We start from the raw sequence: 144,179 nt of genomic DNA, 5'->3' as shown, positions 1-144,179 counted from the left end.
TAAATACTTGGGAACAACGCATCAATGCCATCGTTCCTGATGAAAGGTCAGTCAATGGCCTATCAATTAATGTTCACGAGAATAAAAAAGAACAATAACAATTGAAATAAATTTACACACCAACACAGACATCGTGTGAACACACAGAGAGCCGCAAGCATCATCATGGACAGAACTTCTTTTTTTTGGTGAGATGAGGAGGATCATGCTAGGACTGTGAAAAAAAGAAACAGTAAGGAAATTTTAGTTTAGTTGGATTTGCTCATGGTTGAACACAGGAATTATTGGGGATTTTTTCTTGAGAAGTACACAAATTTCATGCTGGATAAAATGTATGAGAAAAAAGTCTCCAACATAGGGGACAGCTCGGTACTAAACGTGTTTAGATATCAGTGTTTGGTAGCTAAGTCACAGTGCTGATTCCAGACGTTGTGTTGCTAAATGGATGGTGAGGACAGAAACAGTAAAATCCGTTTGAAGATGTACTTCGAGTGCTGTAACCTTCAGTGATATGGACAATACTCGAGATGGTATGCATAAGCTTGAAGGTATGTTTCTGGATTACACAGACCCATTGGGAGAAGTGATTTCTTACTGTGGTGACATCTTTTGTAATTCTAAATCCATGCTTGTCAAATTCATAGGTTCTAATTTACCTAATTTATATCGGAAATGGCCCTACCTTTCATTTGAATCGTATCACATTTCAACAAAATTGCAGTCTGACCTTTCAGGAAATTAACGGTCTAATGTTCTCCAGGTGATGCCCGGGGCAACATCCCTTTATTCAGCAAAGATCAGCAAAAACAAAATGAGCAAATTTAACAGCATTCAACTTATTTTGACACAAGTAAGCTCAGTTCATCAGCAATTGAGCGTAACTTAAGGTTCAAAACACTGCACAGACGATAGATGAGCCCTCAGAACATTGGAAATGATTTTGTTGAAATTATCGTTCATGGATTTCTCAGGGCCACTCATGTGAACAAATTTGTTTGCTTCTTCTTTGTATTAACATACTAGTTCTTGCCCTAATCTGAGTAATGTGAATCATGTGTGCTTCAAAACTGGTTTGAACACATTCAAGCAAATTAAAGAAATGATGGATCAAAAGGGACAGTTGAGTGTGTTCTCGGTTCAAAGGAGGTTCGTCTCGCTATTCTGTAGGTGTCAATATTTGAACTGTGACTGTTTTCATATATGTTTTTGACCAAGTTATTGCATACAGTGCATTACTTTGAGAGAAACGGAGTGCTACAGGACAGTGGTTAAACTACCGTTAACACTAGTGCATGAACTTAGGCACAACAGTTAACACTTGGACAGGAATTTAGTCACAGATGTGATAGCAGTAAGGAGAAGTGGTGAGGCGGCAGTGCACAGTATGGGGGATCCGCTTCAGTGAGCAGAAGATAACAATAAGGAGCGATTAAGAACCAGATAAAACTGGATGCGGGAAACACTTGGGGCTAACTAGGTGAAAGGTGAGGAGTATGTGGCCACAGGCAGCTATGGCACACGCGTAGTAGAGAATAGTAAAAGCCAGAGCTGAAAACAGATGGGGACCCCCACTTAGGGAGGCCCGAGGGAATACAAACATTGGCGCCTGAATATATTATGAATAGGATGTATAAAAGAAGACTGCAAACTCTGTATCAGGGTCTCTCCGGTTCTCCGGGGGCACCCAACTCTGCAGACTCGCAATAAAAGAACTTGTTTCCACGACTTTGTCTCCAGTAGTTCTGTGATTGTGAGCACGGGTGTTTTGATAAATCTCACAACTTCACTCTTTGATCCAGCAAGAATCGAGCAGCTATTCTGAACTGAAGGAAGATAGTTCGAAATTTCAGAAGGATCTATTGAGCTTTGTAAATTGGGCCGACGGGCGACACATGAAATTTAGCTCAGAGGGTTTTGCCTCGAATAATTTAGGGAGGAAGGGCGAGTAGATAAAATACAGAAGCATGTGCACAAACATACATGTAATATCACGTAAAAGCAAGGAAGATTTTTAAACCTAGTTGACACACGGATTAGGTCTCACTTCGACGCAGGTTTCAGTTTTGGGCAGAAATTCCAGGCGTGATATTGAGCATGCCTTCAAGATTCAAGATTGTGCATCCCTTAAAGGAGCTTTAGTTTAATGGCATGTTGTAGAAGTTGGGGCAGTTTTCTTTGGTAGAGAAATGTCTGAGATGCGATTGATAGATATGTTCAACGTAGTGAGGGATTTTCTTACGACCAGATAAGTGAGAAATGTTCCCCTTTCTGAATCGATCGTGAAGTACAAGGCACCGAAACAAAATAATTGTCAAAAAAAAATGTGAATATGGAGAAGTCAAATTTCATAAGACAGTGCGGAAAATGGCTCTGGAAAATAATGATCGAGAATATAGCACTGGCAGCAGGAACTGTATGTATTAAGAAATAATTCGTCATTATCAAACAAAAATCAAAACAGTTGACTTTTCAGAGGATTAAAGGAGACAAGAAGGGCTGAACGGCTATTAATGTGTTCCAAACACCATGTCATTCTTTTCATCCAGCGCAAATGCCACGTGATACAACTGACATGGATGGTTTCGCAGCTTTGACAGCAACAATGCATTCCACCAAACCTTGACTTTGACCATGATAAATCAAGCCATTTCTCAGTTGTTTCTGTGATAAGCTCAGTGTCAGTTCAGATAGCCTTGAACCAAAATCCGCTTCATCTTTGGTTTACCATGCTTATGTAAGATTGTGCTGAATCATGTAGTGGCTAAAATTACACTATGACGTTCCGAGATGTACACACAAATCATCCCCTGCATTTTGTATGTCAGATCCATCACGCTCTGGTAATAGAGATTTACCTCAGTTATTGTTCTTATTTGTTGGTTTTTTGGCAGGTTTTACATTACACTGTACGGTTTATGTTAATATGATCCAAGCATTCGGAACGTCAACTGGACGTATTCCAATTCGTTTCATTGATTGACTCAACTGTTCTTGTCTGTTCTGTGCAACCGTTGGTTAAACGGGCCTGGCTCTAGTGTAATATGAGCAGAAAGCCTTGCCAATATACTCAAAACAACATTGCAATCTGCTGTGATAAAAGGGGAGGCAAACAAGAATTCCTTATTCCAAGGGAATAAATCTCAGGTAACATAAAAATAGATGCTGACCCCAACAATAAGATCAAGGACAGGATTTAGTGTTTATTAGATACAGATATTTGCGCGTTCAGCAAATACAATGAAATTACAGCTGCAGAAAAGCAAAAGAAGACGCAGCCCCCACCAGAAATAGTAGAACAAGAGTCAGATTTACATTTAGAATGGACAAGTCATTGTGTAATTGTAATTGAAGACATACTGTGTAAAATTGCAACTGAAACATGTCTTAGTGGAGGAGTAAAAAAACAGAGTTACATTTTACCTTTGCCTCAAACTTCTTGCCTGTTCAAATCTGACAAGGACAAACATTGCAAAAATCATAATAACCATTTGTTGCCACATTTGAATGGAAGTTTTGACTTTACCGTATCCAATGCAGTGATCGATTCTGATATAACAAGAGTGGACACATGTAACAGTGAAGGTGGTTGGAATAAACATCATGTTTGCAACTGAACTATCAGAGAGAGAATCCTCAATGCATTACTTAACACATCACAGAATATAGTGTGATGATGATAAAGTTAGTATTTAGTGCAATCAAGTCAAGATTCTGCCTGATATAATTATCTGTGAGATCAACGCCCATTCATATAATATTTCCAAGCTCCGTTTGATAGAAACAAATGGTGTTTCAACATTAATGAATTGAAGTGTTTTTTAATAGCACGCCTAAGGCACCTCGTACAGGAAAATAAAAACAAAAAAAAGAAAATATTGTAATTATATCCACAGATCAGGTAACATCATGAAACAAAGCACTGACACTTTATTAAAATTGGCATCACTGAAATTAAAAATATGTTTCTGACATTTCACTTTTTTCCCCACAGGTGTGCAAGGTAGCCTTTTCACAACGTTATTAAAAACTGGGAACGGCCAGACCATATTTGAGGATTTGGATCCATTGTCATGCCAGAGGTTTATTATTTAGTAGATTGTACATTGACTGGGTAAAGTTTCACAGGGAGGGTATAATATAATTAATTCTGATTGGATTTGTTTAGCATTTTCTTTCACCCTGAGAAATCGTAAAGGGAATGAAAGGCAGATCTTCTGTTTGCAGCATGTCCATACAACAAAGGTATGGTTAACGATGGTTAATAGAAGATTTAAAATATCATCCCATTATTTAAAAAAAAAACATTATTTCTCTCGGTGGAGATGTAGAAGGACTCTGTAGCTCCCGAGAAAGTGTGCAATGCACCTGGAATGACAATAATTATCACTGTTATTACATCTCGTAAGCAATGAACATAATATACATATGAAGTTAAAAGGAAATTGAAGTCAAGAAGGATTTGACAGTTTAAGGCCGAACACAGTGTTGTAGTAAATATCAGAGGTCTGATAAAATGGCCCAAGCTGAGTGAGAGACTCATTACCGACGTGGTTAGAAACTGACACAAGATGTATCAGAAATGCTTTCTACCCTGCAAAAAGAGGACAGACACAGAGGCTTCTTGGACTTTATAAAATTTCAGCATATATCACGGCCTGAAAGATGGTAGAAAGTGAATTGAATTTGAAACAATCTGGAATGAAGAGTCGATTGATAGCTATTAATTCATTTGGTGATTGTTGAAAAATCCAATGTTGTTCACTAATGACATTCAGGGAAGGAAATCTGCCATCCTCACCTCTTCCTCGCCTCTGTGTGATAAAATTTTGGCAGTAGAATTAAAGATTTGTGCTTTCAAATAATGAGGAAAATTGTGAAAGTACGTCATGCACATAAAAAACAGGCCAAACCCAATCTGGCCGAGTACATCAGTCTGTAATCGGTCATCAGTAAAGTGGTGTTACGTGACATTGTCAATGCTATCAAGCAGAACCTGCTCAGCAGTGAACTTCTTAGTTATGCCCACTTTGGTTTCTGCCAGGACAAGTCAGCTCCTGAACTCATTGCAGCATTGGCCCATATATGGACAAAAGAACTGAATTCCAGAGGTGGGGCAACAGTGATCACCCTTAACGTCAAGGCTGCTTTCGACAGAATTTTGCACCAAAGACCGCTGGCAAAACTGAAATCAAAGCATATGAGCAGGTTAAATTCCTGGTGGTTGGATTCCCACCTGACATTTGTGAATACAGTCATGGTTGTTGGCGATCAGTCATCTCAGCTCCATGACGTCTCTGCAGGAGTTCCTCAGGATAGTATCCTGAGCACAAACGTCTTCATCAGCTTCATCAATGACCTTCGTTCCATCATAAAGTCAGAAGTGATAATGTTCAATGATTAATGCACAATATTCAGTTCCATTCGGGAATTTTGAGGCACTGAGGCAGATAATGTTCAAATGCAACAAGATTTGAAAAGTATACAGGTGTGTGCTGATCAGTGGTAAGTAAAATTTGCACCATACAAATATTAAGCCCTGAATATCACAAATAAAACATGATCCATCTGTTGGTCCGTGGCATTCAAAGTTTTACCATCATTAAATCCTTAATGTCAACATCCTGGCGCTTATAATTGATCAGAAATTACACCTGAACTTACCATAGAAACACAGTAATTAAAAAGACAAGAGAGAAGATTGGAATGCTGTCGCAAGTAACTCACTTCCCTACTTCTTTAGCCTGTCTAACATGTATAAGGTTTAAGTGAAGACTTTTTTGGAATGCTTCCCATTTTCCTGGATGAGTGCAGCCTCAAAAACACCCAAGAGGTTTTACACCATCCAGGACAAAACACCACATTTTATTGGTATTGTAGTCACAAACATCCATTCCGACTGGCATTGAGGCTCAGTCGTAGTAGTACGTGTTATCTACAAGGTGAAATGCAAAACTTCACCAAAGATCCTCAGACAACACTTGCCTAACCCTCGGCCATTTCAATTAGGATAGACAAGGGCCTGGACGCCACGACCTTAAATTTCACCAACAAGCCACTCTCCATCCTGACTTGTAAATATATCACCCTTCCTTTGATGCCAGTGGGTCAATATCCTGGAATACCCTCGTTAATGGCATTTTGAACTGCCGTGGTTTAAAAGGGCAGCTCACCATCACCTTCTCAAAGGCAACTAAGATTGGGTAGTAATGCTGGCCAAGCGGAAACGCCCATTTCCAAGAAATGAATTTTTAAGAAATGAACTAATGACATAGGAAACAAAAAACATTGTGTTCATTCTGGTTCTTACCAATAGCTTGCAATTTTTATCGACATGCAAAGGCCACAGCAGATAATTCGGAGATATCAGTTTTAAAATCTTCTGTGAGAAGCAAATTATATATGAAAAGATTAAATATCAGAATTTCACCAAAGGAAACATCATGACCGCAAACTTGCATAACATTTGAAACTGTTCAAAGTTGAAATTTTCAGGTAGCTATGGTTTCTGAAATAATTCAGATAATAATCAATTTTCAGAATAAACTCATTCTAAAACAGAGGAATTCCAAATTTTGAAATTTGAATACAGTATTATCTTCCAGCATGGAATCAGGCTACTTGGACCACCGAGCCCACAGCAACTGTCCGAAGGGCACAACACCCTGAATATTCCTTTGGTTAACACAGATAACCTACACATCCCTGGGCCCTATGGGCAACGGAGAATGGCTGATCTACCGAACTTGCATTTCTTTGAACTGTGGGATGAACCTGGAGCAGCTGGCAGAAATGGTGAAAACGTGCAGACTCCACACTCTCAGTTGCATGAAGATGGTTTCGAATGCGGGGCCCTGGCGCTACTAGCAGTGCTAATCACGAAGCCATTGTACCTCCCCAGTTGCTTTTGTTTAAATACAATGATGTCCACTGTCGGTACAGAAAATGGGGTCTCTATGTGCATTAAATATGTTATCTGATGCATCGACACAACTGTCAGTGCAAAATAATGTGTTCTTTGAACTTTTCCAGTTCAATAAAATCTCAGAATTATATCAAACAGAATGTATCTGGATGGGGACATGATGGATACGAATCTAAAGCTGATGAAAGGAACATTAAGTCTTAATAAATGTAACAAAAATTACAATGATCCAAACATTAAAGGTGCAATCTATGTGTTCAGAATTTAGAGAATCGAATGCATTTAGTATATGGTCCTGAGACTGACTCAACGACATTCTGGTATCAAACTTTAAACAGACCACAAAACGTCAATTTGTATTTATCACTTCAGAGTGATCGATGACTGCCCACTCTCTGTCCAGATATAGGTCACGTTGGCAGATGGTTCCGGCAGATTGTTCTTGAGAACTACTTTCTGATCAGAAGTGATATGTATGGCTTGGCAACGGCACAGAGAAACAGGAAGTTGTGTATTAGGTGAGAATGATACAACGGGAGTTAGTTGCATGTTATCAGCGCAAACAAATTTCCTGCCTGTGAGAGAGAATGCACCCTGTCAGCCTCCGGAATAAACGTGCAGATTGCTGTTGGTTTCAACACTGTGTGCAATTCCATTCCCTTTTTGCTTGTTTAAGTTTACAACATAAAACACATTAGAGTACTTAAACTACACAATGTTAACAGTGATAGAAAAAAAAACCAAAATGCTAAACATGATCACTGGTAAAAAGGGGCTGAATGATACTAAGCTTGGCTTTAAAAAAATCTTCTTTTTAAAAATATAATACTTAAAGGAAGCTCAGCGCTATGTCATGTAAAAAGCAACGAGAGGTTGCATCAATGAACAGGTCTTTTTGCTGGTGATCTCCTCTGGTAATATTTTGTTCTTTTTTTCAGTTCATAGATGATTTCAAGCTGAAGTAAGATATTGTTGCTTTTGAGTTGTAAAATACCTTGGCTCTTTGATTAAGTGTGTTAGATAACTTTCTGACACAAAGAGGAAAGGTTTCTGCATCTGGTGCCATGCCACAAAATTGTATGAAGTAGTAACTTCAGGTGGCAGCGAACACCTCATAAAGTTTGAAATTGTTCTAAGGTCCGAAATTTTAAGCTTCCAGGCAATATTACCAAATTAAAGAAGGATAACTGTGACTGCACGAAAACAGAACTAAATGCATTGAACTGGGAAAACATCTGGAAGAATTATCAACAAAGGTGCAGTAACAGACGTATCAGAGCATATTTCATATTATCACGCGCAGCTGATTTCTATAAAGTGAGAAAACAAAATCCAAGGGAAAGAGTCACAATCGACTGTAAGAAATAAAATAACTGCACCAAACTAAAAGAAAATATATATTGTTGCAGAGGAAATAGTTCACACGTTTGGGAAGAATATGGAAATGATGAAGATTAAAATTTGAATGAAGTGGAGCCCATCAGAGTTACAAATGAAATATAACTGAGAAGGTTAAACATACAGAGATAATATTCGTTTACTTAAAAAAAGTTAACAATATGTATGTTGATACTGCAGAAAATGAGTCAGCAAAACTGGTAAAAATGAGGACACAGACAGTTAATTGAACAGGGAGTCGACGACAACCCTTTCGACAGAAAATATCAGTGACACATCAGGAATAACGGTAAATCAGAAAAACAAAATAAGGTTAAGCTATCAATAACATTACAATTGTTGTTGAGGTGTTCCTGAGTAAATAGCTGGAACGATTTTTTATGTGTGTGTGAGCCCTAGACTGAGATATGAACAGAAGTGACTCGAGAAATATTTCATTCATGAGTGTTTTTTCTTTTATTTTCCAAAATTCCTGAGATTCAAGGAATGTTCCAGTAGATTTGAAAACTGTGATTTTCAGTTATTTACTCAAAGGAAGCGACACGGAATGCAGAAAACGCTTCTCAGTTAAATTTACATCTGGCATAAGGGATATGATAGGAGCTATTATTTAGGGAATAATACCAGAGAGCTTAAAAACTATCAGGTGGAATCCATATTACATTGGAATGGGAAAATCATGCCTGCAGTTCATTGCAGATGTTTGGCTAATAAATTTATGCAGTTGATAAAGGCAAAACAGCACATAGATATCCAGAAATCAAAGACACCTCTGAAAATAGAGACCAAGAGAAGGTCATTTCTGATCACGAGGTTGATGTGCGAATTAATACGGTCAAAGTCTGCTACAGTTTTGAAGAACTACCTCTCTTAAATGACATAAGTTGACTACAACTGCAAACTGTCCATCACTTGCAGAAATGAGTCCTGATGCAATTTTAAAAATGGCTTCACTCTGCCTGTATCAACATCGCCATGTACAAATAGCTAATTATCCATCAGTGTTCCAAAAGTACATTGAATAAAGTGTCACATCAAAGTTTTTTGCAGAATTTTAAAGTTCATAATGAAGTGGTGATACCTTAGAACAGATCAACGATTAACGAGCCTGTCTGGACTAAAGACCAAACATAATTTAGTGCTTTTCTGATTGCCAAGATTCAATGAACTATGTGGTAAATGATCAGCAATGTGGCCTCGAGGCTTTCCAGTTCTAAATGTTTTGACGGTAGGTGTGAAAAGAGTGTTTGATAAAATGCTGAAAACACATTGATATGTCGGATTGCTGGCAGTGAAGAGGACGCGAGAGAGTTGCACATAGATAGATAACCGTTAAATGAATGGTGAAGATGTGTCAAACAGAGCATGTTGTTTAAATTCTGAATATGTATTTTATTTGAGCAACGGTAAAGTAGAAACAGAGATGCAGAGACTTCAGAATTTCCTCGTGCAAAGGTCGTAGTAGGTGAGAATAGAGGAACTGCAATGGCCTCGGAAAACTAACAGACTGTTACGGTTCAGTATGAATGATGTTGAAAACAGGCGTACAAAGATCATGATATATGTATGCTAACTATTGAATGAGGCCACATCAGCAGTCATGTAAATGGATAATCCTTATTGAAGGAACGCTGGAATTGCGATGGTAAAAGTTCAGGGAAAATTTATGAGACTAGTAAAGAACAATATTTGGACAGGATAGGCTTGCACAGACTTGAATATGAACAAGTAGTGGGTGATTCATTCAAACGAATAAGATCTTAAATCATCCAGCCACAGTAAATCTGGAAAACACTTTTCCTCTTTAGCAATTACTGGTAACAGGTGAGAAATCTGTATTTGTCCATTGAACGCAAAAGTATGGACATCGACTCACTTGCAGTCTTTGAAACTGTATTGCTCAAAAACCTTTGTTGCAGAATTTGTTCACACTATTTTTCAAGCCTGTGGCAGATCCATTCTTGTCAAACGATGCAATGTACGATTATTGGATGGATTTGGGGATGTGAACTAAATGGCTGAACAGCATCATAGATTCGGATAGTTTGGGTTTATTGTATTTACTTGTATTTATAGACAGTAATGATAAGTTATATACAACCGACACTCTTTTGTATCTCTGTCTTTGTATTTTATTATGTAGTTAATGTATTAATATCTGTGGCATGAATAAATGAAAGAGAATCTAGCGAGTTTTCAGAAGATTTGTAGCTGAGGTTGAGGTTCTGGATGTGAGTTTGCTCGCTGAGCTGGAACGTTCGTTTTCAGACGTTTCATCACCATTCTAGGTAACATCATCAGTGAGCCTCCAATGAAGAGCTGGTGTTATGTCCCGCTTTCTATTTATCTGTTTCGGTTTCATTTGGGTTGGTGATGTCATTTCCAGCGTTGGTGGTGTCATTTCCTGTTGATTTTCTCAGAGGATAGTAGATTGGCTCCAAATCAATGTGTTTGTTGATGGAGGTACGGTTGGAATGCCATGCTTCTCGGAATTCTCGTGCGTCTCTCTGTTTGGCTTGTCCTAGCATGGATGTGTTGTCCCAATCAAAGTGGTGTCCTTCCTCATCTGCATGTAACAATACTAGTGATAGTGGGTCATGTCGTTTTGTGGATAGATGATGTTCTTGTATCCTGGTGGCGAGCTTTCTGCCTGTTTGTCAAATGTAGTGTTTGTCACAGTTCTTGCAAGGTATTTTGTAGATGACGTTCATTTTGCTTGTTGTCTGTAAAAGACCCTATATAGACAACAAGCAAAACGAACATCATCTACAAAATACCTTGCAAGGACTGTGCAAACAAAACTTTGGACAAACAGGCAGAAAGCTAGCCATCAGGATACATGAACATCAACTAGCCCAAAAACGACATGACCCCCTATCACTGGTATCCTTACATACAGAAAAGGAAGGACACCACTTTGATAGGGACAACACATCCATCCTAGGACAAGCCAAACAGAGACACGCACGAAAATTCCTAGAAGCATGGCATTCCAACGGGAACACCATCAACAAACACATTGATTTGGAGCCAATCTACTATCCTCTGAGAAAAAGAACAGGAAATGACATCACCAACGCAGCAAATGACATCACCACACCAAGGAGTCCTAAACAGATAAATAGAAAGCAAGACATAACACCAGCGCTTCATCGGTGGCTCACTGATGATGTTACCTACAATCGTGATGAATCGTCTGAAAACTAACCTTCCAGCTCGGCAAGCAAACTCACATCCAGACAGAGAATCTGAAAGGAACATTATGATTTCAGGCCAAATGCTGATAAGTTCAGTCATGAAAGATCATTGGGTAATTCAAAAAAACGTTAAATGAAGTCTCATTTCATATGAGGAGCTGTTTTCTGGAGAAAACCAACTAATCAAAAATTCCCACTTATGTATTTTGAAATTCAACTGCATTTCAGAAATGTTTCTTTTTAATCCGATGTAGATGTTGCTGACATAACTAGAATTTGTGAACCATCTATAACTCTCTGAGATTTGATTGGCGATTTGGGTCATTCCAGAAGTTAGCTGAGAGAAAATAATTTTACAGAAAGTTGCTGGGCGTGTTCCCTGGACCACCAAACAGGCATGGAAAGTTAGAATGGCGGTCATTTGGAGAGAATCTTCTTTCAAGTGAACACAACTCTGTCGGATATTACCATGCTATGGAAAGTGACAATGATCGACAAGGAATAAAGGCTTTGAATAAGGTCAAACCGATTTTGTTCTGACAAGTTTCAATCTGGCCAAAGTCGTTATGGCAGCAACAAAATAGAGGAAAACTTATGTAAGTCCTCTGGACGATTTTCCAGTTCAAAAATAATGAATTTGTAGTTCCATTTTATTCCTTAAATGTGAATAATGGAGGGAAGAATTCCAAAGTTTACTATATGTGGCGGATAGCAAAGGATTAGACAAAGGAAGAATTCAAATTTATGAGAGATGCCAAAGCTCAGCTTGAGAAAGCTTTTGAAGCTGTAGTAAGTCGTTTAAAAATGAATTCAGAATGGAAACAGGGGCACTGTTAAAAGAAAACAACAGCAATAATACAGTAAAAATCAAAGGGCACTTTAGGAGGACAAAAGGAGGAAGAATATAATGAGAAGAAAATGGGACCGTTGTAGAAACTTCCTGGACAACTCTTGCTGAGCTGGATGACATTGGCATGCTTTGATATTGTACGTTACGAGTATATTAATGTGAAGAAAAATACAGAGCTATGAATTCAGTAAGAAACTTGTGGTATTTTTGGATATTACGATTGAGCTGGAAGAAGAATTTGCATTTTTTCGTGGGCATAAAATTGCAAGAGGTATGAGTCCCAGTATCCTGGCCAAGGGGATGAATTGTAAGGGCCAGTGTATTAATATTCAAACAGTCTATGTCCAATCGGTAAATACCAAAGCACAAATACTCAGCTAGAATGATGATTCAATATTGCTCAAGAATTGCTGTCAGGATCATCCAGCAAAGTATATCAATGGCTACTGAATCTAATATCAGTGGTAGAGAAAGATTTGGGAAACGAAATCTGGGATACAGCCTTCATTAAATGTTGGAAGTGTAAGATTTAAACAATAAAATTCAACATGGTTTTGATGGAAGTGAGATCATCACTTACATATTTGATACCATCTTCTAAGGATGCGACATGATGTGTGTTTGAGGGTGGAAAATAGATGTCATCCAAATTGACATCAACAAGATTTCTGACAAGATCTTGCACCTTCAAATTATTTAAGAAATCATTGGACCAAATGTAATTTGGGAAATCGTCTCCAAAGTTTACTTGACATCGGCAAACAGAAGGCAGAGGGGAATGGCTGAAGGTAGTCTTTGAGAATAAACCCAATGCTCAGTGGTGCATTGCAAGATTTTAGTGCTGCACCCTATGCTGTTTGTAGTGTATATGAATGATCAAGTCATAGATCTAGATATTTTGATCATTACTTTCACAACTGAGGCGAAAACACGTGGTATTGCAATTAGCCAGGAGGAAAGCCTTCGACTGAGATATGTTATTGATGGCTGTCAAAGAAAAGGTTAGATTATTTTGCCTAACCTTGTGAAGGAAAGCATTTAACAGGACTATGAATTGAAGAGGATAAATAAGGCAAGGTTGGTCTCTACAAAATACAAAGGATAAGTGGTCACTTGCTGTGCATACCCGTTTCATCGGTAAGGTATTGTTGGTTGACATATTTTGATTAATTCAGTAAATTCAGCGAACTTTCAGGGGGTCTGTTTTTTGAATTACATTAAATCGTGGAATTTAAATTTAAAACCATGTTTGGACCTCAGAGTCTAATGAGACCATTGCGTCATTATCAATTGTCAGGGAAAAAAAACGGTAATGTCATTCAGGGAAGAAAAATGTCAAACAATAGCCTGGCCATATATTCGCCATAACACGACAATCATCAAAACATCACTACACTTCAACATGCCATGTTCCTTCAACAGGATGTATCCACCATAGGTGGCAACGCCATGATATACAGACGAGAGGAACTTACTTTCATAGCCTTCAACATTCTTTCTGGACGCATGAAGGCTGATGGCTTCACTTTTAAACATGGGAAAGGAAAGCACCTTCTGATTATTTTGTGTCATCTTTCCTCAGCTGATGAATAAGTGTAGCTCAGTGCTGAACAATATTCGGGGTAAGCACTGAAGGTGGCAGGAATGAAGAATGTACTCCGGGATGGTGATTTCTATGCCCACCACTGGGAAGAGCAACAGCACTTCCTGATCAAGTTTGTACGATCCTGAAGGACATAGGTGTTAAACTGGGTCTGTAGCGGCTGCTGAGCGAACCACCAAGAGGGTACATAATATATTTGAATTCATCCTTCACAATCGTCCGGCTACAGATGCATCTACACCTGACAATATCAATGAGAGTGACCATCAGGCAATTATTGTGGAGACGAAGTCTCAGCTTCACATTGAGAAGACTATCCTTTGTGTTGTTTGACACTGACATAATGCTAAATTGCTGAGAGAAAGTAACTCAACATCTGGCATTAATGATTTGATTTGCTATCAACATAGTCAGAATTATTTTCCAACATAATGTCCCAAGCTTTGCTGTGTAGCAGCTGCAAGATATACTGCGGATATTTACCAATATGCTTAGACAGCATATTCCTATCCCATAACCATTTCCATCTAGAAGGGTAAGTGCAGCAGATACACAGAAAAGCAACACGTGAAAGCTCCCCTTCAAGGCAGTGACCATCCTGACTTGGAAGTATACCACTGATTCATAACAGTAACTGGATTAAAAAAAATCCTGGAACTCTTTTTCTAAAAGACGTTTTGGACCCTGCACTTCGGAAATGCCACTCTGCTCCATCTTTTTGAGTGCAACGAGTGACAGGAAGTATTGAACCCCGTAGCCCACCAGTCAATGACACAAAAGATCTTTGACAGTTTGGTAACATGAATAAGGAGGCGTTGTGAACATTTGATCAGCATTCAAAAGTTTGCAGTAATTCCCTGAGGCGGTATATCAATTTCTGTCATGGTAGCTTCATTCAGTTAAAGGAATTGAAATGAAAATGTTAGCCAAATCAGCGATAATCACGTACTTACCAAAGGTTTGGACAAGCCCACATGGTTCTATATTGTCCTTCAGATGAGGTATTCCGTCCTTTTTACCTGGCCTGCCCTACTTGTCCGAAAATATTGCGTCTGTTCCTTTAGAATCCTGAACGTGAATAGGAAGCCGATCACTTGTATTAAAACTTGTTCAGAAAGATAAGTCAAAAATAGTCTTGCAAGACAGCAGCATAACAAAACGGTCAGTGATGACTACATTCTTGGAATATGTAACTAATCTGTTCATATTACGAGCAAGAATCCTATAAGTACAATGTGTGCTGGAGAACAAAAATCTGGTACAAATTCAAAATAGGAAAGTTGGAAACACGCAGTAGGTGATTCAGGTTCTGCAGAGAGAGCATCAGATACAGTTTTGAGATCAATTATTGAATGCAAAGATTCCCATGATCGTATAAACACGAAAGAATTCTCACCAGTATTGCACTCAAATATTTATTTATGACTTGAAATGTCAGATTTATTTCTTTTCTGTTTGTGGCAGGATTCTGTGCATGCCAACCACATTCGTGCAGTCAGGATCACTGTGGAAATATCACTGGACCAGTCCTTTTAAACTCCAGTTTGATGATTACTTAACAGGATACGGAATCCCACTTTTTGTTGCTTGTGAAATCTTAATTCAAAGAAAACCTGGAATGGAAAACGCAAGTCTCATAATGACGGTGTAACGAGAATCAATCGAAAATGCAAAAGCAGTGGTTTGCTTATGTCCATTCGGAAACGAAATCTGTAGGTTTTCCTTAGTCTGAACTTCATGTGACTCCCTATGCAATGTAATGTAATTTTTTGCCTTCTGGAGTAGCACTGGCAACCGACTGCACAGGCGACTTCGGATAATGACTCATTGCTGGCTGAGCCAGCAAGACCGATGCTCCATGAATGAATAAAGTAAAATAGAAGTATGACTAAAACTCACTCAACGATAACAATTAATTTTAATTGCTGTGGCAGTTTCTGATGTCTGTTTCAATTTTTTTTTTGAAATTTCTAGAACGCATCTTGAGCTATGATGAGCTCTTAGATACGTTGTTGTCAAAATATATTATTGGCGAAATCAGTTGGACGTTTATACTAAATCTAGTTGTTGAGACGTGTGCCATTTAGAGTGACTGCACAATTTCAATGACTTAATTCATAACCTAAATTAATATTTAATTTGTGATTATAATTTGGAAATAAATAACATCTGTTGCAATTAATTTTAAGAATCTTAGTATTCATTTCTGAGATCTGTCAACATTCTTAAAATAAACTTGTTTTGATTTGAAAATAAGCAATAAATAATTTTGGTTATCTGGCTTTATTGCCTTTAACTCCCCTTGAAACTAACAGAGCATTTATGCAAATAAGCAGAGAAATAAATCTCTCAGAATAGATTAGAGAAAAGCAAAAACGCAATTTATTTCGTCCAAAAACACAGCACAAATATAGTGGCAAAAATGCAAATTACTGAACGGATTCCAATAGTCATTGATGTTAGGACTTTTTAAACGTTAACTGTGAGTTACATTGACGCAGCCAAGATTTAGTTTTCTGTCTTTCTGCCTCTTTCCAATTTTCTCTTCCTCTCCGAATATCTCATCATCATTTGTGTGTGTGTGTGTGTGTGTGTGTGTGTGTGTGTGTGTGTGTTTGTGTGTGTGTGTGTGTGTGTGTGTGTGTGTGTGTGTGAGAGAGAGAGAGAGAGAGAGAAATGCCATGTCTTCCCTCTCCACCCATCGGAAAACGTTTTCTTCCATCATTTGAAGTCAACATCTAAATAACATGTCCTGTCGTCCACCTAATGCATTTCTTTCGAGAGGCTTTTGAACCCGTAGAGCAAGGATTTCTCGAAAATGTATCTTTGAGTATTTAGTGATCTAGATGTGTTTGACCAACTGATGGCAGAGTCTACAAACAGAAAGAACACTGACTTGTATCATCGCTGTGAGGATTTACTATTATTGTGTTGAGCGGGCTTTTCATTGTATCTTATGAGCAGTGTTCATGGCTGAAGAATGTTGGATTGCACCACTTAATGCACATTCAGCCTGTAATTAATCTTCAAAGTAAAGTTCATGGAATCTTGGATATTAAAATAAAGATGGCGATTTACTCTTCTTCGATATTGTACATGTGCTGAGATTGTGGTCATTTCTTCGAGAAACTTGGATGCAGATCTCTTCAGCGTCTGTAACCTACTGCATTTGATATTAAAAGGTGTTCAGCTGGATAAGCACAGCAGGCCAAGCAGCATCATAGGAACAGGAAAGCTGACGTTTCTGGCCTAGACCTTTATTCGTTTACTGAAGAAGGGTCCAGGCCCGGAACGTCAGGATTCTCGCTCCACTGATGCTGCTTGGACTACGGAGTTGATCCATCTCTACACGTTGTTATCTCAGACTCTCCAGCATCTGCAGTTCAGACTATCTCTGCATTTGACAATACTGTTTTGGTTAGAAGAATATCGTGGGAGATTTATTCTGAATATAGCATGAACTGTGAAATGACTGGAAGCATTGGATGTAATCGCGCAAAGGGGTCTTTATCTCCCACTATTACCTGCGTGATTAAGGAATGATTAATTCCAGAATAATATGGGAACAAATTCCGACATTGAAATTTTGAGACCCACATTTATTTTGTGTATGTGGAGTTACAAAATATGCGATATGTGTAATGTATGCAACTTCTACAATCCAAATGACAACGGTGTGTTTGATACGGTAGTTTAAATGTTGTTTTGAGCTATTTTTCAGTGGAGATCCATGGATGATCGTATGAAGACTTTTTTTGTTAAAAAGGAGAAGAAATTGAAGTGCCTGCGCTGTTCTTGGAAAACATGCAATTGACGGGAAGCATTAATGAGACCTATAATAATTCTGAAATCAGTAATTTAAAGCAGACGACAATTATAATATGAAAAGAACTGGAATCAGAAGTAAGCACTTTGCCGATTGAATTTGCTCTTCCATTCAACGACATAATGGTTGAATTAATAACCCTCACATCCATTTGTCAATTTTATTCTCATAAGCATTGATTACTTCCGATTTAAAATTTTTTCCAATACAGCCTTGAAAATACATAAGGAACCAAAGTTGACAAGCTTCTGTGGTAAAAAATTACACGGATTCACTGCATTCTGTCAGAAGAATTTCTCATCTGCCTCAAAATTTTGACCTTTCATCCAGAGAATATAAACTTGTCACGTGAAGTCTCCCACAAGTGGAAACACGTCTGCATTTTAACTGTCAAATACGCAAAAAAACAACACCTGCTTCAAAATGTCACTGTTCAGTATACTATATTCTAATGACGACAAGTCCAGAATATGCAATGTCCACTCACAAAACAGACCATCCATTCCCAGGATCAGTCTACTGAAGCTAATATAGATCATCTCGATTTCCACTGTATCTTCCCTTCGATATGAGGCTTGGGCCAATTCACAGCTGTTGTGTCTCTCCTGTTTGTATAGTTTTCACAAAACTTATTGATTTTTTGTTTCATATGTTAAGAAAACAGAACACGCCCTTGCAGATGTCCTGAGCCAAAAAGACATCCCAATTTGGCCTATTTCCATTTGCCAGCCTTTGTCCTCTTCCTGTAAATTCTTCCCAGTAATATACGCATCCAGATGCGTTTTATATGTTGTAATTGTAAATTCCTCCACCATTTCCTCTGGTAACCTCTTCTACAAACACAACGCCCATCTTGTGAGAAAAAAAAACACTCTCAGGTCATTTTTAAACCATTCTCCTGTCGCCTTAATTGCATATTTGTAGTTTTGAACTTCAAGCAAAACAGGGAAATGTTCTTGGTTATTCAATGTGTCAGCATCCCACGTGATATTGCCGCTCAATAAGCTCACCTCAGTCTTGAATGGAAGAGGTTAAAGAAAACCCTAGCCTACTCAGCACCTGCCTATAACCACAACACTCCAATTCCAGCATCATTCTTAGAAATATTTTCTTCAGCTTCTCAAGTTCAGCAATATCCTTCCGATCGAAAGGCGGTGAGAATGGTGCAAAGTATTCCAAAAAATGGCCTCACGAGAAAGAGGCAGCATAACGTCTGAACTCCAATATTCAAAGTTCTGAACAATGAAGCCAAACGTGCCAAATGTCTTCTTCACCATCCTCTCTCCCTGTGACTCCATTTTCAAGAAACTATGAACCTGCACTCCACGTCCCTTCGTTCAGCAACACTCACGAGGACGCTTCCATTATTTATATAAGTCTTGACCTTGTGTGCCTTACTAAAAGGCAACACCTCACATTTAATAAATTAAACTCCAACTTACGCTCACAGAATTGCATTGTCATACACCAAGAAAACAAACTCGACAGTCCAACCAATCCATGTCTACTATAATCGCAAATTTAACCAATCACCCGTGCCTGCACTTGGGCCTTATCCCTCCAAACCTTTCTTACTACCGTTCTCCAAATTGTATTTCTAAATGCAGTAACTATGCTCATATTGATAACTTCCTCTGGAACTTCATTTCACAAATGAAACAATCTGTGAAAAATAAAATCCATCCTGCCGTCCCTAATTCTTTCTCCTGTCACATTAAAAAATGCCATTCGTCCTGACACATCTCCACCAGATGGAAAAATTCCTGCCGTTCACTTTATCTATATCTGTCATGATTAAAAAAACACTTCTATAAGATCACCTATCAAACGTTTATGGCCAAAGAATAAAAGCATCAGTCTCTTCAGCCGATCCCATAAACTCTTCACTCCCAGGGCATGAAATAGCTTTGGCAAATGCAATTACAGAGAACCCAAAATTATTCTGTAAATGTATGAAGTCAAAAAGAGTAACGAGAGAGAGAACAGGACCCCGTAAATGTCAGCAAGACCGCCTATACGTGGCACAGCAGTTGATGGATCAGACCCTCAATGAGGATTTTGCGTCAGTGTTTACATTGAAGAAGGTTATATCAGCTCTGGATCTTAAAGAAATAAACAGTGATAGCTTGAAGAATGTCCATGTTACAGAGGTGGTGTTGTATGGCTCAAAAAAACTTTCAGGTGGATATGTCTCCCGGAGTCCATCAGGTGTGGCCTCGAAATTACTCGGTAGCTGGGGAAGTGTTTGCTGAGCCCCTTGTTGAGATAGTTACATCATCAATAACTGTAGCCAAGGAGTCAGTAGACTGAAGGTTGTTTACCGTGATGACATTATTTAAGAAACATGGTCGGAAAAAGTCTGAGTTCCATAGGCTGATGAGACTGACATCAGTGGTGAGCAAGGTTTTGGAGGGGATTCTGAGAGAAACAATTTGCATGTTTTTTGGAAAGGCAGGAATTGATTTGAACAGTAAATACAGCTCAGTAAATAGAAATTCGTTTCTCACTAACTTGATTCATTATTTTGAAGCTGTGCGGAAAAGAATTTAACAAAGTAAACCATGGTATAAATGCTTTCGACATGGTTTTGTTTAGTAGATCGGTTGACAAGTTTAGAGCTCTCGGAATACAGGGAAAACTAACTTTGGGAAACAAAAGTGGCTGGAAGATAGGAGACAGTGGCTGGTGCTGGAGGGTTCGAACCAACAGGAATGTAATGAACACTTGGCATGGGGAGTTAAAGAAAAAAAATTCTTATTCACTACAATTAATTGGAAAATATGTGAGTTATTATGGTTTTCTCCACATTTTTGCGGTTTTTTAAGAAAAAATACTTTAATACTTCATCATCTAGATAAAACCAAGCTTTTAAAATTTTTCACTTCTTCACATTATGATCAGTTCTGAAGCTTTGATTCTAGCTGTGTTTAGCCCGATGACCATTGGTTCCTCTCTCGTTCTCTGTCGATTTTCCAAGTGAATCCTTTCCCACAAACAGAGCAGGTGAACAGTGTATCCTCGATGTGAAAATATTTAAGTTTCAAAAGGTGTGATATGCAGTGAATTCTCTTACACACATGGAGCATGTCAATGTTCTCACCTCAGTGTGAGTTTGCTGGCGTGACACCAGGGAAGGTAGTCAATTGCATCCCATCCGACACAGAACAGGTGAATGATTTCTATCCAGTGTGAGCATATTGGTGTCTCAGCAGGTTGTTGCTGCTTTTAATACTCTCTTCACAGTCAGAACATTCGAATATTTCTCGTTTCAGTGTGAACTCGCTCGTGCCTCAACAGGCTGAATGAATTAATGAACCTCTCTCCCTACGCAGAGTAGACATATGGTCATTACTCAGGGTGGATGCACTGATGCACAGAGAGTTCTGATGATTTTCTAAATCCAATTCGGCAGTGAGAGCACCTGAAATGGAAGCTCTGAGATCAGTTAGTAAATGGATATAGAGAGGTGAAATATGTTGACAAAAATGGCAAATGTATGAAATGCTTGAAATGAGAAATCATGCACTTTGGCAAGAAGGAAAAAAAAAATGATTATTATTTCAGTCGAGAGGAAATAAAGAATGTTATAGTTTTGAAATAATTGGATGCCCTGATATGTGAATCACAATAGTTAGGATAGCATTACTGTCCTGAAAACATGGCTTAATGAGTGGGAACATAGCAATGGAACATTCTTAGATAACCAGTTGTCAGACAGACTTGATGGGGTGAAATTACGAGAGAGATTTTGCATTATTACTTCATGAATCATAACTGAGATGTGCGACCATAGAATAACCAAACCATAAGATCTGATGCGTAGTTCTCCACAGAGCATGCCAGTTTGTCCTGGAATGGAAATTTTCAAAAGAAATAACAGCTACATTTTAAAATATCACAGCAACGTGATCGGCGGGGCATAACGTTGACTCTGTGCCCAGATGCTTCCACCAGATAGTGGTCCTTTTTTTTTTTACTCAGAACTGAGATGTGCAGTTTCAGACCGGCAGCACCACTGCAGGACGTTATGCTGTCTGAGAATGAAAAAGAAAAAGTGGTCAGTTTCATGTTATCAGCACAAACAGACATCCTGCCTCTGAGTTTGAGAGCATCGAAAACAAATACATAAATTGCTGCTGGTGTCAGCATGCTAATTAAAAACGACCTTTGAGTCCTCTCTACACAGGTCAATAATTCTCACTAATTAAGTACAATTGACACAATCGTTGTATTTATTGTCGAAAAAAAACTGAAGAGCTTCTGAGAGGCAGAGGCATGTCCCTACCTGTGGGCCAAAAGGTGCAGTTTTAAATCCCACTTGCCTCAGAGGTTTGCCGTAATCTGTCCGAAAAGGCTGATGAAAAATGTTTACAATGGGCAGTTACTGATATTGAAACATTAGACAGTCAGGAACTACACATCTCTAAGTTTCAAACCTTTAAAAGAAAGAAATATGACCCATCTTTCTAATCTGTTCAGAGATGTTATGACACACCTCTGCAATAGGTGGGACTTGAAACCAGATCTCCCTGTTTTTTTGGGGAAAAAGATACAACTGCTACACCACGTGAGGACTTACTTGAAATGTTTCGCACGCTAGATATCAATCTGTTCCAGACTATCACAGTAAACACTGGTTTTAGTTTCTTCCTTCACGAATTGGTTGTGAGGAGCATTACAACAGGGCCTGGATTCACACTCATGAAGGTTAAATTTATAATCCGGCATTCCTTAATTACCAGCCTTGTTATTCCCACTGATTGAAAATATAACCATAATAATGATGCTGGACAATTGAGAGTTCATCACAAATTTGAACAGGATTAGCAATCACTGATTAGCTGTTTGTGATAAAATGCATGAACTCATAAATGTCAATGCTTCAATTTTTGTTGTTTGCTGACAATTGGAATAGTCTGAGCATTAAATATAATGCATGCATATAGTGTGAATGTAGTTACAAAAGGCTCTGGATTAATATACACTTATATCAACTGTAGAACAGTGATTACTCATGCAGCCTAGATTTTTGTCAACCGACAGTGTCTCGTGCAGGAATACTTAATATTGGCCTGAGGTTAAAGTAAACTAAAACCGGGTCAACGGTAGTGCTAACAGTTGTAGTATTAAGTGTGACCAGTGCAGTACAATTAAGATAATTTCTTACACATCTAAATGAAATTCGACAGAAACAAAATTAGTGTTAATATTGGTTCATATGGTCGCCAGAAAAATGGCTTTTTCAACACATGTTGCGATTGGACATCTGGTTAATATAGCCAGACTGTGTATCAGGTGCCAAATCCAGAATCTACTGATTTTGAAATTAGATTTAGAGCTAGAGATTGACCATCACATTGGCTAACATTGCTGGTGTTAACCTTCCACATGCTAATAACTTCAACACCAACTTCAAGAATGAAATTGCATTGATTTGTAATGATTTGAGTGAAATTCCTTGAATAATGCAATTTGACAGGAGAATAAGGACATTTGGACTATCCATTCAGCTGTTTTAAACAACTGTCTATTTTTTCCGCTTTTCCAATGTTTATCAATATCCGTTCGAATCTCATTTTTTTTTTCAAATATGCCGATTCATTTTCAATGTTCCAATTCAAATTGTTTCATTCAGCCTTCCAGCGAATGCATTCCAGATCATATTGACTCAGCAGTCAGGGTGCGGTATATTTTTTAAAAAAATCAATGTCTGGGAAGCCGTATGAACGCTCGAGGAAATTCTTGTGGACAATGCAGGGCCTAATTTATCTGGATGAAACTATTATTGCAAATCCTTGAATGTTGCCTCCCAGGTCGACAGGGCTGTTAAGAAGGCATACAGTGTTTTAGCTTTTATTAATAAAGGGATCGAGGTCTGGAACCAAGAGGTTATGCTGCAGCTGTACAAATCTTTGGAGCGGCCGCACTTGGAGTATTGCGTACAGTTCTGGTCACCGCATAACAAGAAGGATGTGGAAGCTTTGGAAAGGGTGCAGAGGGATTTACTAGGATGTTGCCTGGTATGGAGGGAAGGACTTACGAGGAAAGGCTCAGGGTCTTGAGGCTGTTTTCGTTAGAGAGAAGAAGGTTGAGAGGTGACTTAATTGAGACATATAAAATAATCAGAGAGTTAGATAGTGTGAGTACGGAGAGCCATTTTTCCTAGGATGGTGAGGGCGAGCACGAGGGGGCATAGCTTTAAATTGAGGGGTGAAAGATATAGGACAGATGTTAGAGGTAGTTTCTTTACTCAGAGAATAGTAAGCGAATGGAACGCTTTGCCGGCAACGGTAGTAGATTCGCCAACTGTAAGTACATTTAAGTCATCATTGGACAAGTGTATGGACGTACATGGAATAGTGTAGGTTACATGGGCTTGAGATTGGTAAGACAGGTCGGAACAACATCGATGGCCAAAGGGCCTGTACTGTGCTGTAATGTTCTATAATAAGAAAAAAAAATCTAAATATCTAATTGTATATCACCCCTGTTCAATTTTGCTACAGATTTTAACTAATGCATTTTAAACGTGTATAGCCAATAAATCAGGATTGCAACACAAACAGGCTCAAATGCTGTAAAATTATCAAGTGACATTTGCAGACTTGAAAATTAAGCCTACTGTTTTCTTTCAGCCGCACTGAACCAGAAACACACACATCTACGAGTTTCAGATCTCCAAAATCTGCAATTCTTTGTTTTGTGTCAAGCAACAGATCACCATCTTGACATCAATCTCCAATTTTTCATATTGTTTCCAGCATTTATCATTATTCTTCCTCACACATTTGCAAGGAATCCGAGGTTCTGTGTCTTGGCCTCTGAACCAAGGAAGAGAGCGACTCAAATCTATTTTTACACACTTCAGCATTGAAATTAGGATGACTCATTCGTGGGTGAAGAGAAATTAGAAAGATTAAAGTCAACTTTGTCCCTCTAAATGTGACCCAGCTGGACTGTAACCGAGTTAAAAAATGTTTCTGTAATATGATCTTCCTCCGAGACTGCCCTTTTGGAATCCAGCCTGGTGATTTTAAAGCCTCAGATGGCAAAGACAAACTTTTCAAAAAATGTTTCATGAAAACGTAACTAATTTTATATTTGTACAGAATATACACAAACGTCAACAAACCAGGATCCTCAGAGTGAACACACTTTAATCCTGGATTTAGTTAGCAGCATCAGCAAGTGAAGAATCCAAATCCCTTGCCATTGCTTATAAACTCGCTGGTGTGTTTGCAGATGGGATGACTGAATGAATCCGTTTCGACAGGCATTAAACGTGAATGGACTCTCACAGGTGTGGATTGGCTGGTGTTTCACCAGGTAGAATGAATGATAAAATTCCTTCCCATGCTTCGAGCAGTTAGACAAATGAATGGCCTCTCTCCAGAATGAACTTGCTGATGATTCATTAGACTGGAGCATCAAGTGAATCCCTTCCCACGAACATGGTATGGGAAAGCTTTCCCCATTTTGTTAATCAGTTGATGAGTCAGAAGGTTAAATGAACAGGTAAATCCCTTTCCTCAGTCACATCAAGTGAAAGGTCGATCTCCTGTGTGAAGTTGCTGCTGTATCATAAGGTTGGATGAATCAATGAATCCCTTACCACGCAGGGTGCGTGTGAATGATCTCTCCCCAGTGTGAATCAGCTGGTGACATAGCAGGCTCGATGGACGAGTGAATCCCATCCCACATGTACAACAGGTGAGTAACCCCTCTCTTGTGTGAGTATATCGGTGTGTCGGCAGACGTTTTTTTCTTTTAAAACTCTTGTCGCTCTCAGAACAGTTGAAAGGTTTGTTACCGGAATGAGCAAATTTGTGTGTCTGAAGATGGGATGAATGAGTGAATGCCATCCTACAGACAGGGCAGGTAATTGGTATCTACCCAATGTGGATAGTTTGATGTGTCATTAGATCCCTTCTGCATTTAGAATTCTTCTCACAGTTTGGGCATTTAATCAGTGCGGAGAACTCTGCGAGTCACAATGTGTGATAATTTATCAAATCCCATTCCACACATAGGACAGGTGAATGGCCACTCCTGAGAGTGAACAAGCGAATGTGTCACAACTTTGCATGAATGGCTAAACCACTTCACACAGACAGAGCAGTGAATGGTCTCTCCACAGTGTGACAGCATCGATGTACTTCCAGTTGAGATGTGTTACGTAATCTTTCCCTAAAGTCATCTCTTTCCCAACATTTCTCCATGGCACAATGTATTGGTGTCTCCCCAGTTTTGATGATCAGTTGAAGCCTCGCCCGCACATGTGCAGTTTCTGTATGCTGCAAATATGCGACATGTTTTCCAGGATGTATAACAGAACACTCCTTCGCGTATGTTTGTGTGTCTTGTTGCTTTTCCAGTCACACTGACGTTTGACATCTTCTCCTTTCGACATAACAAAAACTATTTCTCCTTCTATTGTCAGAAATTGACAATATTCAGGGTTGAATGGGTCAAGTGATATTGTCATATGTAGATGTGGCACTTGGTTTGAATTTGCAGGCTGCAATGTAAATACCATGTAAAAATAAATGATAATAGTCGTCATTACCAGCACAGAACAGAAAATCACAACAAACAATTGCAGTTTCTCTGAAACATCTCCTATTCTTCCAGAAATCGAATCCAATCAAACGAGAATAAGTGAAAATAATTAATGATGCATCAAGAGTTACAAAGGGAACCTTCCTCGAAAAAGCAGAATGCTATTTCCGATGTCAGTGAGATAGTCAATACCCAAGGTACACAGTAATTGTGGAAGCTATCACGTAACATCTCAAGTAACTAACCGGTAAGAAGCACGAGGACCGATTTGAAACCGGACAATCTGAACCTCACCCATTCTATTCATAGTCACTGTGATAGGCCGTAAGCGCTCAACTCCTTGTCAATGTAAAATGCCTTCTACAAACCTGGACTTCTTCCCAGGGACACGAATCCGGCACTTCCAGATTATGCATCGCAGTTTGCCATATTTTATAAGTATTTATAAACACTCCCCATTCTCCTGCCAGCTCCAGCCATTCCTCTGTGACCCCACATCCTCACCGCCTGCAGACAAGAAAAAAAACAATGTCTGTGCAAGTCATCATACGGGTGGCTGTGCCTGAGCAACACTCTGTTGGCCTGGATCAGGGACATTCAGTACCGGGGGCATCATGGGTCACGAAACCTGTGTTGGTGATTTTTGTCACCTGTGATGTGAATTGGGGATGATAATCAATAATTCAATCTTTCAGTCAAATTAGGAAGAATGTTACACTGAAATGTGTTTGCACATTTGATAGAAAAGGGTAAGAGATCCTAAAATGTCTTCAGGAACATATTTGCATCTTTTGGTTGGCTCATTTTGAGGATCTGCCCTTGCTGATTGGGTCAACATTTATCGCTAATCCCCAGTAACTTTCAACAAGATGATGGAACAATGCTTTCTTGAATCACTGGAATCCATTACCATGGGTTAACTACCATACTATTTGGAGGAGAGATCCAGGACGTTGTCCCAGAATGTGATTTCTATCCACTGAGAAAGGAGGCAGCAGTGAGTGAGTGACTTCCATATCCCAGGATTTAATTTTCAGAAATTACATTTTCTAATCAGAGAGTTGCAGTTGCAAAATGTTAGGGTCAAAGCGAGGGGGTGAAATAAAAGTGAAAGGCAATCATGACTGGGAGGCAAGGTGCAGGAACTGATCATGGATCTGGTGGAGCAAGGCTATTGTTGGCTGGTGTGAATGAATAAAACTAAATCATATTCTATCTCTTCCATTTAGTGGAATTTTATTGTTCCATTTATTCTACTCACTTCCGTCTGCAGCACCTAACTGAAAGCTACCTCAAACTTAAAGATCTTATGTTCACAAAATTATAACCCCCACAATCCCACGTGCATCCAGAAATAATAAAAAAATCTGAAGTAAAGAATCCCATGTGTCATCTTTACCACTATGTCCACCTATCATCCTGAGGTCAGGGACACATCTGACGATCACAACAACATTCGGTGTCTTCATTCCATGCCAGAGAGATAGAGAAATCCTGAAAGGTTCAGGAGAAATTGCAAGGCATTTTGGCGTCCTGTGCGATAAGCCATCTTGCTTCCTTTTCTAATTTTGCATGCAGACACGACACGCGATTGGGTTTAATGAAAATGTGTATCAAAGTATCCCAGTTGGAATGCTGGTATTTGGAAGTTGCATAACAAAAACTCGCGAATTCAGCCACACAATCAAATGGAGAGTTCCTACATTTAACGCATTTGTCTCGGGTACACCAAAAGAATGGGAGCATGATAGTGGTGAATTGACTTTCTTCATGGTAAGAATCCTAATGCCAGGGAACGAGTGGTGCACAAAATGGTCCACTTGAAGAATGCTTACGAATGATCGAATGACCCCGCATTTCGACTGTATATGGGAGATAGTCCTTAGAGACTGAGGGTTTTCATTGCTTGAACATGAAACATGGCGATGATCAGGCTGAGACGCCAAAACTGAAGTAAATAACTCAAAACTGGCACTACGTAGCTTTACTGGAGCTATTGGTCTTAGAAACTGCGTCTTAAGAATCAATCACTTCAGGAAGCATAAAAATTCCATTTCATGAAGTCAAGCAATCTGAGAACAACAACACTTTCCAACGGCCTGAGCATGATTTTAAGCTCAGACAATGAAATTTGCTTGTGGAAAGTATAATGCTCTTCAAGTGGCCACAGGCAAAGACATATAGATACAGGCATATCCACACACACTGAATTATAGTCACACATGCGCAAACAAACCTGGAACGGAATGACATCGCGTGTTAAGAATGAGGCAGGGAGGGGAGGACACATTAAACCACAAATCATGCCAGCCCAGAGCAAAATCAAATTTGCTGGAGGAGCTCTGCAAGACTGACAACATCTGCTAATGTTAACAAAACAGAGTTTACGTTTTGGGTCCAGTGACTCTTCCTCGAGGCTGATGGGAAAACGTCAGTTTATATGCCGAAAATAGGGAGGTGGATGGGGCAGGGAGTAAAGGATGGGATAAAGCCCAAAGAGAGAAAAAGACAGTTGGATAGATGAAGGTTTTGCTAACGATCAGGCTTGGAAGGTGCATAGTTGTTTGACTTCCTGGAGGTTCTATATCACAGAAATTTGAGACGTCATGTCTCTGAATTATTTTTCATGTGGGGGATAAATGATATGCTGAGGGAAAGAAGAAAGCACTAATTATCGCTCCACTGTTCTCTGAGCAATTTCCACTTTAAAGAGATGAACAAAAATACGTGACAAGTCAATGGCACATTTTGTTCAATGGGCACTCTGATATGGTATTAATTAGCCTTGTCTATTTTCAGTAATTTGCTGTATAAAATCTGGGAACACCAGTTGATGGCAATGATTTGGAACAACAGCTCATTACTTTCTCTGTGAATGAACATCAGATCCCTGCTGTTGATATTTTGAAGGCATTTGCAATGTCTATCCTTCTCCAGTCGATGGGACTGAAGACTGATAGTAGATAATTCAATCAACATATTCAGACCTGTTACGATACTCCACTGGAAACGTTGAGGCTTGCTTGTACGTTGTCATATTTGGGTCATTACCATTGAAACATAACAGCACTAGATATTGTTGGACAACGTGACATTAAGTTGGAATCTCCTCAATTATTACTTCCACATGAACTTCGCTAAAGTAAAATGTGGAATCCAACTTTGTGCAGGAATGTAATAAGAACGGAAAGAGGGCATAGATGGAAGAAATTTATAGGGCGGTGGAAATAATTATCAAGAACTACAGAGAATCCTCTGAAGATAACGAGACAGAGGAAAAAGGCATTACATTAATTATCGGCAATAGTAATCTTCACATGAATTGAAAAAAAGTCAGATTAGCAAAGCTAGTCATGAACCACAATTCGTAGACTGCACAACTTAGAACATAGAACAGAAAACAGTATAGCATTGTAGAGGGCCTTTGGCCCATGATGTTGTGCCAAACTTTAAACCTGAATGAAATGTCTATCTAACACGTACCCCTACCTTATACTATGACCCATAATCTGATCGAAGAGCCGCTGAAATGCCCCAAATGAGGTCGACTGCACTACCCACTCTGGCAATGCATTCCACGCACCATCCACTCTCTGAGTAAAGAATCTGCCTCTGATGTCTCCCCTATGTCTACATCCAGTCACTTGAAAACAATGCCCCCTCGTAATAGCGACCTCCACTCAAAGAAAATGCCATGGCTGTCCCCTCTATCTGTACCTCTGATCATTTTTTACTCCTCTATATAGTAGCCTCTCACCATCTTCGTTCCAAAGAGAAAAGCACAACCTCTTTAAACCTTTCCTCTTAAGACCTTCCTGCCCTGCCGGCAACATCCTGCTAAATCTGCTCTGCACCTTTTCCAACGCTTCCACATCCTTCCAGTAGTTTGTTGATCAGAACTGGACACAATCTTCCAGATGTGGCCAAACCAGATTGTGTACAGCCGGAGCATAACTTCACAGCTCATAAACTGAATACCACGAGTAATGAAAGCTAAAACACCATACAATTTCTTAATATCTCTATCCACCTGGGTGGCGGCATTCAGGGAACGGTGAACATGAATCCCAGGATCCCTCTGCTCCTCCACACTGCCAAGAACCTTCCCATTAACGCTATATTCTGTTTTCAAGTTTGTCCTTCCAAAATGAATCACCTCACGATTTTCAGGATTAAACTACATCTGTCGCTTCTCAGCCCAGCTCAGCAGCTTATTAGTGTCTTTTGTAACCTAGAACCGCCCTCCACACTATCCGCAATACGATCCATCTTAATATAGTCCGTGAATTTACAAATCTAACCTTCCACTGCTCCATCCAAATCATTCACAAAAATCACAAATGGAAGAGGACACAGCACATATCCTTGTGGCACTCCACTCCTAACGGAGCACCATGTTGACGATTTTCAGTTCACGGCCATCCTTTGTCTTCGAAGGATCAGGCAATTCTGAATCCAATCTGCCACAGTTCTCCCTATCCCATGCCTCCTTACATTCTGCATGAGGCCTACCGTGGGGAACCTTATCAAATGCCTCACTGAAATCCATGTATACCACAGCAACTGCTCGAAGTTCATCCACGTGTTTGGCCACCTCTTCAAAGAATTCAATAAGGTTTGTGAGGCATGATCTACCCATCACAAATCCATGGTGACTCTCACACATCAGACTGTGCCTATTCAAGTGATCATAAATACTAGCTCTCAGAGCCATTGCCAATAATTTGCCACACCTGAAGTGAGGCCAACTGACCTGTAATTTCTGGGGTTATGTCTATTCCCTATTTGAAAAGGAGAATGACGTTTGCCCCTTGTCAATCTTCTTGGATAGTGAGGAAAAAAAAATCATTGCCAAAGGCCCTTCCCCTAGATTCCTTGGATAAATTCCATCAGGCCACGAGGACTTACTTATCTCCAACTTCCTTAAAATTCCCAGTACATCTTCCTTACTAACATGTACTTCCTCTCCCCGACCACTTTGTTTGACATCGTCCTCATTTACAACTAGGTCCCTCTTAGTTGTGAATACAGAAGAAAACTATTTACTAAGGACCTCCCCGATCTCTTTAGGCTCCGTGCACAAATTCGCTTTACTATCCTTGATTGGCCCAACACTTTCTCTGTTCATCTTCTTATTTCTCCCATACATGTAAAAAGCCTTGGAGTTTTCTTTGGTCCTATTTGCCAAGGTTTTCTCATGACTCCTCATAGCTCTCCTGTGTCCTTTTTTCAGTTCCTTCCGGGCTAACTTGTATCCCTCTAGAGCCTTTTCTGATGCTTGTTTCGTAAATCTTATGTAAGCATCCTTTTTCCACTTAACAAGTCGTTCAACATACCTTGAGAACCAAAGTTCCCTCATTCGACTGCATCTTCCCTGCCTGCTAGGGACAAACATATTGAGCACACGCAGTGTGCATTCCTTAGACAATCTCCACATTTCGAAAGTGATCTTCCTTGACACTATCTGTTCCCATTTTATGTTACCCAGTTCTTTCCCAATAGAATTATACTTACCCGACCCCCAGTTATAAACGTTACCCTGCTGTATGTGCCTCCCCTTTTGCATCGTTATTGTAAGAATAAGAGAGTTACAATTGGTACCGCCAAAATGCTCTCCTCCCAACAGATCTAGCACTTGACCCCGTTCACTGCCAAGCATCAAATCCAAAGTAACCTCACCTTGTGCTTGGCTGTGTACATAAAGTGTCTGGAATCTTTCCAGAATGTACTGGACAAAATCCGCTCCATCTAAACTACTACAACTAAAAAATTTCCAATCAATATTAGAAAAGTTGAAGTCAATCATGACTACAATCCTGTCAATTCTGCAGCTTTCCAGCATCTTCCTCCCAATCCTCTCCTCCACTTCTTTGAAATAATTAGGGGGTTTGTAACACAAAAACAAAGTGACTGCTCCTTTCATGTTCCAGACCTCAATTGAAACTGACTCTGAAGACATTTTCATTCTCAAACTGCCTTTCGGCAGCTGCTATAGTAGCCCTAACTAACAATACCACTCCCCCGACTCTCTTACTAGCATCCCTATTTCTGTTATATCGTCTAAATCCCGGAGCTTCCAACAAGCATTCCTGCTCCTGAGTTACCCAAGTTTCTGTAGTGGCCACAACATCGTAGTTTCAAGTACTGACCCATGCTCTAAGTTCATCCACCTTATTTCTGATACTTCTACCATTGAGGTGTACACACTTCAAAAATCCCTCTGTCCACAATTATGTTTATTTGAACGCATATCTTTATTAACAAATTCACTCCCTGTTGTGTCTGTTGGAAGGCTGAATACAGCACCCTCTGAATTACAAATCCGGTACCCACCCCCTGCCAATCTACTTTAAAATATCCCGTATGGCTTCAGCTCACCTCACCCTCAGGATATTTGTGCCATTCCGGTTCAGGTGCAGCCTGTCCTGACTGTACAGTCGCACCTTCCCCAGAATTGCTCCAATTATCCACAGAATAGAAATTCTCCTTCAAACACTAACTCTGTGGCCACTTGTTTAACTGCATTCTCTACCTATTCCTGACCTCGTTATCACGTGGCACTTTTAGTAATCCAGAGACAACTAGCTGTTCGCCCGGCACTTCAAATTATAACAAAACTCCCAGAACTCATTTTTCACATTCTAAGTCTTTTTTTTCCTACCTATGTCATTGCCAACGATGTGTAGCATGACTGCAGGTTGCTCAAACTCCCCCTTAAGGATCTTAAAGACATGATCCAAGAATGCACAGACCCTGGCACCGGTGAGTCAACATACCTTCTGTTCACCTCGTCCGCGTTCACAGATCTATCTGTCTGTGTCTGTTACGATTGAATTCCCACAACAATTGCTCTCCTATTCTACCCACTCCCCTTTTCTTTCCCAGGTCCAGTATCAGGGCCAGAGGCCAGTCCACGATGGCCATCGGTGGGAAAGATTCCTCAAACAGTATGTTGTGGATCCAAACTGGCAACTCGATATGTTGGTTCAGGTAATGAAGGATTATAGGAAGGAGACAAGTTATAATGGTTAAGTGGGGAAGTTAAAGACAGTAACAAATTGAATAAAAAGATATAACATGAAATATCGTAAATATTATTGGCACCAGAGTATTTGGGAAGTTTTAAAAAACTAACAAAAAGCAAACACAAATTAATGAGGCGTGAATGGTAAACTTTGAATGTAAAATTACAGGTAATATTAAAACGGACAGCAGAAGCTTTCTTTAATATGTAGAAAGGAAAAGAAAGGCCAAATTGAACATACCCCGTCATGAATGTAGCGGGGGAACGAATATTTGCGAAATGCATTGAGACAGACGAGTTGAATAAATACTGCACATCTGCCTTCCAGTAACATTCCAAAATAACTAAATATGGAAGGTCAAAAGAAAAGGCCAGGAATGTAATACAGTAACTTTCACTGGGAAAAAAGAGTAGATAAATTATTAGGACTAAATATGACTAAATACATTGTAACTAATGAGATCGAATCGAGAATAGAAAAAAAAAGAAATAATGAAAGCCGTGCTGGATGTAATAGTTTTAACATTCCAGCAATCGTTACATTTCGGAAAGGTATCTGAAGATTGGCTAACTCCTTTATTTAAAAAAAAACTGAAAGTTGCATAAAGGTTGAGTAAGGCCATTTTTGTTTAACATCATTTATTGGAAAATGATGGCGTCTACCTTAGGAATTTAACAACTGTGCGGTTAAAATTACACAGGATAATTATGAGGACAGAAAGCAGTTTTATTAAAGTGAAATCATGCCAGATAAATTACGAAGAAACATTTGATAAAGTAAAATGCAATATAAGGAATGACCACTGCTTGCAATGTGTTGAGATTTTCTGAAGACGTCGGATAAGGTACCACACGTAAGATAACTTAATCAGATAAGAGAGCGTGCCTTTGGAGGCAGTTCAGTATTGTGGACAGAAGGTTGCCAAAATCAGAGTTGTAAGATTTTTCCATGAAGAATTTTTGTATAAGTTGTCAACCTCTAACTAATGTAGCATCATAGGAATCAGTGCTGGGTGCACAAATATTTGAAAGATACAATAATGGCTGAGATGAGAAAAGTCGATGTGCTGTCGGTAAGTTTGCAAATGAAACAAAAATATTAGAAAAGAGAAATGGTGAATACGACACAAAAAAGTTTGCCGAGGGATGTAGATGGCACAAGAGAGTCAGCAAAAAATGAAACGTCTCATGCTAATGCAAAATAGATGAAATAACTGAGAATAGATGGAAAAAGCGAGATTATGCAGTTTGAGTGAAAAACAAGATGTCTAAACATTATTTGAATAGAAAATGAATCAGAAATCCACACAATATATTTGCGAGTCCTCGTACTTAAATCACAAGAAAGTCTAACTTTTAATTTAATAATCATTAATAAGGAAGGCGAAATTACTGTTGGGTTTTAGTTCATGTCTAATGTAAATTTTGAGAATAGTAACAGAAGAAAAGAGCACATGGCTGTGTGGATGACAGTGTCTTGCATGGAGAAGATTTACCTTTTTGGACCATTTGGGATCACTTCAGTGGAACAAGTGACCTATATAAGAGAGATGGGTTCCAACCGAGTTGGAAGAAGACCAATATCCGTGAGGGGGAATATGCTTACGCTACATCTGAGGATTTAAATTCATCAGGGGAAAGTTATGGCAGTGGTGGGAACCAAAGCAAAAGTAAGGAAAAAAGGTAAGGCTGTGACCAATGCAGTAGGTAATATAATGCAAATCTATCAATCAATACTGACAAGAGATTGACAGAAACGAGGGAAGACTAATAAATAACCCATAGTTATTTGTAAGCGACTGGACTGACAGATAATACAGATGAACTTCTGGTATGTTTGGGAAGATGACAATTAGAAAAACCTGAGTCAGAAATGGACAATACTGGCAGTTGATGTTGCAGGGGTAGAGCTTTAGGAAGGAGACAACGGAAAGCAAGAGAGGAGGGATAGTTCCACATTTATTTTTTTGAGAACGTTACAGCTGTTCAAATTGGAGATATTGCTGTTATGCTGGCCACTGAAGTAATATGGGTCGAATTTTAAATGAGAGAAGGATGATCACCTTGTTGGATTTGTCCTAGAGTCCTCGCAACAGCATGCGGGAAAATCAGAATCATATCTGTCAGTTAATCTCAGATATCTGTAAGGATATTATTAGGATCTGTAAGGATATAATTAGGATAATGGTACAAGGTTTTAACTTTCCAAACACAGAATGGGACTGCCACACATACGCGTGCTTGGATGTGGACGAATTTGACACTGTGTACAAGAAAACGTTCTTGTTCTATATGTGGTTGTACCAAATGGAGAAGAAATATTGTACATTTTATATTGATAAGAGTATAATCACAGGAGAAGTGTACTTCAGGTGCATCTCCGGAGGATAAAGGTGGACATGAGGCAGTTTAGTAAATGGAGTTAATGAGAATCTAAGTGTTCCTATGATGACATTAATGGAAAAACAGCAGCTAGGCAGAAAACAGAGAGTCTTAAAGGTCAACGCAGCTGTCCATGTGTGGAACCATAGGAGATGGGTGAGGTTCCACAAGAATGTATTGTGTCGGACTTTACTGCGGAGAGGGGAGTGGAAACTACAGAACTAGGAAACTTGGTAAGTGATAAGATGCTGACTCGAAATTTATGGGAACCAAGGGAAGAGGTTTCTGGGCCCCTTACTGAGGTTTGTCCCAGAGATAGCCAAAGGTGAGGTGCAGGATGCCTAGAGTTTGTCTAATGTGGTGCTATTATTTAAATAGGAAAGGCTCGATGGAAAAAAACTAGGGAACTACAGACTGGTGAGGCTTATGACAGTGGTGAGTTTTTGGTTCAGAGAGACAGGATTTACATACATCTGGAAAAGCAAGAACTGGTTAGAAATACTCAGCGTGTCATTTGAATGGGAAATCTTGTCTCACAATATTGTTCCAGTTCATTGTGGATTTGGCCAAAATCAATGATAGGGACAGAGCTGTAAATATTGTTTACTTCGACATTGACAAGTTTCCGCTTGGTAGACTTACTGGTTATGTTACAGATTCAGGCTGAACTTGGAATTTGATACAAAATTCACTTAATGGCTGGATGAGCACAGCTGGCCAAGTAGCATCAGAGGAGCAGGAAGGCTGATGTTTCCATCCGAGACCCTTCAATGAAGGTTTTTCTTTCGGAATGGAAGTCTATTACCAATGGTGTCCAACAGGTTTCAGTGCGCAGTCAGCTTTTGTTCATCATTTATTTAAAATATTTAAACAAAATATCGAAGGCATGGTTAGTATGTTGTTGTTGACATCAAAATTTGTGTTACAGTTGACAGGGAATAAAATTACACAATATTAATAAAATATCTTGATTGTTTGCGTCGGTGGACTGAGTCACAGCAAATGGACTTTAAATAGATAAATTACTTAAAGTTTAGGAAGCAAGGGTCGGAGAGTGCTCTTGAAGTCTACAAGGTAGCCAGGATGGAATTGAAGAGTGCACCCATGAGAGCTTCAAGCATGCACAAGAAAACATTCACCAGTAGAATCAATGAAAACAACAAGGCTTCTTTTGGTATGAGTAACAAGAAGATCGCCAGAGTGAGGATAGGGGCATTCAGGAATCATGAAGGGAACTTGTGCATGCAGTTCCAGGAGGTAGCGGGGTGGGGGGGTCTTAATGAGTACTTTGCTTCAGTATTCACAACTGAACGGACCCTTGACGTTGGTGAGGACAGCATTTCTGCTCGAATAGTTTGATGTGAGGCAACGGGATGTGCTAGCATTTTTGAAGCAAAAAACATCAGGCCAGGTAAGTCTCCTGGGTCAGAAGAGATATAACCAAAGTTATAACAGCAAGAGAGGGAAGCGAGTTCTGCCCTTTTGACAATGATCTTCGCATCCTACCCGCCCACTGGAGTAGTACGAGAGGACTCGAGGATAGCAAATGTCATTCCTTGCCTCAAGAAAGGGAATAGAGATAACCCTGGAAATGACAGACCAGTAAGCCTTCCTTCTTTGGTAGACAATTTATTGGAGAATAGTCTGAGAGACAGTATTTATGACTATTTGGAAAATCACAGTTTGACTACAAATGGTCACCATGGATTTGTGAGGGGCACAACATGCCTCACAAACCTTAGTGAATTCTTTGTGGTTGTGAAAAAACACATAGATGGTGTTAGAGCAATAGATGTGTTGCATATGGATTTTAGCAGGGCATTTGTCAATATTCAATATGGTAGGCTCATTCAGAAAGCAAGGAGACAGGGGATTCAGGGGTATTTGGCTGTATGGATACCAAACTGGCTTCTGAATCGAAGACAGGTGATAATGTACATGGAAATTATTCAGCCTGGACCTTTGTGACTAGTGGATCTCCCATGCGATCTGTTCTGGGAGATCTGCTCTTTATGATCTTTACAAATGACTTTGAGGAGGAAATTGAAGGGTGGGTTTATAAGTTTGCCGATGACACGAAGTTTGGTGGAGTTGTGGACAGCATGGACGGCAGTCATAGATTGCAACAGGACATTGGCAGAATGCAAAGTTGGATAAAGAAGTGGTAGATGGCATTCAACCCAGTAAAATGTGAACTGATTATTTTTGGAAAGTAAAATTTAAATGCAGAATGCAGGCATAATGACAGGATTTTCAGCTGTGTGGTGGAACAGAGGGATCTTGGGTTCACTTCCATGGATCCTTCAAAGTTGCTATAGAGTCGACACGGCTGTAAAGAAGGCATGTGACATGTTGGCTCTCATTGGTAGTGGGTCTTGAGTTTAAGAAACATTAAGTTATGCTGCAGATCTATGAAACTCTGTTTGGACCACACTTGCAATATTGTATTCAGTTCTGGTCAACACCAGACAGGAAAGATGTGGAATCTTGACAGACGGTACTGAGAAGTTTTAACAGGATGCTCCGAGGACTGGAGGACAGATCCTATGATGAAAAGTTGAAAGAAATACGGCTTTTTTCATTTTAGCAAAGAAGGATGAGAGGTGACTTGACAGGGGTGTACAGGATGATGGGATGCAGAGATGGAGTGGATACTCAGGGACATTTTATTTCGTCAGTGAAGAAATAACTATGATAAGGTGGCATAATTTTAAGGCGATTGACAGAAGCTAGGGAAGACACCAGAGGTATTTTCTTCACACGGCGAGTGTTGGGCATGTTGAATATTCCTCTGGCAGTGGTAGTGGAGTCAGGAACTTTGGAAACTTTTGAGTAACTCATGGATAGATCCATACAGGAGAGTAAAATGTAGGATATGTACAGTAGATTGATCTTAGTGGCTTAATAGGTCACCACAACATCATGGGCCGAAGGGGATTTACTATGCTGTACTGTGCATTTTTTTAATGCGAGGTCCAGTGTTTTGCTAAAAAACACTTAGTCCTTTTTTTTACAGTGAAAATGGTGCTTTATGTAGCATTTATGTATCATTTTGAGTGCGAGCAGCAGCGGAGGTAAGACGGACCCGGAAGACTGCAGCGAAGGAAAAGCAGTTTATTTTTTAAATTACTTACCAGTAGCAGGCAGCGGTGTTTTTCTCTTTCACAGAAGGAGCGGGAGCAGCGGAGGAAATGACGAGGACCAGAGGGGCAGCCGGGAAGGAAAACAGTGAGTATAAATACTCACCCTTCGACGCCAACGGCCATTTTGAGTGCGAGCAGCAGCAGAGGTAAGATGGACCTGGAAGACTGCAGCTAAGGTAAAGCAGCTTATTTTAAAAATTACTTACCGGTAGCGGGCAGCGGTGTTTTTCTCTTTCACAGAAGGAGCGGGAGCGGCGGAGGAAGTGACGAGGACCAGAGGGGGAGCCGCGAAGGACAGCAGTGATCATATATATCAGCAAGGCGGCTACACCAGAGACTCTACAACTTTAGTGTCTCCCACCCGCCCTCGTCCTCTAACCTAGTTAATAAGGCAAGGTTCATTCTAAACTTTCTCTATTGAATATAAGTTTGTTATTAATTTTAAAGCAACTTGAAGTAAGCTTTCTACTTTACTACTGAGTGGGTGTTCAGATAAGTTGGGTATGGATGCTAGGGCAGTTGATTGCTTCTCCTGCAGAATGTGGCAGTTGGGAGACATGGCACACGTCTCCGCTGGCTACATCTGGGGAAGTGCACCCAATTACAGCTCCTTGAAAACCGTGTTAGGGAAATGGAGCTGGAGCTGGTTGAAGTACGGATCATTCCGGAGGCAGAGGGGGTAATTGAGAGGAGTTACCGGGAGTTGGTCACTCCTAAGGCTCAGGACAAGGATAGATGTGTTACAGTTAGGGGGAGGAAAGGGGACAGACGGACAGTGCAGAGATCCCCTGTGGGCATTCCCCTCAGCAATAAGTATACCGTTTTGGACACTGCTGGGGGGGATGACCTACCGGAGGAAAGCCACAGTAGTCCGTTCTCTGGCACAGAACCTGACACTGAGGCAAAGAAGGGAAGGGGGCAGAATAGAAAAGTACTCGTGTTAGGGGACTCGATAGTTAGGGGAATCGACAGGAGATTTTGTGGTCAGGATCGGGATTCCCGGAAGGTATGTTGCCTCCCTGGTGCCAGGGTCTGGGACGTCTCTGATCGGGTGTCTAAGGTTCTAAAAGGGGAGGGCAAACAGCCAGAAATCGTGTTACATATTGGCACTAATGATGTAGCCAGAAATAGGATTGAGGATATAAAAAGTGATTACAAGGAGTTAGGATGGAAGCTGCAAAGCAGGACGAACAGAGTAGTGTTCTCCAGTTTAATTCGGGTGCCACGAGATAGTGAGGCGAGGAACAGGGAGCGGGCGCAGCTTAACACGTGGCTATGCAGCTGATGTAGGAGGGAGGGCTTCGGATATGTAGATTATTGGGATGCCTTCTGGGGAAGATGGGACCTGTACAAGGATGGGTTGCATCTGAACTGGAAGGGGTCAAATGTCCTGGGTGGAAGGTTTTCTCGAGTAGTTGGAGCGGGTTTAAACAAGTGTGGCAGGGAGGGGGGAACCTGAGCTGTATACCGGTGGTGAGAGTTGATGCAGGTGAGGCAGTAGCAAGAGGTAGACCAGCTAGTGGGAAGGATTTTCCTGGGAAGGAACCAAGGGATCGGTTAAAGTGTGTTTGCTTTAACGCAAGGAGTATCAGGAATAAAAATGATGAACTGAGAGCATGGATCAGTACCTGGTGCTATGATATTGTGGCCATAACAGAGACATGGGTTTCTCATGGGCAGGAATGGTTGCTGGATGTTCCAGGGTTTAGGACATTTATAAGAGAATTGGCGGGGGGCGGGGGGGAAGAGGAGGGCGTGTAGCACTATTAATCATATGGTATCACAGCTACAGAAGCTTCCATTGTCGAGGAAGATCTGCCTACTGGGTCAGTATGGGTGGAAATTAGGAACAGCAAGGGAGTAGTCACCTCGTTAGGGGTTTACTGCAGGCCCCGCAATAGCAGCGGGGAGATTGAAGAAAGCATAGGTCGACAGATTTTGGAAAAGTGTGGACGTATTAGGGTTGTTTTAATGGGTGACTTTAACTTTCCTCATATTGATTGTAACCTCCTTCGAGCAGAAGATGAGAATGGAGCTGTTTTTGTAAGGTGTGTTCAGGAGGGTTTTGTAACTCAGTACGTTGAAGGCCGACGAGGGGAGAGGCCATTCTAGACTTGGTGCTCGGAAACGAGCCGGGACAGGTATCAGATCTTGTGGTGGGAGAGCATTTTGGTGATAGTGACCATAACTGCCTCACATTCTACATAGCTATGGAGAAGGAGAGGATTAGGCAAAATGGGAGGATATTTAATTGGGGAAGAGGAAACTATGACGCGATTAGACATGAGTTAGGAAGCATGGGCTGGGAGCAATTGTACCATGGTAAGGGCACTATAGACATGTGGAGGCTGTTTAAGGAACAGTTGTTGCGAGTGATGAGTAAATATGTCCCTCTGACAAAGGCAAGAAGGGGTAAGATAAAGGAACCTTGGATGACGAGAGCGGCGTAGCTTCTTGTGAAAAGGAAGAAGGTAGCGTACATAAGGTGGAGGAAGCTAGGGTCAAGTTCAGCTGGAGAGGATTACACGCAGGCAAGGAAGGAGCTCAAAAATGGTCTGAGCAGAGCCAGGAGCGGGCACGAGAAAGGCTTGGCAGAACGGATTAGGGAGAACACAAACGCATTTTACACTTATGTGAGGAATAAGAGAATGGTCAAAGAAAGATTAGGGCCGATCAGGGATAGCATAGGGAACTTGTGTGTGGAGTCTGAGGAGGTAGGGGAAGCCCTAAATGAGATTTTTGCTTCTGTCTTTACGAAAGAACCGAACGTTGTAGTGAATGAAACCTTTGAAGAGCAGGTGTGCATGCTGGAATGGATAGAGATAGAGGAAGCTGAAGTGCTGAAAATTTTGTCAAACATTAAGATTGACAAGTGGCCAGGCCCGGACGAGATTTGTCCTCGGCTGCTTTGGGAAGCGAGAAATGCAATTGCTTCGCCACTTGCGAGGATCTTTGCATCCTCGCTCTCCATTGGAGTCATACCTGAGGACTGGAGAGAGGCAAATGTAATTCCTCTCTTCAAGAAAGGAAATAGGGAAATCCCCAGCAACTACAGACCAGTAGGTCTCACGTCTGTCGTCTGCAAGGTGTTAGAAAGGATTCTGAGTGATAGGATTTATGACCATCTGGAAGAGCATGGCTTGATCAAATGCAGTCAACACGGCTTTGTGAGGGGCAGGTCATGCCTCTCAAACCTTTTCGAGTTCTTTGAGGATGTGACTAGAAAAGTTGATGAGGGTCGAGTTGAGGATGTGGTGTATATGGGCATCAGTAAGGCATTTGATAAGGTTCCCCATGGTAGGCTCATTCAAAAGGTCACGAGGAATGGGATACGGGGGAACTTAGCTGTCTGGATACAGAATTGGCCAGCCAGCAGAAGGCAGCGTGTGGTAGTAGAAGGAAAATATTCTGCCTGGAAGTCAGTGGTGAGTGGTGTTCCACAGGCCTCTGTCCTTGGGCCTCTACTGTTTGTAATTTTTATTAATGACTTGGATGAAGGGATTGAAGGATGGGTCAGCAAGTTTGCAGACGACACAAAGGTTGGAGGTGTCGTTGATAGTATAGAGGGCTGTTGTAGGCTGCAGCAGGACATTGACAGGATGCAGAGAAGGGCTGAGAGGTGGCAGATGGAGTTCAACCTGGATAAATGCGAGGTGATGCATTTTGGAAAGTCGAATTTGAAAGCTGAGTACAGGATTAAGGATATGATTCTTGGCAGTGTGCAGGAACAGAGGGATCTTGGTGTGCAGATATTATAGATTCCTTAAAATCGCCACCCAAGTGGACAGGGTTGTTAAGAAAGCGTATGGTGTTTTGGCTATCATTAACAGGGGGATTGAGTTTGAGTCGTGAGATCTTGTTGCAGCTCTATAAAACTTTGGTTCGACCACACTTGGAATACTGCGTCCAGTTCTGGTCGCCCTCTTGTAGGAAAGATGTGGATGCTTTGGAGAGGGTTCAGAGGAGGTTTACCAGGATGCTGCCTGGACTGGAGGGCTTATCTAATGAAGAGAGGTTGACTGAGCTCGGATTTTTTTCATTGGAGAAAAGGAGGAGGAGAGGGGACCTAATTGAGGTATACAAGATAATGAGAGGTAGAGATAGAGTTGATAGACAGAGACTATTTCCCAGGGCAGAAATGGCTAACACGAGGGGTCATAGTTTTAAGCTGGTTGGAGGAAAGTATAGAGGGGATGTCAGAGGCGGGTTCTTTACACAGAGAGTTGTGAGAGCATGGAATACGTTGCCAGCAGCAGTTGTGGAAGCAAGGTCATTGGCGTCATTTAAGGGACTGCTGGACATGCATATGGTCACAGAAATTTCAGGGTGCATGCATGTGGATCAATGGTCGGCACAACATTGTGGGCTGAAGGGCCTGTTCTGTGCTGTACTGTTCTATGTTCTATGTTCTATTTTAGTACAGAGAGACCAGTTCTTTGAAGTTTGTTTCACATGTTGTTGGAGTGGGTAAGAAGGCATTAAGCATGTGTGACTATAATTCTCAGACTGCTGAATGTCGGAGTTGCGAATTCATATTGAGTTTCTGTGGGAGGTTGGTGAGGGTTCTTCTGCCGGACTGTCTCCAGTTCTGGATGCCCGACTATAGGAAGGATATTATCAAACTGGAGAGAGTGCAGAAATGATTTCATGGAAGATTTGAGTTCGAGGGAGGGATTGTATAAAACTACGGAGTGAAAGAAAAGAACAACACAGAAACAAACCCTTCAGTCCAATTTGTCTGTGCCGATAGAATATTCTAAATTAAACTAGTCTCACTGCCGGGATTTGGTGTAGATCCATCTAAAACCTCCTTATTATATCCCCATACAGATGCATTTTAAATGATACAATGACATCAACATCCATCACTTCCTCTGGTAGTTCATTCTGTACATGCACCACTTCTGTGGGAAATAGTTTTCTCTTTGGTGTCTTCCAAATCTTTGATCTCCCAACCTCAGCTTACGTATTTTGGGTTTTGACACTCCAAAACCGGGGGAAAGATTTTGGCTATTCACCTTACCATTGTCCCTCATGATTTTACAAACTTTTGTAAGTTCACCCCTCAGCCTCCGATGCACCACTGAACATAGTCCCAGCCCATTCAGCCTGACACTGCAGATAAAACCCTCCAAACTTGGCAACCTTTTTCAAACCCATCGCCTGTCACTCCACACATAGGTGGCCTTGCAAATCATTAACGCGTCCTAATATCTCACCAGTTTATCTGTTTTCCTGAATGCATTTGTAAAATCACTCTGTATTCTCCTTAAAAAAATTCGCCAAAGTTATCTTAAGTTCCGGAACTGCAGATTTTGATATTTGATACAGGGAGGAGCTGAATAAATTGTGTCTTTTATGTCTCGAATGTAGATGTTTGAGAGCTCATTTTTTTAGATAAATCATGGACGGTATATATAAGTCAAATAGTATACCTTCCCTTCGATTTGTGTGTTTTAAGACCATTTTCCATATTTTTATGGTTAGAGGGGAAACATGTAGAAATGAAACGACTTGTTCTTTTACAAAGAGATCAGTTCATTTGTGGAATGAACTTCCAGAGGAAGTGGCCAGTACAAGTACAATTAAAACATTTGGAAACATTTCCTTGAGAAAGTGAGTAAAACATTGGACGGATATGGGCCGAGGGTCGGGACGTGTTTACATTGCGTTTGTGGTTGCCATGGAATGATCGGACGGTCAAATGTGTTTCTATGCTGTGAGGTGAAGAAGACGTTTGGCACATTTGGCTTAATTGGTCACAACTTTGAGTATTGGAGTTATGATGCCTTGTTGCAGCGACGTAGGATGTTCATGTGGCCAATTTTGGAACACTTCACACAATTTTAGTCGCAATTATATAGGTGGGGTTTTGTAAATTTGAGAGAATGAAGGTACGATTCACAAGGATGGTGCTGGAACTCGGGCGTTTCGCTGTATGCAGGGGCTGAATAGGCTTTCTCCTGCCACATCGAAGGCTGAGAGATGAACATATTGATATTTATAAAATCACAAGGGACTTTGCTCATTTCAATAGACAAGGTCTTCTTTTGGCGTGTGTGAGTACAAGACTGGAGATAATTGTATTTAGGTGGGAAGGGAAATGTTTAAAAAGGGTCTCCTTGGTAACTTTATTTTCACGTCGTGGTGCTGCGTGTATGGAACAGGCTGCCAGAAGAAGTGGTGTAGCTGTATAGAATTATAACATTTGCAATGAACCTGGATGGGTATATGAACGTGAACAATGTAGAGGAATGTGATCCAAAAGCTCACAAGTGGGACCAAGGTAGATTGGTTCTCTAGTCGGTGCAAATAAGTTAGACTGAAAGGTTTTCTCCATACAGAACGATTCTATGAATCTATATACCGGTTAAAACTACACAAGCATAACTCTCACGACAGATGGAATGCTTGGAGCTGCTTTGGGACTTGCATCAAAGAGAAGATGCAGTGGAACGTGAGATAATCGACATATGATTCAGGAGAATGATCCCAAGGATTACTGTCTGTCTTTTGAGCAATGGTTGAATATTTCACAGCTATTCTCAATGGAATGTAAAATATTGAATCGCGACACATTGAAAGATGTATTATTTTTCAGGAACTTTATGGTTTAAGAAATATTATTTCCAATTGTGAGAGAGTTGAGGAGCAAAGGGTACGGTTTCTGAATAATAGTTCACAAATTTAAGGCAGACGATAATTTCTTCTCACAAAATGTTGTGAATCTGTGGAATTCTTTTTTGCAGAAAACTGTCATGGGTGATTTGTTTTGTATTTTCAAAGGCGAAAAGGGCGGATTTTGAATTGGTAATGGAATCAACGCAAGTGAGCACAAGGCAGAACTGTGGAAGTGACGATTAAATGTTTAAACATGATGTCATTGAGAGGAACAGCAATCTCCATCGGAAGAATAAATACCTCTGTTTCCAATTCTTCTGGCATAACAAGTAACGTTTGCTCTATGCTGGCCATTTGAGAATTATTATACGCTACTTTCATACTGACCCGAGTTTCATGTTTTAGAAGGACAATCCAGGTTCTTCACGTTCATTTTCTCGTGGTAAATCTCGCCATAACATCGTCCATAGATCTTCACTTTCCCACCTTGGTGTGATTGCATTATTTCTAGAATGTAATCACTGAGCCTGTATATCTTGACTGTTGTTGAATATTTGTCAAACAAAGCAAAACAAACAGGGTTAAAGACAGATCAAAATAACATAAACTATCCTGCCACACACATCATTGGCCCTTCGGCGTGGGATGTACTCATAGTACACGTATCATGCATAATGTAGCTGTACAAGCACAAGACAAATATTTCTAATGCAGAATTTTGATGTGGGAACACTGTGAAATCAGGAAAACAATGGTAGGCGTGAAGGAATTATTTACATTGTTGCACCAGATGCTGGCACTGATTGTGCAGTCACAGTATGTTCAGCCGAAATATCCCTTTATATTGTCCAAATTTACATAATCAAGTCAAATTTTGTATGACTTAGATGCAGAGTTGAGCTGCAGTCAACATTCCCTTTAAATCAAATTCTCCTCGGATATGGTAACCACATTCCCGATAGGGAGTAAATACCCGTTTCACTTTCATTTTCAACATTCCATGAGATGTGCAGTGAAGATGAATTACAGACGAAATGTGTATTGCACTGAGTCATCAAACGTTTTTCAGCCATGAGAAATACTGGTGAGATGCAATGAAAAGTCATTTCAACACTATCACAGTAAAGCGTCACAGCCTCGATACATAATAGATTAGATCCTGTTAAAAGACCACTCCATCGGTTCCCGTTAAGCACTTCCATATTGAAGGAGAATCAAAGTCAGATTTTCGAAAAAACCTTGCTCTAAAGACTCAGATATAGACACATTAATTGGACTGGGAAGATATTTTATTTATGCGTTGACTTCATGTTGTTTAGGAATAGATTTTCCGATTGTGGATTGGCAACACATGTCATCGCATAGAAAAAAGAAAAGGCAAGAAGATCAGGTGGGAAGGGAGAATTAGAGGTAGACAAAGACAGAGGTGGAATAATTGGCAGTGCCGATCTATCTTACAATGCTAAATGCATAATTTTGCTAAACTTAAAAATTGATATCACTTTGAATGTACACGCATAAAACAATATGTTTTCAAACACATTCACATCAGTTAGTTTTCGAAGAGTGTGCTGTGTTTGTCAGAAAGGATAAATTTACTTTTGTTGCTCTATAATCTATTCTGCGAGTTCTGTTTCTGCATTTATTTACATATACATTTCAGTGGTTTCAAAGAAGTGCTGATGGAGACAAATGCAGATGATTGAAGCTATTTATCGTAAATTTTCAAATCAAAACAAGTTTATTTTCAGAATGTTGATAGTGAGCATAAATGAATACACATTTGTTGCACAGTATTTTCAACAGATAATATTTGTTTACAAAAGACAAGGACTAATGTTAGCAGTTTAATTCCGGTTAATAATTCAGTCATGGATATTCTGAAGCCACCGTCAATGAAACGTTTCCGTGCAACTGGATTTACTTTGAACATCCTGTTCATTGCACTATGATCAGTTTTGACCAGAACATATCCAAGAATTAAACATAGCTCAAATTCATGTTAAATTTTCATTAAAAATGCTTGAAACGACATGCAGACCTGCCACAGCAATTTAAATTCACTGATATAGTTTCGTGAGTTTTAGTCACGTTAATATTATATTTTATCAATTTATGGAATGTCGTCTTTGCTGGCTCGGCAAGAATGCATTATTATCCCAATTCGCCCATTCAAAAGTTTGCCACCGCTACTCAGAGGGCAGTCAATAACATTACTGTGTTTCGGGTGCCACAAGAAGGAGAGACCAAGTAATGCCTGCAGATTTCCTTTCCAATGGACATGATTTCTATTTTCCATCAGCCTTCCGTTTTCATTCCAGACGTTCCTTTAATTCAAGTTTCACGAATAAGTAGAATTACTGCTCCGAAAACAAAACCTGAAGAAGTGCAAAAACTGGAAATAAGGAAGAAAAGCAAAGTTGCTGAAAATGGCCACAGGTCTGGAAGCATCTGTGAAAAAAGAAAAAAACAGAGTTAACATTTCCAGTCTGGTGACCCTTCCACAGTAATGGGAACAGGTTGGTGACCAAGAGAGGAGGCTGGGATGGAGCATTAACTTGACACTTCTGGCAAATGGTTGCTGTCAACTCTTCAGCCTTAATTTTGCATTGATGTATTGGGTTCTTCCAAATTTTAAGATAGGAATATCTGTGGAGCTTGCTCCTCCGATGAGTTATTTAATTATCCACCTCACATCCTGACTTGATGTGGCATCACAACAGAGATTAGAACTGATCAGCTAGTTGTATGTTCACTCAGCTCCGTCGATCATGCATTGTTTATGCTGTCTGGCATTAGAACAGTCCCTCTGTGGTGTCTTCAAAATGTTGAAATCTCTTCTCGACTGCTGTTCCAGGGATGTCATCCTGTACTTTCCCTTAAACCAGGGCTGATGCCCTCTCTCGGTTATAATTTTTGAGTAGGGAAGACACAGAGCTATGAAGTTGCACATTGTTCTGAAGAATAATTCTGATTATATTGATGGACAATCCACATCATTAATGCGAAGTTTTTAGGTACTTATCTACCCCATTTAGCAGACTGAGAGTGCAAAACAAAAAACAAACAATGGAGGGTACTTTCAATATGAAGCTGAGACTTCGTCTCCACAAGCGTTGTCTTATTATCATTCTTATTTGATGATGTCTGCAGCCAGATGATGGGGAAAGGTGAGTTTAAACATATATTTTCCCTCTTGATTGTTCATTTACTAGCTGCTGCAGGCCCAGTCTAATGGCTGTGTCTGTCAGGGCCCAAGCAACTCACTCAGTACCGTTGCTATGCCTAGTGGTGTGCTTTGAATTCTCTCTCCCCGAATATATGCTGCATCTTTGACAGCTTCATTGCTCACCCCAAATGTTGTTCAACATGGAGAAGTCCTTACTCCTTAGCCCAGGGAAGATGACACATCATAATCAGACGTTGCTATCTTTGTCCATGTTTAACCTGACAGCATGAGTCTTTGTGGTTCCAGAATCAATATGGAGGGCTAGTTGCAGTAAATGATGACTATATCATCAGGGTGTACCTTGAAATATATGTGGAAAACGTTATAGGAAGGATATTATTAGGTTAGATCATGCCGAGGAAAGATTTATTAACATGGAAGGTTAGCCTTATCGGGAGAGGCTGGATAGAGTCATAGACCATAGAAACAGACTCTTCCACTGAATTCGTCAGTGTCGAACAGATGTCCTAAATTAATCCAGACTCAATTTCCAGAATTTTTCCATATCCCTGTAAACACTTCAACTTCGTATAGGCATCCAGGTGACTTTAAGTATAGTATTTGTACCAGCCTCTTCCACTTCCTCTGGCAGTTCATTCCATGCATTCACAATCCTCCCCATGAAATATTTGCCCATTATGTCTCTTCCAAGTCTTTCTGCTGTAAAACTAAGCCTAATCACGTTTGCAATTGTCTCCCTTACACTTGGAAAATAAAAACCCTTGACTTTTCACTCTATCCATGACCCTCGTGACTTAATAAACTTCCATAAGGTCACAATGCAGCTTTCGATACTCCAGGGAAAATAACACCTGGCTGTTCCGACTCTGACTATCGCTATACCTATCCAAACTTGTCAAAAAACTTCTACATTCTCTCTGAAAATTTTCATTTCAATGAGCTCTTTCCAAAGGCAGCGAGAAAAGAAAACAAATGCATATTCCAAATGTGGCTGAAACAATGTAGGTTACAACTGCAACGTTCCATTTTCGATCCTCAGTGCACTTACCAGTAAATGCCAGCACAATAAATGCCTTACTCATTATCCTGGCTTCCATGTTATTCCACTTTTGAGAAACTAAGAAACTGCAGTCCAAGGTCTGTTTGTTTGGAATCACTCTCGAAAACCTTAAGCATATGATTTCTGCCCTGATTTACCCTATCAAAATGCAGCAACACAAATATATCTAACTTTGCTCCATCTGAAATTTTTTGGCCCATTGTCCCATTTGAACACGTGTCGATTACACCCTAAGGTAACCGTCTTGGCTGTCCATTTCATGATGAATTTTGGTGTCTTCTGAAAACTGACTAAAAACTCCTGCTATATTCACATTCAAATAATTTATGTTAACTACTAAAAAGTAATAGATCCGGCATCAATCCCAGTGGTACACTGTTGGTTATAGGCCTGCAGTCTGTAAAGCAACCCTCCACCACCACTCACTGTCTCCGATCTTCCAGTCAGTTACATTTCCCAGAGATTAGTTTTCCCTGCATTTCCTGGTCTCAAAACTTGTTAACAAATCTGCCATGCAAAACCTTTCCAAAAGACTTACTTGAGTTCATATCCCATGCTTTGGGTTCTTCAATTCTCTTCCTCATACCTTCAAAAATATCAATGAAGTTAGTGAGAAACGAATCACCATGTTTAGTACTTGAACCAATTTCTGCCTTTCCAAATACATGTAAAACTTTTCCCTCGGAATCCCGTCCAACAACTTGCTCACCACTAACTTTAATCCCTGATCCTATCTGCAGATCTCTAACTGTTCCTCACCTCATTTCTTTCATAGTGTCACCACGGTGGCTAAACTCCAGTTTGCCGCCATCTCAGCTGTGGTTATTGATGATGCAATGATCTCAACAACGTGCCCAGCAATCACTTCCCAAATTTCCCAAAAAATTCTAAGCCACACCTGATGGAGCCCCGGAGACTGATCCACCTTAATCTTCTTCAGATGCACAACACATCTTCCTCTACAATAGTGATATTGTTCATGCAATTGCGACTTATTTCCCGAACATCCCGAGATGATATAACCTTCTGCACTCTGACACTGACGCAAAATCCTCGTTGAGTACCTAATCCACCTCCTTCAGTTCCATGCATAGTTAGCCTCACTGATCTTTAAGGGGTTATGTTCACTATCTTGTTACTCTTTTGGGGGTCTCCATTATCACATTTGCCAAAGCTATCTCAAGTTCTGGGATTAGAGAGCTAATGGGACTAGTTGAATAGACTGGAGCTATTATTCATTGAATGTAGACATTTGTGGGGTTCCCTTATCAAAGTACTGTAAAATCATGAGAGATAAAGATAAGATGAATAGGAGGTATATTTTCCCCGTCGTTGAGATGTTTCATGACATTTAATGTGAGAGAAGAAAGAGTTAGGAGGGGCAGGATGGCTTTTAATTTGCATAGAGGTTGGTTCGTTTATGGAATGATGTTCCGGGCAGGTGTTTGATACTGATACAGTTACAGCATTTAGAAATATTTCTTCGAGAACGTGAGTAAGAAAGTTTTGGAGGGACAAGGTCCACGTGCAGGTATATGTGGCTAATTTAGTTTTGGAATATGACCTTCATGGATAGGTTGTCCGGTCGAGTTTGTTTTCTTGCTGCATGACAATGCAATTCTGTGAGTATCAGTTCAGGATTAAGTTAGAAAATGTAAAGTGATGCATTCTGGTAAGGTATAGCACGTCACGACTTATTCAGTTCATGGAAGGGTCCTGGTGAGTGTTGTTGAACAAAGAATCCTGGGGTGCAAATACATAGTTCCTTGAAAGTGGACTCGCAGGTAGACAGGGTGGTGAAGAAGGTATTTGGCACGTTTGCCTTCTTTGGTCATAATCTCGAACATTTGACTTTCATGTTGCTTTTGTATAGGACATTTTTGAGGTCATCTTTTGGAATATTTTTCGCAATCCCATTTGATTTTGATGGAAGGGTTTTTTTTTTAATTGAGAGGGCGAAGCAAAGATTTACAAAGGTGATAATAGAATCGGAGTTTGGTAGCTAAAGGCAGGGACTGAATAGAATTTTTTGCTGCAGCTTCAGAGGCTTGCGTGATTTTATTGAGATTCATAACATCATGAGGAACATTGAAAGATTGAATAACCAAGAGCGGTTTCCTGGGGTGGGCAAGCCCAGAACTAAATGATGTATAATTAAGGCGACAAGGGAAACTTTTAAAATGAACGGAGCGGGTAAACCTTTCACCGTGGCGGGGGTAGGGGTGTAGTGCTGCATGTGTAGAACACGCGGCCAGAGGAAGCAGTAGAGGTGTTTACAATTAGAACACATAAAACACACCTGGATGCGGATATGACAGGGAGCATTTCAGAGGAATGAGCCAAATACTGCCAAATGGATCGAGGCCAGGTTGGCATACTTGTTTGACGCAGATACGTTGGAATGAAGGGCTTTGTTTAAGTTATGCATGATTCTGTGAATCCATAAGTTTTGTTAAAACTGTGGAAGCACTGGGCACACAACAGCTGGAATTCTGTGAACTGTTCTGGGCCTCGTATCGAAGGGAAGATACACTGTAATGCAAAGAAATCGGTAGGATGTTCACTTAACTGATCCTGGGTATGGATTATCCGTTTTAGGAGTGGAGAGTGTATGTTTTTGGCCTGTCATCGTTGGAATATCGAAGATTGAGTAGTGACATTTTGAAGAAGGTATTATTTTATGGAAACTTGATAGTTTTAATGCACAAGAGTTTCCACATCGGAGAGATTTCAAGACCAAAGGATATCATCTCTGAATTAAAACCACAAATTTAAGTCAGAAGATAATTTCTTCTCGCAGAATGTTTTGAATCTGTGGAATTCTATACCATGCAAGATTTTTGATATTCGTTCTTAAATGTTTTCGAATGTGAAATGGACAGATTTTGAATTAGTGTTGGAATCACTGCTTATGAAAACAAGAATAAAAAGTGGAGGAGGATGAGATCTATTCGGCCACAATGTCATTGACTGGAAGAACAAATTCCATTGGAAGAATGCCAAATTCTGGTTCAAATTGTTTTGACATGATAATTGATGTTTGCTTTAAATTACTGACTTTAGAATTATTATAGACCTCACCTATATTTCCCCTCAATTGTGTGTTTTTTTGAGAACAGTACAGGTGCTTTAATTTCTTCTACACATTAAAAAAGGCAAGCCTTAATACCATCATCCATAGACCTCCTCTGACTCTCTTTTATATGACCACATCCTTTGTCTAAGATAGTGGCACAAAAAACATATACACCTTCAATTTTGTTGCAGATTTATCAAAAAAAAACCAAGGCTGCTACAGAAAAGGTAAAGGCAGACTAAAACAACATTTAAACTACAATATCAAAAACACCGCTAGCATGTTGATTATGGAAGTTATGCACATTGCTCAGAGAATACATTTTCTACCTCTACAAACACACAACAGAAATTTGGGTCGAAATGGTTCGATGTCGGAGTTTGTTCCCATTTTATTTTGGTAGTAAACATTCCGAAATCAGGAAGGCAATCGTCGGAGTTAAAGGCCCGTTTACACCGTTACATCAGATATTCTCAGTGATTGTGCAGCTCACATTGTGCTCAGAATTAATCTCCCAATACATTGTTCCAAACAACAAAATAATTATGGAAGCATAGAATCTCTGTAGTGCCACATGCAATATGTTTTGGATGCTGAATAGATCTGCATCGAAGATTCCCTAAAAATAAACACACTCTCAGGACAGCACAACACAACATCTTAGCCGAGCAAGCCGCCCTCTTCACTTAAATATTCAAAATTCCATGAACTGTCCATTCAAGATGCACTATAGACAGAAAGTGCATTACACTGCACAGTCCAGCATTCTTGAGACATGAGCAACACTGGTAAGATACAATGAAAATCCCTTTCAACACAACTACAGTAAAGCCTCACAGCCATGATACAAGACAATTTTGGTGCTGTTGAAAGATTTCTCCGCCGGTTCCCGTCAAGCACTTCTAAGTTATTCATCACTCAAAAATACCTTTTGGAGAAAACCTTGCTGTACAGTCTCAAATTTCTCTGAAAAGAAATGCATTAGTTGGACAAAAGTATATGCTGATCTGGCGAGGAAAGCCTTTTCTGATGGTGGTAATTGAAAAGACGGCATCACATATTTCAAAAAAATGCCGGGAGTACAGGAGAGAATAACAGACAGACAACGACAGAAACATTGGCTGTGTCAATGCATTTCACAATTTTGGTTGCAATTACTGGCTATACATAAGATTTTACATCATGCTGATTCTAAAAACTTATAGCTTAAGTTTAAAAAGTCTTTACATAAACTGTGATTGGAATCTGTTGAGTCATTTGCATTTTTACCAACACTTGTGTGCTGTGTTTATGGAGAAAGATAAATAGCGTTTTTGTTGTCCTATGATCTATTCTGAGAGTTCTGTTTATGTGCTAACTTACATACATGCTTCATCGATTTCAAAGAAAGATTGATGGAGACAAAGCCAGTTGATCGAAGATACTTATTGATAAGTTTCAATCAAAACATGTTTATTTTAAGCATGTTTACAGTCAGCAGAAATGAATACAAATTTTCTCAAAATCGTTTTGAGCAGACGTAATTTATTTCCAAAAGATAGCGCGTATTTAATATTTAATTTCAGGGATGAATTAAGTCACAAAAGTACTACAGTCACTGGAAATGACAAATTTCTGTCAGACTAGATTTTGTCTAAACGCTCAATTGATTGATCCATTAATCTATTTTGATGGCATATATCGAAGAGCTCAATCTTCCTCAAGTCGCGTGTTAGAATTAAAAAAAATACGTCAGGAAGTGCCACAGCAATTGTAATGAATTGATACAGTTTGTGAGTTTTAGGTGTGCTTATATTTCATTTTAATCATTCATGGAATATCATGTTGCTGCCTCGGCCATGCAATGAATCATAATTCTAGGTTACCCATTCAGTAGGTTGCCGCAGCCACTCCAGAAGGCACTCAACCACATTACCACGCATCTGAAGTCAGATAAAGCACAGACCAAGTAGAACCTGAGATTTCCTACTGAACAAACGTGAGTAAACAATTGCTTTTGTATTTTCGATTGATTATGGTTGCATTGTTGCCATTAGACTTGGTTTTTCATTCCAGGTTTTCTTTGACTTGAAATTTTACCAACCGCAAAATGTGGGATTTCACTACCTGTCAACTAAACATCAAACTGGACTTTGCAAGTACTGGTCCAGTGATATTACCAGAGAGATCCTGATTATGGAAATGTAGTAGGCATTCACAGAAAGCTCTCACAAACAGAAGAGCAATGAATTTGACATTTCAAGTCAGCAATAAACATTATTGCAAAATACTGGTGAAAATCCTTTCGCATTTACAATGCGATCAGAGGAGACTTTGCATCAAATAATCGATCTCAAAACTGGTTGAGATTCTCTCCCTGCAGAACCTTAACCACTTACAGCCTGTTCCCAGCATTCTTACTCTGATTTTATATAGTTTTTTAAAGATTTCTATTCTCCAGCACATTTTGCACTTTAAAAAAAACTCTTGATTGAAAGTTAAACAAGTTAGTTATGTATCCCAAGAATGCAGAATTGCTGACCGTTTTGTAATACCACTGTCTTGTTGGACTAATTGTGTCTCTTTTTTCTGAAAAAAAGTTTCAATAAAAGTGAGAGGCTTCATACTCAGATTCGGGCCTGTCAAGAAACAGGCCACTTATTGTGGAACGATTTGGACAGAACAGGCAGAAAGGACAGAAGTCCTCCTCTGAAGGACAATACTGAGCCATGTGAGCTTATCAAAAACTTTGGGAAGTGTGTGATTATCGCTGATTCGGCGTTTCATTTGAATTCCTTTAATTAATGGAAGCTACCACGGCAGAAATTGAAATACTGCCTCCGTGAAGTGACTACATGCTTTTCAATGCTAAGCAAATACTCCCAAAGCCTCTTTAACCAAGTTATCAAACTGTCGAGTTCGTTTCACAGTTCATTTCTTAGGTTGACTGGTGGAATACTGGTGGACTTTATTTCTCATCATTCGTTCACTCGAAAACATGGTGTTGAGCTGTATTTCTCAAATTCAAGGTTCAAAATGCCCTTAGGGACAGAATTACAGGATTTTGACCCAATTACTCTGATGAATGGCGGATGTATGTCCAAGTTATGAGGGGTAGTGTCTTGGACGGGAGCTTGAAGATGTTGATATTCCTGTGTATCTGATCCTCTTATCTTTCGAGATACCAGTGGTGGTGGTTTAAGAATATGTTGCCTCAGGGTATTGGCATGTTTGAGCAATATATCTTGTATATTCTACAAACGCAAGCAGCTCAGTATCAAATTTGGAGACCCTGCTTTATCGTGGGCTGGTTTGTTCCTGATTATGTCAAGTTTTTTAATGAAGGCCTCGTGAAACCCATTCAAGCAGATGGGGCGGCATGCCATTACATCTTCTTCAATGATGGATAGCTATGGGGAATTAGCAGGATGGGCTACGTGTTTCAGTGTTCCTGGCTATTGACCTGCTATTATCACCACTGTGTTTATATGTTGCTCCCATTTCAGTTTCAATTCAGTAAAAAAAAATCCCAGACTTTAGAGATTGGAGAATTCAGTGAGGATAACAGCATTGAATGCCGGCTGGCTGTGGTGAGATAGCCTGTAATTAACAATATTGATTGTCCAGCAGTTTAATGGTGTGAATGCTACTTGCCAATTGTCAGCCCACTTATGGATATTGAACAGATGTTGTTGAATTTCAATATAGATTGCTTCTGCATCTAACGAGTTGGGGAAGATGCTGAGTGCTGTGACATCATTATTACCCCGATTTCACAGGTAATCTTATGATATACTGGAGATCGCTGATGAAGTAGCTGAAGATAATTGGACCAGTGAAGACATTGTCCATAATTGGGCCAAAGACACTATCCACGGACTCTGACAGAAATGTCCATGTGCTGAGGCGAATGAACTCAAACAACCATAACCATCTTCCGATTAACAAGTTAAGTCTCCAGGCAGTGAAGTTTGTGAACTGCTGCACATTGATTCCAGTGTTGCAAAAGCTCACTCGATGCCACGCTCAGTTGGATGAGACCTTGATGACAAGTGTTGTCACTCTCCCCTCAGTTGCACGGCTCAGTTTTTGTTCATCTTTGAACCAAGGCTGGTATTCAGTCAGGAACTGAGTGGAGCTTGTATAACAGACACAATGCGTAACTGAGCAGGTGATTCCTGACTGCTTGGTCACACTGTTAATGGCATCTTTGAACACCTACTGATGATTGAGGGCAATATATTGAGGCAGTAATTCGTTGAACTGGATTCTTCTATGGTCTGAAAAAAAAATATTATCCAGTCAGGGCCAGTATAATCTGTGCTTTGGAAATGCTTGTCTTCTGGAGTGGCAGATAGGAGCACTATTCACCAGTATAGTTGACAGAATCTTGTCAGGTCCCATAACCTTTGCAGTATGCTTCTAAATTTAAATTCCACCATTTAAAGACATTTGGAAATGGACCTCTTGAACGTTAGCTGAGTTTACTGAATTAATAACAATATCTCTAGCAACAATATCACTCGATCATCTCCTTCACGACGAAATGGATAAGTACAGCAAGAGACTGCCAATGATTTGTATTTTTTTTCCGGTTACAACCATGCATCATTTATTCTCTTCAATTGATCGTCCTGGAAGTTGTTTTCATTCATAAATCTTGGGATAATATTCTATTTTTCATTGTTCTGCCTTTTATAACATAACTTAGTCTCAGGCTTTCCTCCTGGCTCGTTGCAATACCCCACGTTTTTCGCCTCAGCTGTAAACACAGCGATAAAAATTCCTGCATGCATGAATCAATCATTCACATACATGACAAACAGCAAAGGACATAGCACCAAAATCTTGCAATGCACTACTGATCACAGTGTTTATTCTCAAAGACTATTTTTGGCCATTAACTTCTTCCTTCTGACTAATGTCACAAAGTACATGTTGGAAACGACTTCCCAAATTGCATTTGGTTCTCTAATTTCATAAATAATTTTAGATGCATGATCTAGTCACAAACCTTGTTAATGTGAAAGCAGATTACATATATTTTTCCATCTTCAACCACACATCTTGTCGCCTCCTTAGAAGTTGTTACATACCATGTCAGTCATGGTGTCACTTGCATCAAATCCAGGCTGAATTTTATTCATTATATTTTACATTTACAACTTTTATTGAATATTGTCTCTCAGTTTTCTTTTCCAAATTCTTTCTCTGGAATTGACACCAAATTCAATCGCTGGGTCAAAAAATAAGTCTTGAAAAATTATTGAATCATCATGCTAGATGAGCATTAATGCTCTGGCATTTGTCAGCTGTACATAGACGAGTTTAATATTGCGACCCGAGTCCTTGCAATTCGACATTTGCCCATGATACTGGAACTCATGCCTTATGCAAATGTATGCCCACTGAAAGCGCAAATGCTTCTTCCAGTTAATTGAAATTTCTAAAATATACCACAGCTTTCTTATCTAAATCATAACTGCATATCTTTCGTGGTCAGAAATAGAGATGTAAAATACAATATCAAAATATATCAATGTCATCCAGCACTCCAAGAGTTTTGCAGTTAGTTTCGGCTAGGCCCTAATCAGTTTCTCATTATACTCTTCCTCACTGTGTATTTCTAAAATGTCTTTTGAACTTACCATATAATTCCATTGCTGTAATTTAATTAAAATTGCCCCTCTTTAAATTCAGAATTCATTCCTAAACAACTTTGTACAGTCTTCTCGGGCTTCTGATATGCTGAACTTCAGTGGACCCATCCTTTGTATACTCCTTCATGTTCCACCACACACAGTGACCTTTGGAATTCTTACTTACAGTTTTCCCTGGAAGGAATATTTTTCACTTACAAATGTCTTATTTCTCATTGAATAATCCCCCACTGCTCTGGTGTAATTGCTCTCATATCGACATTGGGAAGATTGAATTTCAGCAGAACAAAATCGATCTTGACACAATTCAAAAACTTCATTTCTCCACGATCATTGTCACTTTCCATAGATAGGTAACATCCTTCAGAGTAGCATTCACTGTTAGCAAGATTCTCTTCAAATGACTGCCCGACAACTTGCTTCACTTCTTTCCATACAATGAGGGATTACATGGCAGGACTTTGTGGCAATTTCTAATTTCAGGAATGAACAAGAAAATCTCTCATGGACACGATTTAAGAATTCAGACCACTCTGGGCAATTCGCAATTGTATTATGCCACAGAATATTTGGGAATTTGAAATCCGTTATTAATATTGCACTATAGTTTGTGCACTTCATGAAATGTGCCACATGCCCGACCTTCAATCTCTCCATCACTGTTTGATGTCCAGAGAACACTCCCAGCAATATTATGTAAAGTTATTTACTCTCATCTAACTTCTGAAATGACCCAGCTCGCCACTCAACTGATCGAGAATTAGAGATGGTTCACAAATTCTCGCAATGTCAGCGATATCTACATCGGAGGAAAATATTTCTTAAATGCAGTTTAATTTCATAAACATAGGCTATTCCACTGTAAATTGGAGAAGTGGGGATTTTTGATTTGTTGCTTCATTACAGAAAATCTCTCCTCATGTTAAATGTGGCTTCATCTAAGCATTTGCTATATTAACTCTGACTCATTCAGGAGTTAACACATCTGTTTCTGACCCGAAATCAGAATTTACCTTCCAGATTCTTTTTCACTTTTATGGAGTAGACATTATTTCAGTTACCTTCAAAATAAAATACATAGACATATTTAGACAATGAGGATGCTAGAAGTACAACTGAGTATTAATGCAAACAAATCCACAAAAATACAAGAAATCCCAATTATTCTACCTATTCATCCATTTAGTTTGCACCCCGCCGAGATTTAATTAACATTCTTTACCTTGTTTAGGAATAATGGATCGGCCACTGCCTGACCAAAGAAAAAGCATATTCTGCTTCGAAGGTTTTTGATCAAGAGAGCTTCAAAGACGACAGGTGAGTAAATATTCTTCCGGCAATTCTGTGTCCAATGGGCAAATCCTGATTTCTCGCAAGTAACCAGTAATTGCAAATGACGACAAGTGTTATCCCTATTTACCGCATCAGGACGATGTATGGTCTTGTCGGCTGGAATGAAACGCCCAACACTTGTTCAAATTCAAGTTTATCTCAGCCAATCCTGCCCTAAAGTGGCTCAGTAATAGTTTAATAAATCTTTGCTGAACTTCTACCATCGTAATTCCATGCACAAGGAAATTCTACTGTCTCTGCCTCATTGTTTCTACTTTACAGTTCCTGAAATAATAGACATATTCAGAATTTAGACATGATTCTCCGATTGGTACAAATTTACCACTCACTTCACCGTTATCTATCTATTTGTAACTTCCTTGTGTTATATTCACACTGAACAATCCTACATATCAATGTGTTTTCAACATACTATCAACCACTCTTTTCGACACTTCAGTCAGGTCTCTTAAAGCAGTACAGTCTTGAGGATGCACCACTGGTCATATGGCTCATTGAAACCTTGCCAATCAGAAAAGCACCAAGTTATGTTTGTTCTTTAGACTAGGTAAGCTAGCCATAGTCGATCTGTTCCAATTTAGTACCACTTCACTCTGAACATTTACATCCTGCAAAAAAAAAAACTTTGATGCGACACTTTATTCATTGTACTTTCGGAATACTGATGGAATGTTAACCATGTTTACAAGGCGTTTTGAATATAGGCGCGATGAAGCTTTTTTTCTTTAAAAAATGTATAACGGCTTGCTTATTCTGTACCTGATGCACAGTTTGCAGCCGTGGTCACTTTATTTCAGTAAAGACATTCTTATCAGAGAGGGATTGCCACAAAAAATGTACCAGACTTTGATCAGTGATGATCGTATTGAATTACACAACATTCTCAGTGATCTAAATAATCTTCTCCACGTCTCTCTTTTCCGAGGCTTCTATTATTTCTGGTTATCTAAGTGCTGCTGCTGTTTTAGAAAATGTACAAGTTTATTTGGCAAAATTCTACAATGAACTGCAGGCATGTTTTTTTTTCCCATTCTAAAGTAATATGGATTCCACCTGATAGTTTTGAAGCTCTCTGGTAGTAGTTCCTTAATAAGTCCGAGCATATTCCTTCAGGCAGACGATACGTTAACTGGCAAGCAGTTTTCTGCTTTCTGTAACGCCCCTGTTTAATAAATTACTTCAATTAACAACGATACAATCTGCTGAAACATTTCCTCAATCTCGGGAATTCTGGATAATTAAAACTAGCCAATGAAATATTTATCGACTCACTTCTATTAATATATCAGTATAGAGGTGATGTAACAAAGAACTCCAACTAATTGCTCAGGAACACTTTATGAAAAGTTGTACTTTTATTGCTATGTTAACTTTATTTTCGTTTTCCTCATTTACCAGTTATTCTCATGTGTGTTGCTGATAAAGTCTGCAGAAAGGGCTATAGTAAAGTATCCTCAATTAATTGTCCATCTTCTCATTGTTATCAGTTTCACTAACTATAGCTTTGAAGTAAATGAACATGACCTCTGTCTGTTTAATCTTCTTAGATAAGTTTCATTCTTTCTCTGATGTGTTCATCATTGTTTAACATTTAATCTCGAACTTGCACGTATTCTGCCCAATCGTCTGACTTTTCATGGCTGCAATAACATTAATATTTGAGTTGGGTGTTGTTGCTAAATTTCTAATCATCGATTGTGCCACTTTCACTTTTTTTTGTTTCCTCATTTTACGGAAATTATCTGTGAGCTATAATCTGAAATAGCTCCTTAAATTTCTGTTATTGCACCATTGTTCATTATTCTCTTAAATGATTGACAGGCTCACTGTAATTCGTTCTGCTCTCGTGAAATCACAGTTAACGTCATCTCATTTAATAACACTCGACTTAAGCTCATTCCTTCTAATCTCAGATCAAGTAAAAAGTTTGTGATATGTCCGCTGCTATCTTAGGTAGCAATTAAATGATTCAGTAGCAAATTATTGAAATCTTATCGCATGGCATCAGATCCAGGAAACCTTTCCTTCTTGTATCAGAAATCTATCTACTTCTCTCTTGAAATAGATAAGATCTATGTCTGAAAATGCAAAAACAAGCAAAAATAAAGCTCATTTCTTCATGAAATCTGCTACGAGTGGAAAGAATCGAACGCCAAATTATTACCAGAGGAAATTTCAACGGCAGAAAGACCTGTTCACTGATGCAAGCTCTCCTTTCTTTTTACCTGGGATAGCGCGAAACTGAAATAAAGTTTTCTGTTTTAATCAAAAAGTTGAAAACGAAACTACTTATTATCTTTTAGGCTCCTTTTTCAGTGATAAAAGTTTTACTTTTTCCTCTCTTGCAGTTAACATAGTGTCGTTTTAAGACTCTTCTTTCTTTTATGTTGTATTCTTAAAAAAAACACAAAGGGACTGGAATTGAAAACAGTGTTAAGACCAACAGCAATCATCAAGTTTGTTCCTGAGACTGACCGTGTGCTTTGACCCTCACAAGCAGGAAGACTTTTGTTATGCTTCTGTTGTATCATTCTCATCTGTCACACAACTGTCTGTTTCTCTGTGCCTCTGGCAAGCTACACATGTCACTTTTGAACATAAAATAAATCTAGAGAATAAACTGGAGGAAACGTCTGACGAGCTGGCCTGCATTTGGACAGAAAGGTCGTGAGCAGTCATCGATCACATGGAATTCAATTGTACAAGTTGACTTCTTGTGGTCTGTTTAAAGGTCGATTCCAGGACGGTGTTGGACGAGTCTCTGGGCAACGTATTAAACTCATTCGGTTCTCTAAGTTCTGGAACATATAGATTGCGCCTTTGATGCTTTGGTCTTTGTACTATTGTTACTCTCTTTATTTCAATCTAATATTATTTTAATCGTTTTAGATTCTGTATCCATAATGTCCCAATCCCCGATACATTCTGTTTGATCTCTTCCTGATATTTTACTAAAATAGACAATGACAAAAATGCATTCTTTTCGACAGATAGCTGTGGTGTTGTGTCAGACAACAGAAGTAATATATAGAAGGAACCCATTTTCTGCAGCGACCCTGACCATCATCAGATTCAAACATAAGCCACAGATGAGGGTCAGTGGTTCAGTGATTAGCACTGCCAGCCATGCTAAGGCCTCACATTTGGTTCCATCTTCTGGCGACTGACAGCATGGAGTCGACACGTTTTCGCTATTTCTGGCAGCTGCTCCAATTTCATTCCACAGCCCAAAGATATGCAAGTTGGTCGATCAGCCATGCGAAATTACCCATAGTGTCCAGGGGTGTGCAGGTTATCTATGTTAGCTATTGGAAGTGTCAGGGTGGGGCGCCATTTCCACAGTCGCAGTGGATTCCACTTCCTTAGGATACTACTCTATTTTAATTTCATAATTTGAAATCCTCTCTCTTTGAAAGAGCTTGTTGTAACGGTTGCTTATTTTCTGATTTCTTTCAGAAACCACGACTGCTTAATAAGTCCTACTTTGAACAAAATTTCAAATGCTACTTTTCTGTGATACCAACTCTTTCTTCTGCCCTCGTCTCGTGTTTATTTTTATTTTTAAGTTGCTTCTAGTATAATATGCAAACACTAATTTTTCCGACACACCTGCTTGGCCCTTGATTGTCGAGAAAAAATTACAAGCTGTTGATGAGAACCAGAAAGCACTGATGATTTTTTTGGTTCCTGTGTCCTGTGCTCGTTATTTTATATTTTTTTTCCTTTTTGGAAACGGCCATCTCTGTCTCGCCAACATTACTGCCTGTCATTAGTTGCACTTGAGAAGGTGATGGTGAGCTGCTTGTTTTGAATCTCGTGATTCTAATGCTTCTAATTCTAAGTCACAACCTCAGTACCTCAGGAGGCCACCCACACACAACATCCAATGTCATTGTTCCCCAGACCCACGCCACCTACTTCTATCTCCTTCCCAAAATCCACAAGCCCGCCTGCCCTGGTGGACCCATTGTCTCTGCCTGTTCCTGCCCCACCAAACTCATCTCCATCTACCCTGGCTCCATTTTGTCCCCCTTGGTACCGGAACTCCGTATCTACATCTGTGTCACAACCCACGTCTTTCACTTCCTCCAGAACTTCAATTTCCCCGGTCCCCACACCTCATTTTCAACATGGACATCCAGTCCCCATAAACCTACAGTCCCCATGCAGATGGCCTAAAAGCCCTCCATTTCCTCCTGTCCTGCAGGCCCGACCAGTCCCCCAACACTGGCACAATCATCTGCCTAGCCAAACTCGTCCTCAACTTCAACAACATCTCTTTCGATTCCTTCCACTTCCTACAGATGAAAGGGGTGGCCATCGGTACCCGCGTGGGCCCAAGCTATGCCTGCCTCTTTGTAGGTTACGTCGAACAGTCCCTCTTCCGTATCTACACTGGCCCCAAACCCCACTTCTTCCTCCGCTACATTGATGACTGTATTAGCGCTGCCTCGTGCTCACCAGAGGAGCTCGAAGAGTTCATCCACTTCGCCAACAGCTTCCACCCCAACTTCAAGTTCACCTGGAACATGTCCAAAACATCACTCACATTCGTAGACCTCTCTGTCTCCATCTCAGACAACCACTGAGAAAACGATATCCATTTCAAGCACACCAACTCCCACAGCTACATAGAATACTGCTCGTCCCACGTTCCTGCAAAAATTCCATCACCTATTCCCGATTTCTTAACCTGCGCTGCATCTGCCTCCGGGATGAGGCATTCCACTCCTGTACATCACAGATGTGCTCGTTCTTCAAGGACCGCAACTTCTCCTTGCAGTGGTCGAGAATGCCTTTGACCGTGTCTCACGCATTTCCTGCAAATCATCCCTCTCACCCCAGCCCACAAAAACCGCCAAAAGAATATTCCCGTCGTTCTCACATACCACACCACCAACCTCTGGATCTAACGCATCATGCTCCCACACTTCTGCCATCGACAATCAGATCCCACCACCAAAGACATCTTTCCATCCTCACCGTTGTCTGTTTTCTGGAAGGTCAACTCTTTTCGTGAGTTCCTTGACCGTCCCACCCTCCCCTCCAACCCCAGCACACCCAGCACGTTCCCCTGCAACTGCAGGAATTGCTACATTTGGCCCCACACCTCCTCCCTCACCCCCATCCCAAGAGCCAAGAAGACTTTCCACATCAAGCAGATGTTCACCTGCACAACTGCCAATGTGGTATGCTGCATCCACTGTACCCGTTGTGGCCTTCTCTTCATCGAGGAAACCAAACAGAGGCTTGAGGTCCACTTTGCAGAACACCAACTCTCGATTTGCAATAAATAACTGCATGTCCCTGTCAAGAACCATTTCAACTGACACTTCCATTCCTCAGATGACTTGCCCATCCTGGGCCTCCTGCAATGCCTCAAGGATGCCACCGGAAGCTTGCAGGAACAGCAACCTATATTCCGCTTGGGAACCTGCACCCCAATGGCATCAATGTGGATTTCGCAAGCTTCAAAATCTCCCCTGCCCCTGCGTCATCCCCAAACCAGCCGAGATCGTCCCTGCCTCCCTAACCATTTCTTCCACTCACCTATCCCTCCTCCCACTTCAAGCCACAACTCAATTTCCTATCTACTAATCTCATCCCGCCTACTGGACCAGTCAGTGCTCCCTGGACTGACCTACCCCCTCCCGACCTCTCCACTTACCATCACCTCTACAGGCTCCATTCCCCCCACGCCCCGCCCTTTAACTTGTCTGTCTCTTCTCCACTTATCCACTGCTCTATCCATCTTCGATCCGACTCCCCCTCTGCCCCTATTTATTTCAACCTTCTTTCCCCTCCTCCTTTTCTGATGAAGGATCTGGGCCTGAAGCGTCAGCTTTTGTGCTCCTAAGGTGCTTTTTGGCCTGCTGTTTTCATCCAGCTCCACACCTTGTTATCATGGAATACGTTTAGTTGACATTTTGATTACTTGTATCAGAACTAAATCGATCATACAGTTAATATAAAAACTGCCGATAACAGGCGTTAAGAACAATAATGGAAATAGAGCCTGTTGTAACAGAACGTGATAGGTGTTGCATAGAAAACACAGAGGGTGATTTAGATTTACTTATTGTAAAGTCATAGTGTCATATTATCCATGACATAATTCAGCATAGTCGTACACAAGAATACCAAATCAAATGTGAAGAGGTTTTTGATTCAATGCTGTATGCACTGATATTGAGCATATAACAGAAACAAGTAAGAAATGACCCGCTTTAGGATGATCATTGACAAGATTTAGTGGATTTAGTGGAAGGCATAGTTGCTGTCAATGTTGTGAAAAAAAAATCCACGTCAGTTACGCCGTGTGGCATTTGCGTATGATGAATAGTATTAGAGAGTGTTTGCAACACATTATGAGCCATTCGGCCCTTCTTGTCTAATTTACTCCTCCGAAAAGTCAATTTCTTTGATTGTTTTTGTTTTAGATGTTGGATTGGATCCCTTCTCGAAATATGCAGTGCTTGCTGCCAGTGCTATATTCTCAATGATTGCTTTCCAGAACATAACTATGTACTGTGTTATGAAGTTTGGCTTCTTCATGCCTCCATTGGTCCTCTTATTTATCCACGCAAGCCCCTTATTATTTTGGACACATATAGCAATCACCTGTCATGCATTTCTCCAACAAACAAAGCTGCACAACTTCTACAACGTGGTATTCAATGAAAGTCCTTTGGCTGAATGCACATTCTTGATCCTTGAAGGTACGCTTTATAACAGGTCTTCAATTGATGCCCAAAGCTGAAGATACACTCCAAGTGACACCTAATCTGTGTATTATATAGGTTTCAAATACCTTTCTTGCTTCTACGAGACATGACATGTTCTACACAATCTTCTATTATATCTCTACACTTTCCGCCATAAGTTAATCATCTCAAATGCTCTGGGCTAAATTTCATGTATCATTCCGAGGCCAATTCCACAAATGTCACTGGATTCTAAAGAAATTCTGAAACATCTTCCTTTGGTTCAGAATAGTTACCAGTTTCTCGTTGCAACAAATTGTGAGGTATGCCAATGTCGTTGTCAAAAACATAAATGAAATCTATCAGAGGTCGAAGCATTGATACCTGCAGAATACCATTATGGACCTTCCTTGAGTTCAAAGAACAACTGCCATTTTTGGTCCATGACTTCTTAAATTTGCTGTACTATCTCTTATGAAGGATGTGATCAAAGGCATTTTGAAGTGCATTTGGACCATATTAATCAGGTTGAAGCAACATTTAGTGCAGTAATCCACAAAGAGCACCAAACAATTTTGCTCACACGAACTGCTTTGAGCAATCCATCTACAATGTTTCGAAAAAAAGTCATTCCTAATGACGTGAGGACTCATTTATCTTCTCTGTAATGTTTGGAAAGTTCAGTCTACTGCAGATGAAGCTAGCCTATTTGTATCAAAATAAGTTTAATGCCTTTAAAATTGTTAATTCATTTTGCTGACCTTGGCCAAATAAAGAGACGTTGCCCAAAACGTCATTTGAGGAACAATAGATCATTACTTACCTGAACAGAGAGAGTGTAAGATTATTGAAATTTGACATGATTGAGACAAAAGTTTGGGACATTTCCAATTTAAAGCCTCTGAATTTGACAAGCATGTATTTTGAGTTATTGAAGATTTTTCACCACAGAAACAATTACATACCCCATTGGGACTGTACCACCTGAAAACAGAACCTTCCAGCCTAGGCTTACTGTAGAGCATATTGACTGTAACAGTGAAGGTTATAGCACTTGGAGTACATCTCCAAACACTTTTTAAATGTGTTTGCTGTTCCTGCCTTCACTATCCTTTTATGAACTGTGCTACCTGAATCTTCCCTGTCACTTTGCTGCCGATCACTTATATCTGAATACTTTACTTACAGAGCATCCCCCAACGTTAAAGAAGCTTTTTTTCACCTAATTTATCCAGCATTACATTGTGTACTTCACCGGAAAAAAAATTCTCAAATTCGCGTGTTCCACAATGAATAAATCCAGCCAAACTAAAATTTCCTTACTGTTGCTTTTTTTTCCAGATTTTTTGTTACCCAGTCATAGCACGATCGTACTGAACTCACTACAAAATACGTACGTTCTGTCTGTAATGAGCTGTGTACGTATGTGGATGTGTGTGTGTGTGTGTGTGTGTGTGTGTGTGTGTGTGTGTGTGTGTGTGTGTGTGTGTGTGTGTGTGTGTGTGTGTGTGTGAGAGAGAGAGAGAAAGACAGAGAGAGAGATCACACATATGGCTGTGCTGATGTCCTAATTGATTTCACTTGCCACATTTTTCCTTGTCTTCGTGAACACTGATTGATAGCTCATTGATTAACACTTCGTCAGGATCTATGGAACTGATTTGTTGTTCTTGAGTATTTATAATAAAGTATGATTAAACCAGGGAACAGGTAATGGCCAACAGTGCAGTCAGAGAAAGTGTATCGGATATACTCCAATTTTGAACACAGATATGATCTCCCATGTTGTAAATGCTGGCTTCTGGAGAAAATGTGAATGCTACCATTGCTTGTGATGAACTAAACAGTCGTTGTAAACAGTTGCCGCACCCTAGGAAGGTGAATGGCCCGTTTCTATCGTTTGTTTCTCCAGTGATTAGAACTATCCCAGGCTTACTTGTCAAAGTGACCTGACATGGTAACTAATGCTCACATTAAAGGCACCGTGCCACTCACATAATTATTGTTGGCAATGTAGTTTTCTCGAAGACCAAAGCAAATTCGTTAGTTGAGGGATGGTTAGCTGGAGTCGCCGTGTGCTTATGAGCAAGAGAGGCATCTGCAAATTGTATTGGGTATGGTATTGTAGGTATTTCAGCCGGCAATGATTACCCAAGGAGCTACAAAAAAGAAGTTATGTTGTCATGACACGATCATCTATTTTTGTGATTGTGGCTGAAACAATATAAAATTGGCTAATAAAATAGGGGCACTTCCCTTTCAGTTCTTTGAAATAGCACAGCAGGATCCTTGATGCAAAACTGAGATGGCAGAAGGATCTTAATTTTAACACTGCAGGGAACTTCAGGGAATGGAGCCACCGTTGGAATTTCAGATAATTACTGTCAGTGCATATGCACATCAAGAAGACATAACTAAAATGAAACCTACACATTCAATGAATCAACAGTAACTCGCGGATGCATTGGCAACACAGATTGGCCGTTCATCGCCTCATGACCACCCTTGTACAACATTCATGTAACGACTGGAAGGACGTTCCAATGGTAGATGTGTCCAGAACCAGGGGTAACAGTCAAGAATTGGGGGCAGAGCATAGACGACTGAGCGGAGAAGTCATTTGTGCACTCAAAGAGTAGTGAGTCTTCGGAATTCATCAAATCACGAAAGAGCTGATTGCAAAAGACTGAACACATTCAAGAAGTGGCTATATGTATCACCTGGGGCGACTGGGATCAAAGACGATGGGGCGAAAGCATGGTTAGATGACTAATCATGATCGTGATGAATTATTAGAAGGCTCACAGTAGAATGAATTTCTCTTGCTCCAATATTCTATGTTGCTCTGTTTCTACAGGCACTGATGGTGAACGTGGCCTTGAAGCCAATTCCACTAAAAAAAGCAAAGCATATCACAGGCCTCACTTCTAAATATATTGTAATTCAACGGAATTATGGACCCGCTGGTTTTTTCCTCTTGGAATTTTTTTTTATCGTTGCACTGATTGGAGATCAAACATAAATGGCAATTCATCAACTAATGTAAAGTGATTGCAAAGTTCGCAATCATTAATGGAACAGGAGACACCAATCAGTTACCAGAAACCAATGGTTTTAGAAAATAGAGAATTATGGAACACTGAATGTACTGAAAAGTTTCATGATTAGGAAATTTTAATTTCGTATTGATGCGTCAGATTGTGAAAGTTTTAAGAAACGACACATGCTTTGTAATATGGTGGTCTGTGAAATATTGATGGACGAGAATTGCATTTTTGCTCATATTTACCTCCTTGTGTTCATTGATGCTGAAACAATCACAGCAAATAGTTGCTTTTTGAAGGCAAATTGAAACTGTGCACAAATTGGTTTGACAATCTCAGGGTATGGGAGGGAGTCTTTTAAAGTGAGGAGGAGCAATTGATATTGACTATTTCTTCAGCTATTGCCTAAAATACTTCAGGAATTACTGACTAATGATCATTGTTTCTTTTTCTTTACGATGAAAAATTTCAAAATGAAAATATAACAGAAAGCTGCCCACCAGGCTTTTCATCAATATTCACTTGTTGGTGTATTGTTGGAGGCATTCCCCATCAATATACCAGTCTCACTACGGTCAGCAAATCTCCAATCAGAGGGGCAACTGTATGAAAAGGGGCAATTTCATTGCTCGCAAATCGCAGTTTCATAGCACGGTATAATAGACATCTATTGTTTCTGTGTTTGAAGTAAATTCGATGAAGATATGTTGATTGTCCTGTAACGAAGCCACATATTCGAAATATTAATATGATTTCTCTGAATCCAGGCAAATCCCCGTTCTTTATCTTTGAGATGAAGATTTACAATCAGCAGACAACAATCATAAGTACAATAGGTGTATATTCAAGTTGCTATTGCTCAAGGTCTTTTTGTCATTTCGGGATACATGTGGAATTATATTTTTAACGAGACTGGGGAAGAACAAAAGTTAATAGTATGAGACATTTTGAACAATTGTCCTGCCTTGAGGAAAGAAGTTGGCAAACAAAATTTAGTATTTGGAAGACCATGTCATTTTCTGATAAAGCCAGAAGTCCATTCGACTTTCCATCTGGCCGTTGATGCATCCACTCATTCTTTTTTGTCTCTCTCTATTTCTATTCTTCAATCTAGATCACATGGTATTCGGGGTGAACTTGACAATTGCATGCACATTTGGCTAAATGGCAAGTGACAGACAGTGATGGTGGGGCTTTCGTTTTTTTGGACAGGTTGCTTGTTACTATTTATGTTCCACATGGTTCAGTGCTGGGTGCACTTTTACTTACAGTTTATGTGAAAGATTTCAGTCATAAACTAGAAGGCATATTTACCATGCAGGTATTTGATAATCAAAATTGCTGATTTAGTGAACATTGAAGTGCGTTATTTCAAATTTCAAAGAGATCTTGGTCAAGAAGGTCAATGGCGTAAGTGAAAATGCAGCTCAATATTACAACGAGAGCTAGTGGTGTTGAATCATAATACATTGATGTTTGCATCAGAGGATGGTTAAGAAGGTATGTAGCAGGCTTGTCTTCATTGTTCAGTAGTTTTGAGTATGGGAGAAACACAGTAATGTGAAGGTTGTACAGGGCTTTGTCGAAGCCTCTTCTGGCATAATGTGTCCGGTTATGGTCACCTTGTTATAGAAAAAAGATGGTGACATAGTGGTTCAGTGGTTAGCACTGCAGCCTCTTAGTGCCCACGGGCCCGCGTTTGATTCCAGCCTCGGGTGACTGTCTGTGTGGAGTTTGTGCATTCTCCCCATGTCTGCGTGGGTTTCCTTCAGGTGATCCTGTTTCCTCCCTTAACTAGAGATCTGCAGGCTAGGTGGATTGGCCATACTAAATTCCCTGCAGTGTTGAGGGGTGTGTGGGTGATAGGTTGGTGGGATTCTTCAAGGGGTGGTGTGGACTTGTTCGGCTGAAGGGCCTGTTTCCACATTGTAGGTAATCTAATCTAATATTATTTAGTGGAGAAGGTTGAGAAAATATTTGCCAGGAATTTTATTTTGAACTGGAGGGCTTTAGTTAAAAGTAGAGACTGGATAAACTGGGACTTTTACCATGAGAGCATAGGAGGTTAAATAATATCTTTTAAAATATTCATAAAATCCTGAGGGTTGTAGATAAGGTTAATGGCAGGCGTCCTTGCCTGGGACATTGAAATTACACGGCTTGGGGCTAATTGTACAAGTGAAAGGAGCATTTTTTTTTCAAAAACTCCTGAAAGAACACTATATCACACAGAAAATGGCTCGTGTGAGCATTGCACATCTATAGGAAGTGTTGCATACTGGGAGAGTTGTAACTTTGAAAAGTCACTTGTGCAAGTATCTGAAACAGGAATGTTTTAAAGGATATCAGCCAAGTGAATGGAAGTCTTCCAGCTTAGCTTGGAATTATGGTCAGCATGGATTGGTTGCACGAAATGGTCTGTTCATGTGCTTTTCAACGCTTTGACTTTCTGAATATCTGTCTGTCTGTCTGTCTCTCTGTCTGTCTGTCTGTCTGTCTGTCTGTCTGTCTATCCATGTATCTATCTATCTATCTATCTATCTATCTATCTATCTATCTATCTATCTATCTATCTATCTATCTATCTATCTATCTATCTATCTATCCTTCCATCTATCTATCTATCTATCTATCTGCCTATCCATGAATCTCCCTTAAAATCATAATGTCCTGAAGCGATCCTCCACTTAATTTTGCATCTTTCTATAGTGTCGGGAATGCACAAATATTTCCAGTCACGAGAAAGTGACACAGTTGAAAACTGAACTTTTAGCCCGTATTTTTGCTGGGTATATGTGTTTATGCAGAGGTGTGTGGTATGTTTTGAAACTGGTTTTCCGCCAAGCAGTAAGCAGTGACGAAAAAAATCTCTGGTTTACAGTAGAACCAGCAGATGCTTCTATTAAATGGCACTTTGAATTCCATGTTTGTTTTTTCTGCAGATATTGTGCCTGGCAAATTAAAGCCATATGAATCACCGAAGATAAAACATCACGATACACGCTATAATTTGTCATTTACACAAAAAACTCATGTCCCTTGGCATGTCTTCTTTGAAAAAAGTCATTGAATACAGCATTCACTGGGTGTCCATGAGAAAACTGGAAATGTACTGTATGCCAGATTTTTTTATTACTTCCAAACAAAGATCATTCGAGGCAGTTAAGTTATTCATTAACTATTTTAAATCTCTAGAATGTGAACCCAATGGATCAAATCTCGCATTGCAGTGACATTCGTTATCAATTCAAAGTACATTTTGGAATCTTGGTTGGTTCGATCCGGTATATCTTTTTGTAACAATCTCTGATCATTTACATTGAGTGGGCGCTTTTCATTGACTAGCACTGGTGTAATGTAACACTTAATTTTTGCCAACGTCTGTAACAGAACCCGTCGAAGCTACCGATGAGTTCAGAAATGACCTGTTTATGATCTGCATCAGTTTTGATGATTGTTTACTCTCGAACTGACTCGCTACTTTTGATGTACACACGGTTGCTGGCAGTTATTTGTATGCTGTGGCGATTTGTTCTTAATTTATCAACTGGTCTGTTTTGAGTCATAAGATTATCTTTCAAACGTCTTTCTGATTGTTATGTTTGACTGTAAACTCACTGTGTATTTATCAGTTGCGTAATTTTCCTTGGCTATGCATTTCCAAATGATAATGTTTGGCCGGACAAATTTGAAGGAGATTAAATGGGAGATATTCTTCAAGAAAAGGAGCTTCTTCGCATCTCTCGACTCAAACTGTATCGTCACGGACAAGATATTCTAAGCATGATAATTTTGTGCATGGTCCGTAATAAGTTTCCAAACTTGAATTTAGAAACGCCTGTTATGAAATGTGACCTATTCTGTTGTGTGACAGAGACTTGGAGTGTCTCCAAAAAGTGTCAGCAATTTTATTGGCTGATAATACATTTAATTATGCTCACAGATTTAGCTGCTTGCTAATGAATTTCAAGAAATAAAGGGATTTAGTTTCCATTTGAAATATTTACTGTCTCAAATTAAATACTAAATACTGTCATCTGAAACAGACCTGAAGCTGTTTAATCGTACTTCCACTGCTAAAAAATATGGGAATACGTCCAATCAAGATGTATGGCAAAACAAATATCCCAAGACGGAAACATTCCACGTTTAATAATAACCTCATATAAATATATTAAACCATCTTTGAGGGCTGTGGGAGGTGGTACAGTGAACGAATCACAGCATCCAGCTGGAAACCAAAAGGCGGAACCTGTAAACCTGCCCCATCTGATGGACTGATAAATTCTGGTCACTGGACCATAATTCCACGATTTGGGGTTTGTTTAGAAAGCTCTTCACAGAGCATTTTCTCCTAAGCTACCAGATTGACAACGTCGACGATTTTTCTCAGTTTGTTTCTTATTTTCTTATCCAATGAGTTTTCTTTTTTCCTCCAAGTTTCTGTTTGTAATCATTTAAGTGTTCGTCTCCCACTGGGATGTAAATGATTCAGGAACCATTTCATTTGCAAAACTAGTGATATTTTATTTCCTTTTTGAAGGTGTCCAGTCAGAGGTTACTTTTATTCCACCAGAGACAGGAAACAGCCAACCTGGAGGTTCCCTGAAACTGACCTGTAAAACCAGCGGGTTAAATCTTGGCGAAACATGGATGGCTTGGGTCCGCCAAGTTCCCGGACAGGGTCTGGAGTGGTGAGTTACCAATTATGATTCCTCGAGCAATTACTGTGTGCCAGCGAATAAAGATCGATTTACTGCATCCAAAGACACTTCAAACAATATCTTTGCATTGGAAATTGAAAACTTGAAGATCGAAGACACCGCCATCTATTTCTGTGCAAAAGACATACGTGAGTCACATTGATGTGCATACCTACATCGTCATTCAGAAACCATTGACAAGTGTTTCGTTCAAATTGGCGATGAGAGCTATACAGGAGCAACAAATAATGTAAGACTTACTGAAAATGCTGTCCAGTAAAGCTCGGTTGTGGACATGTGTAAAATTCTTTTATTTTCGTAGTGTAGATTGACATATGAAAAGCACACTAAACATTAGATCATATTCCAAGCACCGTTAAATATACAATTTGAAATGAAAGCTAAACTTTTGCACTGTGTCATTATTAGAAGAGCCTGGATCAGTTCTTTTCTTTTTGGGGATCAATGCAAATAAGTATCTGCATTTCACAATATACAGTCCACGACTATATTTGATATCATGCATCTCACAGTGATATACTGAATTCGATTACTGGGGACAAGGAAGCAGGGTGACTGTGGCCTTAGGTAAGAACTTGAATGTTATTAGTAACCGTTATATTTGTTTTAATTGTCTATTTATTCGAGTATTTCATGACTCAAATGAAACTCGGATTCTGTGCTGAGCTTAGTTTGCTTAAAATTGTTTTTTTTCTGCAAAGTATTTATAAGATGCATTTACGTGTCAGCAAATAAGTAAAGAGTTGGTGAGAGATTCAGTTATTCGACGCTTCTCTCTTTCTGTGTCAGATGGCAATACTGTTTGGCTCTGTTTAATTGGTGGTCTGGGGGGGGGGGAAGTCTTGTGAACAGTATGACGTTTAAACAATGATTAATGCCAGTGACACTCAATATCTGCATTTTTTAATATCGACAACAAACGTTAAGTACGTAAAAGAGTTTAAAACACATTGACAAAATATGTTAAAGTATCATTGCCAATTTCTTCAATATATTCAACCGACACATTATGCTCTTGTCGTGATTGTAGTTTCTGGTTTAATATGTTACTTTTGTTGATGATAACCACTTTAGATTCTCTCTTGAAATTCTCTTGTGCTGCTATTGTTCAGTCTGTTGATTTGAGTTGATCAGTCAGTTGACTTCAGCTGATTGTATTCTCAATTTGTTTTCCTTGATTCTGTTGAATTGACTTGTTTGGATTCTGAATTTTCTTTATTTGATTTTGTTGATTTGTTTTGATGAGATTCTCTTTCTCTTTCAGTTGAATTTGTTGTTTTAAGTTTATTGAATTTAATTTTGTTTCACTTGACTCCGTTGAATTAAATTGTTTGGATTTTCATTAATTTTGTTGAATAGAGCTGAGCTTGAAATAGGTTTCATGCTTTCTGTAATTGGTTTCATGCTTTCTTTATTTCCATGTTGATGTGGTTGTCCACCTGAATTACTTTTAATTACCAATATTTGCCAATTTATTTGTTTTTTTCCTGCATCGTTTCTGTTTTGTTTCAATTCGTGTGGCCAGCTTGATTGATTGACATCATTATGTCCATTGCATCTCTGTGAACACAGACTTACCATAGACACACGGAAGGTTCGTGGAATAAAAAAAAATGACGACATTTTAGTGCATTGATTTATTGAAAAAAATCATTGTAATTGTAAACTAAATAAAGTCTGTTATGCCTACCCTCATACAAATACAATTTGCGTTGAACATTTCAAAATGCCCAATTCATCAACTTTCAAAACTGAGGATAAATTTAGCATAATGCAAAATTATGATGTTGTAATTGTGTTCATTGAACTAATCTTGTTTTGACATTAAAGTCATGAACCGACATATGACTCTAACTTCTCTACTGCGCAGTGCTCACAATTTACATGAACAGTAAATGTAAACTGGTGACAAATAAACTGAATTGCTGCTAAAAATATATTCTTTTAAATAAAATGCTCAGCTTAATGTGTTGTTGAATAAGTCACCTTGCAATCAAGGGTGCTGCTCTGGCTATAATTTCTATATAATTTAATCATTAGTTTATTTGGTGGTGAGCAGTTTTGATGGATTCCAATTTGAGATTTCTTTGCTGATGTTACAGTTCTGTTGAAAATTCCTGTGGAACAATTCTGCAGCAAACACATGACTCTCCCTCAAGATTTTGATTTGGTTATTTTTGATCTATTGAGAAGAAAACATGCTTGGAGGTATCAAAGTCATAACATTTCTGAAGCGGTTTCTGGTTTCTACGTTGTTTTAGCATTGTTTAATTGGTTGCTAAAATTAAACGCTCCAGTTTACTCATTGAATGCAAACACCAGTCGTGTTGAAATTTCCAAAAGCCAAATATGAGTCGAAAGGCAGATGACAAATTTTGGAAATTAAGGAAGAACAGACAACCTATGGAGCATATTTACCGATACATCATAGTTGCAAATTAATTTATTTATGCTATGCAATCAGCTATTTCGACAGCAATTTTCTTCCTTGTATAGATTACAAGTCACAGAGAAATATGAACAGGATTTCAATGATATAATGCTTTAATCGTTCTTGACATAGAGCAAAAACGCCATAACCTTGATCAGGAATCACCTTTCAATCTGTCATATATTACAAACAAGATTTCTGGCTGAGAAAGATAATTAACAAAGGCTAATTAGCAATCTTCCAAAATACTTCGATGAAGAACAGATCAAATTTACTGTATTGATCATTCTCACAAGTAACTTGTAGTAATTAATTGTTATATCCCTGATTAAATATGTTTGTGGAAATAAAAACAAAATTTTAACTGAGTGATTTAATCTGCACAGCGTTCTATGTTTCCCCAATGCTTGTGGTTTAAATAAATAGAGTTTCATTTTACAACGTCACATTAACTCAAGAATCACTCTCTCGGAAACAACTGATGTCGGGTATTATGTGACCAAGGTTAGAGTTTGTATTCAGTAAAATTATCCAAGCATGAACTCATCATGTGAATGCTTTCTGCAAATGAAGATAATGTGTTATATATCAATGCATTGAGACATATGCACAGTTTATAATTTTGCAGAAGCAGTACGTACAAAGTGTCAGAACACATGGATTATTTCAAACAATAAAATAGAGTAATATTTACTTTAATAAATATACTTCAACTTAAGCCTTTTGAAGGATATTGTTCACATTAGATAAGGGTGATTATCATTTATGTAGACATCAGGTGAAGTGGGCAACTCTCGGGAGAAACACATTCTCAATTTATGCATTCTAAAACTTATCTTTCACTGCAAAGCAGGTCATAAGAAAACTAACTAGCCATTGCAAAGCAACTCTGACAGTAAATATTTACATTAAGTTATTCGACAGAAATTGTTTTTCGCAATGCCATGCAAAATGGTTTTGTACAGTGCGTGCAAAATCTCCAAATTTTAAGAACTCTTTTAAGAATATGAAAAATTAATTTCGAAAATTATTCATTTTATCTTGAGCTTGGCTTAAATTGGTGAAATGTCTCACCTCAATAATTTGGTTTATCATGACGACTTGAAAAGTTTTTTTTTGAAGTAGTACATAATCTCTGTTCAATGTGAAAGCGATCCCATTCTATTAATGCTAACCTCTGACTTGTTTCTTTTATGAAAATTAAATAACAGTTAATCTGCAACTTTTGACATGACAGATTGAAAAACTTTAGCTGTGAGGTTAAAGACCGTTGTACAGTTTGTGTCTATGTTATTTCTGATTGTTTTGTCAAGTGGTCGTAACCGTTGTAACTCGTCTGGTTCATGTCCTGCATCCGAAACAGCTAAGCTCCTTCTGTAGCTTCAAAGATGTTTTTATCTGCCAGTAAAATAATATTTCATTGAAGTCTCAGAGATGAATACCCTGAAACAGCTAAGTTCCTTCTGTAGCTTCAAAGATGTTTTTATCTGCCAGTAAAATAATATTTCATTGAAGTCTCAGAGATGAAACCCCTGAACAAATCAGTAAAATCAGATCGAACAGTTTAGCAATGAAAGACAGCCTGCAGGAGGTTTGAAATCGATTGCCAGCAATAATGTGCCCGCCTTGGGGGGATTTTTGATTGAGTGAGGCAGTAGAATCCAAGATAATAAAATGTGAGGCTGGATGAGCACAGCAGGCCGAGCAGCATCTCAGGAGCACAAAAGCTGACGTTTCGGGCCTAGACCCTTCATCAGAGAGGGGGATGGGGTGAGGGTTCTGAAATAAATAGGGAGAGAGGGGAAGTCGGACCGAAGATGGAGAGAAAAGAAGATACGTGAAGAGAGTTTAGGTGGGGAGGTAGGGAGGGGATAGGTCAGTCCAGGGAAGATGGACAGGTCAAGGAGGTGGGATGAGGTTAGTAGGTAGATGGGGGTGCGGCTTGGGTTGGGAGGAAGGGATGGGTGAGAGGAAGAACAGGTTAGGGAGGCTGAGATAGGTTGGACTGATTTTGGGATGCAGTGGGTGGAGGTTGGGAGCTGGGCTGGTTGTGTGGTGCAGTGGGGTGAGGGGACGAACTGGTCTGGTTTAGGGATGCGGTGGGGGAAGTGGAGATTTTGAAGCTGGTGCAGACCACATTGATACCATTAGGCTGCAGGGTTCCCAAGCGGAATATGAGTTGCTGTTCCTGCAACCTTCGGGTGGCATCATTATGGCACTGCAGGAGGCCCATGATGGACATGTCATCTAAAGAATGGGAGGGGGAGTGGAAATGGTTGGCGACTGGGAGGTGCAGTTGTTTGTTGCGAACTGAGCAGAGGTGTTCTGCAAAGCAGTCCCCAAGCCTCCGCTTGGTTTCCCCAATGTAGAGGGAGCCACACCGGGTACAGTGGATGTAGTATACCACATTGGCAGATGTGCAGGTGAACCTCTGCTTAATGTGGAATGTCATCTTGGGACCTGGGATAGGGGTGAGAGAGGAGGTGTGGGGGCAAGTGTAGCATTTCCTGCGGTTGCAGGGGAAGCTGCCGGGTGTGGTGGTGTTGGAGGGCATTGTGGAGCGAACAAGAGAGTGGTCTCTCCGGAAAGCTGACAGGGGTGGGAATGGAAAATGTCTTGGGTGGTGGGGTCGAATTGTAGATGGCGGAAGTGTCGGAGGATGATGCGTTGTATCCGGAGGTTGGTGGGGTGGTGTGTGAGAACGAGGGGAATCCTCTTTGGGCGGTTGTGGCGGGGGCGGGGTGTGAGGGATGTGTTGCGGGAAATACGGGAGACACGGTCAAGTTGCGGTCCTTGAAGTACTTGGACATCTGGGATGTGCGGGAATGGAATGTCTTATCATGGGAGCAGATGCGGCGGAGGCGGAGGAATTGGGAATAGGGGATGGAATTTTTGCAGGAGGGTGGGTGGGAGGAGGTGTATTCTATGGAGCTGTGGGAGTCGGTGGGCTTGCAATGGACATCAAATACAAGCTGGTTGCCTGGGATGGAGACTGAGAGGTCCAGGAAGGTGAGAGATGTGCTGGAGATGGCCCAGGTGAACTGAAGGTTTGGGTGGAAGGTGTTGGTGAAGTGGATGAACTGTTTGAGCTCCTCTAGGGAGCAAGAGGCGGCGCCGATACAGTCATCAATGTACCGGAGGAAGAGGTGGGGTTTGGGGCCTGTGTTGGGGCCTGTCCAAGTTCTTCAAGGACCGCAGCTTTACCCCCACCGTGATCGAGAACGCCCTTGACCGCGTCTCCCGTATTTCCCGCAACACATCCCTCACACCCCGCCCCTGCCACAATCGCCCAAAGAGGATCCCCCTCGTTCTCACACACCACCCCACAACCTCCAGATACAACGCATCATCCTCAGACACTTCCGCCATCTACAAACCGACCCCACCACCCAAGACATTTTTCCATCCCCACCCCTGTCTGCTTCCCGGAGAGACCACTCTCTCCATGACTCCCTTGTTCGCTCCACACTGCCCTCCAACCCCACCACACCCGACACCTTCCCCTGCAACCACAGGAAATGCTACACTTGCCCAGCACCTCCTCCCTGACCCCTATCCCAGGTCCCAAGATGACATTCCACATTAAGTAGAGGTTCACCTGCACATCTGCCAATGTGGTATACTGTATCCACTGTACCCAGTGTGGCTCCCTCGACATTGGGGAAACCAAGCGGAGGCTTGGGGACTGCTTTGCAGAACACCTCCGCTCGGTTCACAACAAACAACTGCACCTCCCAGTCGCTAACCATTTCCACTCCCCCTCCCATTCTTTGGATGACATTTCCACCATGGGCCTCCTGCCGTGCCACAATGATGCCACCCGAAGGTTGCAGGAACAGCAACTCACATTCTGCTTGGGAACCCTGCAGCCTAATGGTATCAATGTGGACTTCACCAGCTTCAAAATCTCCCCTTCCCCCACCGCATCCCTAAACCAGCCCAGTTCATCCCCTACCCCACTGCACCACACAACCAGTCCAGCTCTTCCCCTCCACCCACTGCATCCCAAAACCAGTCCAAACTGTCTCAGCCTCCCTAACCTGTTCGTCCTCTCACCCATCCCTTCCTCCCAACCCAAGCCGCACCCCCATCTACCTACTAACCTCATCCCACCTCCTTGACCTGCCCGTCTTCCCTGGACTGACCTATCCCCTCCCTACCTCCCCACCTAAACTCTCTCCACCTATCTTCTTTTCTCTCCATCTTCAGTCTGATTCCCCCCCTCCCTATTTATTCCAGAACCCTCACCCCATCCCCCTCTCTGATGAAGGGTCTAGGCCCGAAACGTCAGCTTTTGTGCTCCTGAGATGCTGCTCGGCCTGCTGTGTTCATCCAGCCTCACATTTTATTATGCTGTATATTGTATTCCCCCTTCAGCTTTCCGACACATGTTTCGTGGCAAAATGTAGAATCAGAGTTTATTTGCCTCCTCTTCTTGAAGGGGCTACCGTGGGCTGTTCATGTGAATGGTAAAGATCAAACTTTACTTCAAAATATTTTACTTTATTTGGATTATAGCAGATCTGGTGCAGCAACTACCATGATTGTATTGGAATGGGACGTCCCCGGGATTGAAATCTAATGACACTGAATGTATCACCATGGAATTCCTAGTTGTATTCCACAGTAGTTCCTGTAATGATTGTATAATTCAGGAGGACTATCAAAGTGCGTTTGAATAATTCTTGAAAAGACTCTGTAACTATGCCTGGTTGCTGAAAGAAGGTATTAGTTAACATGGTTTATGGACTGTCAAACAGGTGGGTTGCGTTGTGTTGTGCAGTGTCGAGATAATTGAATTCTGCCTCTTTTGCGACAGCAGTCGTGTCCCTGACATTGAGGTATGTGGCCCGTGTTCAATTCAAACCTGTTACAGTGGTACATAATACCATATCTCAACAGGTTAAAACACAGAGAGAGAGAGAGAGAGAGAGAGAGAGAGAGAAACATCAATGTCTGTGCATGTTGTCGGAATTCCAAAAATAGAGTTCTGAATCAATCGCTTTCTTCCATAGCAGACAGAATTTGGTGGGGGTTGAGGGGGTTCTATTTATTGTAAATAAAAACAATATTTGCTCATGGGATGTGGGCGACGCTAGTTGGGTTAATTCAGTGATGCCCCACAGAAATTGCAGCTTTCGTCTTGTTCTTCTATCAATAACATGAAAAAAAGTCCTATTACGAATCATCCCCAAAGAATATTTGAGTTGACAATGTTGAGCTTGTTTTATTTTATATCACATTAATGATACACTCGATCAGGTGCATTTGCCTGTTCAGGAGGATGAGGGTTCTGCTGAATCTCACACTTGCAGCAAATCGTGGCACATTTTCAGTTAATCTTTAGTTATACCTCAGTTCGTCCATTATCTCTCCTAAGAATCCCTTTTCAGCAGAAGCCAAGCAAACTTAATCAAAGCTGGACTGAATAGATGTCAATTCCCACGCCAGAAACATGAAAACAATTTGCTGAAGCAAGGTGGACTGAGATCGGAAAATTATCTTTGCATTCACTCCTCAGGAGCTGCCAGACCTGCTGAGATTCTTCAGTAATTTGTGGTTTTATTCCAGGCTTAAAGCATTCAGTTTTTGTTTTCTTTCATGAAAAGCATGCTCAATTGTCAGTGAAACAACTTAAGTTGTTCATGGACAAAATGTGCTATAATAAATTAAGAATGTTTAGTGATTTTTAAATCAGATAATCATTGAAAGTGAGTAACCCAATCTGAAGCCGTGGTTTCAGAAGAAATAGTATCATGAGTATCAACTTTAAATCTCTGAAAATTTCCAGTTCAAACATCCCAATCAAGTTCGTCAGACCGTTTTAATTAAACATTATATTTCCTTCCCCCAGTCAAGAGTAAGACATGGTTACAATTCTAAAAATGAGGAAACCTTAATTCCCATTAAATTATGAAGATACAGTTTTGTTAATTAATTGAAAACATCGTCAAACCATACATAAGGAAACTCCTCAGCACGTGGTCCCTGAATGGACACTCAACAAGTTCCTCAAATATCGTTCAATGCTTCCAGTGGGTATTTGTTCCTCTGGAATGACATGGAAGCTTCAGAACGCTTATATCTCCTTGAGAAGTTCATAGTCACCAGCCTACTTGAATTGCGAGACTTCATGTAGCATTAGTACGCCCACAGCGCTGTAAGAAAGTGAGTTCAATAACGCTGCACCCTGAAATAAGAAAGGGACAGAGAAATTGTTGTAAGTGAAATCAAGTGTGATTTGGAGGTAAACTTTCAAGTGAAGCACTTACTTGCTTGTGCGCTCTTGTCCTTAACGTCGATAGTTTTGGGACGTGCTGTCAAAGGTGATGTGAGGATACTAATTTGAAGCCGACAAAGGCCTCTTGAGCTGTTAAGAATGTTAGACCATTCATTAGATCATTTTACATCTTGAGCGCAACAGGCTTCGCAGCTCTCCATAAAATTTTACTCAGTTGTTTACTGTTGAACTGGAGCGTGGTGAACTTCTGGAACTTTCTACAAAAGAAAGTGGTTGAGGGCAAAACATGAAATACTTACAAGGAGTTTATTACTTGTTTAAGGAATGAATGAAACAGTGGCTATGAAGGAAAATATAAACAAATATCAACATTCGGTATTGAAACTTGAAAACATTGAATAGTTAGCAAGTTTGTGATTTCAACAAAATTCATCATAAAGTGGACAGTGAAGAACATTTTCTAAAAGTGCAACGGGATCTTGATTAGCAGGATCAATAGGATAAGGAGGACAGATGGAGTTTAACTGAGATGAATGAGTGGTATTGTATTTCAAAGAAGACAATCCAGGACATGAATTCTGCAGTTCATTGTCGGGCACTGGGGAGTGTTGTCAAACAGAGGGACCGAAAGGTTCAGCACCATCATTCCTTGAAAGAGGTGTCACCGATAGAGTGGTGATGAAGGCGTTTGGCGCAATTTTGTTCATTGGTTGGAGCGTTGAGTATAGGAGTCAACATGTCAAATTGTGGCTGTACCCGACATTAGCGAGGCTACTTTTGGAGTATTCCGTTCAGTTTCTGTTGTCCTGCTGCACGAATAATCTTGGTAACTAAGCACGTGTTCAGAAAATAGTTGAGAGATGTTACTGAGACTTGGGGTTTTGAGTGATGGAAAGCAGTTGTTTACCTTGGACGTTTCTTTTAATCTTGTAATTCTTTTAGACTTAGTGCAGTTATAACATTGAAAAGACAGTTCGGCAAGTACTTCAACAGCTTTAGAGGCACAAGCTCCAATTAGTGATTTTGATATTGTATGTCTCTACAACTCTGTGACCCTATTATGGAGAGGCTTGCAGTTCACAGGTGGTGAGCCAGTAGGGGAAAGAGCGTGAGTTGGTAGGCTTTGATGTGTTGGGTGGCAAGCATGCAGCTTGGCAATTTAGATTCAAGGCAAATGATTATGGTTACAAGGAACCAGTTTGGCTGAGTGGTACTTGTTAAGTGAGGTTTCGTTTTTGTGAAAATATTGTAGGTGTCTAAAGTGCCAGACTGGTTCTTTGACAAGCCAGTAGTATGCGGGCCGGTGTGGTTTTTAGGTGATCAAAATAATGGAATGGCAGAAGGGCATCATGCACAATGCAAATCTTGCAGTTTGGCAAAGCGGCAGGCAGTAAACAACGGAAGAGAAGAGAGGCGGGATGCAATGTTCGCAGTTTGATTGGGTAAGACGAGGGTTAAATGATCGAGGGCTTGAAATCATGTCTGGGGGAATTGGGTCTCCACTGGGGGGACAGGTACTGTCAGGGTCAGATGCAAATGAACAGTGTGTGCGGATTGGCAGAAGGGGAATTCATTGTAAGGAATCGAAAGTATATGTCCAGCTGGGTAAATGATTATCTTGGAATGTGTGGCATTGCCGTCTGAATGAGGTTATGCATTCTGGAGTGAATGGATATGTGACAGGGTGGGGTTTATCAATTTCAGTGGAGGTTCAAGGCAGAGTGCGAGGGAGTGGTGGCCAGACTGAGAAAGTAGAGTTTGTGCAGTGAATTTGGTGTCAATTTGTCAGCTAAAGCACACATGTTAATTTCGTGAATTATTCCTGGTGAAATGTTCAGCAGTTAACCATAGTTCAGCAATATCTGTGATTCTCAATGGAGGAGCGCGTATTTTCAGAGGCCTTCAACATTCAGCCATTTGTCCATTATCGGTTTAAACTTCCACACAATTGGCATGGGATCAATTGCGACAGTGAATTCTCTCAGCTGCCATCCTCTGCTCCTCTTCTCGCTACTGTAGCAACCGTCTTCTGAGAAAAAATATATTTACTTGCATTGGCAATGGAAAATAAGTTTCGTAACACGTTTGTGACAAACACATTCAATTTCCCAGAAGAGTGACTTTAAATATTTATCTTGAAAATGTTATTATCGTTGCCAAATCCCACAACATCAACTTAAAAAAAAGAATATGAGTTATTGTGCAAATGTTCTGGCGCCAAGAGCAGACCAGAGGCCAGGCATTTTCTGCAAGTAATTTATCGGCTGTCCCCAAACGCCTGCTAAACCAACAACAAGGCACTAGGCAGAAGGGTGGTTGGATGCTGTCCACTTTCTGGATGAGTCAAACATAAATAGCGCTTCAGAAGCTTGGCACCACACACCATAAAGCAATACAGTTGTTTGGCATTCCATTTATCACACGCAATATTCACTCCTTTACTTCTAATGTAGTGGAACTGTTGTTGGTTCTCTACGAGTTTGGCTGTCGAAACTCAGCCAGATTCCATCCCCAGCAATTTCTGAGCCCACGACCTCTGCCATCGAGAAGGGCAGGGCAGCAAGTGAAAGACAGCGCATCCAACTGCAAATCTTCTCTCTGTTTAATGATATTGTCACTTCTTCACGATGTTGCTGGGCCTACCATTCCCGTCCCAGCCATACTGTGAGTATCTGCTTTGTAAGGTCAATAAAGTTGGAAGAAAGCAACTCTCCACCACATGCCCATGGATGATTAGCAACGGGCAAAGAATGCTACTGTTGACAGCAAAGCCGACATCATACATGCTAATATAATCTTGGAATGTTTGAGACTTTTTTTTGTTTCAAACTCGGTAGATATTTTACTTTCATTACTTGTATTGTGATGCACATTGAAATCTCTACCAAGAGGGCAGACACTGCAAACGCTATATTATCTATGTCTTCAAACTGGTGCTCAAGTTGGAAGAAGATTGAACTGTCACTCATGATTCTGTGGCATGGCAGCATCAGACAATAAGAAGGGCGTCGTCTCACGAATTTCGTTTCGACAATGCAAGGCACTTCATGAAGTCACAAGTCAATGTTGATCACTGCTCTGGAAACTTTACCACAACTATTTAGCAATGTCCTGTTTCCTCATTTGGATTTGTGTGGCAGCAGGAAGATGATTTTATTAATGGTGAAACAATTTAAATTTGCTGGTTTGCAAATAACTAATTTCCTCTCAGACACATCAGATTTATGTCATCTTAGAGTGGGATTAGTCTGAAAGGTTTCACTCAGAGTCTCACAAGTCATAAAAGCCACTTCATAGTCTTTCATCATCGTGTATTATTATTAAAAGCATTATTATTGTTTCATTGGCATCCGGTAATTACGGATTACTGAGTCACTTCTGAAGTTCCGTCACTTTAAAAATCTTTGGGCTTATGGGGAATCTGAGGTAGTTGAGCTGATCAATTGCAGTGAATGTGTTTTTACAAGACCAGACGGAGAAAGGACAGGACTATTTATCATTCGCATAACTTTATTGATGAGGAATTTAGACATGCTAAGTTAACAAAGAAACTCTCTCTTTCTCTCTCTCTCTCTCTCTCACTCTCTCTCTCTCTCACACACACACACACACACACACACACACACACACACACACACACACACACACACACACACACACACAAACACAAACCAGAAGTTTTCTTTTATGCTTCTTATTTTCAGTACCCACAGTGTTTCGAATTTTAATTCATTTAACTTCTCCTTTATTCACTTGTAATCCAAATGAAATTTCAGTTTGGTTATTGGCGACGTCTTTCAAAACTGCACAGTGTTGGGATTAGAGTGTTCTTATTCCTAAACTAAAATATAGTAGTGAAGGTATCAGGCGTATTTCTGAAGAGTGAAATAACAGAACATGATCAACAAATAACATAAAACAAAAATAAGCTGAATTTACATTGCTGTCAGAACCGGGATCGATTTCACCCTCGGACGACTGTCTGTGCAAAGTTTGCACATTCTCCGCGTATCTGTGTGTGTTTCTGCAGGGTGTTCCAATGCCCTCCCACAGCCCAAACATGTCGAGGATAGCTGGAATGACGATTCATTGGTGCTCATTAGTATGCACGTGCGGTGGATTTGCCACATGAAATTCAGGGTTTTCGGAAAGGGGAATATTTCTGCATAGGGTGCTGTTCCAAGTGGAGGTGTGGAGATATCGGACTGAATGGCCTCTTTACATACTGTAAGGATTCTATGAATTAACAGAGTCTAACTTGCTTAATCCGGCATTCTTTCCCAGTAAAGCCGTCTTCCCTGATGATTTATCGTCTCGCCTCCAGTGACCAGCACAACTCTAACGGTTCTGTGACTTTTGGTTGTTTGGCGATGGACTATTCCCCTGACGCTACCCCTGTGACCTGGAAGAAAGGTGGGAAGCCAATCTCGACTGGATTTATGACATACCCATCGATGAGAAACCAGAAGGGAACTTACACCCTGAGCAGTCAGTTAGTGGTCCCCGAATCAGAGGCAAAATATGGAAAAGTTATCTGTGAGGTTCGACACAGCGGGTTTGACACAAGCACTGAAATGTTATGTAAGTGTTGTGGGAACGGGGTAAACAGATGTGTGTGCTTTATTTGAATTGGGCTTGATTGTTAACATGTTCACCAGAATCATAAACGTTTAAGCAGGTGAATGACCCTTTGGCCCATCAATTACATACCATTCAAAAAAACCCAACCAGTCTCATACAATTTACTAACAGAGGATCGATTGTCTTGTTGATTTGGCAATGCAAGTATTTGCCTCAAAGCTTCTGACGTGCTATGAAAGTTTCAGCTTTAACATGACTATTCCTCCATTGTCTAAATGATTAATTCCCCTCGAAATGAGCGGATGATATAAATTACAGAGAAAGGCTCTATAAGAGGGATTAATTTCCTTCGAGAGTCGAAGACTGGAGACCTGATGAAAGCTTATCAAATTATGAGGAATTTGGGCGGGGAGAACAGCTAACATCGTATCATTGGTAGAAGGGAGTCTAAAACTTCAAGAGCATAGATTTAAATTGAGAAACCAAAGATTTCACAGGGACCATGCAAAGGGTGACATGTGAATGGATTGAGATGCCAGAGGAACTTGTGGAGGATAATTAAAATATTTAAAAGTTATCTGGACAGGTACATAAAAATGAACAGTTTAGAGGTGTATGTGGCAAATATTACCAGATTAATTTGGAATATGTGGTCAAGTGAGCGTGTTAAACTGGAAGGTCTGCTCCCATACTATACACATCTACAACTCCGTGATTTTTTTTGGCCAGTCCTTGAGCCATAAGCACTAGGTGAGCATACACATGAAAAAATTTCGCGCATCTCAGAATTCCACAATTTATCATATTAAACTTTGCATTTTTTTCAGCAGACATACATCACGTCACACTTAACCAGAATGAATCCTATTTGCCATGATCGGCCCATCGAGCCACATCTAATTATTTATTCTTCTATGCTGTACAATTTTTTGACCTCAATATGTACAGCTCGACAATTTTCATTTGGTCTGCGACACTTCTGGCCAAACATTCCAGCTTCAAGTCTAAATTGTTTGTCGACATCACAAACAACAAGGATATTTATGCTGATCCCCTCCCAGCACCACGAAGTGCAGGCCTCTATTCACATGAAAACACCACGACCATCACCTTCCAATTGCAGCCACGCAAACAGTTTTTGATCCAATCAAATTTCCTCGAATCCCATTGCCTCTTAGCTTTGCTATCATCTACCCACCTCGTTAGTCTTTGACAAAATCCCTTCATGTTCGTTCGGCATGAATTCCCCTCAATAAAACTTGCCAAGATTTTTTGAATAAACTCCTCCGAATGAAGATTAATAGTGTTCCTTGGAATTGATTGCAATATTTTGTCGACGACTCAGCCTAGTTTGACTAACCCCTGATTCCATGGATAACACTTTGCTCCCTTTTACGCTATGGTACCACTTTGTGTGGCCTACAGCCATTCAGGGTATTGCCTGAGGCCAAAGAAGAATTCAAAATCATTGCCATCACCTCAACCATTTCCTTCCGTTCCTCTCTCAACAGCGCTGGATACATTTCATCCGCCCTGTAGTACAAGACAGAGAATCCACTCATCTGATGCAGATTTCTTAAAGCACATCACAACTCTTCTCCCTGATTCTATACCTGCATCTTCACTTTAATCGTGATCTCCAACACAATGTTTTAATTTTTAACATAACTTACTTGCTGTTACTCCTTAAGTTAATAATTTTGGATATCTGGTCAAATGGACGTGTTAAACCGAAAGGTTTGTTCCCAAACTATGCATGTCTATGACTCAGTGTTTGTTTGTTTTTGCCGAGCCCTTGAGCCATAAGCGACAGCTGAGCATGCACACTAAAAAATCTCGTGCATCTCAGGATTCCACAATTTATAACGCAAAACATTGCATTTTTTCAGCATACATGCATCACCTCACCCTTACCCAGAATGATTCCCATTTGTCATGATCAGCCCATCAAGCCACTCCTTCTTTTCTAAAAAAAACTATGTTGTACAATTTTTGACCTCAATACGTACAGCTTGACACTTTTCATTCGAACTGCGACATTTCTGACCAAACATTCCAGCTTCAAATGTAAATTGTTTGTAGACATCACACAAGGATATTTATGCTGATCCCCACAGACCACCACTAGGCACTGACTTCCATTCACATGAACTCAGCACGACCATTACCCTACAATTACAGCTAATAAGTAAATAATACTGCTGTTGCACTTAATGGGCCCTGTTGTTTCTGCACTTGTCGTTCTGCCATTTGTCAACTTGTAAAACAACTCTTCGTTGTTTTTTTTAAAGGGGTTATTTTCCAATATTGTGCAAATATAATTTTATGCTTCGTTTTTCTCTTAATTTTTCATTTTCAACCTGCCCTTGCATGTTTTAGACCTCTTGAGAGCTTCCATTGTTTTGACGGCCTTTTCGTCTTTACATTTCCTGCTTGAGTGCATCCTCCTGATCCGACTCACATTTACCATGAAATGCCTGCTCTCATTTCAGTCTGGTCAAATTGTACCCTATCATATTACATTTTGCCTTCACATGATTCAAAATTTCAGTTTGGGTGTATTACTATCACTTTCCAGAACAATATTGAATCTAATGAGTTTGTGATCAATCTCTGCAAAATGCTTCTCCTTTGATACGTGGAGTGCTTTGTTGGCCACATTACCTAAAGAAAGGTACAGGTTCAGCCTCTCTTGTCAGGTCGCCGACGTACTGCATTAAAAACCTCAATTTCACACTTCTACACCTGCTGAACATTTGAAACGTTGAATGCCGAACCTACATTGAGGAAGTTGAAATCCTTACAATCATTACCCTATTTATGAAAATTTGCTGACGTACCCACACTCATATCTCTTGAACCTGTCAAGGAACCTTTTTTGCTCTCCGAGCAGACTTTTTAGCTTTATGTTGGTTTTTAAGTCTTTTTCATTGCTTTCATTTGAGGAGTTATCTACGATTTCTTTTCTCTTTACTATTGAATCCACCCTGCTCAATACTGCGACACACACTACAGCCACCCACCCCAGCCTCCATTTTATTAGTTCTCCCGACTCTCTTGAAGGCTGAATCTCCTGGAATAATGTGTCCTTCCCCTCTGTCAACATATTGGCATAATATCAACTACTTAATTTCCTCATTTTTCTCTTCACTTCGTCGGAATCTTTTCATTGATTTGACTGATGTATAATTTCATTACCATATTTAGTACTTGTTGTTTCTTCGAATTTTAGCACTGAATTTCAACCAGCTGATCTTTTTGCCTGAACGCCAGCTTTTGCTGTATTTTGCATAATTAGGATCCTTGTAATTTTTGGGCGAAATGTATACTAGCCGCAATGAACATTGATTGGGAATAACTGACTCTATTTGTTCTCAAATCAGATAATTTACATGATCTGTTTTCTTAAGTTCAAAACGGTGGTGTCCCTCCGACTGTTCTCTTAACTGTGCGTTCCAGAGAAGTAATCGAGAGCAGAAAAGTTGCAACCATTGTCTGTTCAATCTTTGATCTCGATCCAAAGAAAATCTCCGTGATTTGGTTGAAGAATGGAAGACACGTGGATTCTGGTATCTTCACTGCCCCTGTGTGTGAAGCGAATGGAAACTTCTCAACGACCAGTCAGATGAGAGTCCCTTATTGTAAATGGTTCGACAGAGCAGTTCATACATGCCAAGTCGGTCATGAGGGGTTCATTCAAAGTCAGAACATCACAGGACCTCAGGGTAAGAGATGCATTCTACAGAAAGGACACGAATTCTGCCCGCTGATGCAAATCCAATACACGTAATTTATCAAGCTGAGTGAACAGCACTGATCAAGTTTTAATTTGAGATCATGCAAATGTGTATCTCATTTCATTGTGAGTTGTACGTCAGCAGTGCTCTTAATTCAAATCAGACAAACATGTTTCCATCTATGTTGATGACATATGACAGTTGACTGGATTCATTTGTTGTTGGCCAATACTTGGAGACGGAGTGGAAATGCATAATACTCGTTATGGCATCAAGAATAGGGGGTTGTTGGCGGCAGGGGTGAGGTGAGCCATCGACAAGTGATCTCGTTGAAACTTAGCAAATACTGAGAATTCGAAACAGGGTAGATGCGGAGAAGATGTTTTCACTAATACGTTGACTCGGACCCGAAGACAGTGCCTCAGAATCAAAGGGAGGGCGATATAGAACTGGACCAATGAGGAATATCTTTAACCAGGGAGTGATGAATCTGTGGATTTCACTGCCCCAGAGTGTTGTGGAGGTCACACATCGAAATCAATTAAGATAGAGATAGATTGGTTGATGCTTAGTACATGGAGAACGCGGGACAATGGGATTGAGAAACAAATCATTCAATGTTTGCATTGCAGAAAAGCATTGATTTCCGGAATCTTCTGATTCTTCTGGTATATCTTTCTGTTTTGTGGTCAGAAGATGACATAGGAAGATATGAAGAGACTCAGACTTGAAAATAAAACAAAATCTACTCAATACTTTGTTCCAAGACCAGGAAGTACCTGTTGACCTTGAGCATTGGATGACAAAATTTTTGCAAGTTATGGGACTTTTAACGTCAATCATGACACCAAAACTGAGACCAGGGTGAGAATAAAATTGGATTAAAAGAGATAAACTTGATCTCAACGAGCCTGGTTCAGAGGTTTTCTGCAATTCGTGGATGTGGCAGGACAATAAATTCTGGTGGAAATGCAGCAATTGGAATGAATTAACTCAGCATTATAACTAACATCCTTTAGCCTGGTTTCAGGATGGATGATTTTACGCAGTGAGTAGTGGAAGTATGAAATTTACCAGTGCAGATATCAGGTGAGTTTGCAAGTCGATATAAAACTCTCACTGCTGGATTATTTTTTTTTCTGGGAAGGAATTTAAAGTTGCAGCTAACTGAACAAAATGAGAGTTGAGCCTATTCATTATCTCAGTGAATATTGCATGGTGTAGTGAAGGTTTGAGAGGACGAGTGCCCTACTCTGTTTCCGATGCCGTATTCTGTGTCTCGTTTTCAGGTCTATTCCAAATATGGACAATGAGGAATAGTATTTCATGATCTAATTTAGAGAATGATCTCACACCAATAATGCAACTTATTTTCCATCATGTTAAGTTACATTGAAAAGAATTTACCTGAAATTTCACCACTACATTAACATAGGAAAATAACCATAGTTACAAAAGGAATAAGAGAATGACTACGTTTGATTACAGGTTTACTGAAATTGTTATGTGATTTGACACTCACCATGTTCAGCAAAAATTGCACACATGCCTCATGAAAGTAAAAATGAATTCATTACATTGATTTGAGATTAGTTTTGCCAAAAATATCAGTAGTTGGCCTTAAGTGAAACAAGAAAATTACTCCATGGTTTAAATCATGGTGACATTGATTTTTTTTTCACAGAATTCACTTTGTGCAAAGCTAGTTTACTTTGGCAAAGATTACCCAGGGCAATTTATAGGTAATCAACAATGATTTCACAAATTTATATATACGAACAAAAGTAAGTATCGTTGCCGGAATAGCTGAAAGTTTCGTGCGTTAAGGTAGGTTCTTTACATTGTGAGTAAACACTGTTATTTTGTTTCTCCAGAGGCAGTTTGTCATTGATTCTGGTTTCTGCTCCATTGTAGTTTCAGAGTTCCATGATTACACCGCTAAAATATTACCGCCACCAGTTGAACAGGTCTTACTGGAGCCGGCGGTGAAATTAACCTGCGTTGTGTACAAACTTCATTTTGATGCCAACTTCACCTGGATGCACGATAAGAAGACTCTGAAATCAGAGATTGTTGACCATTCTGGAGAGCATTCCGAAGGTGTGATCAGCGAGTTAGATATTTCTACTGAAGCCTGGCTGAGTGGGGATAAATTTGTATGCGTGGTGAGCAATCAGTATCTACGGACTCTACTGCGACATTCTATCCACTAGGAGAAATGTGAGTGAAGAAATGAATTCACAATATATCCCATGTGTAATTCAGACCCAGATACATCCTTAGCATACTTTGATTGGGAATGAAGTCATACCGATGGGAGGATTTATGATCATTTCCTGGCAAGGAAGTTCAGTAACTTTTCTTTTAAGAAAACAAATGTATTAAAGGATATTCTGTTGCAATTATGTCAAACAAATTGGGAAGATACCTGGAGTTTTGTGAAGTAAACTCCAGTAATGACAAATGGACTAAATTTTGTAGTTCTGGGCTGATAACATGGAGGTCACTTTTGAACTTTTTTCATCTGTTTAATGAATAGAATGGAAGTCATTCTGCTCCTTACAAAAAAGTGAAATTGAATAAATTTCAAATTAAACATGGAATAGTTGAATATTCGGTGAAATTACAATATTGTTTCTTGATTTTATAAATTTTGTTTTATTTATTTTAAATATTCTGCAGCGGTAAATCCACTGGAGCCAATGGTGTCCGTTCTCCTGCCAACAACAGAAGAAGTTTCCGCACAGAAGTTTGTTTTGCTCACCTGTTTCGTGAGGGGTTTCAGACCCCGTGAGATCTTTGTCAAGTGGACAACCAATGACAAGCCGGTTAATCCCACAAACTATAAGAACACTGAGGTGATGGCAGCGAGCAATAACACCTCCTTCTTCTTGTACAGCCTATTATCCATTGCTGCGGAGGAGTGGACCAGCGGTGCTTCTTACTCCTGTGTGGTGGGACATGAAGCGATTCCATTGAAGATCATCAACAGAACGGTTGATAAATCCAGCGGCAAACCGAGTTTTGTGAATATTTCACATGCACTGATGGACACCATAAATTCACGCCATGAAAATCTCAAGGTTACACTTAAGAATTCAATAAAAGTAATAAAGTGTTTTCTTTCCTCCAATTGTTTTGCAAATAGACAACCATTTTATTTGATTGTGTTTCCTACTTTTCATAATTTTCCACACATCTAGTTAAATTCGATTATTAGCAGGTCCAGGGCTTTTATCTGGGCAGTTAACACTCCCTTAGGCCGGCCAGCCCGGTCCTGCTTCAGTGACAGACTGAAGCTCACTCATTGTAGGATTCTGCCAAGTGTCTTCTCCAACTTAAATCGCAATGTGATGAAATTTGGCAATGTCCATTTCATCACAAATGAACACCACGAATTATGATTTTGTTTTCCTGATTCCTCAATGGGGCTACGTCCATAAACTGCATGCCAGATTTAAATTGCCCCATTGCACGTAATGAGAAAATAAACTGTTGAGGCATTTAAAATGTTTTTTGATCGCAACACACAAACAAGAAAGCATTGCTTTGGGCACTGATCATATAGTTTTCATGACTTGAATTAATCCTTTTTGATCTGGGGACTGCCAGGGAACTCGCAGCAGTGCATCAGTTGACAGAATGTATCTTCACTTTCACACCAAAGATAACAGGAATAAATTTTCTTATTTTGAGCAGAGGAAGAAGAGAGTTTGAGGATTAACGGAGGATATGCTTACTCCCCTTTCCGAGTCTTAACATTGTGTGCACACTGTAATGTGATTTCATAGCTACCAGGAACAGTCAGCTTCTTCCTCACTGACCAATGCTTTAAATTTTCCATGCCACATACTGCTTTTTGAAGCATGTTGGACAAGCTTGTTCCGTTAATCATCTAACTTTTGTTCTGCATAATCCAAAACCAAACTGGCATTATTCCAGCTTATTTTCCACTTTTGTGACTCAAAATCCTGGACTCCGTGGAATCAGTTCTGGTATACAAACACCGGATGTCATTTTCCTTCACGTGCCTTGGACATATTTTATATCCAAAATACTCAGAAATATTGTTATACATTTCTGGCGTCGTGGAGGTCTTATCTCGGGCCTTTACCTCGGAGTCAGAAATTCTGCGTTGCATCAAGCGTCAACCACAAAGTGCTTATCTCCCCGTAACGGAGCAAAATGTTCCCGACACCATCAGAATCAGAAATACTCATTGGAAATCGATTAACATTGCAAAACAATGAAAAAAAAGTCTAGTTTAAAAACATAAACAAACACAGATACGGATAAACACTCAGACGCTCGAATGACACACATATACAAGATCTCACCTGAAGGAAATACCAATGTGCAAACATAAATGCAAATACAGATCAGCTGTCACACATGGATACATGCAGAGGCATATTTGCATCTGATATATGAGCTGTTATATGTACTTACACAACAAAGACCAGTGCATCGATAGAAACACACCCCAATAAACGATGGTAACTATACATAATCATGAAAAGCATAGACACACTTCAGCACACAAATGCTTATGAATGCATATTCAATCATACACCATAATACGTAAAGACATACAATTGTAAACACACATACAATACCCCAGATAAATCCTCCCACATGTGCACTCACATCGATATGCATAAACGGAGAGATAAATTTTAATCTCATTATTAACTCACTTGTAGAAATAAAATGTTATGAGGAAAGAGCCAGCTTAATTACTTACTTTTAAATGTTATTGATTAGCCAATAAACACGGTCACATATACACACAATTTACAAGCCTCACATGTGGACACAGAAGTGCGTCGATCAACACACAGTGGAGTATTTGGAACAAAACGTGAATGGCATAAGATCAGCAAATATTCACGTGCAACAGCACAGGAAATCATATCAGGAAAAGGTTTAGGATGAATTTCCAAGGAAATCATTTCATCACATAAGTATTCATTCAAAATTTGAAGGGACATACAAACATGACATATTTATGTAGTGCAAACATGAAAATAATCTAAGGTTGGTCGAATCAGAAATCGATACATTAACACACATTTTCAATCGCACTGCACAAAAGAAAAATAACAAAATCATTGAAATTAAGGACAGGTCTCAACGAATGAAATGTCACATTAACATAATGATTCTTACACATTGTGAAATGAACACAATTCATCTACACAAACACAAAGATGTGAATGCAGACACCAGCACCAAGGCAACATGAATATATTTAGTCATGCATAAGCTTCAACGTGGACAAGTGCGAAGTAAGAGACACTCATGACCACATATCCAAACAATAAAGGGAAAAAAACACACACACACCAGCCTGGAAATATAAATAAACTAACGGACCATTCCAAAAAAAAGAATATTTTATTCTGGATCCAATTTTTGCTCTTGATTTGTCAAGCATCTGATCACATCTGAATAAATATGATGAGTAAGCACATTTGAACTCTCACCCAGTGATGACCACAATTTTCAACTTAACAGTAGCCAATGCCTGTATTGAAAATATAATGATGGAATTAGTATAAGCATCCCCAATCAGCATTCCTAGAAAGACAACAATGATTGTATTCTCCAAGAACAGTTTAAGTGATGCAATGCATCAAAATGTTCAGACATGGATCGCAAAGGAAGAACATGTGCAATTAGTGTTAGCATGTTATTGCTGACAGTACCTAACACTGTAATAGACAGAGATCAATAAAAAAAAGAGGACAACCTCACGGCTTGAAGAAAGTGTCACGAATCCTGATTGCATTATTTCGATAAAGATATATCAGGTTGGATCAGTGAACATTCAAAATTCGTTATCTCGATTTGATGTTCATAGATTCGAGAGATCATATTTGGATTGAAGACCTCGAGGATGATAATGGCAACATCTGGACGACTGCTTCTACATTCAACATGTTGTTCTTCATGGGCATTTTCTACAGTGCTGCCATCACGCTGGTGAAGGTGAGAAAAATGAGATCATTCACACTTCACCAGACCATTGTGGCTTGTGAAATCTCAATGTGTGTCATTGAATTAAAGTTAAAACCTGAATGCCCTGATCATAAATTTCTAAATCATTACCTCATCACTCTTTTTCAGGTTAAGTGAATAAAATTTAATGTTTCTCGAGGCTAGTGAATTCCAAATTTACAATCAGTGCTGCTGTTGACGCTAGCAGTGAGTGAAGTTCAGTTTATGTGCGTGTACCTGAGAAATTAAAAAAAAAGATAGGTTCGCAGTTTACCTTGTTTGAGATCGTCAGGAAAATTATTATTGCAATAATTTGTAGCTTCACAATTGTTTGGAGTCAATTGGTGTTCTTGCTCGTGTTAGTCCTTATTCAGAATTGTTGCCTGTCCTTTATCTTGAGCCCGTATATCCTTTTTTCCGGTGATTGTTACCGATGAGCATAAAATTCAGAACTGAGAAATCATGCATTATGTTCTCATTGTGGCATTCGGTCATTATGTTCATTTTTGGTAATTTCCACAGACACTTTTCGATATAAATGCTGTCTGAAACAGTAAATAAATCTTGAATGAATATGTGCAAGTCTTGCATTTACTTAATTCTTTCTTCAAGGGCCCTTGGTAATGATACATCTTCCCAAGCTTGGACACCCCGCTCCGAACACAGCCAAATGTTGAGCACTTATGCCTGATTGTGTTTCATGCAGTCATGTAGCTTAATGCTCCGCTAACTTGCAGCCCATTAATCCAAAGCCATCAGTTACTCGATACGTCTGATGACGTAATCCGCAGGCCATCAAACTTTTCTGTTATATACAAAGGGTCACAGTCTTTTTTCAAGTATTTATAAAAAATCCCGACAGTTGTTCGACCAGAAGGCTGCTAAAGACAGACAATGGAGTTAGAAATTTTACTCAATTCTTTTTAAAACCGCAATACTTCCAACATCGGTAGACCTTGAGTTCCTAATGGGTACATTTCCACCTGACTTGCCAAAGAAAACGCTCATCAGCCACAAATGTCACATTCAGTCGAAAATACAGACACATTCAGACCTATGTGGCATAAGATCGAATTCAGCTCCAATAAAAGGAATCTTTCGCAGAGTCTGGAACCTGTCTGTTCTGGACTCACTGAACATATCTCCGCTTGTTATATTTTACTTACTCTGGGACCTACGCATGTAATACGAAACCCTTTTGAAAACAGCTGTTTCAAAACACCAAAGAATGAAGATATATTTAAACATCAATGACATTCAGGCCCAGGTAATTCAGGCAATTGTCAAATTTCGATGCATTGTTTGGTTTGTATTTCCATCTGAAACTTTCACCGCTCGATAAAAGGTGGTTACAAAAGACATCAATATAAGTACAGGATTATAAAAAAAACCTTATGAAACAATGCTAGTTTCTGTAGGTTGAGATACAAATCCTTTCTCACCATTTCTTTCCTCAACTCTCAGTTTTCTCCCATCATATCCCAATTATGGATGCAGTTCTCCCGAATGTTGACAAACTGAAAAGTCATTCAATGAGCAACGGGTTTTCTCTTCAGGTCACTGACATCTTGAATGTTTCTTCTCCATCCCTACAAATTGACAGATTCGTTTGAGCTAATTTAAAAACAATCTACATGGTTTTGTTTGTTTTTTTCCCTCGATGTCACTCTCACTCCCTTTTCATGTTTTTAGGGCTCATACACTAAACTCCGAGTTAGACTTCTCACAGTGAATTTGGCAAACTCTTGCTGACGCAAAATGCTGACACAAAATAGGAATTCTGTCACAGAAATGACATTTGGCCGTGTTCTCATCAAGATAGCCGACAGGAAGCCCCGCGGTACACACGTGCGACCACAGAGGATCTTAATCGGGGCCTCAGACCGCTCTCAGGACAATCACAGGCCTACTATCTTTGACAAACTCTACCTCTGGAAGCAGTGGCATCTTGACATTCGGGACTGGCGACCTCCCAGAGATGTTATTGAAACTTCCCACTCAATGAACAGCCTCACTCCTATGCACATTCAGAGGCTTTACTTCCATCCCGCTGTGCATGCTCTAGATCACTGTGGGGCTTGGATGATTGATAGCAGCTCCATGCTGAGAGGAAGAGCTGATTAGGAAGAGGGCTGAAAACCATAGGCTGTTTTTGCAACCAATCAGATGCATAAAGGATGGCCCTTAACCCATGTATCGCTCATTGATTGAAATTCTGCCTCATTTGGAAAACTAATTTGCCTGACACTCCAGGAGAAAATTGGATCTTTCTATTGATTCCTTTAAAAAGATGAATGCCTGTGGGGATGAAGCAAACGTTTCAGCATCTACTACGGAAATGAGGTAACATCGTGAAATAATTGACAAAGAAATGGAGTACTGGCTTATAGAAATACACATATAGACAATAGTGTTATCATTCCAACAAAACTCAAAAGAAATGCAGAAATAGAAATTGATTGAGAAATTAAGAAGGTCTGCCGGCATCTTTGGAAAGAAAACTAGCTCAATATTCCTTTCCAGTGATGCTTCTTCAGATCTAGCTACAGCTGGAATCAGAAGTCTGTAGGCTAATGAAATGAGTGGGGGTGGGGCTGCGGTAGATGTTTGCGTTTAGTTGGATGGAGACAGATGGAGATGGATCCCAAAGAGAACAGCAGTTAGGCAGACAAAGATGTGCCGAATGGTGAGCTGGGGAGCAAGAAAAAACTGACCACGAAGGATCATTTGTGAATGCAAATGTTTTGGCAGTGATGAAGCAGCTCGTGTGATGAGAGTGCCAGGGATTTGATAGTTGGTAAAGAACATGGAATGAAGTGATCACGCTCTACAATTATGGAGCTCAATATTAAAACGCGAAGATTGCCAGAATTCCATTGGCCAACGCAATTCTATTGGTGGCTCCGGAATTATCTGAGCATCTTCATCCATATTTCAACACTGTGTTTGTGAGTTTGAAAGAACAAATTGGACGCCATCATCCAGCTAATTTGATGGTTTCATACGATGGATTGTTTCCTGAGACTACCTCATTGTGTGTCACGGACAAGGTACACAACATTTCATCATCAGTTTAACCTCTGTTACACCCTGTTCAACCATGTGTGCCTCAAACATGCAGAGTGCCGTAAGTTTCGGATTTCTATCCTTGTTCTCCTCATGGCTCAGTAACAAACTGTAGTGTCAGCGAGCTACAGACACGAGGTCGTTGAAGTAGGGAATTATTTCTGAATTCAAGAAATAGTTGATGCTCCATGTGTTGTCATGGATAAAACATGAAGTAATTACTTTTCCTTGTGGATAAAATTTCGAGGAGAGGAGGGGAGTGACAGAACCGACAAAACTCAGAACATCATTTAACAGATGAGACTTGCTCATTTTAACAAGACAGGTATGTTTTTTTGTCATGAAAGAAAGCAAGAAACGATTTTGGATGCCAACTATCTGTCAGAAATGATCCATACACAATGTTTCCAGTGCAGCGGTGAGGCCATTCACTGCAGCGCTGTATTGGAGACACCTTGAAATGGATTACAGTCAGTGCCAGTGGTCGAAAATTAATTGAAAAGGCGGAGAAGAATTAAATCCTTAATACTAGTGTTTAACTTTGCATGAGTGCTGACAGTGTCAGTTCTGCAATATCTACTGTGACAAGTGAATGATATTATATTCTCTAAACCATGTAATGGAACATATTTCGAAAGGTACAAGGACACTTGGGGTATATCCACAGGTTACTGCAATGTTCCTCACTTTTGTTTGCAATTCAGCGTTAAATAAATTGAAGTCACGAACTGTATCTTTCATTTTCACATAGATATTACTTCTCAAACTGTGTCTTAGTTTTCAAGATGTTGTTTTCATTCATTGTTTTCATTCTGTTTTCAACACTTGCATTTGATCGATGGTTTGTTCTCTTAACAGCTGTTGTCATTGTTTCTCAGTTTAGTTGACGGAATACTTGGTTTCTAAAGTCATTCACCAGCTTTTTTGTTAGTTGGACATCTGTTCTCATTCATCTTCCCACACCACCTGCCTTCCCTGTTTAACTGTATTGAAACTGATAATATACCAACTCTATTCGGTTCCAAAGGAGAATCAAGTTGAACTAGAAAGTTTAATTCTGTTTTTTTTGTATTCTTCTTTTCTCTCGATAGATGTATCAGGCTTTCTGAGACTTCCCATATCTTCTTGTTTTTATTTCTGATCTCCAGTACCTGTCGTCTGTTGGTTTCGAGCTGAATTGGATCTGGGTCACTTATCATGATGTGAGAGCACATCCTTGCTATTTCTCCACGATTCTCTTGAGTTATTTGTAACATCAGATACATGCAAGCGAATTAGGAATCTGAGTATGACTCATTCATTCAGTCTAGCCTGGTCTGCCAGTCAGTCAGATTATAGTTGATCAGACTGTCACCTAAACACCACACCTCCGACTATCTCTGCTAATCACTGAGACTGTTACAGAAGAGCCAGTCTAGCTCATCAAAGCGTTCACACAGACATAGTTTCACCCAGAAACTGTTTCTTCAGTTATTGAAGCACGAATTCCGAAATTAATGACCACCTCAATTTCGCCACACGTCTTGCCCATTCTATCTCTCTCCCTCCGAATGGGCAGTTCTCCACTCTCTCCACACCAATCCTGCAGACAAAATCAGGGGAGGTGTTTGTCTGCAGGAAGTACCTATGTGTTGCAAAGGCCAAAAGCCAAATCTTTGACACCACATCCGAAATTCACTACAAGCCCAAAAATCAAGTATTGTGTCTGACATTATCCATGACCTCATTGTTTCTTGTGTCCTCCTGCTGATAACCCCGCAAGCCCCCACCTGATGTCCAACCTTATAGATCTCCAGCCTATCACTGCCCAATTATACTTACTCCGCAAGATTCGTAAGCACAACTATCCCTGCCGACGCATCGTCACTACACGCTCCTGCCACAACGAACTCATCTCTTCCTACTTCGCCTCCATTCACTCCCCTTTGCCCTATGTAATTCATACCTACATCCGAGGCAAAAGTAAGTGCCCGCCTTCGGGCTTTTTACATGTTTTCAATGAGTTCAAAGGAATAATCCATGCTGATCACGAATCATCATGAATTTGCACCTAAGTTCAATTTCAGATACACACAGTTATTGACATCTCATACTCTTAAATGTGTTGGAACTTTTTGTGACACATCGGGGAGAAAACTATGGGATCTGGTTCATCTGAGCCATGAGCAACAATACAAAAACAAACAAAATTAATAAATTGAGAGAAGGAAATGAAGAATAAAGAAATATTGAGTGAATGAGAGAGAAAGTACTTGAGAGAAATTAAGGTATATTTCAAAAAAGATATCGAGGGACCAGCAGTGACACAACAGTGACTGAAACGATGGAGAGATGGTGACACAAGTTTTAGTAAATAAATACAGAATAAAGGAGATTAATAGTTGGAGATAGAAAGAAAGAAATTGCTTGCAGATAGTATAAAATGAAAAATAAAATCTATGAAATGAATAGACAATAGGGAAGGGTTTGGAAGAAGAAAGGATATCGTGAGAATAACAATTCTATACTTGAACAAAGATCTCCGTGAAGCGATAGAAAATAGCTTAGAAATATGAATAACATCAAGGAAAGGTGATGGCCTAATGTTCTTACCGCTGGACTGTTCAGCTGGAGACAAAATAACGTTATGGGGATCCGGGTTCGAATTCCACCATGTCAGATGGTGGAATTTGAAATCAATAAAATATCTGGAATAGAGACCATGACTCCGGAGTCGATTGTCTGGAAAAATAAAACAATTGGTTCATTAGTGGCCTTTAGGCAAGGAAAATGTCATCCTTTCCTGATCTGGCCTACATGTGTCTCCTCGACCGACAGCAATGTGGTTGATTATGGATTGCTCTTTGGTCAATTAAGGTTTGGCAATAAATTCTGCCTAGCCAGTGACACCATGATCCTATTATTTTATAAAAAGATGTAGGGTGATTTCTGGGAATCACTCATCTTCCTGGATTATAAAAACAGCAGAGTAATCATGGGGTTATCATAAACGTGCATAGCGCAGTCAGCGCACAGCAAATTGAGAGATCTCCATCTGTTGTCATTCAAAAGTGTATGTCCGTCAGCTGAAATATTGTTGAATCCTGAAATGAATGCAAGATGTTGATGGAAAATTGTGGCATATCCATTTAGTCTTGCTTGCCACGGCTTCAATATATTTTAATGCAGAGAAGCATTTAAATAAAGAGATAAGCTGAACTGTTTGGATGGAACAAGGTTTTAACAATATGAAGTCGCAAAGGTTCAGTCAGATGTTAACTGTTAACTATTGGCACAAAAAGACAATGCCGATATAAATAAAAACTGGAAGAACTGAGGATGCTGTAAATCAGGAACAAAAACAAATTTGCTCGACAGGCTCAGCAGATCTGGCAGCATCAGTTCTGGGGAAGAGTCACTGGACCCGAAATGTTAGCTCTGTTTCCTCATTCACATATGCTGCGCTTCTCTAGCAAATTTGTTTATTTGTTCCTGATATAGACATAAAGCTTGACTTAAATAAATCGAATCTACTCTCGAGTTTCGAATGAAGCTTCTCTATTTTAACATTGTTGTTAATGTGTTATGATTATAATGCATCTGCTAAAGTTGCTCCCACCAATAGAGAGTTGTGGTTAACTCAAAGAAGTTGAAGTGGTGACAGAGGACCTCTGATTTTCTATGCTCTGATCATTCAGACTATAGTTGCAAAGGTAAAATAAACAGAGAAATGCAAGAAAGCTCTCGAAATTGAGAGTTCGTATTCGTGCCCAAAAAAAACAAAAACCATTGAGAGGATTATGTTTCGAATCCTGTTACAATAACGGTTTCAGTATCATTACTGGCATTTCCAACAGTGAACGATTTCTGCTTAATAGGAACAAAAGCAGAATTTGCTCGAAAATCTCAGCAGGTCTGATAGAATTTGTGATGGGAAATCAGAGTTAATGCTTTGTGTCCAGTAACACTTCCTCTCTCTGGGAAAACTGTCTCTCTTCTGTCTCAAGATGTTTCGTTCAGGAACAGCCTGTTGACCTCCGACTGGACTCACAGAGCCACTGTGCAAAGAAGGAGTGTAAGCAAGCTGACCTGCAACAGCATGTTGTTGAGTTTGAGGAATAGAATGAACTTGATATCATTTCCATCACCACTTTTTTTACAAATCGGATATCGAGGCTGGAATTAATCAGTGTCCAGATTTTTTCTGACAGATCATTATAAACATATTACATATCAACCTAAGCAATATTTTAATTTAAGTTTTGAACACAAGCCCATCTGATATTTTCATTGCTAAATGATCCCAAATCAGCAGCTTTCTTCAGATTTTAATACAGCACTAATTTAAATTAGATTAGGTTAGATTCCCTGCAATATGGAAACAGGCCCTGCAGAACAACAAGTCCACACCACCACCTGGAGCATCCCATCCAGACACATCCCAAATAACCCACACACCCCTGAACAATACAGGCAATTTAGCATCGCCGATTCACCTAACCTGCACATGTTTGGAATGTGAGAGGAAACCGGAGCACCCGAAGGAAACCCACACAGACCACGGGGAGAATGTGCAAATTCCGCACAGGCAGTTACAAAAGGCTGGAATCGAACACGGGTCCCTGGTGCTGTGAGGCTGCAGTGCTAACCACTGAGCCACCACGCCACCCTTCACGTTACATTTTTTGCTGTACCTGCAAACCTATTTGCACTACATGCTATTTCTGACGGTATCGACAACAACAAGACTCACAGCCTGCTTTCGTAGTGTTCAAATACTTGAACAATGGTGAGCTAAAAGGCACATTTTCTAATATCTGTTTCTCTGATGAGCTCAAGACCTTACAATCCAACAACTTAACTATCTTGCAACTATAATGAACAGAAGGAAAGAAAGAAAATAGGCAATAAAGAAAGGAAGAAAGAGAGAAGGAAAGAATGAAAGACAGAAAGAAAGAGAAAAGGAAAGTGAGTGAGATAGGAAGAGAGAAAAAAAGAAAGAAGGAGAGATAGAAAGAAAGCAAGAGGGAGAGAAAGCAAGAAATAAAGAAAGGAAGGAAGGAAGAATGAAAGAAAGTGAAGAAGGAAGAAAGAAGTAGAAAAAGAAAGTAAGAAAGAGAGGGAGAAAGGAAGGCAGAAATAAAGGAATAAAGTAAAGGACGAAAGGAGGAAATAAAGAAATAAATAAAGAAAGAAAGAATGAAATAAAGACAGAATAGAAAGAAATTAAACACTTTCCTATTGTAAAACAAGAACCATGTCACTGACTGTGCACAGAGTAAAGTTTCAGTACACCAGAACAGTGATCACAAAAAAAAAGCAAAAACCAAGTTTAGTTGTTCACTATTAACATGGAAACATAGACAAGAAGATAAAGAGCAGCGTATGTATATTCCAGTCAACTCTGCAAGTCGTTATGATAATGGATGATTATCATACACAGTACCCTATTCCCGCTTTCTACATGAAGATAAGTATTGACTCAGGACTATGGAGATAACTTGCCTTGTTCTTCCATGAAATGACGACGGGGTGTATTTCATCTTCCATTAAGAAGGTATGCAACACTTCTCCCAAGAGATTCGTGATCATTCAGATTTCCTTTGGCATTTTGTGAAAGGGAATTGACTCTCCTTCACTTCTTGCCTTTAATTTACAATTTATGTTTCTTACTTATTAATTTCAAAATGAGCGTTTTCTTTTCTCAAACACATTTGTACCAAAAGGCAACACAGCGGTGTTTTGGGTGACTTATTTTGCCATTTCAACCATACAGGTAGAGTGGTGAAAGGACGCATCAGCATTTTTTCGCCTGTTCTTGTTACTTGTTCTGGGTCACAGTACCGTTAAAGAGACAGTTACAGGAACTGATGATATGGAGAGAATTGGATTTTTCTTGCGGGATGTACTGCTGGTCTTTCAAGTTCAGGCTGCTCATGTGACTCTTACGTGAAATCAACCAATAAAGGAAGCGAACAAAATAGGTGTTCCACAGGAGGAGGAAATTGAGATAGATTACGAAGATCAGGGCTATGGACTGCTTATGGTTCACATATTCAGGATCTTCACTATTTTAAGTTCTCCACAGCCTCTGAGCCAATTAGATGTACACAACTGTCACAGCATTGAACACAAACAGGAGTAGGAATGGGAGAAAGGGCGCGATCACTCGGTCAAGACAATGCAAGGCCTGCCAGGCAGGCGATGTATGGAAAGTGGGCTTGATATCACACAAATATGTTATTCCGAGCAGACTATGTGCCAACTGGTAAATAAAGCAGCAAAGAGCATTCTTGACGGAGCTTAGGGCACTGACCAATGTTGAGACCAACAAATGCAATTTTCTTGATACAATATCTGGTCTTCAATCTCTGGCATGAGATGGCCACAAAACAGTGAGTTGTGAATTCCAGTAAAGGCCCAACCATAACTTTCAGGTAATGCAACACTTCACCTGCACTCCCAAGAATCTAGGGGAAATGAAGTGTCGACTTGGCGACTGCTTCACAGAACATCTACGCTCTGCTGGGAAAAAAAAAGACCCTGAACTACCTATTACCTGCCACTTCAAAGCACTACCTTGCTCCTTGGCCAACATCTCTGTCTCTGGCTTTCTACAGTGTTGCAGTGAAGCCCAGAGCAAGCTGGAGGAGCAACACATCAATTTCCGTTTGGAGACCTTTCAGCCCACGGACTCAATATTGTGCTCAATAAATTTAGGGCCTAAACTCTCCCATATCCCAGCTCCCCACACCACACACCAGGCCTTGATGCCACATAACCTATCACTACACACCCTCTGTTCTTAGTCACTAACAGTCCCCATTAACATTTGCTTCCTACCCCACACACGTCCCTATTTTTAGCATATAAACTGACGTTTTCCCAGCCACCATCAGTTCTGAGGACGGGTCACCGGACCCGAAACGTTAACTCTGTTTTCTCCTCCACAGATGCTGCCAGACCAGCTGAGCTTTTCCATCTATTTTGCTTTTATTCCTGACTTACAGCTTCTGCAGTTCTTTTGGGTCTCTTGTTTTACTCTTAAATTTTCTGAAGGCTCACCATCATGTGCAATGTGGCCATCAAAACCAGGAGGAGATGTTGTTGAACAAGTTCAGATAGTTTTCAGCATTCATGTAAAGGTGTACAAGATCCAAAAGGTCTTGGAACTGTCCTGTGGATGAGAACGACACCCCTCAGAGTGTAAGGGCTTACCTCAAAGGCATTTTTTTTCCCTGACAAGTGCTGCCCACTCAAGGGGACTGCTCCTGAACATCTGCAACTTCCTGTCCCGATCATGTGTTGGTTTCCTCTGAAAAGTTGCAGATCCATTCTCGCAGCAAAGTTATTGAGGGCTTGATGGGTTCGGGCTTTAACTGCTGCCAGTGGGCCACTCGGTGCAATGGGCATTGAACTCCTGCACCCAGAATACATTCTGCACCCTTGTCATCATGGGTTGCTCCTCGGAATGCTATTCGTCATGGAGAGGTGCTCTCCGTTCATCTGGGTCCATGATGAATACTCTTCCAGGGAGAGGGTGACCATTTTGAAAAGAACGGAATTTACGAGCATTATAAAATGACCTACGTAAGTAATTGTAATGCCAAGCTGATTTGTTTGAATTTTAACAGAATATTAAATCTCTGCTTTCAGACCTATGTTTGATTAACGCGAAAGTCGAATCGTTGTTGAGATAATTTGACCTATGTTGTCTCTCAGCTGGGTGGATGAGTAAGTGAACCAATGACCTCACACAGAGCAGTTAAACGTCTGCCCCCGGTATGGCCTCTCTTCTGTGTCAATACAGTGGGTGAGTGGGCTTACTGTTTTCCTCGCACTGGTTAGATACATGGTTTCTACCAAGTGTGAACCCGCAGGTCCACTGAGAGTGGAGATAATCGCCTGTATCCAGTTCCAAGGAGAGACAACCTGAAAGATCTCTCCCCAGTACAAAAAGGAAATGTGCGAACGAATGTTCCGTAGTGGATTTGCAGCATTTCTCACAATCTGGACATTTAAAAGGTCACTCATTAATGTGAACATTTGGATGGGGCATCACGTCCCTGGGATGTTAATTGCGAACCTCACAGATTGGGCATTTGAAAGGTCTTTCTTCCATGTGAGCACCTTGACTGTTTGTCAGGTCCCGAGACGTTTAATGACATTTCCACAGCATGCATATTTAAAACGTCTCGCACTAATGTCAACTAGTTGCAGGAATGCCAAGTCTGGACATTTCAACAGCCTTTCCAAGTATGAACACGTTGATAGCACAGCAGTCCCATGTAATTTTTATGGCATTTCCCGCAGTCCGAACATTGAAATGGTTTTGCAGAAGAGCAGATGACTGAAGAAATCCTTGCCCACACACTGAGTAGCTTAACGATCTTTTACTTGGATTACTGTGTGAATGAGTTACCAGCTGAGACAGGGAAATGAATTCCTCTCCAAAATCCACATGTTTCCGTACTTTCTGCTCAGTCTGATTGCGAAAAATGTCGTCTAACTGGACAGAAACGATAGTAATGTGGGGATTGTGTAGAGGAGTTCATTTCCCTGTCTCAGCTGGGAATTCAATGACGCAGTAATGCCATAAGGCGTTGTCCAAATACAACACACGTACTTTCTCCCCACTGTGATCACGGCCTTTTCATTCCATGTTCAAAATCTAATGATGTTATTTTTGTGATAAATTGTGCGACTACATCAGATTAATGTGTCACGGTTAGTTTGTAAATCTTGCCCTTTTAATATTCTATGAAATCGAATCATTGTAAATGTGTACAAGATCCAACAAAGAATAAGAGATCCTTGATACCGTTGACCAGATATTTATCTCCATACAGTACATTTGCTGAACATCAGATTATCACTGCTGCTGATTTTCACACTGAAACACAGGGCAATGATATGAATCGTTTCAAAGCTTAGAGAGAGATACTTTACTGGTGAAGTTGGCTTCGACATGATGAATAGGCACAAGACGGTGTCGCATTCAGTTTGTAAGAGTTCGTTTTGGCATCATGCAATGACCCTGCTTTTCTTGTGAGGTCATATTTTGCATATTAGCACTGTTAATTGTCATCGAGAGAATGAACAAATCCCCTTCATACCATTAGGTTTCAGATACAAATGTCCGTTTTGTATCAATTCCGAAAAAAATTGTCTCCTTCTATGCATGTTCGGTCGAGAATATTTATTTGGGAACTGCCTGGAAATCAAGAGTTTTGTAACTCTTGTTGATTTAGACGGACACAAAAAAATCAAACACCGCAATACTGTGATCGAGTGTTGAAGGAAAAGGGCAAATGGTTAAACACAGACAAACAGCATTGTGGCGAAGTTGATGAAGGCCTTTGCTGCAGAAATAGGAAACCATGGGCTCAAGCACCCATCCGTATCCTTACCTTAAATTATATGTTCCTTGTGCAAGTTTCTCTTAAATGCCCTCCATTGAGCAATCTCATGACGTTGAACAAGACATTTATTAACTAAATGTGCTTCTTGTGATTGAATTAAACCTGTTCTTATTCTCATTCTGGTTGCCCGGATTTGTACCCCATCAATTGACTCTTGTTATTTTGTGAACAATAACAATTGATTGTTTTTTGTGCCTCTGTTTCAAAAATCCTATGCTCACAATGTAACTTCTTCATTGCAGGTTTGGTATGAATAACGAGGTGAGGCAAGATAAAATGCAGAGTGACTGAGGAGTACAATGGTAATGACACACAATACGAACTTATCAACCCCTTTCTCTGCCATCGTCCTTCATTATGTTGCACAAACTGTAAAGCTGTTTCTATAATTTTTGCAATTGTTGTGGATTATTTTCCTGATGGTAATAAATTCCATGTGGAATTGACAAGATTCACAATCAGTTGAGGGAGTAATGTCTCCTCACATCAGTCTGAAGTAACAGGCGTGTTATCTGCAGAAAGTGAAACCAATTCTCAACCATTCCAGGCAGGGAGTAAATAAAAAATTCTCAGCAGCTCCACTCACAAATGATTTACAAGTTTCGGACATCTGAAGGAATAAAACTGGAATATGACAGCTAGGCAGAGAAAATAAATGAGGGTGAGGTGGGTTCACCGATATCATGGCACACAATGAGAGACACGTAGTGAAGTAGGTGCTGGAAGGAACAATTCTACATTCGACACCTTTGTTCAGTGACAGAAAGAAAATCATTGAAGCAGAGCCTTTCACCACCTTAGTGGAAATGCAGGAGAATTAGAGCCTTCTCTTAAGTTTGTAAAATTGAATGCCGTAGTCTGATTAGAGAGAGTGTTCGATATTTCAAAAAATGCTGATTCGACTGATAAACATGATTTATTATTACCACTGCAGAATTTTAATGTGGCGTTGCATAACTAACCTATTGGTGAAGAACGAACACTGGATCTAAAAAATTAACTCCGTTTTCTACACACAGATGCTGCCTGACGTGGAGTTTCACCAGCAAATTCAGTTTTTCCTTCAGATTTCCAGCACCCACAGTTCTTTGTTTTGTATTAACCTGGACAAAGATGGGATGACAGATATTGTTTTGACGTCTCAGCAGCTTATTTCCTGTGTTTGAACTCATTCATAAATAGTATGTTTCTGTTAAATGGGCAGAATCTTGACAACTTAAACTCCATGGATCATTTTTGCCCAATATGCGTATCTCCATTTCGTCACATTTTTTCTTGCATGGGAAAAAGATGCTTCAGCTCATTGTGTTATTGCAGTTCATCAACATCCAACTGTTCTAGTCATAGTTTACAGCACTTGGCTCATGGCCTTGTATGCTCTGACGTTTCAAGCATTCTCCTCAATGATATTTTCCCTGTTAGTCTTTCATCTGGAACAACACAATGAATACAAATGGAATTTCAGGTCGTCAATCAGTGTTCACTTCCCCTTCGGAAACTGATCCTCATTTCTCCCAGTGAGGGAGCCATACAGACACACGCTTCGAGAGTGACAGAGGGGTCAGGATGAGACCCACTCCTTGCACTTCGTGTCACCCCTGCATGGCAGGGCAGATTAATCCAACATTTAAAGGGCGTAAGGGCATGGAAGTTATTTTAGAGCTGCACAGGGCGAATGTTAGATTAGACCAGGCAGTGAAGCGCAAAACCATTAAAAAAAACTACACGAATGGACAATGGAAATATCCTCTTGAAGGAGATGGATCTCATCCGTGAAAATGGGGCCAATGTCGATTTGGTTGTGCAGACTCATTGGGCAGGAGGGCCTCTTCTGTCCAGATAATTGTATGTTTTAATGTATAGTGTCGCGTTATATTCCTTTTTGCAGACTTACACATCGAATGGTCTCGAATGTGTTGTAAAGAGCTACCGTGTTGTATTGAGCACTCAATAGATCAGACAGATTGCTCAAATTAAATTTTCATGAAATGTGCAAATTTTTGGAAAGAACTCACATTCACAATCTTCCCTGACACCTCCCCCACCACCCCATCTCCAGTTAGACATTACGTTCACGCTGCTAGATTCTATTATTCTCATGTTGTGATTAAGCTGTGCTTGTAGCTCAATTGCCACTCTGTACGGCATCAGCAGCGCTGCTGATAACTCCAGATACATGTCAGCATTCTTTAACTTTATATTATGACGCTTTCCTACAGTCTTCTGAGTGGAAGTAAATGTCTATATCAGCTGGTCCAGCGTCCCTATGGTGTTTTACTGAATCTGAAGCTACTCGTATTGCTAAAGCTCACAAAAACTTCAGTGGTTTATCACTGGGAACTTTGTGGGATAAATTATTGGATACTTGCCGTCTAGATTTTCTTTTTTGTCTTCAGAGATGCAGAAATGCCGCACAGGTTCTGTATCTATCTGCTCGTATTATGTCCTGTAGAAGAAAGTAGAGCCATCACAAATCAAGATGTCCTTCTACTTGTCATCTGCACTCAATCTAATGTGAAGCACAACCGGGCATTCTTCTTCTGAGGCACGGAGCTCAATATTATTCTTGGCAGTGATGATTGGCGTGGTCAGATGAATCATGGCACTGATCTAATTGAAACATTTATCAAGTATATTTTTTGGGACTAAAACGTCACTTCTTACCTTTGATATTAATTTCCATTCCTGTAAAATATGTCCAGTCATTCTCCACCGAAGTATCTGTATCCACCAACAAATTCAACAAAAACACAGAAGCAGGTGTGAGTGAGCCAAACCAGATCATATTCTATCTCTTCAATGAAATGATATTTTACTGTTCCATTGATGCCACTCGCGCCTGTCTACAGCTCCGAAGTAACAGCTACCCCAAACTTAAGCATCTTATATTCAGAAGAATGTAAAACTCACAATCCCGCATTCACCCAGAAACAAAAAAAGTAAAACTGAAGGAAAGAGTCTCAAATGCCATCTTTGCTACTTTGTCCACCTGCTCTATTGGTGTCAGGGACACATCTCAATATCACAACATCCGTCAGTGTCATCATTCGATGCCGGGTCTATCTGGAAAACCTGAATTGCTTCAGAGCAACTGCAAGGCATTTTGTCATCCTGGAGGGGTTAGTCAAAAGGCACCTTGCTTCATTTTGTAGTTTTAATTTTGTAAATGGAGACACGCGAGGTTATTAGGGTAATTGGAATGTGTATCAACTATCCCAGTTGGAATGCAGAGATATCAAGTTGCGTTAAAAAAAAACTCATGAATTCCGACAGATGATCAAATAGAGAGTGCCTATATCAAACAAATATGTATTGGATATAGCAAAAGAATGGGAGCATGTTGCTGGCGAATTCACTTTCTTCATGGTAAGATTACCAAAGCCAGGCAACCGGTGAACGCCTCGAAAGGCCCACTTCAGGAATGCTTAAGAATGATAGAAAGAACCCGCATATTGACTGTACATGGAAGAGATCCTGAGAGAGTGACACAAAAGATTTCCATTGCTTTGATATGAACCATGACGATGACCAGACATCATGTTCAGATGGTAAAACTGTAGTAAATAACTCATAACTGGCACTCTGTAGCTTTACATGAGCTATTGGTGGGAGAAAATGCCTTGGAAGAATCCATCACTTCAGGAAGTATAAAAGTTCCAATGCATGAAGTTAGGCAATCTGAGCAGTTGAACACTTTAAATCGACCTGAGAATGTTTTTACCCTCAATCAACGAAACTGGCTTTTAGAAAGTACAATGCTCTTCAAGCGGCCGCAGACAAAGACATGGATATACAGATATATCCACACACACTGAATAACAGTAACACATGCCCAAACAAACATGGAACAAAACAACATCTCGTGCTAAGAATTGGGTGGAAAAAACACACTTCAAACAACAAATTTTGACTCCCTGGAGCAAAATAAAAGTTGCTGGAGAAACTCTACAGGACTATCAGCACCTGTTAAGGGATAAAAAAAAGGAGTTAACGTTTTTGGTCCAGCGACTCTTCATCAGAACTGATTGCAAAACGTCAGTATGTTTGCAGAAAATAAGGAGGTGGGGAGGGTGGGATATAAAGCCCAAAGAGAGAAAAAAACAGTTGGACAGACAAAGGTGTTGCGAAAGATTAGGATTGGATGATGAATGATTGTATGACTTTCTGGAGGTTCATTGACATTGACATTTGAGAGATGGTGTCTCTGCATTATTTTTCATGTGTGGCAATGAATGATATTTTGAGTGAAATAAGAAAGCTCTAATAATTGCAATACCATTCTCTGAGCAATTTCCTCTCAAATACGGTGAACAAAAATATGTGACAATGAATTGACACATTTTGCTCAATGGTAACTTTGACATGGTATTAATTTCAATTTTCAGTAATGTGCTAAATAAAACCTGGGAGCACGAGTGGACGGCAATGAACTGGAACAACAGCAAAATTGCTTTCTCTGTCAATCAACATCTGATTCCTGTTGTTGGTATTTTGAAGGGAGATGCAATGGCTGTGCTCCTCCAGTAGATGGAAGTGAAGACTGACAGTAGATAATTCAATCAACACATTCAGACCTGTGATGACATTCCGCTGGAAAAGTTCAGGCTTGATCCCACGTTTTCATAGTTGGGTAACTACCACTGAAACAATACAACACTAGACATTCTTGGAAAACATGATATTAAGTCGGCAACTCCTCAACTATTTCTTCCACATGGAGTTCGCCTTCGCAAAATGTGGAATCCATATTGGTGGAAGAAAGCAATAAAAAGGGTAAGAAGACACTGATGGAAGAAGTTCATAGGGCGATGGAAATATTTACAAATAACGACAGAGAATACTCTGAAGACAACGAGTCAGAGGGAAAAAGGCATTACATTAATCATCAACAAAAAGTCAGATCAGCAAAGCTAATCATGAAGAAGGGTTCATAGGCTGCACAACGGAGAACATAGAATTTAAGACAGTACAGTACAGTACAGGGCCTGGAGCCCATGGTGTTGTACCAAACATTCAACCAAAATGTAAGGTTAACCTAACCTCTACACCTTCCTTCTCCAGTCCACCATAATCCATTCTAATAGCTGCTTAAAAACCCCCTAATGATTACAAAAGCTTTTGCCTCTCCAGCGAAGCTTTCAACACCCCGCCACTCTCTGAGTACAGCATCTATCTCTGGCGTCAGCACCATATCTGCATCCACTCACTTTAAAACTATGCCACCTCGTAATAGATAACATCAACCGTGGTAAAAAAAGTGTCTGGCTGTCCAGTCTATCCATACCTCTGAACATATTGTATAACACCATCAAGTCACCGCTCATCTTCATCGTTCCAAAGAGAAAAGTCCTATCTCTCTCAATCTGTCCACCCAAGACCTTCCCTCCATTCCAGGCAACATCCTTGTAAATCTCCTCTACACCTTTCTAATGCTTCCACATTTTCCTGTAATGAGGCGACCAGAACGGGACACAATACTCCAGACGTGGCCACACCAGGGTTTTGTATAGCTGGAGCATAACTTCACGGGTCTTGACATCAGTCCTTCGAGTAATGAAAGTTAACACTCCGTAAGCCTTCAGTACAACTCTATCCACCTGGGTGGCAATTTTCAGGAAAAAGTGAACATGAGCCCCAAAATTCCTCTGACTCCTCCACACTGCCAAGAACCTTTCCATTAAAACTGTACCCTGCTTTCAAGTTTGTCCTTCCAAAATGATTCACCTCTCACTCTTCAGGGTTAAACTCCATCTGCCACTTCTCAGACCAGCTCTGCATCTTATTAATGTCACTTTGTAACCTCGAACAGCCGTCTGCAATATCCACAACATAACTCACGTTCATGATAGTCCATGAACTTACTAATCCACCTTTCCACTATTACATCCAATTCATTTTAAAAATCACAAATAGAAGAGGACGCATAACAGATCCTTGTGGTACACCAATCATAACTAAGCAGTATGTTGACTATTTTCTGTTCATTACCACCTTTGTATTCTAAGGGTCAACCAATTCTGAATCCAATCTGCTACGTCTCCCCATGTCCAAAGCCTTTTTACTTTCAGCATGAGCCTACCACGGGAAACCTCATCAAACGCATTACATAAATCCATGCATACCACAGCAACTGCTCTACCTTCATCCACGAGAATGGACAATTCTTCAAAGAATTCAATAAGGCTTCACAGGCATTTTCAAGCCCTCACAAATCCGTGCTGACTGTCACACATCAAAGTATGCCTATCCAATTGATCATTAATACTAGCTCTGAGAGCGATTGCCAATAATTTGAACACCACTGAAGTAAGGGGAACCAACCTGCAATTTCCGGGGTTATCCCTATTCCCTTTTATGAACAAACGAATGCCGTTTGCCCCTCTCCAATCTTCCAGTACTATATCTGTGGAAAGTGCGGGTGAAAAGAGCATCGCCAAAGGCCTTGTGATTTCTTCCCTCGCTTCCCATAGATGCCTTGGATAAATTCCATCAGGCTCAGGGGAGTTATCTATCGTTAAGTTCCTCAAAATTCCCAGTACATCTTGCTTTCGAACGTCCATGTCCTCTCGCCGATCAATGTGTTTCATACCGTCATTCCCTGCAAGTAAGTCCCTCTCAGTTGTGAATACCAAAGAAAATCATTTATTGAGGACCTCTCCTATTTCTTTAGGTTCCGTGCATAAATTCTTTTTACAGTCATCGATCGGCCCTACAGTTTCTCTGGTCATTCTTTTATTGCTCCTGTGCATGTAAAAACCCTTGGAGTTTTCCTTTATCCTGTCTGCCAAGGTTTTCACCAGTCCCCTTTTAGCTTTGCTACACACTTTCTTAAGTTCCTTCCTGACCAACCTGTATCCCTCGCAAGCCGTTTCCGACAATTCGTTTTTGCTAAATCTTATGTAAGCATCCTTCTTCCTCTTAACCAGTCATTTGATCTCTCTTGAGAATCAACGTTCCCTCTGTCGACCACAGTTTCCCTGCCTGTAAGGGGAAAGCATATCAAGCACACGCAGTGTGCATTCTTTAAACAATCTCCACATTTCGAAAGTACTCTTCCATGATAGCCTCTGCTCCCATTTTCTGTTCCCAAGTTACGAACATTTCCCAAAAAATGCACTCCTCCCATCAGGTTGGTGTGGTTCAAAACCAAATTGCATATTTTTAAGGTTAGAGGAGAAAGATTTAGAAATGACACGAGGACATTTTCTTTCACACAGTGATTGGTTCATTTGTGGAATGAACTTCCAGAGGAAGCGGTCCATACAAGTGCAGTTTTAAAAAATTGGAAACATTTGGATGAGAACTGAATAAGAAAGCTTCATTCGGATATGGGCCCAGTGTCAGCATGTGTTTACATTGGGATTATGGTCATCATGGAATGATCGGACTTTCAAAGTTGTGTCTGTGCTCGAAGGTGAATGAAACATTTGGCACATTTTGCTTCATTGGTCACGACTTTGTGTGTAGGAGTTGTGATATCATGTTGCAGCTGTGTAGGACATTCATGTGAGAAACTTTGGAATACGTCACACAAGTGTAGTCGCACTTACATGGGTAGGATTTTGTTAAATTTGAGAGAGTGAAGGTAAGATTCACGAGGGTGATGCTGGACCTGTAGTATTTCGCTGTCGGCAGGGGCGAAATAGACTTTCCACTGCAGCGTCGGAGGCTGAGATATGACCCTTTTGAGATTTATAAAATCACAAGAGACTTTGATTGAATAGACAAGGCATTATTTTGGCGTGTGTGAGTACAAAACTCATAAGCATTCTATTAAGGTGGGAGGGTAAATGTTTAAATAGGATCTGCCAGTGATTTTACTTTGTTTTTTTTTCATGCACAGTGTGCTGCGTGTATGGAATTGGCTGCCAGAGGAAGTGATGTAGATGTACAGAATTACAACATTTACAAGGATCCTGGATGGATATCTGAACGCGAAGAATTGAGAGAAATGTGGACCAAATGCTTACAAGTGGTGTTAAGTTAGATTGGGATCTCTCAGCCATGTAAATAAGATAGACTGAAAGGTTTTGTTTGTACAATACGATCCTATGAAATTATACACCTTGTCAAAACTACACGAGCACGAGTCACACAACAGATGGAATGCCGGGACTTGCTTTGGGCTTTGTATCGAAGAGAAGATACAGTGGAATGCGAAATAATCGACATGTGACCCCGAGGATGTAAGGACTGTCTTGGTAGTGAAGGTTGAGTATTTCAGGACCTGTTCTCAATGGAATGTTGAATGTTGCATGATGACACATTGAAAGATGTATTATTTGTCAGGAAATTCATTGTTTAAGAAATGTTATTTCCTTTGTGATAGAATTTAGGAGCAAAGGGTATTGTTTCTAAAATAGAGATCAGAAATTTAAGGCAGACGAGAATTCCCTCTCCCAAAATATCATGAATCTGTGAAATTCTTTATTGCTGAAGGCTGTCGTAGGTGGATTGTTATGTTTGTTCAACGCGAAAAGGACAGATGTTGAATTGGTCATAGAACCAAAGCACGCAAGGACAAGGCTGAAATATGGAGGTGAGGATTAAATGTTCAACATGATGTCGTTGAATGGAAGAACAATCTGTAGCAGAAGAATATCTACTTCTGGTTCCAATTCTTCTGGCATCACTAATGTCATTTGCTCTATGTTGGTCATTTGAGAATTATTATATGCCTCATTCATATTTCCCCTGTGTTTCATGTTTTAGAATAGTAGCCGGGCTCATCACGTTCAATTCCTCACGAAAAAAAAACAACATTGCCATACATCATCCATAGATCTTCACTCCCCGACTTTGGTGTGATTGCATTCTTTCTCGAATGCAATCACTAACCTTCTATATCTTTACTGTTGCTAAATGTATATCAAATAAAGCAAAACAAGCAGATAAGGTTAAACACAAATTAAAATCACATAACCTCCCCTGTCGCACACACTACTGGCCTTTCGGCAAGGGATGTACACATATTAAACATATCATTTATTATGTAGCTCTACAAACAGAAGACAGAAATTTGTAACACAAAAGTTTGATGCGAGAATTTGTCCATGATATTTCTGACATTACGAAATCAGGAAAACAATGGTAAGAATTAAAGAATTTTTTACATTGTTGCAACAGATGCTGGCAGTGATTGCACAGACGCAGTACATTCAGAAGAAATATCCCTCTATTTTATTCAAATTAACACGATCAAGTAAAATATAGTATGACTCAGAAGCGGAGTGGGACTCTATTCAACATTCCCCTTGAAACAAATGCTCCCAGGATGTACACCACATTCTCGAATGGGAGTAACCACCCATTTCACTTTAATTTTCAACATTCCATAAGATATGCAGTAAAGATTAATTATGGACGAAACGTGTATGGAACTGAGCCATCAAACATTCTTCAGCCATGTGAAATACTGGTGAGACACAATGAAAATCCATTTCAACACGATCACAGAAAAGCCTCACAGCTTGGATACATGTCAGATTAGGTCATTTTTGAAGACAACTTATCTGTTCCCGTTAAGAACTTGCAGATTGCTGGATAATCAAAGACAGATTTTGGAAAAAAACCTTGCTCCAGGTACTCAAATGTCGACACATCAATTGGACGAAGAGGATATGTTAGTTATTCGTTAGCTTCATGCTATGGAGGAAAACAATTTCTGATGGTGGAGAGGGAAAAGACATCGTCACATGACAAAAAAAACGGAGAAAGCAAGAAAACCGGATGGCAAGAGAGGAAGAGAGATAGACAAGGGCAGATACAGAAACATTGGCTGTGCCAATCTATCTTGTAATTCGAGATGCACATTTTTGCTAAACGTGAAAATGGATACCACTTTGATTGTACACTCATAAAACAATATGTTTTAAAACACATTTACGTCAGTTAGTGTTCAAAGATTGTGCTGTGTTTGTGGGAAAGGATAAATTTCGTTTTTTGTCGCTCTGTAATCTCTTCTGAGTGTTCTATTTCTGTATTTATTTACACAAACGCTTCAGTGGTTTCAAAGAAGTGTTTGTAGAGACAAATGCAGATGAACAAAGCTATTTATCTGTAAGTTTCAAATCAAAACAAGTTTATTTATGAATGTTGACAGTTAGCAGAATTGAGTACAAATTTCTTGTTCATTAAATGCTACAGATGTTATTTATTTACAAAAAGATAAGTACAATATTATCAGTTTAATATAGGATAAGAATTCAGTCATGGGTGTCTGAAGTCACAGCCAAGGAAACGTTTCTGCGTGACTGCATTTACTTCGAACATCCTGTTCATTGTACTTTAATCCGTTTTAATCAGAACCTGTCCAAGAACTCAACATAGCTCAAAGTTTGTATTAGGATTCTCATTAAAAATGCTTGAAACGACATTAGGACCTGCCACAGCAATTTAAATTAATTGGCATAGCTTAGTGAGTTTTAGTCACTTTTCTGTTTTATTTTATTCATTTAGGGAATGTCGACATTTGTTGGCTCAGCAAGAATGAGTTATTATTCTTAGCCACCCATTCAGTAGTTTGCCAAGACCACTCCAGAAAGCAATCATTTATATTACTGTGCTTCTGAAGTCGCAAGAAGGCGAGACCAAGTGATGGCTGCAGATTTCCTTTCTAATGAACATGATCAAACCGGCTATTTATGAATTTCCGATTGACTCTGGTTACATTGTTGCCGTTAGATTTACTTTTTCCATTCCAGACTTTCATTTAATTCAAATTGCACGAATAAGTGGGATTACTACTGTAAAATAATACTCCATAAGAACTGTGAAAGCTGTAACACAGGAAGAAAAACAGTGTTATTGGATAAGGCCACCCGTCCGACAGCATCTGTGAAAAAAAAAGAAAAACAACTTTATTGTTTCCAGTCCGGTGACTCTTCCACAGAACTGGGAACAGGTTGGTGATCACGAGAGGAGGCCAGGATGGATCATTAACTTGACACTTCTTGCTAATGATTTTAGTCAATTCTTCAGCCTTAACATGTGCATTGATTTATTGGTCTCTTCCATCTTTGAAGATGGGAATAGTAGTGGAGCTTGCTCCTCCGATGAGTTCTTTAAGTGTCCACCTCAAATCAAGCCTTGATGGGCAACACAACAGCGGTTAGATCTGACACTTTTTTTATTTGCTTAGCTCTGTCCATTGCGTACTTCTTATGCTGCCTGACATTGCAATAGTCCGTCTGTGGTAGCATGACCCTGTTGAAATCATTTCTCTACTGCTGTTCCAGGGATGTCTTCCTGTACTTTCCATTAAACCAGGGCTGATGCCCTCTCTTGGTCATCATTTTTGAGTGAGAGCTATGAGGTTGTGGATTGCGCTGGAGAATAATTCTGATTATGTCGATGGCCAAATCACCTCATTAATGCCAAGTGTTGAGTAAATTTGTCTTTCCCATTTAGCACGCTGAGAGTGCCAAACAACGCAATGGAGAGCATTCTCAATATGATATTGAGTCTTCATCTCCACAACAATTGTCTGCCGATCATTCCTATTTGATATTGCCTGCAGCCAGATAGTAGGGAAGTCTAAGTTCAAACATATATTTTCACGCACGTTGGTTCCCTCACCAGCAGCTGCAGGCCCAGTCTAACGGTTATGTCCATCAGGACCCGAACAACTAGCTCAGTAGTGCGGCTGAGCCCAGTGGTGTGCATTGGATTCTCACTCCCCGGATACATTCTGCATCATTGACTCCTTCAATGCTTACCCCAAATGTTGTTCAACATGTAGGAGTACTTGTGCATCACCTGAAGAAAGGTGAGACACCGTAATCAGAAGGTGCTTTCTTTGTCCATGTTTCACCTGAAACCATGAGACTTCGTGATTCCAGAATCAATATTGAGGGCTGGGTGCAGTTAAATGATGACTATGCCATCAGGTTTTAACTTGATATATATATAAGAAAAAGTTATAGGAAGGATATTATTAGTTTGGAGCATGCTCAGGAAAGATGTATTTACATGGAAGCTTAGCTTTATACGGAGAGGCTGGATCGAGTCAAAAAGACGTATACCTAAGAAATAGACTGTTCCATCGAATTTTTCAAAGGCTACCAGATGTCCTAAATTAACCTCGCCTCAATTTCCAGCATTTTGCCCATATCCGTGTAAACCTTTCCAATTCATATATGCATCCAGGTGATTTTAAGTATTGTAATTGTACTGACCTCTTTGACTTCCTCTAGCAGTTCATTCCATGCATTCAACACCCCCACCCCCATGAAACATTTGCCCATTATATCTCTCCCAAATCTTTCTGTTGTCAAATTAAACCTATGCTCGCTCGTATTTGTCACCCCTACACTTGAACAAAATACCTTGGTTATTCACCCTATTCATTGCCCTCATGATTTTATAAACTTCCATAGGGTCACAACTCAGCCTCTGACACTCCGAGGAAAATTATACCAACCTATTCGAACTCTCCCTAATGCGACAACGCTCCAAATTTGGCAAAATACTTCTACATTCTCTCTGAAAATGTTCAATTCAAAGACATCTTTCCTCAGGCAGGGAGACAGAAGTAAATGCATATTCCAAAAGCGGCCAAAACAATATTTGGTACATCTATATAACTCTGACATGACGTCCCATTTCCCATATTCACTGCACTTACCAGTAAAGGTAAGCAGAATAAATGCCCTCCTCACTGTCCTGCCATTTATGTTATTCCACTTTTGAGGAAATATGAACCTACAGTCCAAGGTCTGTTTGTTTGGCATCATTCCCGAGGACCTTATGCATACGAATTCTGCCCTGATTTGTACGATCAAAATGCAACAGTACCAATAGACACAAATTTGCTCTGTCTGTCACTTTTTTGTCTCAATGTCCCATTTTATCACGTTTTTATTACACCTTAAGGTAACTTTCTTCGTGGTCCATTTCACGATGAATTTCGCTATCTTCCAGAAACTTATTGAAAATTCCTGCTATATTCACATTCAAATCATTTACATAAATGACAAAAAAAAGCAAAAGATCCAGCACCAATCCGAGCAGTATACTACTGATTATAAGACGCCAGTCTGAAAAGCAACACTCCACCCCCATCCACTGTCTCCTGTCATCTAGTTACTTATGTTTCCCAAATATTAGCGTCCCTTGTATTCCATGATCTCTAAAATTGTTAACAAATCTGCCATGCAAACCTTTTCAAAGCCTTATGAGAGACCATGTATTATGCTTTGGGTTCCTCAATTCCCTTCCACGCGCTTTCAAAAATATCACTCAAATTAGTGAGAAACGAATTACCATTGACTCAGCCATATTTAGAATTCTAACCAATTTCTGCCTTTCCAAATGCATGTAAAACATTTTCCTCACAATCCCCTCCAACACCTTGCTCGGCACAGGCGTCAGTCTCAGATCCTGTCTACACATCCCTGTATTTTCCTTTCAATATTTCTTTCATTGTGTCACCATGGTGGCTAAACTCCAGTCTGTCGCCATGCTGTAGTTATTGATGAAGCAACTATCTCAAGAAGGTGCCCAGTTATCACTTTGCAAGTTTCCCCAAAAATTCGAGGCCACGCCTAATGGAGGGCCGGAGACTTATCCACCTTATTTCTTTTTAAGACCTACAACACACCCTGCTCTGTCATCTGGATATTGTTCATGCTATCGGTCCTTATTTGACCAACATCCACAGCTTATGTCACCTTCTCCACTATGACACTGACGGAAAATCCTCTTTGAGTATCTGAACCAACATCTGCAGTTCCACGCAATGTTGGATCCATTGATCTTGAAGAGGTCTTGTTCTCTATCCGGTTACTCTTTTCGGGTTTCTCCATAATTGCATTTCCCAAAGCTAAATCGTTTTCTGGGAGTGGACAGTTAATGAGGTGGTCTGAATAGAGTGAAGCTTTTACCACTCAAACAGAAATGATTGCGGAGTGGTCTTATTGAAGTTTTGTAAAATCATGAGAGATACAGATAAGGTGAACGGCAGGTTTCTTTTTTCCATGTGGTGTTTATTTTTTAAATTACGATTGGCATGTTTTTACTGTGAGAGTAGAAACAGTTAGGAAGGACGGGATGACTTTTATTTTATATTGTGAATTGCTGATTTGCCGAATGAAGTTTCAGAGGAAGTGATTGATATGGATAAAATTACAGCATTTAGAAATATTTGTTGTAGAACGTGAGTCAGGAAGTTTAAGATTGGCAAGGCCCAAGTGTAGGCATGTGGGACTAATTTAGGTTGGGAATGTGGGCGGCAAGGATTGGTTGTGCAGTCGAGTTTGTTTTCTTGCTGTATGACAGTGCAATTCTGTAAGTGTCAGTTGGCGTTTAATTTAGACAATGTGAGGAGTTGCATTTGGTCTGGCATAGCAGGTCAGGACTTATTCAGTTAATGGAAGACTCCTGGTGAGTGTTGCTGATCAAAGAGTCCTGGGGTGCAGATGCACAGTTCCTTGAAAATGGAATCGCAGGTAGACGGGGTGGTTCAGAAGGCATTTGGCACGCTTGGCTTCTTTGGTCATAATACAGGAGTTTGGATGTCATGTTGCTTCTATATAGGACATCCGTGAGGTCATTTTTGGAACACTCTGCACAATCCTAATTGCTCTTTGATAGGAAGGATTTGTTAAACTTGAGACCAGTGAAGCAAAGGTTTACAAGGATGATGCCAGAATTGGAGTTTTGTAGCTATAGACAGGGTCTGAATAGGCTGTTTTATTACTTTTTTAACCCCTGCAGCATCGGAGGCTGATGTGACTTTATTCAGATTCATAACATCACAAGGAGCGTTGATTGATTGAAGAACCCAGAACATTTTCCTGGGATGTGGGAGTCCAGAACTACAGGATATAGGATTAAGGCGACAGGTGAAACGTTTAAAAATGATCTGAGAAGGTAAATCTTTCACCCTGGTGGACATCGGGGGGTGATTGCTGCGTGTGTGGAACCCGCTGCCAGAGGAATTGGTGAAGGTGTTTACAATTACAACATATAAAACGCATCTAGATTTTATTTTGAGTGCGAAGAGTTCAGAGGAATGAGCCAAATGCTAGCAAATGGAAATTCACCAGATTGACATGCATGTTTGGCGCAGATACATCGGAATGAGGGGCTTTGTTTCAGTAAGGTATGATTCTGTGAATCCATAAGTTTTGTTAAAACTGTGCAAGCACTAGACCCACAATAACTGGAACACTGTGAACTGTTCTGGGCGTCGTATCAAAGTGTCGATACACTGGAATGCAAAGCGATCTGTAGGAGTTTCACTTGACTGATCCTGGAGATGGATGATCTGTCTTGGGAGTGGAGGTTGTGAATTTTTGGCCTGTCGTCATTGCAATATCGACGATTGAGTCATCACATGTTGAAGTAGGTATTATTTTACGGGACCTCGATCGTCTAAATGCACAATTGTTTCCTTATCAATGAGACTTCAGGAGCAAAGGCATCTATGAATTAAATACAGAAATTTAAGGCAGAAGATACTTTCTTCTCCCAGAATGTAGTGAATCTTTGCCATGGAAGATTTTCGAGATTGCTTCTTAGGTATTTTCAAATGTGAAATGGACAGATTTTGAATTAGTGATGGAATCTATGCTTATGAGAATAAGATTGAAAAGTGGAGGTGGATGAGATCTATTCAACCATATTGTCATTGACTGGAAGAACAAATTTCATCGGAAGAATGTCAATTTCTGGTTCAAATCGTTTTGACATTATAATTGTCGTTTGCTTTAAATTACTGACATCAGAATTATGACTGGCCTGACCTATATTTCCCCTCAATTGCATGTTTTGCGAGAACAGCAGGGGCGCTTAAATTTCTTCTCCTCATTTAAAAAAGGCAAGTCTTCATGCCAGCATCCATAGGTCTCCTCTGGCCCTCTTTGATGTGATTGCATCCTTTGTCGAAGACAGTGACTAAACACAAACACTTTCAAATGTGTTTGCAGATTTATCAAATACAGCCAAGGGCGCTACAGAAAAGGTAAAAGCAGAGTAAAATAACATTTTAACTCCGATATCAAACACACCGTTGGCATGTGTATTGTTGAAGTTATGCACATTACACACATCATATATTTTCTACCTCTACACACAAACAACAGATATTTCAGTCGGAAAAGTTCCATGTCAGAAATCGTTCCATTTTATTCTGGTATGAAACATTCTGAAATTCGGAAGACAATAGTAGGTGTTAATGGTCCCTGTCCACTGTTACTTCAGATTCTTTCAGTGATTGTGCAGCTCACATTGTGTTCAGAATAAATCTCCCAGTACATTGTTCGAAACAACAACATGATTGTAGAAGTATAGAATCCCTGCTGTGTCAAGTGCAGTACGTTTTGGATCCTGAATAGATCTACATCAAAAATTCCCTAAAAATAGACACACACTTTGGACATGCACATTGAAACATCGAAGCCTCTTCACTTAAATATTCAAGATTTCATGAACTGTGCATTAAAGATTCATCATAGACAGAAAGTGCATTACACTGTGCAATCAAGCATTCTTTAGACATGAGCAACACTGGTGAGATACAATGAAAATCCCTTTCAACACAAGAATAGTAAAGCCTCACAGGCACGATACAAGACAATTTTGATGCTGTTCAACGACCCCTCCGTCGGTGCCCGTCAAGAAACCCTAGGTACTGAATACTCAAAGATACATTTTTGAAAAAAAAATTGCCCTATGGTCTCAAATGTCTCTAAAAAGAAATGCATTAGTTAGACAAAAGTATATCTTGTTTAGGCATTGACAACATGTTATGGAGGAAAATTTTTACTGATGGTGGAGTGTGAAAAGACGGCATCACATATTTTAAAAAAAGAAGCCAGGAGAAGTCAGAACGATAGATAAGCACAGACTCAAACATTGGCTGTGTCAATTAATTTCGCAATTATTGGTTCATTTATTGGTTGTACATTAGAGGTTGTATCACTCTGATTCTATAAACGTATAGGTTAAAGTTTAAGAAGGTTTCATATCATCTACGATTGAAATCTGTTGAGTTATTTGCATTTTTGCCAACACTTACACGCTGTGTTTATGGGGAAAGATAAATTGCATTTTTGCTGTTCTATGATCTATTCTGAGAGTTCTATTTATGTGCTTATTTACATACATGCTTCATTAATTTCAACGAAGAGTTGATGGAGACAAAGCCAGATGATCGAAGTTATTTATTGAAAAGTTGCAAATCAAAACAAGTTTATTTTAAGCATGTTGACAGTTAGGAGAACTGAATACAAGTTTTCTGAAAATCAATTGCAACAGACGTTATTTATATCCAAACGATAAGCACAAATTTAAGACTTAATTTCGGTTAGGATTTGAGTCACAGAATTCATACAGACACTGTAAATGCCAAAGTTATGCCCGACTAGATTTAGTGTAAACGTTCAATTGATTGAAACGTTAATCCATTTTAATGGGAACATATCGAAGAGCTCAATATTGCTAAAGGCGCACTGTAGATTTTCTTTTCAAAAAGCAACTTGAAAGAGACATCAGGAAGTGCCACAGCAATTGAAATTAATTGACATAGCTTGTGAGTTTTAGCCATGCTTATTTTTTATTTTATTCATTCATGGAATGTCGCTAGAACATAGAACATAGAACAGTACAGCACAGAACAGGCCCTTCAGCCCACAATGTTGTGTCGACCATTGATCCTCATGCATGCACCCTCAAATTTCTGTGACCATATGCATGTCCAGCAGTCTAATAAATGACCCCAATGACCTTGCTTCCACAACTGCTGCTGGCAACGTATTCCATGATCTTACAACTCTCTGCGTAAAGAACCTGCCTCTGACATCCCCTCTATACTTTCCTCCAACCAGCTTAAAACTATGACCCCTCGTGTTAGCCATTTCTGCCCTGGGAAATAGTCTTTGTCTATCAACTCGATCTATGCCTCTCATTATCTTGTATACCTCAATTAGGCTCCCTCTCCTCCTCCTTTTCTCCAATGAGAAGAGACCGAGCTCAGTCAACCTCTTTTCATAAAATAAGCCCTCCAGCCCAGGCAGCATCCTGGTAAACCTCCTCTGAACCCTCTCCAAAGCATCCACACCTTTCCTATAATAGGGCGACCAGAACTGGACGCAGTATTCCAAGTGCCGTCTAACCAAAGTTTTATAGAGCTGCAACAAGATCTCACGACTCTTAAACTCAATCCCCCTGTTAATGAAATTGTTGCTGCTTTGGCCAGAAATGAGTCATTGTCCCAAGTTGCCATTCAGTCAATTGTCACTGCCACTCCAGAAGGCACTCAATCACATGACTGTGCGTGTGAAGTCACATGAAGCCCAGACAAAGTCAAACCTGGAGATTTCCTGTCGAATAGATATGAACGATAAATTGCTTTTGCATTTTTGATTGATTCTGGTTACATGTTTCCCATTGGACTTGTTTTTTTTTATTCCAGTTTTTATTTAAATTCAAATTTCACCAACAGCAAAAGATGCGATTTCACATCCTTTCAACTAAACATCAGACTGAAGTTTAGAATTGCAAGTCCAGTGCTATTACCACAGCAAATTGATTATAGAAATGTAGTAGGCATGCACAGAAAGCTGTCACAAACAGAAGAGCAATAAATTTGACATTTCAATCAGAAATAAATATTGGACCGGAATACTGGTGAGAATTCTTTCACATTTACAACAAGAACGCCGGAGACTTTGCATCAAATAAGCAATCTCAAAATGGTATCAAATTATCTCTCTTCAGAACCTGAGTAACCTATTGCCTTTTTCCAGCATCCCGACTCTGAATTGATTTCGAATTTCTATTCTCCAGCACACTTTGCACTTTTTAAACTCTTGGTTGAAATATGAACAGGTTAGTTACGCATCCCAAGAGTGTGGCCATCGCTGACCATTTAGTAAAGCTACTGTCTTGCTGGACTAATTATGGTTTATCTTTCTGAAAAAGCATTAATACGAGTGACTGGCTTTATATTCAGATTCGGGCCTGTAAAAGAACAGACACTTTATTGCCGAACGAGTTGGACAGACGAGGCAGAGCGGGCAGACCTCCTCCTCTGAAGGACAATACTGAGCCATGTGGGGTTATCAAAAACATTGGGAAGTGCTTGATTGTCGCTGAATCGGCTGGCATTTTCATTTCAATTCTTTCAATTAACTGAGGCTACCATGGAAGAAACTGAAATGCTGCCTCTGCCAAGTCACATTTCAAGCCCACCGACTTCCACAGCTACCTAGAATACACCTCCTCCCACCCACCCTCCTGCAAAAATTCCATCCCCTATTCCCAATTCCTCTGCCTCCGTTGCATCTGCTCCCACGATGAGACATCCCAGATGTCCAAGTTCTTCGGGAGCCTCGGCTTTCCCCCCACAGTGGTCGAGAACGCCCTTAACCGCGTCTCCTGCATTTCCCGCAGCACATCCCGCACACCCCGCCCCCGCCACAACCGCCCAAAGAGGAACCCCCTCGTTCTCACACACCACACCACCAACCTCCGGACACAACGCATCATCCTCCGACACTTCCGCCATCTACAAGCTGACACCTAAAGCCATGACATTTTTCCATCCCCACCCCTGTCTGCTTTCCGGAGAGACCACTCTCTCCGTGACTCCCTTGTTCGCTCCACACTGCCCTCCAACCCCACCACACCCGGTCCCTTCCCCTGCAACCGCAGGAAATGCTACAGTTGCCCCACACCTCCTCCCTCACCCCTATCCCAGGCCCCAAGATGACTTTCCACATTAAGCAGAGGTTCACCTGCACATCTGCCGATGAGGTATACTGCATCCAAAGTACCCGGTGTGGCTACCTCTACATTGGGGAAACCAAGCGGAGGCTTGGGAACCGCTTTGCTGAACACCTCCGCTCGGTTCGCAATAAACAACTGCACTTCCCAGTCGCAAACCATTTCCACTCCCCCTCCCATTCTTTATATGACATGTCCATCATGGGCCTCCTGCAGTGCCACAATGATGCCACCCGAAGGTTGCAGGAACAGCAACTCATATTCTGCTTGGGAACCCTGCAGCCCAGTGGTATCAATGTGGACTTCACCAGCTTCAAAATCTCCCCTTCCTCCACCGCATCCCAAAACCAGCCCAGTTCGTCCCCTCCCCCGAATGCATCACACAACCAGCCCAGCTCTTTCCCTCCACCCACTGCATCCCAAAACCAGTCCAACCTGTCTCTGCCACCCTAACTGGTTCTTCCTCTCACCCATCCCTTCCTCCCACCCCAAGCCGCACCTCCATCTCCTACCTACTAACCTCATCCCACCTCCTTGACCTGTCCGTCTTCCCTGGGCTGACCTATCCCCTCCCTACCTCCCCACCTATACTCTCCTCTCCACCTATCTTCTTTTCTCTCCGTCTTCGATCCGCCTCCCCCTCTCTCCCTATTTATTCCAGAACCCTCAACCCATCCCCCTCACTGATGAAGGGTCTAGGCGCAAAACGTCAGCTTTTGTGCTCCTGAGATGCTGCTGGGCCTGCTTTGTTCATCCAGCCTCACATTTTATTATCTTGCGTTCTCCAGCATCTGCAGTTCCCATTATCACTCTGCCAAGTGACTGCCAGCTTTTGAATGCTTATCACTTACTCACAATGCCTCCTTAAACAAATTATCAAACCCTCGAGTTTGCTTCATGGATCTTCTCTGAGGTTGACTGGTGGAATTTTCAGGATATATACTTTAAGTCATTCGTTGTACTGATGTACTTCCAGGTAATGATGGTAAGAGTCTTGGGGTGGAGCTAGCAGCTGTTGTTGTTACAATGTTTCTGACACTCTTATCCTTCAAGATAGAAGTGCTAGTGGGGTAGGAAGATGCTGTCTCATGATATTGGTATATTTGAGCAGTATATCCTGTATATTCGATATACATATGCAGCTCGGTGTCAGATTTGGAGAGACTGGTTGCTCAGTGATGTGCTGCCATTCAAGTTGGCTGCTTTGATTCTGATTATGTCAAGCTTTTTGAGTGAAAATGGCGTGACACCAATTCAGGCAGATAGGGAGGCATGACATCACATCTTCTTCGATGATGGATAGCTGTGGGGAATTAGCAGGATGGGCTACTTGTCGCAGTATGCCTGGAGATTGGTGTGATGATGTCACCACTCCGTTTATATGTTGCTTCCATTTCAGTTGCAATTCAATAAGAAATCCAAGACTTTTGAGATTGGAGAATTCAGAGATGGTAACACCGTTCAATGTCAGGTGGCTGTGGTGAGATTGTCTCTAAATATCAATGTTGATTTTCTCGCAGTTTTGTGGTGTGAATGATCCTTGCCAATTGTCAGCCTACGTCTGGATATTGGACAGATCTTGTTGAATTTCAATATAGATTACTTCTATATCTGAGGAGTTACCGAAGATGCTGAGTATTGTGACATCAACAGTGCACATTTCACATCTGATCTTATGATAGGCTGGTGATCACTGATGAAGTAGCTGAAGATAATTGGACCAGTGAAGACTGTTTATAACTGGACCAACGACACGAGCCACAAACTGTGATAGAGATGTCCTGAAGCTGAGGCAAATGAACTCAAACAACCACAACCGTCTTCCTATTTGCAAGTTAAGTCTCCAGCCAGAAATGAGTTAGTGAAATGATGTGCATTGATTCAGTGTTGCCAAAGCTCACTCGATACCACACTCGGTGGTATGAGTGCTTGATGACAACTGTTGTCACTCTTTCCTCAATTGTGGAACTTAGTTTTTGTTCATCTTTGAACCAAGGCTTGTATACAGTCAGGAGCTGAGTGGCGCTTGTATAGCCCACACAATGTGTCACTGAGCAGGCGATTCCTGATCCAGTACTGCTTGGTCACACTGTTAATGGCGTCTTTGAACACTTGACTGATGATTGAGGGCAACATATTGGGACAGGATTTCGCTGGGCTGTATTTTGCTCCAAACTGAAAACCTTTCAACATTATCCAGTCATTGACAGTGCTGTAAGGGCTTGGCTCGTGGAGTGGGATGTTGGAGCACGTTTCGTCAGTACTGATGGCAGAATCTTGTCAGGTCCCATAACCTTTTCAGTATCCAACATCCCCAACCGAAGGTTAATACCCTTGGAGAGAATCTAAATGCATGAAGTCTGCTATCTGCTATATTAGTGACAACGGGAGAAGACCATGATGTATCATCCACTTGGCACCTCTGGTGGATGATTACTGTTAATTCTTCAACTTTAGCATTGGTGCGGATATGTCAGGCTCCATCTTTGAAGATGGGACTATCTGTGGAGTTTGCTGCTTGGATGAGTTGTTTCCTTGTTCGCCTCAATTCATGATTTGATGAGAAAGCACAGACGTGTTAGATATGATATGTTAATTGAAAGTTCCCTTCGCTCTGTCCATCACGTGCTGGTTATGCTATTTGGAATAACAATCGTTCCTGTATGGACGCTTCAAAAGTTTGAAACGTCTTATTTGGTACTTTTCCTGGGGTGGAATCCTACACTTTCCATGAAACTAGGGCTGATTAAATCTCTTGGTCATAATGTTTGAGTGGAGAATATGCAAAACCATATTCTGGTGGAGAATAAATCTGATTATGCGAATGGCCAAATCAACTCATTAATGCCAGGTGATTAAGATGTTAATGTGATAACATCCCATTGATTTCTATACTTCTATAAATTAAAGCCTTTTATCTGCATTTGATTCCTGTACAGAGACTTTAATTTATAGAAGTAAACTCTTATCTACCTACACATAGGTACGCATGCACTGCCCTGAACCTTTCTGCCCAGCTAGGAATTCAGTATAAAGCTTTTGTAACTCCTTATCTTCTCACACATAGGTATGCAGGCACTGCCCCGAAGCTTCCTGCCCAGCTAGGAATTCAGTATAAAGTTTTTTGTAAATCCTTATCTTCTCACACATCGGTATGCAGACACTGTCTTGAGCTTCCTGACTGAATTAAAATTAGGATCGAACTGTTTCAAATAGTGTTTGGTTTGGGAAAATTTGTAAAGGTGTGAAACCTCGAAAGCATGTAACTTCTGTCGCTGACAAAGGGGCCAGGGCACTGACTTTGTTCTAGCCAGACACACTAGCAATTTGAAATTACAATCTGTCCCGGATAACAACTCGAAATCGCTTCCTGCCATTAGCAACTAGTTCACTAACAATCAATACTATATCCTGGTCTATTATGTCGTTGATGTAATAACTGTTTGTTATCCTGTTTTTTGTCTGTTGTAGTAATTGCTTTATGTATCATGCCATTGTAAATTGTGAAATCGTTTTATGCATCATGTCTTTTGTAAAGTGTTAAATGTGGGCACTGTCCGCTGCTCGGGGAGAATTACTTGCGAGACTCTGTGCTGGGTTGAGTACAGTGATTCTCCACAGCTTGTACTTGCTTTGTAATAAAATGATTTGTGTTTTTCTAAACAGGTCAGTGTCTGGTTATTGCAGCAATACTGTGAGGGTCTCCGAAAAAGAACTTGACATGATGAGTTGCTTTGTCTATCCCATTTATTTAGCATTCTGAGTGTGTCAAGCAGCACAACGGAGGGTATTCGCAATGTGAAGTTCATACTTTGTCTCTACAATGACTGGTGATTGGCCTTATTGATATTGTCACGGACAGGTGCATCTGCAGCTGGATTATTGGGAAGGATGAATTCAAGCATATATTTCCCCTCTGGTCTGGTTCCTCACCAGCTGCTGCAGACCCAGCCAAACAGCTATGTCCTTCAAGGCTAAAGATACTTAGTCAGTAGTGTTGCAGTGTCCCCTCCAGGAATATATTCTGCATCTCGCCAACTTTAATGCTTTCCGCAGATGTTGTCCAACATTGAGGAATTTTTCTTCATTAGCCGAAAGAAGACAGAACATAGTAAACAAAAGGTACTTTCCTTGCCCATGTTTAATCTCAAGCCATGAGAATTCAAGGGTCCAAAAAGAATGCTGACGGCTATACAGTAATTCCCTTCCGTTTGTATCTCACTGTGCTGCCACCTGTGGTGGACATGCCCTGCTGATGGAACATGAGGTATTCTGGTGTAGTGCTGTTTGCGTTATGGTAGTTAAACGGCAAATGTATTATCAGTCTGTTACTTGACCAGTCTGAGTTACGCCGTCCTAACTTTGGCACTCGTCATTAGATGTTTTTAGAGGGGACTTTGCAGGTTTGACCCACAAGGCTGTTTGTGCCAATATCTCATCCACTGCCTTCGCCAATGGCGGGTTGTACATTTATTTTCATTCCATTGTAGCAATTTTGCAACAATGGGCAAAACTGAGTGGCATGGTAAACCATTTGACAGTCAACAACTTTGCTTTGTGGCTGAATTCGCATGTAAACTAGGCAATGTGAATGAAAATTTTCCTTCCCTGAATTATATTATTGATTTTTTTCTGACAATTAATAATGATTTCATGGTCTTCAGTAGAATCTTAGCTCCAAATATGTTTTTAAGTTGAAATTCCACCATTTAATGATATTCTAAAAAGCCGCCCCGAACGTTAGCTGAGTTTGCTGAATTAACAACTATATCTCCACCAACAATACCTCTGGATCATTCCCTTCACGACAAAATGGATATGTACAACAAGAGACCACTTATCATATGTGTTTTACAGGGAACAACCATGCATCATTTATTTACTTCAATTGATAGTTCTGGAAGATGCTTTCACTTATAAGTTTTGGGATAATATTATATTTTGCATTGTTCTGCCATCTGTAACATACCTTAGTCTCAGGATTTCCTCCTGGCTCGTTGCATTGCTGCACGTTTCTCGCTTCGTTTTTAAACTTAATGATCAACATTCCTACTTCTATGAATCGATCATTCATTTACACTACAAACAGCAAAGGATGCAACACCAAAATCTTGCAATGCACCACTGAACACCGAGTTTATTCTCAAAGACTACCTTTGGCCACTAACTTCTGCCTTCTGACTAATGCCTCAAAGTAAATTTTGGAAACGACTTCCCAAATTGCATTTTCTTGCATAATTTCTTAAATAATTTAGGATCCAAGTTCTTGTCAAAATCTTTGCTAATGTCAAAGCAGATTACATCTATTTTCCACCTTCAACCATACATCTCGTCGCCACCTTAGAAGATGGTATCAACCACGTAAAGTATAATATCACTTCCATTAAAGCCAGGCTGAATTTCCTTATTAAAATCTGACGTTTACAACTTTTAGTGAAGTTTGTCCCTCAGATATCTTTTCCGAATTCTTCCCCTGGTACTGATAATTAACTCAATCGCCAGTAAAAAAAAATCTTGAATATTTATTGAATTATCATGCCAGATGTGCATTCGTGCTCTGGCATTTGTCGATTGCACATCGGCAATTTGTATATTACTACATGTGTCCTTTGAATCAAACTCCTTGCCCTGGATACTCGGACTCGTGCCTTATGCAATTGTATGCCCACTAAAAACGCAAATGCTTCTTCCCATTCAAAAGAAATTTCCGAAAATACCGCAGCTTTCTTATCTAATTCTTAACTCTATATCGTTCATCGTCGTACATAGAGATGTAAAACGCAACATTAAAAGCTATCAAAGTCATCCAGCACCACAAGATTTCTCCACTTAATTTCTGCAGTGGTCCTAATCTGGTTGTCATTATATTTTTCCTCCCTGTGTATTCCTAAACTGCCTTTTGATAATTACCATATTAATCAATTGCTTTTGGTTTTAACATTGCCCCTCTTTAAATTCAGAATTGATTTCGAAACAACTTCCAACAGTGTCCACAGTCTTCTCAGTCTTCTGATATGCTAAGCTTCGGTGGGCTCTTCCTTTGTCTGCTCTTTTACATTCCACCACATACAGTAACCTTTGGAATTCTTACTTACAGTCTTCCCTGTCAAGGAGTTTTGTTTGGCCGACACATTCAGTATTTCTCATTGCGCAATCCCACAGTGCTCTGGTGGAAGTTTCCCCGTGGATAATTGCTCTCGTGACTACATTGGCCAGATTGAATTTCTTTGGAATAAAATCGACGTTGACCCAATTCAAAACTTTTTTTTTCTCGTCGAATATTGTCACTTTCCATAGATAGATAATATCCTTCAGAGTTGCATTCACTATCACTAAAATTCTCTCCAAATGACTGCCAAAATACTTCCTCAGCTTCTTAATGTAAAATGACGGACTGCATGGCAGGACCTTGCGACAATTCCGAATTTCAGATTTTAAGAACAAACCTCTCATCGACACATGTTGAGAATTTAGACCACTCTGCGCAATTCACAATCGTAACTATCTCAATTAATATTTTGGAAGTTGACTTCCGTTATTAATATTGCACGATAGTTTGTACACTTCCTGAAATGTGCCACATATTCCCATTCAATCTCTCCATTACTGTTTGGTGGTTCAAGGAAAACTGCCAGCAATATCATGTAAAGTTATTTACTCTCAACTACGTTCTGGTATGAAACATCTGGCCACACAACTCATCAAGACTTCGAGATAGGACACAAAATCTATCTATGCCAGTGATATCTACATCAGAAGAAAATATTTATTGAATGTCGTTGAATTTCAAATACAGAGGCTATTCCACTGTTAACTGGAGAAGTGGGAGTTATTGATTTGCTGCTTTGTGACAGAAAAACACTCTGAGTATTGAATGTGGCTTCATGTAAGTATTTGCTGTATTACCTCTGGCTGACTCATGAGTTAGCCTATCTGTATTTGACCTGAAATCACAAGTTACTTTCCAGATTCTTTGTCACTTCTTAATGGAATAGACATTAATACAGTTAACTTCAAAACAAAATGCTTAAGCAAAGGTAGACAACGAGAGTGCTAGATGTACAACTGCGTATTAATGCAAACAAATCAACATAAATGCAAGAAGCCCCAACTATGTGATCCTGTTCAGATATTTAGTTTGCAACTCTGCCTACATCTAAAAATTGTTTATTACCTTGTTTCGCAAGAATGGATCTGCTACTGCCTTACAAAGAGGTATTAACATGCTCTGCTTCAAAGATTTTTGAACAAGAAAGCTAATATCTATTCCTACTTGACACTTCAGTTCATTGGGCAAATCCTGATTTTTCGTCTGTGACCAGTAATTGCAAACGAGGACAAGTGTTCTCCCCTTTTACCATGTCCGGGTGTTTTATGTTCTTGTAGGTTTGAATGAAACACCTAGTTCAAATTCAAGTTTGTCTCAGCCTATTCTGCCCAAACGTTGCCCATTAATAGTCTCATCAATCAGTGCTGAACTTCTCCTATCGTAATTCTATCCCTCCGTCCACAAGGATCATCCACCTACAAAGACTGCTGATGCAACCTCATTCAAATTACTGTGTACATCTTTGTACTTTTTTTTCAACGCCATTCTTACTAAACTGTAACAGTCCGTTAGTTTTCCTTGGGAATTGCAATTCCTGTATTTTCACCTTGTACGATTCATGTGCAAGGAAATTCTGCTGCCTCTGCATCACTGTTTCCACTTTACAATTCCTGAAATAATGGACATATTAAGAATTTAGACATGATTCTCTAATTGGTACAACTACCATTCACTTCACCGTTATCTATCTCGTTGTAACGTCCTCATGTCCTATTCATAGTGAAGAATCGCAATTATGAATGCGTTTTCAGTATGATATCAATCACTCTTTCTGACACTTCAGTCAAGTCATTTAAAACTGTACAGCCTCGAGGCCGCATGACTGATCACTTGCCAGATGGCTCATTTAAATCTTGGCAATCAGAAAAGCACCAAGTTCTGTTTGTTCTTTAGACTAGCTAAGTCGATCTGTTCCAATGTAGCACCACTTCACTCTGACATTTTACGTTCTGCAACAAACTTTGATGAGACACTTTACTCATTGCACTTTCGGAATATTAATGGAACATTAGCCGTGTTTAGAAGACGTATTGAAAACAGGCATGGAGAGGCGTTCTTTAAAAAAAATCTATCGGTGATTGCTTATATTGTAGCAGCTGCATGGTTTGCAGTCATGGTTACCTTATCTCAGTAAAGACATTCTTAACAGAGAGGAAGTACCACAAAAGTATACAGAGTTTGATCAGCGATGATCGTATTGAATTACACAAAAAGAAAGTTCGGTAATCTGAATAATCATCTCCTCGTCTGTCTTTGTCTGGCTTTCTCTGATTTCTGGTTATCTAAGTGCTTCCGTTGCTTTATCAACTGTGTATGATTATTTGGCAAAATTCTACAATGAACAGATGGCATGATTATCCCATTCCAAAGTAATATGGATTCCACCTGATAGTTTCGAAGTTCTCTGGTAGCAGTTTGTTAATAATAGGTGCCAGCATCTTCTTTATGCCAGACAATAAGTTAACTGCCAACCAATTTTTTGCTCTCTGTATCGTCCCCTTTTAATACATCACTTCATTTCACAACTGTACAATCTGCTGGAACATTTCCTGATTCTCAGAATTTCTGGAAAATAAAAACTAATGCATGAAATAGATTTCGAATCACTTCTATTAATATCTCATCATCGAACTAGGGTTGGAGTAACGTATCTTCAATTAATTGTCCATCTTCTCATTGTTACCAGTTTCACTAACTACAACTTTCAAGTAATGAATATGACGTCTATCTGTTTAATCTTCTAAGATAAGTTTTATTTTTCCTCTGATATGTTCTTCAACGTTTAACTTTTAATCTTCAACATTTCTATATTCTGTCCAATCATCTGAACTGTCACCGCTGCAATTCTGTAGACTTCCTTTGAGTTAGGTGTTGTTGCTTTATTTCTAATCATTACTTGTGACACTTTCTCTTGTTTTTTGTCACTTTACAGAAATTACCTGTGCCCTATATTCTGAAATATCTCCTTAAATTTATGTTATTACCTTGTTGTTCATTTTTCCCTTAAATGATTGACAGACTCACTGTAATTCGTTCTCATTGTAATTGCTTTCATGTAATCAGTTATCCTTATTTAATTTGATAATACTCGGCTTAAGTGCATTCTTTCAGCTCAGAACAAATGGAAAATTCGTGAACTTTTCGCCACTACCTGAGGTAGCAAGTAAATGCTGAGGTAGCAAGTAAATGCGGAGATAGCAACTTAATGCAATTTTGTGGCATGGCAATCAGATCCAGGAAACCTTCCCCTCTTCACTCAGAAATGCATCTAATTTTCTAATTCAAACAGACACGGTCTATGCCTGACAACACATAAGCAAAAATATCTTATTTCTTCGTGAAATCTTGTCTGAATGAAAAGAAGTGAACGTCAAAATATTACCAGAGAAAATTTCAACGGCAGAAAGACCTGTTCACTGATGCAAACTCTGCTTTCTTTTTGCCTGTGATAGCGCGAAACGTCCATAAAGTTTTATGTTTTTAATGACCAAGTTGACAGCGAAGCTACTTATTAGCTTTTAGCACTTTTTTCAGTGATAATACTCAGCTTTAATTCTCTCTCTCTCTCTCTTTCGTTAACATAGGCAGTTTAACTACTGTTATGTGTTATATGTTTTATTCTTAAAAACGGAATGGAATTGAACACAACGTTAAGACCAACAGCAATCTGCAAGTTTTTTCCTGAGGCTGACGGTGTGCTTTCACACTCACAAGCAGGAAGTCTGTTTGCTTTGATAACATGAAAATGGCTGCTGTTGTATAATTCTCATCTGACACACAACTTCCTGTTTCTTTGTGTCGGTGGCAAGCCACACATGTCACTTTTGATCAGAAAATAAATCTAGAGTACAATCTGGAGGAAGCATCTGCCATGGCGGCCTATATTTGGCAGAGTGTACGTGGGCAGTCATCGATCACATTGAAGTGACTTGTACAAGTCCATTGTTGTGGTCTGTTGAAAGTGGATTGCAGGACATTGTTGAACGAGTCTCTGGACAATGTACTAAACTCATTTGGTTCTCTACATTCTGGAATACATAGCTTGCACCTTTGACGTTTTGATCTTTGTATTTTTTGTTGCTCTCTTTCTGACGAATTTAATATACTTTTGATCAGCTTGAGATTCTAACCCTCATGTCCCCAGCTTGATACATTCTGTTTGATCTAATTCTGATATTTTACTAAACTAGACAAGGACAAAAATTGCGCTATTTTACACTGTTGTTTTGTTGTGTCGGAGAACAGATCTTATATATAAAGGGAACCCTTTCTCTGCAGCAACCCTGACCATCATCAGGTTCAAACAAAAGCTACCGGTGAGGGAACAGTGGCTCAGTGATTAGCACTGCCAGTCGTGCCAAAGCCGCACATTCAAATCCATCTGCAGGCAACTGACAGTGTGGAGTCTACACGTTTTCGTTATTTCTGCCACCGGCTCCAGTTTCATTTCCAAGCCCAAAGATATGGAAGTGAGTTTCCTCAGCCATTCTGCATTACCCATAGTGACCGGGAATGTGTAATTTATCTGCGTTCGCTATGGGAAGGGTGAGGGTGTGATACCCTTTGCAGAGCCACTGTGGACTCGGTTGGACAAATCGCCTGATTCCACTATCTAAGGAATTTACTGTATTCTGATTTCATAATTTGGAAATCCTCTGTCCTTGAAAGAGATTGTTGTAACGATTGATTATTGTCTGAATTATTTCAGATACCATGACAACTTAACAATTCCTACTTTGAACAAAATTTCAAATGCTATTAAAATTGTTATACAAACGTTAGCTTCTGTCAGCGTCGCGTGTTTCATCATTTTATTTATAATTTGCTCGAGTATGATAATTAAATGTGATTTTTTTTTCCGACCGACGTGCTGTGGCCTTTGATTGTTAGGAAAAATAGCAAGCTGTTGCTAAGAACGAGAATGAACAGATTGTTTCTGCTTCCTGTGTCATGTGTTGATTATTTTAAAATTCATCTTCTGGAAACGGGGGTCTCTTGTCCATACAGGATTACTGCCCATCCTCAAAGGTGATACTGGGCTTCATTTTTCAACCACTGTAGTCCAAAATGCCACTGACGGGGTCATTTCTGGAATTTGACCGAATGGCAGCAAAGGAAGAGTCAAATCTTTCCAAATCAGAAATGTGAGTGGTTTGGAGAGGACCTTGATGATGATGGCATTCCTACATGTCAGCTGCCCTTGTCGCTCTTGATAGAATTGGTCGAGTATTTGGGACATGATGTCTGAGGATCTTTGGTGAATTTCTGCAGTTCACCTTGTACATTGTACATGCAACTGTTAATGAGCATCAGCGGTGGAAGGAGTGTATGTTTGTGAATGTAATGCCAATGAAGTGGGTGGCTTTGTGCTGGATGGTTTCGAGTTTCTTGAGTGTTTTTGAGTCTGCATGCATTCACACAAATAGGGAGTCATCCATTAGAAATCTCGCTTATGCCTTGGAGATTTTGGGCAGGTTTTGAAAAATAAGGAAGTGAGGTACTCGCCAGCTTCCCAGCTTCTCACTTGCTTTTGTAGCCATTTGTTTCTTTGGTAAGTTCAGTTGGAATTTCTTGCCAATAATAAGTCCCGATCTTTGACAGTGAAGGTTGTTATGATGATAACACCGTTCAATGCCAGGGGACGATGGCGAGATTGTGTCTTATACATAATAGTTATAACTTGGTGTTTGTGTGCTGCAAATGGTCCCTGCCACTTGTCAGCACACACCTGGGTATTATCCACATCTTCTTGCATTTGAACATGGTCTGCTTCAGTGTCTGAAGAGTCGTCAGTGGTGCTCAACATTGTACATTAATCTTTAAACATCCCCACTTCTGACCTCATGATGCAATGAAGGTCATTGTTGAAACAGCTGTAGATGTTTGGGCTTAGGATACTATCCTGGAGGAATTCCTGCAGAGATGTAATGGAGTTGAGATGACTGACCTCCAAAAACTACGACTATCTTCCTGTATATCAGGTGAGAAACCAAACACCAGAAATTGAGCCGACTTATACGCATTGATTCCAGTTTTCAGCAGCCTCTTCGATGCCACATTCATTCAAATGCAGGCTTAACGATAAGGGCGATCGTTACCATATCACTTTTGAAATTCAAGATAACAAAGTGTGAAGCTGGATGAACAAAGCAGGCCAAGCAACACCTCAGGAGCACAAAAGCTGACGTTTCGGGCCGAGACCCTTCATCAGTTATTTTGTCCATGTTTAGATCAAGGCTGCAATGAAATCGGAGCTGAGTGGCCAGTTGGAACCCAAATTGGGCATCACCTAGCAATTTATTGCTGAGCAAGTTCTGTTCGATATGTTTTTGATGTCACCTTACAACCTTGTACTGATAATCGACTTCAGACTGATTGAGCATTAATAGTTCAGACTGGATTTGGCCCTTTCTGTATGAGCTCGACATTGGCCATTTTCCTCATTGTTGGGTAAATTACAGTTCTGTAACTACACTGTAACAACTTGGCTCGGAGAGCAGCAAATTTTGGAGTGCAAGCTTTCATTTGTATTGCCAGCATGTTTTCACATGGAAGCTAAACCATTGAGAATGGTCCAGAGTCGGATTACAGACTTCCTTCCCTGAAGGACATGAGTGAATCAGTTTTTTTTTGTTTGTTTGTTTTTCTGACAATCAGCAAAGATTTCATAGGTATCAGTCGCCTCTTTATTCCGGGTTGTTTTAAGTTGAATTTAATTTCCATCATCTGCCAGGGCAGGATGCCAACATTGTTTTTTTCTTGCCTATCCTCCAGTTGGGAAACAAAAAGCAATTCTGACTGAAACGTTGTCAGTTCTAATCACAATGGTAATAAAGCTTTCACTCAACTTCGGCAGTTTTATTTGACGTGTGCTCCCTACTATAACACTGTGCTAAGACCTAAAGTGACATAACCTTCTTGCCCTTTGGTTTCATTTTAAATTCAGATGTGTTTTAGGTTCACTGCTGACTAGATGTAATATGAGTGAAAATTATTTTAATTTTAGGTAAATTTACACACTTGGTCGGGAAGTACAGAGTCCGTGCACAACTCTGAGTAGAGAAAGATTGTTTCCTTAAGTAACAGGCTGGCATTTGAAATCTTCTGGTCTCCACAGGAAAACATCTCCTTGTAGTGTGAACATGCTGTAAAGTGAAGACATGTTTTTTCATTCACTTCATCTATTATAACTGAAAGAAATGCAAGATAAATCAAATCACGATTAACTGCTATGCCATACCTCCGCGAACGTTTATCCACAATGGACAATCAACTCTGAACTTAATAGAAAGCCTCATGCAGAATTGTGCATCCAACTTCTTGAATATTTCAAATCTGTTTCCAGTTTTTAATGTCCTTCTAAAAAGGCTTCCAAACACACCTTCTGGAAAAATGAAATGTCAGAAACAGAAGTATTCATTGTTCAAATAAAGTGACGCCAATTTTGATGTTGGTGTTTTGTTTCCTTCAGAGATGCCGCCTGACCTGCAGGTATAAACGCAACGTTTTCTCTTTTTTTTATATTTTCCAGGACTAAAATAATCCAATTACATTAATGTTGAAACTGCATTTGACTCTATTATTCGGCACTCTGAAGGATGATATCAATGGGTCTGACTCTCATACATAACTTTATCAAACAGAATCATAACTTGATTGCACTAAACACTGACTTTACCACCATTACACTGTATTCTGTGATATGCTAAATCATGCATTGAGATTGAATCGGATATTTCTTCAGCCAGCATTGTGTTTGTTCTAAAAAACAACTTCCCTGTTCCGTGTGTCCAATCTTATTTTGTCAGAATCTATCACTGTACTGGTGACAGGAAAAGCAAAACTTCCACTCAAATGTGACAGCAAATGTTTATTATGCTTAGTGGAACCTTAGTCCTTGTCAGGTTTTAACAGGCAAGAAGTTTGAGGCAAAAGAGAAAAAAAAAAACAGCAACACTGCTTCGTTTAAATTTCATTAAACTTCATTGAATTTATATTAGGCAGGAAATGGTGTTAGATGGACTGTTAGATCTGAAGGCTGATAATGCCCTGGGACCTGATGGTCTGTATTGCAGAGTACTTAAGAAGGTGGCCCTCGAAATCGTGGATGCATTGGCTATCATTTTCCAATATTCTATAGATTCAGCATGAGTTCCTGTGGACTGGAGGGTGGCTAACGTTGTCCCATTTTTCAAAAAAGGAGGGAGAGAGAAAACAGCAAATTATACACCGGTTAGTCTGGTGTCAGTGGTGGGAAGGGTGCTGGAGTCAATTATAAAAGATGAAATTACGGCTCATTTGGATAGCAGTAACAGGATGGGTCAGAGTCAGCATGAATTTACGAATGGGAAATTGTACTTTACTAATCTTCTGGAATTTCTTTGAGGATGTATCTATGACGATGGCAAGGGAGAATCAGTGGATATAATCTACCTGGACTTTCAGAAAGCCTTTGGCAAAGTCCCGGATATGAGATTGGTGAGCAAAATTAGGGCACATCGTATTGGGGGCAAAATACTGACTTGGATTGAAAATTAGCTGGTTCACAGGAAGCAAAGAGTAGTGATAAA

The 144,179-nt window shown here is 40.0% G+C and overlaps 1 long non-coding RNA gene and 1 pseudogene across 1 annotated transcript; both read left to right on the top strand.

Moving 5' to 3' along the window:
* The first annotated feature begins 39,037 nt into the window (after positions 1–39,037).
* Positions 39,038–62,067, top strand: LOC125449149 (uncharacterized). The gene is made up of 5 exons (XR_009443164.1): positions 39,038–39,080; positions 45,691–45,854; positions 54,725–54,829; positions 59,722–59,807; positions 61,909–62,067. It is a non-coding gene; the product is annotated as an uncharacterized LOC125449149 (long non-coding RNA).
* Positions 62,068–69,291: 7,224 nt separating this feature from the next.
* LOC125448920 (Ig heavy chain C region, membrane-bound form-like) lies at positions 69,292–117,759 on the top strand (annotated as a pseudogene).
* Positions 117,760–144,179: the final 26,420 nt, after the last annotated feature.

Source organism: Stegostoma tigrinum, chromosome 43 (genome assembly GCF_030684315.1).
Source record: "Stegostoma tigrinum isolate sSteTig4 chromosome 43, sSteTig4.hap1, whole genome shotgun sequence".
Classification (NCBI taxonomy): Eukaryota; Metazoa; Chordata; class Chondrichthyes; order Orectolobiformes; family Stegostomatidae; genus Stegostoma; species Stegostoma tigrinum.
Note: the sequence above shows the minus strand (reverse complement) of the source record. Positions and strands in the feature narration are given on the sequence as shown.